This window comes from Falco rusticolus, chromosome 7, assembly GCF_015220075.1.
Source record: "Falco rusticolus isolate bFalRus1 chromosome 7, bFalRus1.pri, whole genome shotgun sequence".
Classification (NCBI taxonomy): Eukaryota; Metazoa; Chordata; class Aves; order Falconiformes; family Falconidae; genus Falco; species Falco rusticolus.
In genome coordinates, this window is record NC_051193.1 from 6389375 (window position 1) to 6527717 (window position 138343).

A 138343-nucleotide genomic window follows, 5' to 3' on the forward strand; every position below is an offset into this window, starting at 1 on the left:
CTGCGATTTTTTTTCCTTTTGAGGCTTCCAAGATTGCTGTAAACGTGAACCTAACAGAACAGTGCTACCCCCCCAACAACCCACCCCAAGTCTGAATAACCATCGGTTCTGCTTTTACATCAGTAATATTCAGAAAAAGCAGGAATAAGCTGAGCAAGTAACATTACAGCAGCTCCTAAGATGCAGCTGGTCTTTGTTTTATTGCTATCCTCACAGTGCTACATTACTTTCAAGACAAGAAAAAAAAAAAAGTCAACAGTTTGGGGATTCTTCACATTAAATGCTCCTTCTTACGTATGCCGTTAACCAAAGGCAGGTTGAAGAAAAGCTTGGATTCAGTTTACGGCTCCTCATCAGGCAAAAATCTCTCTCATCAGACAGAAAGTACAACAGCAGAACATAGAATGGCATACAAATATTAAGTGGAATATACTCTAGGATACGAAAACAAAAAAGGAGAAGGAAGAGATGGCAATTGACATGATTAAACAGAAAAGGTAAGACACTGATCAGAAAAGCTAAAGCTATCAAAGAAAAATATCTACTGAACAAGGTGAATGACAAGTTCGTAGATTAGAAACAGTAAGACTAAAACAAGTCACTTGCATTGAAAAGCAAACGTACACAGCAAATTTTTCTTTTCTGAATTTAAAAGGAAACAGTTACAATTTGAGTTAAGATGGACAAAAAATATTGCAATGCACCCATATCGATTAGTTGTCCATGGCTCACCCCTCATGGTGTGTTATGGGTCAAAGGTTCTCCCGCTTGTCTCAGCTACGTTGGACACCAATTGTAGTTGGGAGTCCAACTCAGTCAGCCTCACACGGGGCACCAAATGTTGCAGCACAAACAAACTAGTAGGCTGCAACAAAGTTTTTATTCGGTCAGGTTCTACTGTCCATGCTGTGCTGTTTCTCCTTCCTCCAGAGGTCAGACCACACCACCCCTCCTCCACCCAACCACCTCTCCCACACTCCTCAGGGCTATTTAACTACTTGGCAGGAATGGGCTACAGCTGCACATCGTCCATGGCAATCAACCCACTGCCTTCGAGGCAAGGCCACAGCTGCATGTTATCAATGCTAATGAACCCACTGCCTTCACTCCTCTACAGGAAACAAAATCATGTGCTCACATCACACACAGGTACCTAAAAACCATCAGCTACCATTCACGGATGACATTAAACAGTGCTTACTACAGAGAGTATTTTCAGAGTCAACAGGCCCAAACAAATACCATGATGGTCCTAAAACAACTGGATGAGAACTCAGATTAGAACAGATTATAAATATTCTGTCTGTTCCATTTCTAAATTGAAAATTTATTGAAACCGAATTTCAGCACACTGGAAGTATACACCTGCAGACTGAGACTACACAAAGGGAGTAAGCTGGAAGACAGGTAATTAAGCAGTTGGCAATGACTGCACAAGTCAATCAGATGGGAAATCAACCTGCTCAGAAAAACCCACCTAGCAAACAACCCGACAAAGGCATATACCAGCTGCACACAGCTCCACATATGTATTATAGAAAGATGTGGCATCAAATTCCAGTGAGAAATAAGGGATGTCCTGTGTTAAATGTAGTTGACTAAGAAAACTATCATGGACAGGAAAAGATACTCTAGATGTTCCCAGCAAAGGCTTAAGTTACTCATCTCAACATGGGGATACAAAGCTAGTTGAAGGGTCCACAAGAAAATCAAACTAGACAATCTAAGAGTCTCAGTGAACACTAAACTCTGAATTACGGAGAAGCATAGGATTTTAATATTTCCAGATTAAAGTAACCGTGTACAACTTATGCTTGAAGAAAATTATACCAGAAGTCCTCAAAAAGAAATTGAAAGCATTGTATAAAAAACATTTATATTTTTATATACTCAACAGTAGAAACAAGGATTTATTAACCGTCTTCAGTGTTCAGAGATTCTCTTCCTTGATGGGGAAAAAGAAATGAGTATCATCAGGAACCCATGATGAAAACACGCAGATGACAGTAACATCAAACACTTTGGGAGGAAACCCCTTAACTCAGTTGAATGTTGTAACACTGTAACATTCAGGTGGGCACTGAAATATTTTATATTACTATTAACTTACAGACATCTTCCACATTTTATAATACAACTATTGTTTTATATCCTGTGCAAATATTTTCCTTTTTTTCAGAGTCTTTTTTGCTGTGCTAAGTTTGAGTGTTTGAAATCTGCATTCCTGATGAATTGTTCTTGACTGCCGCTGGAACCACGAGTGCAAATATCCATTGTAGAAGTCAAGTGCTGTAAGCTGCTTCCTTAATATGACTCTTTTGAATCCAACCCAGCCTTCCTAAAAATAAAACCAAGAAAATGGCAGTAAGCTTCTTCCATGTTTTAAAATTATCTTTAGCTCTCAGTTTGGCTTAAAGAACACATTTTATTTAATGTCATTATGTTTACAAGTCAAATTCTCTCTTGCAAGCCTGTTAGTGGAAGCAGAGTTCTTCAAGTATCAAATGAGAAAGCTGATTCTAATCTAAACTAGTTCAGTGAATAAAAATGGACAACTAAGACAAAAGTTATGTAACACGCAAATACTAAAAACCTCATCTTTAGGGTACTGAATATAAAAGAAGTGGAAAAAACCTACCTTGCAACGAGCTATCAGCGTTTGGGACTCTTTATGGTATAGTAATGAACCAGGAACAACAGCTCCGTGATCATTTAACATTTGATCTAAAAGCAAAGCAAGATTGTCCTGCATTTTTATGCCAACAAGTACAAAAAAGTTTGAAACACTTAGGTCTCTCTGAACATGATAATCATCTTGAGTCACTATTTTGCTCAACACTATTTTATTGTATTCTGTGGTTTATTGTACCCAAATGAGCAGGGGAGAAGGAGAACAGTCACTCTCTGGCACTGCTCCCTATCTGATCCATAAACAGTCATTAAGCTTGATTGGGCTCTAGCAAACCACTCAGCCCACAAGGCTCTCAGACTCACAGACTACTATACAAAACGGTTTAAGCCACAGTACACAGGGACAGCTTCCCTCATGAGAGATCCCCAGACAATGGCATTAGAAGAGGATCTCCTAACTAATTAGAGGATTAAAATCCTCCAGTCTCAGGATTCACAACACAATACCTGCTGCTTGCTCAACATCATCACAAAGCAAGAATGTTCTTAAAACCCATTTTATGCTCATCTTTGGGCACAGAAACTTGCTGCACTCTGAGCACATACAAGGCTGACTGGCTTCAGAAAGCAGTACTTAAAGCTATTTTTTAGTACAATATGGTACAATCTCCAAGTCAATGTTTGAAAAGACAGGAAAACTTAACAGATTAAATTAAAATACCAGAAAACCCAGGAATATTATCCACTTCCTCAAAATCCAGAAGTTTAACAGTAGTACCCTTCCAGAGTGTCTGCAAAGGAAACTGGAAACAGAAGCAGATGACACATTAAGAATTATCACAATTTCCACAAAACTGCCTAGGCTGTGGGGCTTTTTATACAAGATATCTGTCATAATAACATTAGGGGGGAAATTTAGGTCAATGTCCAGATAAGAGACTTTATTTTATCTACTTTTCCTTGTTATTCCTCATCTCACTGACAAGCAAACCACTAGCATACACAAAGTGACTACCTACAATAGCTGTTTACTGTCGCCGTTCACACTGTTTACTGTCATGCAAAGATGTCATTATAGTGTTCTGAGGAAACAATACAAAACTATTGAGCAGATTTCACACTTGGGATCAAGTTCATGAAAATTCTCCTCCACACTAATTCTGCCTCTAATGCTGAACTGTGCTGGGATTTTAAAACACATGCTAGGTTTCAGAAGCTGAAATAATTAGTTTTAGTTACTAGTTAAAACCCACCAAACCCAGACATGCCAGAGGACAGAAAAGCGTTTAAAAAAAATCCACTGTCTTACCATACTTCCTATTGCACGATGCAGTTGAATTATCTGTGCAGCTGTTTGCTCTTCCCAATTTATACAACTCTTAGCTATAGATATTTTAGGAGCTAGGAGGGGAAAAGAAGAAATTAAAAAACTTTGTATTTTGTTTTGCACCTTTTTGTAAACAAATAGCTGTACTATTTCATACTATTTTAAACTGGTTTATTCTGACCAATGGCAGGATTACTGTCTAAACATACGTACCTTAAACTGGAGAAGATTTTGCAAAAAAACTCAATTACTTATACCTTATTCTCAGTTGTCCTCTTATTTACCCACTGCACTATGAACTGATAACACATATTTACAAGCACAGCTGTAACACTTTTGTCTGCATTACAACCATGAAGAATAACTCATTCAGATTTTGCAGTATCACTAGTGATTTTGATATTGTACAGGCAACTGGGAGAAAACTCATTAATGTAGTAAGCCTGAAGATTTCTGAAACATTTTTCCCCTCTGTACGAGTTTTTTAAGCCAGAGAAGGCAGTGAAGAGACCATACTGAGGAAGGTATCTAAAGAATATATAACCCAACACAGTAGGAAGAAACTTACTTTTCCAGCTGCTATAATAAAAAAAAATTTAAAAGTTGCATTAAGTATGATGTGTACCTACCAAATGTTACTCCTTCTTTCGGTTGCTCTTTTTTATTTTTTAAACTTTCAGGCAAGTTTTTCAAAACTGCTAACAGCTGCAAAATTAAATTTTGTACAGAATATTAGCAAAGCTAAGTAGAATATTTTTATTAACAGTAAATATAAGACATACAAATACAGTACTTAATTCTTCATCAGTGAAACTTTCTTGTGAGTTTTTAGAAAACTCGGTCAGTATATTAAGACGACTTGCATCATACACACAAACACACTAAAGGCATCCTACCTGCTGAATCACAATTAAAAAAGCCAACTGTTTTTTTTATGGATGATCTCCCCTCTGATATTATTCCCTTTAATGAAAGAAGAAACACGCACTGTTTCCATACAAAGCACTTGAGTTCTTCACTGAATAGAAACTGAACGGCAACACACAGGACCAACACTGACAGCTTATCACACACCACACAGTTTTCCTCTCAAGAAGGCAAAGTGCTCACAAACATTTAGTTTCAGATCACTACCTTCTCAACAGTTGCAGTAGTCAACTCAAAACAAGATAAAAAAGAATTCTGTTCACATATGTTAAAAGGTACTAATCAGAAGTGACACTAGCTTGCATGACTTTACCATATTTGCACCCATCTTTGATAACATCACTTCTAGCTCCTTTGCAGTACAGCGGGGAGGAACCGCAAACTCTTCTTGCTTAATAATTGGACCTATATCAAACCTATCAGGCAGAAAACATACAAGCTTACTAGAGAAGCTATAACAACCAGCAGTTCAAACATCTACATTCAATAAGTCAATTCAGTTACTATTTACCCTTTCCTCCTCTAAAACTTTATTTTTCACACATAATCAAAATAACGTTTGGTTCACAAGACAATACAGAGAAAAGAGTATCAGATATATCCTGGTAAGCAAGATTTACCTCAGCAAGCTGAGACTGATTAGAAAGCAGAATTTACATTTCAGAAGCATAAGACCTCAGTAGAAACAACCTAAAGAATTCAGAAGGAACTTGTTTTGCACTTTCCTGAGATCTATTATCAGACAAGCATCTAAGAAAAGATAACTATATGTGTTTTCCCAAGCCTTTTAAGCCAGAGTTTATGCTGAAACCAAAACATTTAATATCTCTCCCATCTCTAGATAGGCAACTGCTTGTCCTCTGCTTCACTTACAGGAGGTTACAGGTGACTCTGAAGTCTGAAAACCAGATCTTTTCTGTGACATCATACCAAGCCTATACATCCAGCTGTGTGACTGTTTGTTCTCTGTCTGCCCCCTGTGATAATACTAAGAATTAGAGAACAAGCCTAGAGTCTAGAGTACAAATTATGCACTCCCTAACATACTGTATTTGTGGCGAGTCTCATACGGTCAGATGAAAGTTTCTAAGATGTTTCAAATTTTAATATTAAACACACATTTTAAAAAAAAAGTTATTACATAGAATGATTTACATGATTTAAGCGGTGATGATTTTAAGTCCTGAGAGGCAAGAGAAGCAGTATATTGTTTTGGGAAGCACATCTAACCTACCTCTTTGGTCTTATTTCCATAATTGTCACCCCAGCCACTTTATCACCATGAAGCACTGTGTGGACTATTGGTGCAGGACCACGCCATCGTGGCAGACAGCTGGGATGGACATTCAGCACGCCACTGAATTGAATATTTTAAAGTTAGAATAGGAACAGTACCTGAAGAGGAACCCATATGTAAACAGGTGTGCAACATTTATTACACTGAAACTACTTTAAGAATTAAATTCTCAGATCTTCTGAAGTATTACTGGTTTAAATACACATTTAAAGGAAAATTCACATTATATAACCTTCAGTTTCTCAGTAAACACAGAAAGGGAGATGAGGGGAATAAAGGTATACATATTGTGCTGAACATTTGCACAGATCTACATCAGCGTGTTAAAGAACAACAGTGAACCACACAAAAGAAGCAGGCTCAGGCTAAGCAGATGAACCCAAGAAGAAGCTGATCTCGCCTGCTACAAGTCATAGGTGCCGACTCAAAACCATAGTCTAGCTTTGCTTACAAAGCAGCAACAGACATTCGGTCAACTCACTTACTACGGGAACTGCAGAATAAGGTCCTCACTTAGGAGACGTCCAAATGATGCTACCACACCTACATCAAACTGCCCCACAGGTCCTGTGTGTGGCCATTCATGAACAGGCAGCTGGAGCTCCCGGGCACAGTTCCTTACAGGCAGGTCCCCAGGCAAGTGGGAGGGTAGGGTCACCACCTCCAGCCTGGAGACGAGTGAGCCCTTGCTGGGCTCCCTAGGGTGGACAAGGCATTGAAGGCCTCACACAGGCAGACCAAGAGAGAGACAAAGACTGGGTCACCTCCACATCTTGCTGTGCCCTTCCACAGCACCTGCCCCTCCAACGGCTATCCCCTACGTGGTCCCCAGTCTCCCCCCACTGACCCTAGCCTCCCAACCCTGCCAGCCCCAGCCCCCTCACCACCAAAGGCTTCCTCCTTTCAATCCAAGCCCCCTTACGAACCCCCATGGTCCCTGCCCCTCCTCCAAGACCTGACCCCCTGTGATACCTCTCCATTGACCCACTCACGACGCCACGGTCCCTGACCCACCCTAAGGTCCCTTCCACCCCCTCTCCCCTACCAACCTCTGCCCAACCTACAGTCCCTGCCCCTCCAACCCCAGCTCATCCCCCAGCGGCCCCTGAACCCCACCACCTCTCCCACCCCCCGATGCCCAGCCCTCCCTCACCGTCCCCCGCCCCTCCCTCCACAGGACAGCCCCTGCCGCCCCCCCTCAGTCTCCATCCCTCCCGCCCCTCAACCACAGCCACGGCCTCCTCCCCGCAGGCCACGGCCCGCTCGGCCCGTCGCCCCGCCAGCAGGCGGTACCTGGCCGCCTCCAGGGCTCGCAGGGTGGTGACGGCGAAGCGGTCGGTACCGAAGAAAAGCACCCGCCATGGCGGTGCGGCCGCCTGCCCCGCCGCCCCGCGCACCGCCTTCAGCCCCTGACGCCAGGCGCGCAGCAGCCGGCCCCGCATAGCGGCACTTCCGGCGCCGGGCGATGACGCACCCGGGCGCGCGGAGCCCGCTGCGAGCCGGGCGGGGCGGCCTCTGGGGCTGAGGCGGCGCCGCCATCTTGGGGCGGGGCGGCGCGGAGCCCCGCGCAGGCGGGGAGCGGCGGGGCCCTCAGGGGCCGCGAGTTGTGCTTCCCGGGGCCGAGGCGGTGGCACCGCGCCCGGGGAAAGGGGAGCGGAGCCGAGCCAGGCCTCTGCCTCTGCCTCAGCCCCGGGCTGGGCTGCACGCCCCGAGCGCGGCCTCCGGCCTGTGGCTTCTGGCTCTCCGCAACGTCGGTGCTGCCCGAGCGAGCGTCTCCTGTGGCGGGGGACCCATAACCCTGGCCCTCATGACCGTAAACTGGCTGCTTTGCGCAAAGATAACGCGGAAAAACGTCAGGGTCAGAAAGGGGTGTTGACACCGCAGCCTCTGATGTTCTGCTGGCTCCAGTGCAGCGCTTGAAAAGCTAATTTCTGTGGCTGCCTCTGTGGACAGCTTTGTTCTAACAGTGATTATAATACAAAGAATGTTTTCTTGTAAACTATGGGGTCAGAATAACCACTTAAAAACCAGTCGTCTCGCATAACGTAAGAATGAAAATACTTTATCACTGTCCTACAAACATTCTCTTCCCCCGTGGTTTAGTTGTGTAGTGTTTCATTTAATGTAAATTGCATACACAAATTCCCTATACATCTAAATCACAGTATATCCTGCAGTCTTTGGCACTAGGAATTTCAAAAACATGGAATGTGAGGATCTGGAAACATTTCATAGATGCCAGTGAAAATATGTAAATTACTTGGATGATAGAATTTATGCCAGACAGCCACACGAGGAAAGGATCACTAAGGAAAGTGAAAATTTGTGCTGCGCTAAGCGGCACTGCATGTTCATTCCCTTTTTCACTTCTGTATTGACCATAAGGCTTTCTTCTCTCAGGTATGGAAGATGCCTCCACCTCTAGTGGTAGAAACAAAGAAAAACTAATGAGAAAGTGCTGTTACAGGTTAAATAAAAATGAGTAAGGCCATCCTAACTGAGGTGCTTATATTCCTGCATCCTGGAAAGAGGAGGATACCCTACCAAATACTGAGGTAATTTCCTAGCTGAGAATCAGTACATAAAAATCAATTGCTCCAGAAAACTTGGTTCTCTGTTACTCAGGGATCCTCATGAAAATCCTCAATTTAGTCGCATGCAGAATACTTCAATTCCAGCTGCTTCATTTCAGGGCGCATAGATGCAAGGATACGGTAAACATACAAAAAGATAAAGACAGTAACAAGGATGATGGAAAAACTTCTGTTTGAGAAGAGATTAAAGGAACCAGTGTAGTTTGTCTTGGAAAGTGGACACGGGGAAAAGAGGAGGCGAGCAGTCTCTCTTATTTTAAATAGTATGGAGCTGGTAAACAGGGAACAATTAGCTGTTGTACAATAACTAAGAAATTACAGGCACTTATGGGTATTAGGCCCCCCAAAAGAGGAAGCAGTATTCCACGCAGCATGTAACCACTTATCTCAGATGCTGAAAAATAGTCATGTTTTCCAGAAGCAGACATCGCAATTGATGGAAGGCAGGCTGGAAGGAGATGTCCTGTGTTGTGCCGGCAAATACCAGCTCTCTGAGGTCTTGGGTGAAACCCTGGATTTATCACCAGCAATTCAGAAAGGCCAGGGACATACTATGCGTGTCTGGATAGCCCAAATGCTGCCTGAAAGCTGGGAATTTGAAGTCTGCATCCAGCTGCTGCTCGGTGTTAATTTCCAGGTATCAGATCCCAGCACAGGAGGCACTGAACGTGTCAGTGGTATATCATATCGGCACTGCGTGCGGAGCTTCACCTGCTGCTCATCAGGGGACTTAAACCCTGGAAACGGATTCTTAGTTCTGGCAGTCGTTAAGGCTCCTGGAAATACTGGAAGTCCATACTGAGTTTTTGCCATCCTTACTCATGAAGTAATTAATGCTTCATTTGCAGTGAGTTTATGAAGTGGACTTAAATTCACTCCAGTATACTTGCTCACAAGTAATTAATCCTCGGCTCTGATACAACTGTGCAGTTCAAACAGATTACAGCTATTATTTAGTATCATGTCTTGGACACAGTGTACATTAATTTTAACTGAAGATTTATTACAATATAAATTTTTCCAGCAGAATGAAATCAACAATGATTGTTTCAGAACAAAAAAAAGCAAAAAGAAGCTCACAAATCTTGCTTTCCTGCTGCATTTGAACTCTGCTTTTGTACGTGGGGGAAAAAAAACCAACAACCCTGAATGTTTAGTTATTCTGTAACCAGGCATTTCAGGTCAAAGACACAGAAGGGATCAAAAAAGATAAGCACAATTAAAACACCAAGGTCGGACAAGTTCTTCTTAAGAGTAGTGAGGACAAATCTGAGGAGGAAGCAGAACACAAATCAATGTCATATCTCCACTTTGCTTCCTAGCCAAAGACACTGAAAGTGTCTCCAAGAAGTAAAAAGATATCTCCCATTAAAGGCTGCCAGTGTCGTCAAGGGAAATGTGAACTAAAACACAGCAATTGCTGGAGAGACAGCTCCTGAATGTGTTCGCAGCCCTCTAGAGAAGGAGAGGATTACTGGGCAGAAGGGCCAACTGTAACCAGCAGGAAACTGGTTTTATTTCCATGTACATCATGCTAAGTCCTGAAGGCATCTGAGCCACCTACCTGCATCTGGACACTATTTTTGGGGGGTTATTGGGGGTGAAATAGGAGCCACTGTGCTGGTGCCCTAAGGCTTGTCCCTGACTCACACTGCTCCACCCCAGGGAGGCAAGTGGAAGTAGCCCATCACTGCACCACTGGCTGTGGGACACTGGACTTGCAAGGGCTGCATGAGGGGTTTGGGGGTCTCCCATACAGGAGGAGCTGTTGGACACCTCTTCCTCAAACAGCCCAAAGGCAGGGCAGGAGCCAGATGGGCACTGCAGAGCTGCAGAGGTTCCCGTGACGTCCCAGGGGCTATAGTCACTCTGTCTCCTCTGATCAGGTTTCCCCACCTGGTTTCAGAGGCTTCAGTTTAGGGAATTGTGGGTTACGCTGTTATGCCCAGCTTCTGCACAGCAGCTGGGGAAATTTATATGTATTTTCTTAATTAAAATATAGATACGTAATTCAAGCTATATAGGAAATTGGGATTAAAAAGGACCTTCTGTGGCTTTGCACTCACCCTCCTCCTGTCACAGTCACCTCTTAACCATGGCTAATATGTCCTTCCCTCTACTCAGAGACTGCACTACAGGAGCCAGGCATTTCCTTTGCATCTTTCTCAAAGGCAGTGAGCCAGAGGATTTGGTTGTGTAAGCTGCGAGACTGCTTGCTGACCTGTCACTGAAACCCCTTCCCTGGCAATGGAAGGGTCACAAGGACACTGAAGAAAAGCGTTCCCTAGTGTGATGACACTTTTCAAATGATCCAACTCGAAATGAGGAGGAAAGACAGCCCAATTTACAGCATGGTGTGATGTCCTGGCTTGACCTGCCTCCCCCAGCAGAGAGGAGCTCTTGTTGCCTGGAGGATGTGTTTCTGAGCGTGAGCTCCCATCCCCTTGCTGCCAGGCTAACGCTCAACAGTGAAACATCTCTGTTTGGCGAGTGTGCGTGTCTGCTGGGTGAAATATCACAGGGGCAGCCAGAGGAAGCTCTGAATCAGCTGTGAGATGGGATTCAAAGGATCAATTGCACTGGAAGCACCTTGGCTTCAATGCCAAAGATGCTTTATTTCAAGCTGGAAAACACCAACAACAGAAAGAACATAAGATTACTGCGCTCATCTCCAATTAAGTCTAAGCTAAGCAGTGCTAGCTATGTGCTCCAAACCCATCACTGAGAAGTATCTCACTTGCTTTGCAGTACGCAGCTCCATCCATGGATCAGCTAGTTCAGGGAGGAGGAATTCTTTCCAAATGTGGCTGGCACAAAAAGGCAGCACATCAGTCTTGTGACACTGCAAAGCCTCTTAGCAGTCTATTCACTTGGCCAGCTGTTGTCAGTACCTGTAAAAAAGGGATGGCAGAATCTCTGATGAGTGCTTTGTGCTTTGCCTGCAAAGTCAATTGCTCTTGTGAGGTGCTCTCAGAGCCTTAGAATAACAATTAAAAAAAAAAAGGCGGGGGGCTAATATTTGCTTTATCAGTACATGCTTCCTTTTTGCAACAAGGAGCGAGCCAGGCAGAGTGAACATTATCGTTTATGTTAATCCCAGAGTAACTTATTACTGTCATTCTGTTTGGTGTGCTCTGTTAATACTGATTGTGCCAATAGCTTGAGCAAATAAGCGGGACGTTCCTACAGCTCATACTTTGCAGAAAGGTCATTCACCTCATACCGTAATCGACCCACTAAGGAGGTGTGTTTTTTTCAGGGGCTGGAGTGAACTTCACCTGTTGGACTAGCATTCACACATGACTCAGGAGCAGAATGAATCACAGCTCATAGCATACCAAAATAGGAGGAAAGGCAACTTTGTCACCATAGTAAGGGGCTGACGAGAGCTCGGAGGAGATGTCTTCAGACAGCAGGGCTTGAAGAAATGTAGCTTCCTCTGCTGGGAACTGCATGTTTCTGGTGAGTTAGCGGAGATTAACGGACATTCCTGCTGCGCTAGCTGGTGGGTTAATTTATAGCTATCTGTAAAGAAAGGCTTATTTATTTATTTCCGTTAGAAAGCTGGAATTCTGGGAAATTTTAAGTGAAGGCTATGTCATTTGTTTAAGGAGAGAGTGAATGGCAAGTAAGAAGCAGGCTGGGGTAACTCCTGCATGTAAACAGTCTGGAAAGCAATCAAAGGAAAAGATTTAATACAACTCAGATTTGTTCATTAACTTTTAACTTTACAAAGGTTAAAAAATAGTACAGACTGCTTTTGTACTTTAGTATTTTAAATATTAATTGTTTTTCTTGTGTTCCTCAATTGAACTGAGTCCTTAATGTACCTGTATAAACCAATCCATCCATTTGTATCTTCATGGTGTGCCATTGTGTATCTTCTGTCAATCTCAAAGACTGGGCATCCCACTTCTGTAATGTATTTGGAATAACTGACACATTTCAACTCAATCAGTTAAGGTAACCACCAGAGACAGAGTCTGGATGACAAGAGGACACTATTTTACAAAGACTGGATGTTGTAGGTGCATCGTCCCGTATTGTGTAGTGAATATGGAGTAGGCAGTCCAGAGGGACATTATCATTTTAACAGAAGCTGTACTTGATGGTCTTCCCAGAAAACTTTTTTCCCCATCTTTACTTGTATCAATACAGTATCTCAAGACTTCTCATTTGCAGAGTGAGGGCAACATCTGGCTTAGTAAGCAACTGTGAATATTAGACCTGATAAAAACCAACATACAGGGCACATGGTGGTTTCACAGCACCACGTGCTGTGCCCTGGCTGGAAAGAGTCCACATGCTGCTGGGGACGTGTGTGCTCCCACACAGGACAGGCCCCTTGCTGGGTTATGCCAACTTGGAGCACCGATCCCTCAGCTCTGCCTTGTGTGTGTGATGGGTCTCAGATCTCCAAGGGCTTCCATAGTGAGGAAGGATTTTACCATTTAAGTGCCATGATCAATATGTCGAGCAAAAAGCAATCACTTGCCATTTTTCTATATTTTCTTGAGATTTCATTGGATGCCACCAACGATCACAGATCCTGGTTTTGAACAGGAGGATTTGAGACAGCACTGGTGAGTGACTCTTTGTTTCTGAAGTACATGCAGCATACAAGTTGTGCAGCTTTTGATATGAATATCCCATTTGCAAAAAGAAAGAAATGAAAATTTTTTTCAGATGAAAATAACACTGGTAAAATGTTTCCTTTGAAGATGCTGGCCTCCTTTCCATACAAGCATAAAATGCATGAGCTTTCTCTCATTTGAGCTTCCCATGTTGTACCCAAGCTGGGAAGCAACCTCAGAAGGGTCTTAGGTGTCTTCAGAGGGTAGGAGACCAAAGTCTAAGAGTTGTCAAAGGCCTGGATCTAAGGGCTCACCCCCATCCAACAGCAGCCAGAGTGACTGCTGAGATGTGTGGCTGGGAGAGCAACAGAGAAGACATCACCCACACTCTCTCAGCTTGTTTGGTGGAGCAGCGCTCACCCATGCTGGGATGTGGGCAGTGGGGCAGAGCAGCTGTGTGGGGGAAGCTGGAGGAGATGTCTTTAAAAATCTTTTAGGCTGGAAGATCCAAACTCTCCAGAGCGTGTTCAGCCCAACTGTGGGACTCAGTGTTTCCTTACTGGGGAAACTGGTGGTACAGGCAGTGTTCTGGACCTGCTCAGGCTCTCTACTGGGGTAGATACACTGGCCTAAGAACACTGTTTTGTAGCTTTGATGAATGAAACTTCCAAACCAGTTTGATGTAGATGTAGAAGATCTTTAAAATAACGGGAGTTTCCCTTAAACTCTTTTACCTAAATTTCCTGTTAATGCATGGTAAATATCCACTCTGCTACTGTATTTTACCTGAGAAGATCCAGCTTCCTGCATCTGGGGGAGATTTGGTGGTCACTGCTTTATAAAGTAGTGAAGTACTTCTAGCAGCTTTCTAGCACCCCTGCTGTGCATGGCAGCTTTGGTGTGGACACCAGGAGGTGGCCCACAAGTTATGAAACACCTTAGGAGAAAATCAGCAACATGCATGTCAAATATTCCTGTTTGAGCAAATGATTAGACAGAAGCCTTGCACAGCAAGATTTAACACATTCACTTCTTATTAGGGTGTAGCAGACTTATAACTTGATTTCATCGGCACCAAGACTTTATTTCCTCCTTTCTGAGGAGTGATCCATGTGAATAAGCTAAAGGTTACCTGGTCGGTAAGGTAATTGGCATACCCAACTGCAGGGAGTAGCTTTAGCCATATTTTCTGAAGTACAGAGCCAAAGTGGATCATGTATTTGAGAGTCTCATCCTCAAAGAACTGCTAACAAGTGGTTTTCTGGCAGCAGGGAGCAAGCCTGAATGCCTAGTTGGCTATAAAATGTGAACTTTGAATTATGAAGACATTGAGAAGGGGCGGGGGGGGGGAAGCGGAAATAGTAGCAATCATTAGGTCTATAACCAGTAGGACAAGTGCTTCCCAGAGGAGTCAGCAGCAGCATTGTTGACACAACCGGCATGTTGGAACGTGCTTGTGAGTGATTTCCAGCAAACAGTTTCAGACAGTGTCAGGCGATGCTACCAAGGCAGGTAAAAGTTGAGAGTATCAGTCATAAAAGTCTTAAGTCCTCACATAATAAGTAATGACCTGTGGGGCCAGCATGTCTGAGGGACACAAATGTTGTGTCATTCACCTGCGAGTGGGTGACGATTCAGGTGAGGCCGGTGAGCAGAGGCAGAGCAGTGGGCTGGGGAGAGCCACCTAACCATCTCAAAGTAACTCACAGTGGACAGATGGGAACCTTCTGCTTAGGTCAGGTCCCTCCAAAGGAGGCTGAAGAACTGAATTGGACAAACAGCCATAAAAGCCAGATTGATGCCACTGACAAATAAGAGACTAAAGCTCAAGGAGGAGCTTTCTGCTTCCCTGAGGGATGGGAGATACCTTTGCCTCAACGACAAGCTGGCTTTTCCTCCTGTTTGGGCTGAGCCCTTCATCATCTCCACACCCTTATTCTGCCATACAAGGATTGGTAGCAGGTAGTCACAGAGTATGTATTCCTTAAGGACTGTGGTGGGGGAGCAAGGAGGGAAGCAGCAAGGTTAGTTGGGGAGAGGCTGGCTTGCAGCAGCTAGGCTCACATCTGCACGGGGTCACCTAGGCAAGGCTTCCAGCCCCAGGCAGCAGACCCTGTGCCAGACCCACTCTGCTGTCACCTCAGTGGCTCCCAGGATGTCTGCACCCTGTCCTGGCAGCTCAGACTCATGTTCACAGAAGAAAACAGATGCCACAGCTGCAGCGGTACATCAGGTCCCCTCTCTGAGTACAAAGCTGGAGCAGAGAAGGGAATTGAGTTGTTTAAAAGATCATCGCTTCCACTTGTGGTTTTGCCTCCATTCAGCTGCTGTAGACACCAGAGCAGAAACGTGCTGGCCTGCTGTCTCCAGTCCCTCTCAGTAATAACTCGTGTAACTTTCAGTGCTCCTAGTGATAAAACCAGTGGCACTGTGCTAGCAAAGGATGCTTTGAGGTTATCCCTTACCTCTCATCTCTCTTTTCCAGGCACTTGTGCACTGAAGAAATACTGGTGAAGACGTGATCCATCCCAGCTGCACATACAAATATGAAGTTCTTCTGGATAATCTCATTTTTGCTGCTGCAAGGTAGAGTCTTGGCTTAGAGGATAATGGTGTTGGTGAAGCAGGTCACACATGCTGAGTCTGTGCCTCTTCACAGGCTCTGACCCACACCAGGCTCAGCAGGGGATACAGCAAGACATTGTCTGCAAGGCAGGTTCATGGGAGCTAGATGTGCAAGAGTTTCCATCATTGTTGTATGACCTTATGAACACCTCACTGGCTGAGGGAAAACACATACAGATAGCATTATGGCAAAGACACGCATTCAAGACCTAAACTTTTTGGGAATATGGTTTCTTCCTCTCCTGGGACCCATTTTCCTCAGTATATAGCACTCTCAACCATGGGGAAAGTTTCACCCTAAGACTGTGCTTCCAGCACTGTTGCCATCTTTTTGACACCAAGGAAGACACCTGACTTATGGGGATTTGGGTTTTTTTAAACCCAATATCAATGTCTGTTGGGCCTCTCCACACCAATGCTGTGCACAGGGATGTTTCAGCTGACGCTTTAAGGTTAGACAACCAAACTAGAAATACCCGAGCCCCAAAACCTTCCCCTGTGGTTCCCCAGAAACAGAGACATTGGAGACAGTGTCTAGTTCATCCAGCTGGAGCAGGACATCAGCATGTCTGTTCCCAGAGGGAAAGCAGAAGCCAGCAGTGAGGCCCACCAAAGGGTCTGAGCCTTTGCCTCTTCGAACAAACCAGGAGAGCAGCCTCCCACCTCCCGTGAACAGCAGGAAGCGGCTAAGCGTGGGTCAGGCTGTGTGGCGCTGTGAGCTGACAGCTGCCAGCCCACCAAGGGACCTAGCAGAGCTCAAGTCTAGGAGAGGAGCTCACCATCTTTTTCTGGGGAACAGATACAGATACAGCTTCAGCCGGAGCTCAGCACCAGTTGCAAGGATGGTCTAACTGGGCTTCCCAGAACCCACCCAAAAGGATGTGCTTGAGCCATGTTTGCTGAGAGGTGTGGGTTAGGGAAAGCTACAAGCCCAGCAGCCTTGGCAAAGAGCAGCTGGACTGCAGGCAGTTTGCCTCTTGAATGCCTTTTGCCCTGCGTTGATTTCCCAGTGCCAGAGCTCAGTGTCATTCCCATCTGCCCTATACACTTGGTATGCATATATGTCCCATCCTTAGGGGGTGACCATCTCATATGCTCGTTTCTTTGCAGGCACTGAAGCTTTTCTGATGAAAAACGCTAACGTCAAGCTGTGTTTACAAGCCAGCCCGATGAATGGGCATGTATTGCTGGAGGACTGTAATCCAGAGTCAGATTTCCAGGACTGGTCTTGGCAAGGCGATTCTTTGATGAATCATGGCACGCAGAGCTGCCTCTCTGTGGTTGGGGCTGACAGAGTGCAGACAAGTTTCTGCGACAGCGCAGACTACATGAGCTGGGACTGCTCGAATTCGCTGCTCTCTCCTGTGGGCAGCAGCCAGGGCTACCTGGTGGCAAAGAGGAAAGGAGTCACTCTCAACAATGTGAGAGGCCTTAAGGCCCAATGGCAAGATGTTGCAGACAGGAGCGTGTGTGAGGAGAAACCAGGTAAATGCTACGCACCCTGGGACCAGTGGTACATGCACACACACCGCTGGGGAATGCAGAAAGGCACAGTCAGTGCCCTGGGGTCTTTCCAGCCCTGGGTGCCCCACCATAACGGCATCTGCAGTGTGAGGCAGAAATGCTTTCCACTTCTCAGTGCATGAGATAAGGCTGTGCCCTCACGGCTGCATTCTGCCTGCTTGGAGAGATGTGCTGGGCAGCCCTGGAGCCGAGGAGAAGGCCATTTCTAGCCTGAAGTATTGCAGCGAGTGACCATTTGATCTTTCTGCTCTTTTCCTCCACAGCCAAGGCAGAGCAAGACAGCTACTTCTTTGCAGCCCTTGCCAGCACACACATGTATGACCACACAGCAGGGAATGTGACTCTTGCACTGGGTATAGATCAAGAAGAGCTGGAGGAGCTGCTCTGGTTCTTCCGCAGAGAAGACCGTAAGTCCTGTTGATGTTCCTGGGTTGAGAGTTGAAATAGAGGTATGCGGTCCTTGGCTGTTAACCCTCCTGCCTAATGGACATGATGGAGGGAATTACCCAAGGAGGTGATTTACCCCAGATACATAAACCCTCAGTCTTGCCTCCAGAAGAAGCAGGCCACAGGTGAAGGCAGGCACGAGGCTTTGCTGAGATAGCATCTCCTCTCAGAGAGGGATTCAGCCTCTTTCCAGGCATAGCCTGCCAAGAGAGCAAAGGTCTGGGATGACCAGTGATTTTGGCAGGGTGGAGGGAGCAGATTGATATGAGCAGGTCAGTGCCACGATGATCAACTTCAAAGCCACAAAAATCAAGGACAGAGCATCGGCTGCCCTCTGTGCTGCGCACCCCAGCTGGTGTTCAAAGGCAAAGTCTACCTGCCTGGGTGTGGCAGCAGTGAGAAGGGCTGCAGAGACGGGGAGGGGGACCTTTTCTAGCAGTTCTCATGGTGGGATGCTGCAGCTCTCAGCCTTGTTCCCACCCTCGGGCACAGCCGCTCACAGCTCTCGGGCAAGGTTGAAAAGCCATGCGTGGCAGCTGGCGTCAGCGTGAGCCATACAGAGCCCAAGGCAGGGGGCTGTGAGCAGCAGAAAGCAGTTGTGCAAGTCGCCTGCCCAGGGAGGGAGGGTCGCCTGAGGTTATCCCAAAAAATGTGACATGGGTGCTCTGCTCTGAGTGTGGAGCTGGATACCAGTGCCTCTGCCCTTATCCTGTGGCCCAGCCACAGCACTCTGAGCTTGGGCATCCTCAGAAAACACCTGGCTGGGTTCTGCAGGTCACACTGCTCTGCGCATGCTAACGCTGCCTCTTTGCTTTCCCCCAGCATCAACGTGGAATTACTCCATCCTCGCGCTTTCCTTTGTGGCCATGATTTTGGGTCTTGTCCTTCTGGCCATTAACATTGTGCGAAACAGGTGAGATGGGAAAATTTGGGGGTCGTTTGGTGCGTGATGGTGTGCTGAACACCCCACCCCACCCCCACCCCCACCCCCAGCCCAAGCAGACAGACGTGGGTTTGGCAGGGCAGGGCAGCATGCTGAGATGTAGAGCAGGACAAGCCCTGAGTGATGGGGAAAAGAGCAAAGACAAACTCCCTTTGAACAATGCTTCGTTGTAAAACCTTGCCTGACTCCCTGCTGTCCCCATGTGTTGCCACTTCTCTGGGCCGTGGATCCTCACCAGTAGAGTATCTGCAACAGCTCTGCCCAGCCCGACAGGGCTGTTGGGAGGGAAGTGACATTAAATGTGCAGTGTGAGATGCTCTCCAATAAGTACAGGGGCTCTGGAGGACAACTCCCCAGCCTTTCCCTGTTTGCCTTCCCACGATATTCCCCTGGGCTGTGCTGCTGCACAACAACCCTGCGGCTGAGGAGCAACTCGCGGTTTTCTACAGCATGAAAACTTACATCTGGGTCAGAGCTTTCATCTTAAAATGAGAGAAAGAGCTAAGGTTATCAGTCTCTGCCATGCTGTCATTTTAGCAATGGCTTGCTGGGTGTTCCAGCCTCGCGTTGGGCGCTGTGTGTTCTCCGAGGGCAAACCCCACAGCTGCGTGTACCCAGACGCTTCAGATCACTTACACGACAGTGCAGCTGGCAGGGTTTGCACGTAAGCAGCTCACGTGTTCCCAGGGCCAAGGTGTGAGGAGGTGGATGTAACCATCGCCAGGGGTAGGAACTTGCCCCCAGGGGTGGGCCGGGCTTGCTGCTTCATGCTGCATTTCCTTTCCATGCCTTCCCTGCAGAAAAAGGAAGAGAATGTATAGAGAAGCAGTGCAAACTGCGCAGCAGGCGGAGCTGGAGGCCAAGCAAGCCCTGATGCCTGTGCAGGAATACAGCCCCGCCGAGCTGCAAAAGCAGGAGCCAGTGCCTCAGGAGCAGAGATCAGGAGAAGTGATGGTCCAGTGGAAGGACGGGACCGTCACGTCTCTGTACACAGAGAGGTCTGAGGATGCCGTATAACAGCAGCTGAAGTCAAACCATTTAGGCCCTAAGGAACATATCAGGATGTCTCTATTCATAGTGATGGAGGTTTAAAAACACAGTTTAGCCTGGCGAAACGAGAGAAAAAGAAGGAAGCAGCAGAGCTGCACCAGTAGGAGTAGCTCTGGACTCGAGGCAAACCTGTGCCTCCCCCGTTTCAGCTCCTGGGTGGCTGGTCTTTACCCACAGCTCCTGGCTACCTCCAGCCTTCTCTCCTGTGCTAGCTTCACTCCCTCCCTCGGATGCCACCTGCCTCTGCCGCAACCAGGTGGGAGACCAGCCGGGTGGGAGGTGGGAAGTGGGAGGCTCACGCTGCGGTCAGCCAGAGAATGCGCCCTCATGTCCCATCAAGAAAACAGCCACACTGAAGCGGAGGCACTTTTGTTCTTTGCAGAAATTGTCTTTATTAAAATACTTTCCAAAGTGGTTGATCGAAATCCCACATTGAATATCTCTCTATGAGTAAGGTCATATATATATATATTTATATATATGTACAAATATACACGTGGATATTTTACTCTGCAGAGTAACTGCAACTCCAGGGAGAAGTAGAACATTTAACCTGATAGAGCAAATGAAACCACACACACAGCCCTTGGCGCTGGCTTGGGCACAGGTAGAGCCTGCCCTGCTTTGGGATTCACTTCACACCCTTCCCTGGGCACACGTAGAAGGCATGAAATAATTAAAGATCTTTTTGGAAATACAACAGTCTTTTGAACAAAGGCTTTTCAGAGTGTGTCCTTGTCAGTGGAGCCTCCTTCCTAACAAAGCCTTTGAAAAGGAACGCTATAGTGTAAAAAGGTGATTAAAAACCCAGCTATTTTGGTACGACTTACTTTGATGCATGGAAATTGGTTTCAGGACACCTGAGGCCTTTAGTTGGCTGAAACAATGTCTGCACCTTTCTTGTTCAGATTAAAGAAAGATAAGAATTCCTCTCACTCACTGCTCAGTCAGGGGAACTGGGAGACAAACGAGATGGGTGCCTCCGTGCTTGATTAGTTCCCCCTTCCTGGGCTCCCATTGCTGTGCTCCAGGCACCCAACCCTCATCCTCCTGGTGGTGCCCACAGCTCTGGCTGCTCCAGGAACTGCCCAAATCCGCCCAGAAATCTGGGCTCGCCCCCGATGCCAGTGGCAGGACAGGCTGCAAACACCACGGCAGCGCTCGGCCAGGGCGGGTGAGAACCAGGGTGGGGGCAGGCAGAGTGGTGCCACAGCCAATTTCAGGCTCTCGGCACCAAGCCTGCTTGCCAAACTGCCACCGCAGGCTTTGCCCTGGCACAGAGACCGGGGCCGCTCTCCACCAGCAGCTGCTGCAGTGCCCGTGAGTCTGTCATGGATGGTCTCAGCCCTTACAGAACCAAGAGGATGGGGGTCTCTCACCACCCCCTCCACAGCCCGCAGGGACGTGTCCTAAAATATCTTGAAGCCTTTCAGCAAGGTGAGCGTGGGAGCTTTCCTCTTGCTCTGAGCCCGTGAGGACTTGACAGTGACCAGCTTGGCCTGGGCCACCGAGGGGATCTCCTTGTAGTTGACGGTGGAGAGAGTGTTGAAGGTGCAGCTGGCCAGGCTGTGGCGGGTGGGCAGGACCACTGGCGTGGCCACCGACGGACAGGGACGCTCCTCAGTGATGAATAGTGGCTGGACAGGCAAGCTCCACTCTGCCTGGCGCCGCACCTCCCGCACGGCTTCGTGGAAGACATGCTGCACACCTACGAAGTCCTGGCATGCCGACACCTCGTAGAAGAGGCACCCAAACCTGCTTGCCAGGGACATCCCTTCGGCTGCGGGCACCTGCCTGGCGAGAGCGGAGGGGATGGGTGCAGCATCCCTTGGGGCGCTTGCAACCACCCGAAAAGGGGAGCGAGGGGTGCAGGCGGCGGGCAACAGGCCCTGCATCCCATGCCTGCTTCCCAGGGAGCACCGCGGCAGCACCAGCTCATCCCTCCTCCTGCGACAAGCGGAAGATGTGGGTCCAAAATAGTTTTGCCTTTCCCAAAATCCTGGAGCAACAGACTATGCGGGTTGCTGGGGGATCATGCAACCTCCGTGCCAGAGACGTGTGCCAGGGATTCAGGGGGCTGCATGCGATGGCAGCACACTGGGAAGCGGGGAGAAGAGGCGGCAGGTCCTGGCCGTGGGGAGGGGGAAGCCTCTGTGCTGGGAGCACAGGGGGGTTCAGCAACACACGTGACTCAAGGACCTGTGGGAGCAACACTCAGCACGGCCCCAGAGTGGCACAAAAGGCCAGAAAAACATACCGAGGACATCCAGTCCTGGCAGCAGTGACGGAGCGAGAAAGGGCTCCAGGGAGCAGGCACGTCCAGAGGGGAGCAAGGAGCTGGAGCAGGCTCAAGCCCTGCCCGGGGACGGTGACGCTGCCTTACCACGCAGCCGAAAAACATCCCGCTGAAAATACCAGTGGGCTCAAAATAAGCACATCATCCCCCAGGCAGGAGAGCAGGAACCTTGGAGATGTGGGAGGACATGGCAAATACCAATGGGGGCAGAAATAACCACAAAAAAATTTAGATTTAGGTTTTGCATCCCAGCTAGAGGGATGCGGGGGGAGGTGTCTGTGAGCTCTCCCCCACCGGGAAAAGACAGCCTTGCCGCACGCCTGGTACCTGTACTGCTCCATGTCCAGCTTGTTGCCCAACAGGAGCACAGGGCAGCGGCGCTGGCAGCCCCTCGCGTGCAGGGCGAGGACCTCCAGGTAGTGCTGGCAGCCCTCAAAGCTCTTCCTATCGTCGATGCTGTAGACGACGAGGAAGGCGCTGGCCCAGCGCAGGTAGCGCTCACAGTTCCCCGGGCCGTCCTGGGGGTGAGAGGAGCAGCTGAGCTGTGATCCAGCCGCGGTCCAGCCGGGTCACACCGGGTGTTTGGCACCAGCTGTGCCCCGGTGCCTCACCTGGTCGGCAGTGTCCATCACCTTCAGCAGCACGGGCTGCTGGTCCACCAGCTCCTCTGAGGCGTAGGTGTCCTCTGCAAGGAGAAGAGTGGTTGTGAGGAAGGGCTGGGGCGTCCCACCTACGCCAAAGCCAAGCAAAGCCCTGGTTGCTTGGGACACCATGGAAAAATCTCAGCCCCTGGTGAGGAGCATCTTCCACCAATGCCTCCACCTCGCTCCTTCCTCCAACAATGCTATTTTGGGGGACTGGCAGTGCCGCTGCTGGGTAAGCCCAGCTAGGCGCAGTCATTTCCCCGCGCATGCCGCAAGTGTGGGCTCCCGCGGGACAAGGAGGGAGGGAAGGAGCCCGACGTGGCCGCCACTGCGCCCAGGGCTCAGCCCTTATCTACATGCCACGGCCCAGCGAGATAAAGCGATGAACCAGGGGTGCTTCCCAATAAATCAGGCAAAAGCAGCACCCCTTTCTTTTGGCAGGAGGCAGGCAGGGAGAGCCGCCGAGCCATTCCCCTGGGAGAAAGATGCCGTCTCCCACCCGGGTCCTAACAGATGCGTTTCGGAAAGGTTTTGACATGGGAAGATAAAACCACATTCCCAAAAAAGATCTGAGGAGGAAAGGATTTATCCTTCTTTCTTAAGAGTCAGTGAGTTATTAGAGGCTGGAGTCAGTTCCTGGACAAGGTCCATATCTCCCTAATGTCCCTGATAAATCATTCATGGCTCTTCCCTGCACACTGGAGTCAGGCCTAGGAAAATAGTTATTAATTACTTAAACGAGTGGAAAAAATAAATGCCCAGAACTGCTTGCTGCAAAGCACAGCCCCCAGTGCTGCCTGCCCTGCGGCCCCCGCTCGCTGCCCCAGCCCCTCCCCTGCCTGATGCCCCCAGGAGTGAGTAGGAGGCATGAGATGCTGCCCAAGGACCCCCAGTAATTCAACTTTTAGTTTCTTTGTGGTGATGTGAGGAGCCGATGCCGCCCCGTGGGACATGCCCACAGAGAGAGCACTGTTTTCACCTCTGTTTTTACAGGCGGGTTTGGGTTGAATCCAGCCCTTCCCTTGTTTTTCATGTAATTTTGGGTTGGTTTTTTTTCCCCCTTAAATGCCATATTCGTGGGAAATGTGGGAGCAGGGGTGCTCCATGGGAGCTTGTGGGGGACAACTGGGGGCAAACACCAGTTTTGGAGAAAGCGACTTACCTAAGTTCGGGTCATATTCGCTTATGAACCTCTTGGTTAGAAACTTCACGGTCAGAGCTGCAGGAGGTGAAAGAAGCGGGTGAGGCGGGTGTCCCCCCCAGCACCGGCACCCAGCACCCCCCAGTGCCCGGCCATCCCCGTGGCGGCAGGGCACCCGTCTCACCTGACTTGCCAGCCCCTCGGCACCCCAGGATGGCCACATTACACTCGGCGAGGGGGCTCTGGGGCAGCCGCTCACCACCGGCTCGGGGTTTGCCAAACATCGACGACATCCTCCGACCTGCGGGAGAGAGCCGGGGGGGACGTGGGGCACCCACTGCCATGCCGGATGGGGACCTCCTCACCGCCCCTCACCGCCTGGCTCGTGGGCTGCCCCAGCCCAGGGGAAGGGGAGACTCAGCACCACTGGGGGGGGGGGGGGATCCGTTCTCCTCCATGTGCGTCCTGGAGCCAGGGCAGCCAGCATCACCATCCCACGCCGGCAGCCAGCACCCCGCTCAAGCAAAGGCAGGGACACACACACGCACACGCACACGCACCCCAGCCCCCTGCCCACCCTTGGCAGCCCAGAGAGATGAGAAATGCAGCCTCCCACCTTGGCACCCGCTGACGGAGAAGCTGCCGCGCTCGCCGGGGTGCGCAGGGGCCGCGGCCGGGGCCGGGGGAGCAGCAGCCCCTGCGCTGCTGGGGCGGCCGCTGAATGAGGCAGGCGGAGGCGAGCGGCAAGGGCTGCTCGGGCCCCAGCCAAACTCCTTGTAAGGAAAGCTGCCGCGCAGGGCTGGCCACGCTGCCCCCGCCACCCCAAGGGTGGTCCCCCCGCCACGGCCCACGCCAGCCCCCCGAGCTCCTGGGGCTTGGGGCACGGACCCCCAGCCCCAAAACACACCACGCCTCCGCTTTTGTGGCCACCTCATCGTGTCCCTAGCCCCTTGCCACGTCCCCAGCAAGCAAAAGCCTGCTCCTGCTGCCCTGGCTGAGGCCGCCGCACTCATTCTACCTCCCGCAGGCAGGAGCGGTGCCCAGGAACGATGCTGCCTGCACAGCCACCCTGCCCGCTGCTTGCCCGGCTCCCTCGGGCGCATTTAAGCACAGACACCTTCTGCTGCTGGCAGAGGCTCTGCAGGGTGAAAAAAACCCACAACCTTTTTCCTCCCCAAAGGCACAATCCCGAGGGGGAAAGGGGAGCCCGGGGAGTACTCACCGCTGCCCGCACCAAGCCATCAGCTGGCACCCAGCGGGCTCCCAGCTCGAGTAGGTGGCGGAGGCTGAAGTCAGCGTTGTCATAGCAATCACAGCCATTTGGGATGGGGCTCAGCACCCAGGACAGCAGGATACGGCCCCTGGGCTGGCCCTGAGGAGTTTCTATGGGGGCCCATAGCCGGGGCTGGGGGGTGAAGGCTGCTCCGTGGCCAGGCAGGGCTGCTGCGCCATTGGGATTATTGCCCGTTAATGCAGGCAGGATATTTTTAAACCCTCCCAAAATAGTCTGGGAGTGTGTAAGTCCCTGCAAGCCCCAGGGGTGGGAAGGATGGGGATCACTCCCCCGTGGGAAGCAGAGCCCCTCTGACAGGATCCCTGGCCCCCAGACCCCCTTTGGACACAGGTCAAGGATGCTTAAAAGCAATCGGAGCTAAATGGGGTATTTTAAGTGAGGTACCCGTAAAGATCAATACAGTGACACAAGCGCAAAGCTCTCACCTTCTCCCCTAAATGGATTTTGTGGGGAACCCACTGGAGCCACAATCCCGGAGCAATGGCTCTGCTGTCATCCAGTGCCCTGGGAACTCCCAGCTGCTGGGATGAGAAGCTACGGAGGGAGGAAAAAATATAACTTCAACAGGGTGGGCTGCTCGGGTGAAATTCTGCATCAAAACTAAACACCAGCTGCAGGTGGCAACAGGGAGACTCAGGGAGCAGCCCCCCGGGTAAGTCCCTGTTGCTGGCCCTCCTTGGCATCCCTGCGGCAGAGGCAAAATGGGATTTCTTGCCAGAAAAAGCTGTGAATAGCACACCAACAAGTGGTGTGCCCCAAGTAACACTTCACCATCAACCTCTACATGAGTCACAGGGGACTCGTTTCTGCCTGAAGCCAGGCGTTACAGGGTGTGGGGCGAGCTCTGTGGCCAGAGGGGACTTCTTTGGTGAGAAGGGGTCGCTGCACTTTGCTTTCCTCACCACGAGATCCCCAGATGAAGGACAGGCTGGTTTATGGCTCCTTGTGCCCAGGACGGATGTTGCCTGGGTTGCTCGATGGTTCCCTGGGGAGGGTCGCAAAGGAACAGCCCCTAAAAGATCTCTCCTTGCCTGTGGTCAGGGGCCAGCAAAGCCCCTTTCCCACGGCTGTACCAGATGGCACCGAGATTTGCTGATGTCAGTTACCTCCCTGTGACCATAAAACTCACTTTTTAAGGGGGGGGGGGGGGGGGGGAAGTGTCAACATGCTCTTCCCAGCCTTGGAAACGTGTTGCCCTTCCTGGGGTGGGGACTGTCCCTTTAGGGCATGGCAAGAAGGATGTCTGAGAGCAGGGAGAGCAAAACCCGTCTCCCCCTAGGGTGGCTGGGCATCCTCCATGGGGTGAGTCGTGATAGATCCAGGCACCTCCACCATGACCTGTGCCGGGTGGTGACGCCAGAGCCCTGCCTGTGTTTCGCGTGGGCAGCCGAGCGCGGCGGATGCCTTTGAAAGGCCCCTGTCACGAGCTCGGCTATCTTTAGCCGAAGGTATTTATATTCCAAGGCAGTGGCGTGGCGGCCACCGGGCAGCGCAGCAACGGCATCGAAGCGTGGAGGAGGCAGGAGGGGGCTGCGCCAGGGCACGGCACAGAGGAGCATCGCTGAGCCCCTGGGCGAGGATGACCCCAGAGGAGGAAGGCTCCCCGGCAGGGCCCCCGGAGCGGGTGCGTATCCGGGTGGAGGAGCAGTCGTTCTGGGTGGAGAAGACCTTGCTGGTGGAGAGCAGCGAGTACTTCCGTGCCCTCTTCCGCTCAGGCATGAGGGAGAGCACGCAGGAGGAGATCGGGCTGGGGGAGCTGAGCGCGGCTGGGTTCCTCGCCATGCTGCGGGTGCTGGCGGGTGAGAGGCCCATCCTCAGCAGTGAGGAGACCTTCCAGGCAGTCGAGTGTGCTGCCTTCCTGCAGGTGAAGCTCTTGGCCAAGTACTTGATCCACTCCATCAACTCCGACAACTGCATCCTGCTGTACCAAGCCGCCGCCATATTTGGCCTCCTGGACCTCTTCCACTGCGCCGCGCTCTACATCAGGGACAGCTACGCTGAGCTGGAGGAGTACCTGGACTGCCTCTCCACTGACCTGCTGGCCTACGTGGAAGCCCTCCTACCCAGCACCTTTGTGGCAGTAGGAGCCCACACACCCACCTTTGAGTTCTTGGAGGACCTCTCCAGGACCATCTGCTACCTGGACGAGGAGACCAACACATGGAGGACGCTCTCCTGCCTTCCGCTGAGTGCCAGCACATTCCTAGCCGGCATGACGACCATGGATAATAAGATCTACATCGTGGGTGGCGTCTATGGGGCCAGCAAGCAGGTGGTGGAGAGCAGCTTCTGCTACGACGCCGACACCAACACCTGGAGCGAGTTCCCCAGCCCTCACCAGCTGCGCTACGATGTCAGGCTGGTGGGCCACGAGGGCTACCTCTATGCTATTGGCGGGGAGTACGAGAAGATCTCACTGAAGTCCGTGGAGCGGTATGACGTGGCCTCCGGCACCTGGACATTCGTCTCTGACCTGCCACAGCCGAGCGCGGCAGCACCCTGTGCCCAAGCCATGGGCCAGATCTTCGTTTGCTTGTGGAAGCCGCTGGATACCACTGTCATCTATGAGTATGAGACCCAGCAAGACACGTGGCTTCCCGTCACTGAGCTCAAGCGGCACCAGAGCTACGGGCACTGCATGGTGGCCCACCGCGACAACCTCTACATCATGCGCAATGGCCCCTCGGATGACTTCTTGCGTTGCGTCATCGATTGCTTCAACCTGACATCACGGCAGTGGACCGCGCTGCCCGGGCAGTTCCTGAACAGCAAAGGAGCCCTTTTCACTGCCGTCATCAGAGGAGACACCGTCTACACTGTCAACAAGATGCTGACGCTCCTCTACTCTGTGGAAGAGGAGACCTGGAGGTTCAAGAAGGAGCGGGCAGGTTTCCCACGCAGCGGCTCCCTGCAGACCTTCCTCCTGCGGCTGCCGAGACGCAATCACGACATCGCGATGTAGGTGGCCCTCCATCCCACATCAGGATGCTCTCCGTGCATGTGGCCTCATCTCTGCACCTGCTGCTCCCCCGGGCAACTCTCCTCCTCCACAGAGCCGTGCTCAGGTCCAGGGATACATGATGTTGGACCTTGGAGGCGGCACTAGATGCTGCCAGAGGGAAAGGGGCTGGAGGCAGCTGCTGCCTGCCTGTGCCTGCACTGCAGGCTGTGTGCAGAATCCTACGAGACGTGGGCTCACAAGCCAACTACATGCAGGGCTTCATGGCTTCTGCAGAGGACAGATACCAGAGAGATGCAAACACAGGTTTTATTTTATTTATTCTGACTGCACTCTGAAGATGTGCAGCATCCCACCTCCTCGCTGCTCCGACGGGAAATCATTCACTATATCCTGGAATTAAAAGGAAAGCTATAAACCCTCCCTGTGTTTTTCATTACTCTTGGGTTTGGGGTTTTTTCACACACACACACGCACCCCGCTTCTGAAGGAAAATACCTCCTAATGGGGATCCACGTCAAGGCTTGCTCCTACCCACTGAATGCTTTTTCAGCTGTGGCTCCGTTTCAGAGCCGTACGTGGGAGCGCGGTTCTCACGCAGCCCCGCTCTCCCCGGGGAGACCTCCACAGCTCCCGGCCACAGCGGGGTCCTGGGAGGAGGAGGGGAGGTGTGGGGGTGAAGGAAAGCATCTCCTGAGCATCAGGTGCTTAATGCACTGAGGGGTTTCTGGGGCCTGGGAACCACCTGTCACCCCCCAAGAGCATCAGCCAGCTGTCGCCTCCTCCAGGCTTGTCTGCCAAGCCCCAGCACAGCCCCAACGGGGTGGCAAGTGCTGGCCATCAGTGGTGGCTCATTTGAGCCAGGACAGAGTCTTCTGAGGACGTGGCAAACTTGGAAATACAGGGGGTGCAAAAAGGGAAGGAAAGAGCATCACCATGGCATGGCGGCGCCGGGCTTGCAGAGGTCTTCTGTCAGCAGAGCTCCACAGCCAGGCGAGAGTTCCCGCCAGATACCAGTGGCTGGGTTTGAAGGCTGCTAGCCCTCAACACCAGCTCTGGGGGTGGCTGGAGGACACAGAGCTCCCTTTTGCGACCACAGGTGCTGGGAGATCTGCAGGGACCAGGGCAGCAGCAAACCCAGCCCATGGCTAAGCTGGGTTCCCATCCGTGGGGCAGGCGTGGGGCTGCCCGTGCCGTCCTGGCTGAGATGGAGCGGAAGGGAATACCAGCTGGGATGCCTCAAATACCTCCACTGCTGACCCTTGCCAAGTTCTCAGCATTTTCAAAACAGTTCCCGCATTTGAGAAAAAGCCCACACAACACAACCAACAAACCAAAACAAACAAGAAAACCCCAGCTCGCCTCCATGTCCAGATTGAGAGCCGCTTGATGCACCTTGTCCCCACGTGCCCTCTGCCACTGGGCCAGACCACCACCCGCTGTCACCGCTGGCGTGGGCTCGGCAGCCGGTGGAGGTGGTGGCGGCATGGGGGAGGCAGGGGACATTGGTGGGTCTCACCCAGCTCTACACCACGCTGCAGCGTCAGCTGAGCAGTGTTACTACCCTCGGGCAGACCATTAGCAGAAAGACCATCAAGTCAAACCCTTGTTCCCTTCCTAGATGAAGCCAATTAACATTTCACGTTGTCTTCTCCTAACTGAAAGCAGCACATGGAAGCACACTGCTTTAAAGCCATTTTAAGCTGAAAAAACAGCTTAAACCACCATTAAAATAAAGTTAAAATAATTCTGTTACTAAAATATTTATGATGGGCTCCTGTGGCTAACCTGGGACAGCTGAACCTGGCAGGCTCTCCCCTTCCCTCCAGCCCCAACACCACCAAGCAATGCAACCTCTCCCCACACCTTCACCTGCTGTTTTCTGACAGTTCAGGGGTTTACAAAGATATTTGCCAACAAAATGCGAAAGGTTTTAAGATTTCAAGTGCAGCACCTGCGGGGGAGGGCAGGTCTTGGCAGGCACCGTTGGGTATGGCATGGATGCTCCCGAGAGAGGAGTGAGTTGTTGCATCCATCAATCCAGAAAGTAACACAAGACAATTTCAGGCGCACAGAGAGGAAAAAAGATAACAGTTCTTACCCCTGCAAACAGGGAGAAAAAACGATGAGCCAGGATCAAGCATCTCTCTTAACAAGAGTGAGAGGCTGCTCAGCCTTTGCACGGTGAGTGGGCACGCTGCTGCCAACGTGCCTCGCTCCACCAGAATTTAGCCCTCAGCATTACACATTACTGGCACCAGCACAGCACCGTTATCTTCCCCTTTCAATCTTCACGGTGTTTACCCCGCCAAAGATTACAGTTTGAGGCAAAGCGACCTATCTAATCACAGTTTAACCTTTTGCAAGTTTCTTTTTTAAGGTGACATCATCTTGGCAAGGATGTACGTAATGAAAAGCTGTCTGTAGAATGGACTTGCCTTATAAGGGCCGTAACAAAAATAAAAGCTTGTATAACCAAGGGAAAGCTGGAGGAAAAACAAGGCTGGAAGCTCCAGGAAGAGCCTGTGAGCTCCCCACAAATTATCTCCCTTGGCCATACAAGGTGCCACGTTTTCCTTTTCAATGCCATTAAAGACGAGCAGGTGTAAAACATCCTCGGGTATGGATGGGTCAAGTCCCCCAAAACCTGGATGCCACGTTTCCTTGCTGCACGCAGGCAAGGATGAAGGCAGCCGTGGTGGGCTGTACCCTCCCGCTGGTGTCTGGCACCTACCTAGAGATGCGGGGAGCGGGGACACGGTGTTTTAGCTCGATGGCAGTACGTTGGGCTGGAAGATCGTTTAGAAGGATACAATGGAAAAATGGTACTAATGCAACTAATTAACTATTTTCTCTGCTAGGTTGTGCAAGTTGGCATTTTCACACGAAAAGACACAAATACGTTTCCTAACCACCCCTCCAACCATTGTCACTCAAGGAAATTACATTTATATCTAATTCACAGGAAAAAAGATACACTTTCATGTGAAAACACTGCCCACTGCTCCACTACCAAGCCAGGAGACACGTCCCGTAAGGTGATCTGAATCTCCCATTCTCCATTCTTCAGTTACATACAAAAATTCCCCCAGGTACCCAGATTTTCCTGATCCTGACACTTGTGCTTAACGTCACGTGGAGCCACTGTCTCCGCAGTTTAGGGAAGCATCCCCTGAGTTCTCCCGTGGGCAGAGCACGAGGATGGCCGAGCCATCCCCCATCTCTCTGTTCTGATTTCATTGAACTCCCTGAGCACAAACCCTTGCATAAGCCATTTTTCATTGCACTGAATAAACTTCATGGATTTCTAGAGCGAGGGCAGCCTGTTTTCTCTCCTCACCCTCACTAAATTGTGTATTTTTCCCAAGTTTCTGGTTTAAAAGGAGAAGCTAATGTGATTGGACTGGATTTCAATTGCAATATTCAACCAAGTCAACTGAGACTCATCCTGAGCAAGGATCAACAAATGTTTCTGCAGAGGCCTTCAGTTTTCAAGAAAACAATCTCTTCTGTTGATTTACACAATCTTTTAAGAATCCACACTTGATTGTAATTGAAAACACGATACCCGTCACCCCAGGTGGAGGGAGAAAGCTGCAGTTTGGGTTTTGCAAAATCTAAGCCAAAGGTGGTTTGGATTTTATGACATCCAATCTAGACAACTACCATGATCAAGGGTGGAGATGGGGGCGGGGTGGAGGGGGAGGGGAGAGAAACACTCCCGCTATAAAGCCTTTGCCCCAGTACAGTGACAAACACGCTTACGATGGATGTCCATAAACCGAGATGAGACACCAAGCCCATGCCGTGAAGGTTTGTGCCCGGTGAGCCGTGCTGCCTGGCGTGGGGGTGGAGCAGAAGGGTGAGCGTGTGCAGACCCACCCGAGTCCTTCGGTGGTCCGGTCTGGCAAGGGGAAGCGGCGACGGGTGGCCAGCATGCTGGTCACTGCGCTTTCATCACAAGCTCTTCCAGCGCCTTCTCCCTCTGATTCCCACAAAGCAAAAGAACTTCTTTGATTTCATTTTGCTGGAAACCCATGTCGTTAAACTGAGCTAACAGACGCAAGAATTCAGCTGCCTGGAGGAAGAAGGAAGAGAAGAGAGCGATGTTATCATGGGGTGTTAAGGATGGATTTAGTGTAGAGTTGCAGCAGGAACAGCGCTGGGTGATGAGGTTGCAGCCAGACGACCTGGCCGGGTTGTATTACCGCTGAAGGGCATTCCAACAGCGGACCGAGAGCGCACATACCGCTGCTAGCATTTAAAAGTGTGCTTTTACATCAACTTTTTAAATAAGAAATATTGAATAAAGTCAGCCTCTAGCTGCACGTATTCCTTATAAAGTTTAATATAAATTCCATGCAAGCGTTTGTCTGCATTAGAAAGAGACCAGGGAAAGGCAGCGAGGACAAGCTGGAATTAATTTGTCCTGCTTCCCCCCTTGCTCAGGCTGGGCCCCAGCACCACGACATCTCCCAGAGCCGTGTCCTCAGTAAAAAACACCCTGCCTGCCACCGAGACCCAGGCGCTCTCCCGCTGCCCCAGCCCCAGTGTGTGGTGAGCTGGAAATCCTACGTGCCGGCAGCATCACGTCAAACACCACCCGCCTAAATTTCAAGCATTTCTACCCCCGCAGGCTCTTCATTACCCCCAGGAGGAGACTGGTGATGGAGACCAATGCCTGGCGCGCCACCATGGATGGCTCTTTTCTCCCTGGGGGGTGAATGTGAAGGGAGAGCCAGGAGGGAGGTAGTGAGCATCGGGGAGGGGGGGGCTTCCCGCGCAGGGGCTGAGCGAGCATCGCGTTTGCACGGCAGAGTGAGAGGATGGATAGAGAAGAGCGAGGGAGCAGGTGTCCCTCCCCGGGGGTCCTTTTGGTGACGCTGTCCCCAGGGTCTGCTGTGAGTGCGGGCTCACAGCAATGGGTCTGACGTGCCAGGAGGCTGGGCGAGGGGCAGCGGAGGCGGAGGGGAGCGTGCAGCCCGCTGGAAAAGCCAGCCCAGAGGATGCAGCACAACGGGCCGAGCTGTGCCACCCCGCTCTAACCTTCTTCTCAGAGTACTGGAACATTTCCATGGCCTCCTCCACCTGCCCTTCCTCGTAGCCCTGCTTCAGCAGCCGGTCACAGGCACTCAGGTAGCTCAGGAACTGCAGATGACAACCAGGGTTAATCCAGCCTCACAGACACAGGGAGCGAGCGCGTTCAGGAGCCCACCTTGCCACCGCCCAGGGACACACTCATGGGGAAGACCTGGGCCACCACTGTGGCGTTGGTTCCTGTTCGATGCTCAGCCAGGGCAGTCTGTCAGCAGGACTCCCACCAGGAGAAAACAACATCTTGGTCCCCCCCACTCTCCCAAAGTAGGAATGGAAACAAGGTGGAGGGAGGATGAGGAGGCAAATCAAGCATCTGAACCACGCGAGATACAGAGCAATGGCCTCCAGGCTGTGGGGTGCAGCAGAGCCTGTCCTGGTGAGATGCCTACCCTCAGCCAACCCGGCGTCCCTTAGATGTGCCGGGGTTCAGGCACCCGTGGGTTTGCCCCAGGGTCCAAGCACAAAACCCACCCCAGGGGAGACCCGTGTGCTGTCATTACTGAAAGTAAACAGTTATTTTTGGCTTTCCTCGTTGTTCTTGGAGCGCTGACAGCACTATTCCCAGTCGTATCTTTTAAATACCAGAAGAATCATTCACTGTCCAAAAACATATGGGACAGACAATAATAAATGAGCTATACAATAGCAGGGGGAATAAAAACATCCCACGGCTCCCCCTGAAGCGGTGCCGTCTTCATCCAAGGAGCAGCTGATTCATATCTCCCCAGATCCACCAGCGCTCAGACCTCCACCCTCCCCAGCACCGCCGTAGCCAAGGAGAAGGATTCAGTAAAAGACCGTAAAACTTGAAAAAGCTACAAAAGTCCCCCAGACAGTCAGTTGATCTAGTTCGGCTAAAGAGCAGAGCAAGGATTTTAAGACCTGTCAGCCTTAAGGACTGGCTTATTAACTCAAAAACGAGACAGTAACTTGTCATTGGCATTTGTAACCTGGTTTTTTTTCCCCTCACTCCCTCACTAACTGACCCCCCATCACTGCTGTGTTTTCTTGCCCTCTCGCAGCCGGGACAGCTGCTCGCCGTGCTCACAGACAGTCCTGGCAGCCTGCTCAAGCCCAGCATGAAATCGGTGCCATTGCCAAATCAATGATTTTTATCATTAAAAAAATAATACATACGTTTATATCTATATCCGCAAGACTAAACAGAATCAGGTTTTTCAGTCCTATGATCTCCTAACCTCCTGGGTCCAGCACTGGCCCCACTGGGGAGGAGGAGGAGGTGCCACTGCCCTCTTGAAGCTCCTTCTCCCCTTGTAGCTCTCAAGGAGGCTCCTTATAACACTTAAACATGAAGTTCCTCCAGCACAGGCACCCCTGGGAGAGCTCGGCTTTATCCATGACACAGCCAAACCAATAACCTTGTCACAAACTGCTCATGTGGGAAGAGACCTCCAGGCTCTGGTAGATCAGTAACCTGCCCATTTATCTCTTCTCTCATTTGCTGCTATTTGATACTATGTGCAGCAACGCAGCTTTTCACAGCAAAGACAAGCACGTGCAGTGACAGAAGGAAGTCCCTCCTCTGGCGGGTTTTACCCTGACGCCCACTGGAAAGGCCCATTCCCATGCAGTCCCTGCTTCAGGTGTTCCAACAACTGGCTGCTTAAGAAGAGCAAAGCCTTACCACCAACCACTTCACCGACCCAGCTGCACCATGAACTATAAGCTGATAGTGTGGAAAAAACCACAAGCAAACACCACCGAAGACCCGAACGCTGATTTCATTGTGGAGGAACCAAGTAAACATCTCCCCAGTCCTGCAGCGGGGTTCAAGCCAAGGATGGGCAAAGCTGCTGGGCACAACGGCTCAGGTGCTAGCCTCCACGGACAGAGGCTCTCCGGGGGGACAGGGAGACCCCAGCCAGCACTGCAGCAGACAGCCCTGCTCAACTCACTGCTGCAAATGCCACCACTGAGAACACAACTTCTACAAGCGTTGGAGAGGCTTGAGGAGCCACCATCGGTGGGGATGACTGATGCAGCCTGTTCCAGTGCTTGACCACCCTTTCAGTGAAGAAATTTTTCCTAACATCCAAACTAAACCTCCCCTGGGGCGACTTGAGGCCATTTCTTCTTGTCCTGTCACTTGTTATCTGGGACAAGAGTCCGACCCCCCCACTCTACGACCTCCTTTCAGGCAGCCAGCTTTTTACCCAGCGCAGAGCACACCCATCCAAGCCATGAGCAGCTGGTCTCTCCAGCAGAATGCTGTGGGAGACGGTGTCAAAGGCTTTACTAGGGTCCAAGTAGACACCATCTACAGCCCTTCCCTCATCCACTAAGAAGGTCATCTTTCACAGGAGATCAGGTTCATCAAGCAGGACCTGCCTTTCATAAACCCATGCTGGCTGGGCCTGATCCCCCAGCTGTCCTGCACGAGATGTGTGATGGTGCTCAGGGGGATCTGCTCTGTAACTTTCCCTGGCACTGAGGTCGGGCTGACAGGCCTGTAGGTCCCTGGATCCTCCTTCCAGCCCTTCTTGTAGATGGGCATCACGTTGGCTCGCCTTGTCTTCTGGGACCTCCCCAGTTAGCCGGGACTGCTGATAAACGATGGAGAGTGGCTTGGCAAGCTCCTCCACCAGCTCCCTCCGCACCCTCGGGTGGATCCCGTCTGGCCCCATAGACTTGTGCACGTCTAAGTGGCGCAGCAGGTCAACCGTCCCCTCCTAGGCTGTGGGGGCTCCATTCTGCTCCTCCTTGTCCCTGTCTTCCAGCTCAGGATGCCGAGTGCCCAGAGGGAAGCTGGTCTTGCTATTAAAGACTGAGGCAAAGAAAGCATTAAGCCTTTTCCTCATCCTTTGTGGCAATGCTCCCCGCCGCATCTTACTGGATTATCCTTGGCCCTCCTTTTGTTTCTACTGAATTTGTAAAAACATTTTTTATTATCTTTTACGGCAGTGGCCAGCCTGAGTTCCAGCTGGGCTTTCATGTCTCTGATCTTCGCCCTGCCTAACCTCCTAACATCCTTACAGCCCTCCAGAGCTGCCTGCCTCTTCTTCCGAAGGTGGCACACTCTTCCTTTCCCCCCCCACCCCCCACCCCCCAGTCCCAGCCAAAGCTCTCTGTTCAGCCAGGCCAGTCTTCTCCCCCACCAGCTCATCTTTTGGCACATGGGGACGGCCTCCTCCTGTGCCTTTAACTTGAGTTGAAATGTATTTTCCAGGAAGGTTTAGCCTAATCTGGTAGTTTTGTACTTGTAAGAGATGCACATACAAAAGAGGGCTAGGCTTTATGTTTTATCTTGGCTGAACTGGGCATAGGTGGGAAAGATGGAAACTGCTGGTGAAGCAAGCACAGGATATAAGGCAGACCTTGTCTTTTGCTGCACTAACCTCTTCTCCAGGGGGATGGGAGTCCCGGTGTTTATACAGAAGGGAGCAGGCTGTACCATTCCCATCCTCAAGAAGATGTGCTGCTTCTCGATACTGAAGCCAGTAGCTGCTACAAGGCACCCTTGCGCGGCTTTGTGCAACGAACGTGGGCTGGGCTCTGTTCATCTCCCTCCGCCCGGATGAAGCCCTTACGAAGAATGCAAAGCCTCCCTTCCCACCCCGGCCTGAAACACCAGCGAGGGGATGGGGGGGCTGCTCCAGCCGGGGGCGACTCGGGAGGGAGCCAGAAGCTGCAGGATGACTCAGCTGCAGAGCAGCTTCGTGCACCGACCAGCCGGGTAAGAGCTGGCCCACGCAGCACAGGCAGCTCCCCGGGGGGGATCGGGAAGGGGACTGGCCCCCGGCAGTGGCTGCTCCGTGCCGTGCTGCTCACACCTCTGCCCTGCTCCCTGGCATGACAGCCCAGGGGACATCCCTCTTGCTCAGCTGCGATAGAGCCCCTTCTCTCTCTGCAAGAGCTGCTGGGATAATTTAGCCCTATTGAACGCTCCACTGGGATGGGCAGGTCCAGCGCCGAGCCAGGGGGTCGGAGCCAGCAGCATCCCTCACCGCACAGGTGCTCTGAGCCCACCTGGACCACGGAAAGTTTGTCTGGACAAGCAGAGGCGCTGGGAATTGGGATGCAGCACAGCAGGCTGCGACGTACTCTGACGCCAGGGGTAGGAAGGGGTTGTACGTTCATTATTTTGAATAAATTCCAGGTTACTATAGAGGGTTCCTCAGGAAAAGAGCTCTGGGACCCAGCCGCAATGCTTGCAGGGAGTCCCTGGTTGCTCCAGTGCAGGGAAACTTATGTTTTGGAGAGAGCCCAGACAAATCTCCAAGGTATTTATACAGTCCCGCTCTGACAGGATGAGCCATGGCAATAATCACATGAATCTAACAGCTGGGAAAAAATTATGTGCAAAAAGTTTCCATATACAGGGGCAAAAATTGTACTTCAAAAGGACACCACACTCCAAACAACAGATTGATCAGATAACATTACCCGGCCGTTATTACTTGCTGAAAAGCTGAGGGCGACTCAGTGCTATTTTATTACAGCAGAAGTACAAACGCGTGATCTCATGGAAAACCCTGTCAGCTGAGGTCTGATTCCAAAGTGGGAAACCCAAGAGAAAAGAAAAAAGCCATGAGAAGTCCACCCCAAGCAAGGCAGCCATGCCTTTCTCCACAAAAATCACGTTTATCTTTACCAAAAGCTTTCCGCCCGATGCCGCACCAGCTCCACCAACCTGACTTAAGCTTTGCCTTCCAGTCTTCTGGAGGGTGAGGATGGCTTTGTGGGTGGGATAGCCCAAGGCTATAACAGGCTCGATGAGGTCCCGCTCCTCTTGGCTCAGAGCCAAGAGCAGGTCAGCCGCCGAATCCCTCTGGGATCTGTGGGAACTGAGAGGTTGCGCAGGCACGGAGGCCGGGGGGAGGCAGGCGTAGGGGCTGAGGGACTGCAAGAGAAAAACAGCAGATGGTCTTCTTGGTCCAGCTCATAAAATTATGTCAAACAATGCAGACTGAAGCAAAGCTTTCAAATGCCAGCAGTTACCTTGCTCTCTCCAGAAGCAGAAAATTCCCATACATAGAACAAACTCCCCTGGGCATCAGGGGAGACTGGACTTAATCAAATCCAGGCTCAGCTATGGACACAGATCAAACAGCAGTAGGGAGGGTTCATGAAGCAAAGTAAGCAAACCCAGCCTCCTTTCCCCGGGAATCCTGGTCATCTCTCCAGCAACAAATGCCATGCTTGTCCTTGAGCGGCCAAGCAAGAGGCAAGGCGATGCAGCAGCCCAGGCAGGAGGATGCTCCCCTGATGCCTCATTTATGCCAGATATATTTAGGCTTCTGTTACAAAGCCATCTCCAGAAATGACCTTGCACATGCACGCTCTTGCCTGGGGTTGAAGCTTTAGCATTCAGCACGATGCATGTGGAACAGCAGCCGAGAAGGGTAGGCAATGTACAAATACACAAGGGCATCTGACCGTTCCTTAATTACCCTATGTCTAATGCAACTACATATAAATAACCTGGCCTTCCATGTGTCCAATGGTTTCAGTTGCAGGTTTTGAGTAATTCATCTCCTAAATCTCTCAAGTAGGTGGATAAGACGTGATTTCTTAAAAAACATGGCGTAATTCAGATTTAAATTGACAAAGCAATATTTACTCCATCATTTCACATCACTGTCTCTGTCACTAAATGATCTGTATTTCTAGTAGGACTACGAAGTCCAAAGTTTCCTAAAGAAGACATGATGGCTGTAAGCGGGGCATTTCCCTATTAACCCTGTTTATATCTGTTAGAGGGGCAAAAATGGAGAACGGAGAAGGAAGAGGGGAAAAAAACTTATTTCTTTTTTTTTTAGTGTTTCAATTGAAAATCAAGACACCTTGCTTGTTGGGAAAAATAAACGTGCTCCCAGAAAGCTTGCCTTTAAACTCTAGCAAAAAACCCCCCACCTTCCTTCACTTAACTCATCAGCAATTCCTCATGGATTCAGTGTTCCCAAAGCCCCGTTTCGGTTCCATTTTGGACCACAGCAAATGGGACCAATTCAATGCCCTCCACTTCCCTCCTGTCTCAGCAACAAGCAAAGGGCCACCAGAAGGAAAAACGCCTCACCGGCACCGTGGGCTTATGCCGTTTGATTGGGGGGATTGGGGCAGCTGGAGGAGCTGGCACCAAGGTCCCCAGCCGGGACACATCTGGGGCTGGCCCATACTTGACGCTGCGGCTGGTGCGGGGGCGCCGGGGCAGCGGCCGGGACACCGGGACCCCCCTGCTCTCCGTGGTGGTTCTGTTCAAAGGATGCACCAAAGCAGCCAGCTTCCTCCTGGCAGCTTCCAGCTCGTTCTTCATGTTGTTAAATATCACCATGGATCTTCTCTGCTTGCTCGGGTCCGGGCTGGCTGGCTTGTGGCCACCATTCTCCAGCGAGGGCTCCAGCAAGCTGGGCGATGTCTTTGGTCGGGGCTGGTAAAAACCAGGACGCAGAGCCACACCTCTCTCAGTGCTTCGCCTCCTGGGAAGCTTTTCATCCTTGTCGTTGTCTTCCCAGGAGGTTGAGGAATACTCATCATCCTCAGAGTACTCGTCCTCCTCTGAGTGCCAGCTCTCGCTCTCGGGCAAGGCACCTCTGCCCGCGGTGTGCCCGTAGCTGCTGTGGGCAGAGCTCAGGCTGATGCTGCGCCGCACCGCCCCGTCCCGTGCTCGCCCCCCGCAGCTGTCGGCAGGATCCACCAGCAGCAGCCAGCACGGCGGAGCTGTGGGGATGACTTCGGAGGTGACCTGATGCCGGGAGGTTTGCTGCTGAGAAGCCACCTCTACCCAGTAAAGCACTTTTCTTTCCAGTGAGAAGTCATGCTGCAGAAGAGTGAAAAGCAGGTGGTGAGGGCATCTGAACCCAGACCGTGCAGCACAGAGCAAACCACGTGCTTCACGAGGGCACCTTAAGGGCTGCATCCCTCCCATGTTGGCCCCTACTTCCCTGAGCACAGGGCTGGCTGCGGGCACTGAGGCTGTAGGACTGAGCAGTGCCAGCCTCATCCCTATAAGGAATCCCCAGATTTATACTTGAAAGAAAAATCTATCTATGAATTTATTCCTATTCTGAGCTGCATCTACGATTCTTTTGACAGGTGTTTAATGCTCAGAGGTGGTTTTGTGTCACTTTGGCTGCTGTGGAAGGGAAGAGGGTGCAGACAGGAGATGTGGGCATCCTGATTTCAGGCAGCTGCATCGGCACTGCATCCCAGAGCGGAATCTGAAGTTTGTCCTCCTATCCCAGAAAGACCCAACCCTCCTGCTTGGATGGGATTTAAAGAAAAAAAAAAAACAACACCAAACCAACCCCTTCCTCCCACCCACCACAAATCATCCTCACCTCCTCCCACTCCTGCTGCAAACCAGCCAATTAAAAGGAGATCAGTTAGGAGAGGTTTCCCATCCCTTTTTCACAAGAAAAGGAAACCACCACTGACATCCCTTTGGGCACCGCCGAGAAGTGAATCCCTGCGTGGATGCAAGCGGAGGCGACTCACCATGGTGCTCATGAGGATGTCGGTGCAGTCGGGGAGCTCGATAGCCGGGGCAGTGATTAAAGTGTTTTCTGCCGCTGAGTCTCCACTGAGGCTTATGGCTGCCCGGAAGGGAACTTCATCCAGGTAGCTCATTGCTGCTGCCTGATTTCTTGCTGCTAGAGGAAGGGATGAAACAAAACTGTAAAAGGCAGGACTAGCACTATGTAAACTGGGTGGAAGAAGAGAAAGGTGAGCTGTTTCAAGTGATGCCGGTAAAAGGAAAGCAACCCTTAGAGATGCGGCCAGCCGAGTAAAAACCACTGTGTGTAATGTCCAGACTTGCAAAATCTTAATTACTGGTACCGGGAAGATTTGTCTGAACTAACTTTTGCTATTCTGAGCATGAGCCAGAAGAACCTGACCAAGCTTACAGCTTTATTGGGAGAGATCCCAAGTGCTTTTCTCCTCCATTTCCACCTCCATGCGTGCCCCGCTGTTTGCCATTCCTCCTCGCTGCCCATCGCATACTCCCTTTCCTAAGCTGGGGACAGACCGAGCACTTTTTCCTGTTACAGAGGCAGAAACCATGGCCAAGGGGGACACCTCCCAGGCCTCCTCTCCCTCTGTGACCCGAGAGCACTCGTGCTTGCGGAGCTCATCACACAGCCACGTGCTGCTAAGCTGTCACACGGAGCAGCCCGGGGAAGCTGGGGTGAGGGCATCCCCTCCAGCGCCGCAGCAGCTTACCGAGCACCAGACAAGGAGGCTGGTGCGTCAGGAAAGCTTCAGTGTCAGAGGGATGTCAAACGAGCCATTTTAAGGCCAGGCTGGCTTTTAAGAGTTATTCGTTTTAAGCACGGTGATGCTTTTAGATTAGGAATAGCAGAAGAGGGAAAAACTTCTGATGAACTGGGAATGGTGGCATGGAAAATATTACTGCAACTTACTATGCTTTTTTATTAGTATTATATTAATAGTAATATTAAATTGTAGTATTATTAAATGTAACATTATATAAACATTACAATTACTACGCTTACTGCATAGCCATCAGCTCTGTATAAATGTCTCAACTTGCTGCACGAACCTCGAGTCCCCAGCTTCCTAGCGTTGACAGCATGTGAAATAATTTCCTTTATGTACTGTCAGCTGGGAAGAGCTGATGGTCAGTCTTCTACTGAGTTCTGGTACCTGCAGCCTGTGCCTGTTCCTCCCAAAATCCTCAACAGTCACCCTCGAGACAAACAGTAAATAAAATACTCTGTGTGACATGCTTAAAAGTTTTTACCAATTTATTTTTTTCTCTAAAAAGAAATTATTTCTACGTCAATGAAGATAAATGCTCCACAAAAAGAAAACAAGCAGATGAATGTACACAAGGCAGAAAAAGCTGCCTGTTTAATGCAAAAATGAGGATCTATAATGGGAAACAGCATTCAAGGTAGTTTATGTTAGCTTCCAGACCACAAAGAAAGAGCAACACACACAATAGCTTGGCACAGCTCAGTTGGTCTTATCAGAACTACAAAAGAGTTGTCACTCGCCTGTTTACAACAGGAGCCTTTAATAGCCAGGGCTGTGGCGCAGGCAGAGCCCCTAACCAGCTTTGCAGCTCCCACACATGCATTGCTGCTAGCACGCAACTCAAACAACGTGTCCAGAGCCTGCACGGCACCAGGCCATCTGCTCCCCAGCCTAAGAGGGCTTAGCATATGTTACAATCCACGTCAGCACTGACAAAGACAACGCGTGAAAACATCTGTAAGCGAAGCTACCCTCCCCCACTTTCTCCAACTGCTCCACGTGGCCCTGCAACACCTGCCTGCAAGAGGGACAGACCCTCTTTGCAGCTTATGCTGTAAAGCAGCTCTTCCCAAAAGCCACGCGGTACAAAGGTGCAAAGGGAAAGAGTATCTCACCATCCGTCACCTAGAACAGCTTTACTGGGGTTTAAATGCTACTTCAAGGGATAGAGATGGGTAGTGAATGTGTCCAAAGCCACGATGAAGAAAATACGGAGAGATTACCGTAGTATATCTCACTGTATTTCACTGCATTAAATACCGTGCTCTAAGAAAGGCTCCCACAAGTGTTAATTCCTAAAACCACTATTTCGAAAAAAAGCAGCACATTGGGGTGAGAAGCGATGATAACGAAAACGCTACTAAAGAATAAAAGAGGGTCAGTTGTAAACACCAGCTTACTCCAGAAAGCAACTCCACCAGGAGTTCTAACCTCATGTGCTTCGTGCCAGCCCTGCTGCTTTCACATCAAAGATATAGGCTGGCAAAAGAACAAATTAATATCAGGAAGCAAATGTGCCTTAAAAGCATGAAAAACCTGAACTGCACTGGGACCAGGGAAGGAACAGGATGCAAGCAAGTCTCAGAAACTCACAGCCAACGCCTCTCTTCTTCTGGGCTAGAATAATTCTTTAAAACTTAAAAATAATAGGAAATACTAAACCAAATTTGAATCTTAAATCTGAATACACCTTTTTTTTTTTTTTTTTAAGAATACCCTATCTCCATGTATTTTACGAGTTAAGATTTTAAACATTCCTCTTCCACCTGTGGCTTCAACATCTTCCTCACTAAAAACATAAAAAATTTTAATGCAGATGTCAGGACAAGAGCAAATATGTAGAACAAACCACAGAAAGCTTGAGGGGTTGAAAATCCCCTGGCATTTTCAAGTCCTATTTTTATTAAAAATATGAAGTTATCCTTACCGTCAGACGAAATCATGGAGCTCTTCTTGCAGGGCTGGGAGAACAGGGTTGCTTCTACGCTGCCTGCTCATCTACTGCTCCATTCTTCAAATTCTTGCAGCGTCAGACAAGCATCTGGCTTTGACAGTTTTAAGATTATCATAGCCTAAGCGGCTAGCCTGTCCTGTCAGATGTGCTGATGGGATAAGGAGCCTAACTCTTTAAGCAGAGCATCCTTCGGTCACTAAGCTTCCTGAACCGAAAGCATTTTTCTGCAATTGTTTCTATCCTAACTGAACTTCCGCTTTTTCTTCAGGTGTAACTCCCCAGGATCTGACCTAGCCGTAGGTCTTGGAGTAACGAGATGTAGAGGTGACAGTAGGGGTGGGAAGACATACGGACATGAAAATCAGAACCCTTTCCTCCAGAGGACTTCACAGCAATCTGTAGGGTGCTACAGGTAAGCAATACACAAGTGAGCAAGAACTGCAAACTTCTGCACCCAGATTAATTCTAACTCTATCAAAAATTACTAGTTCATGCACTCTTGCTAACAGAAACAAATGCAAAGCTTCAGCCAAGAAACTATTAACGTTACACAAGGCCCAAGTGTTTAATTTAGGCAATTATACACATTGCCTCCTCCACGAATTACACAACGTTGTGATGTGAAGAGGTAAGGAATCGGCGAGATTAAATCCATTCCTGGACGTTAGGGCTAAGCAAGAATAACGACCGCAGCTCTGGAAACACACCATGACAATCTGCATAGACCACCCCAAGCCCCAAACCCATATGGCCCATCACTGTTTCAAGCAAACTGTCCAGAACATGGAAGGTTTTGAAATCAGATGCCTCTGTCAGCTTGTAGGAGGGAGAAGTTCCTTGACGTAAACCTTTTCCCAGCAATTCTCTCCACACTAGAGTTGTATTTGGTGCCAAGTACTGAAACAAATCTCTCCCTTGAAGTAAAAATGCTTCAAACAACAAAAAAACCCATCAATTTTTCTCAATTTATTCTGTATAAAAACAACTTACAAAATAGAGCTGGGTTTTTAAATCAAGTATTATGTACATGACCTGTCCCTGTACAAAAATAGCTATATAGGCAAAAACAATTACAGTAGGTTAGACTTCAGATTTTATTGTTTTTTTTTCCACCAGGCTTATTCATCAAACTCATACATATTCACACGGCTGTCTGACCTATTTCACCACAACTGGGAATTTTTTCCATGTTGTGGTACCAGTTTCAGTCCACAAAAGTAAAACATCAACAGCTGCTTTAATCAACCTTGAAAAATCCTGTGTTGTTTGTACTCCAGAATTTGTTTAAACTTGTAATAGGTTTGTATCTATACAGAAAAATGCAGGAACTATTTTGACAGTGATGCCTGACATGCTTCATTTAAAAACATGTTTACTAATGATCTCTTTTTTTCTTTTTATACCTCTTTATTTCTGGAGATTTCATCATCTGGATTTAGGCTTATAAAGATAAAAGCCACTAAAAATAGGATGTTCATATTGGCACAAATACCCTTGGTCAGTAATGTTCCTTTATTAAGATTGAGATCAGTTAACAAAAACTCGCAGCGGGATTGTAATTCCATACCACAATAGGCCTAGCAGCTTTGGGCTTGCTCAGGTACTTCCCTGCAGAGTCAGATGGCAAAAGCAATTCTTACGCTTTTCTTCAAGACATTCCAGTACCTGGCTACCGAAACAGAGGATGAGGCTCTTTGGACCCTCTAATATCTACACAAGCAATTATAATGAAATATTCCTCCAATGTTAAAATAATTTATTACTAAATCATCTGACCGCAGTGGCCCACGTGTCATTTGTGGGGAGACTCGGAAGAACCCATCCTGGAGGGATGCAGCTTCCTTCAGGGTGATCAGCTGGCACCAAGTACCGATCCCATCCATGCCTTTAACAGAGAGAGCGTTGTTTGAGAGGACAGCCGGTATGAGTTTGAAGATTTATTACATACCCACACAGGTATTTTTCTATACCCATCAATACACAAAACACTGTAAATTGTACTCTGAAACTTGTTTTTCAAAACACAAATGTGAAAATTCTAAGTACTATTCTATTAAATGGCATGGTTATGCATGGAAGTGCACTCTGCCTCACACGGGCACCTGTTTGGATACAACTCTACCAAGCGAGAAGCTTGATCCCTAACCAAAACAGAACAGGACAATTCACTGCGTAACCATATTTGGAAGTTTACGAACCAAAAGGGGCCACACATTTACGATCTCAATAAACAATACTCATCATCTTTGATAATAAAATAAAGACTCTGGGTTTACCTGATGTGGATTAGAGCTGCTACAGAATGCTCAGCTTGTAAGTAATACTCTCTGAAGGGTTGCAATAGATGGGCTAGAGGAAATTCATCTGTTAAATCAAACACAGAAATCGTTCAATAAATCAGAAAGACCTTTGATTCTACTAAGTCTTAGGAGCCCCAAATTTGCCAACTCATTTGCCACTCCCCAGCTATAACTGGAAATCACTTCCCTATGTAATACAGTAAGGACTGTTGCCATGTTTCGCTTGTCTCCTCATCCTTACCGGAGCTGTCAGAGGCAAGTCAAGACTAGCAAAACTTTTCCCACCTCCATCCTCTAAACAAGGGGAACATATGAACACTGAATCGTTACAGGCTACCTGAGTCACACCTACCAAAATCACCAGACTAAAGCATCTGTTGGGTGCTGGAAGTCTTCAATCTATTCTGTCTATTCTCACTTCAGCTTAATCTACAACCTCTTCTTGCAGAACACTATGAAATCAGCTTGAGATATACTGTAGTCTACGCTGAAGAGCTGAACAGTTCTTCTTACATCACATGTGCTACAGCACACTACTTTTATCCCATCTTTTCCTCAGACCATAAATTACTGTGCTGGATGGTTTCTTTCTCAACTATTTTATGCCCACATTTTAAACCCAGTGTCTATGAAATGGTGATGTGGTATGGAAAAATACTGTTAAATACGGCATGCAGAATTTACCTGGATCCCCAAACAGCTTGGAATCAATTTCAAGTTTCTGCTGCAGTAGTTTTTCCCTTTCCTTCTTCTGTTTCTTCTCCATTTCTCTCTTCCTTTCCTCCTCCTGTTCTCCCTCCAACATAACCCTTAATGCTCTCTCCTCAGCTTCATACAGCTCTGTGCGATTTTTGAGCAATGTTTTGAGACTCTCCACCTGATTTTCAAATGCTTCGTCTGCTGAGGGGGGTGGACAAACACCTAAACAGAAAGAAAATTAATTTTAAATTTTCAAATTCAGAAGGGGCCCTGTTATCAGACTTGACAGCAGAGCTGGCAAAATCTCAGAGGAACGTGAGCTTAACCTTGCCAAAGACTACCTTACTGGAATAATTCTTCTATCAAGAAAGCGCCTGGAAATATAGGAACAAAACCACTGTCTTTAGCATTGCATAGCTATTCTTGCATAACAGTGTAACTAAAATCACTACTAAAGAAACAGCTGTTTCAAGCTGCACCCTGCTAGTCTGCACACCGAACAAATATCATCTTATTTCCTGTGCACGCAATTAAAAGTTTGATAAAAATCTCATAATTAACCTTTCCTGCCAGCAGCCTCTTTTCTCAGTTTCCGAAGCTTTTCTAATGCACGCAGAATGTCCACCATCCTCTTTGTGTCTGCTTGTTTCTTCCGCACTTCAGATAAGACACTGTCTGCAGCAGCCTTAAGTTCTCGTTCCTATGAAAGAAAGAAAAAGACCAGACATGATGTGTGAAATATCCCATGCAGACAAGAATGAAACTGTACTTTAAAAAGATTAGCGAAGCACTGGGGATCAGAATAACTTCCTAGTAACACAGCCATAGCAAGTTAAGTCAACCATCCAACCACACCTTTTTATGAAGAAGCTAGAATAGGATGGCCTTCAGGAAACAAAATTTCCAACTCATAGATTTGGGCCAAATGGCTAAAGCCTGATAACCACAAAAAGTTAGGAAAAACATTAACAATAAACATAAACCGTCCTACAGCTCAGCAATTAAAGACCATTAACATGCCACAGGTTGAACACAAACACTTCCCCAACAGCTGCTCTGTACCACCCTGGCAGCAGACCAAGCACCACCAGCACAGCAGCTCTTCAGCCAACACAAAGGTGTTGCAGCACTTCCCAGAAAGCCTAACTTGGGGTGGGGGTTGTGGGTTTTCTTTTGCTTTGCAGCCATTTTACTTTCTGGTGAGGCTGAAAAGCTTGTGAACCACGAGCTTTACAAGGATGAAGCCAGCTGGCAGCTTGGGAGCCGAGAGGAAGCCCTCCTCACGCAACCAGGAGTTCAGAAACATTAAAACCAAAATTGTTGAGGCCTCAGACACCAGCGTGGCACAACTGTGATGCCCACCAAGGCTTTTAAGGAAGAAGCAGGGCTGCCTGCTTTCGCAGCTGCATGTCTCCAAGCCAGCTGAAGCCGTGCAGCACCCAGGTGGCACCTACTGAACCAAAACCCAAAACACCCGGGTGACACCTACTGAACCAGGGAGCAGCTATTGAACCAGGGGACCAAAGCACCCGGGTGGCACCTACGGAGCCAGGCAGCACCTACTGAACCTGGGGCCAAAGCACCCAGGTGGCACCCAGTGAACCAGGGGACCAAAGCACCCGGGTGGCACCTACTGAACCTGCCGGGTGGCACCTACCGCACCAGGTGGCAACTAGTGAACCAGGGGACCAAAGCACCCGGGTGGCACCTACCGCACCAAGGGGCCAAAGCCAGGCGCCGGCCGGGCTGAGCCCGCCGCGGGCCCGGTACCGCAGGCCTCCCCGGCCCCGCCGCGCTGCCCCGCCGGGCGGGCCTCCCCGGAGGAGGCAGGATCAGGCCGTACCCGGTTCTTCTCCTCCACCTCCTGGATGCACTTGGCCCGCCACTGGTCGATCTTGGCCTCCCGCTCGGCGGCCCGGGCCGCCTCCGCCTCCTTGGCCGCCTGGGCTTCCTGCTTCCTGCGCTGCAGGCGCTGCCGCCTCTTCCTCGCCCTCTCGGCCTTCCTCCGCAGCGCCTCGCGGTAGCCGGGCTCCCGCAGGGGCCGCACGACGTCCCGCAGCTCCCGCCGCACCGCCTCCGCCTCCTCCCGCGCCTGGGCCCAGCCCGCTTCGTCCCCCTCGGCCTCCCGCCGCCGCAGGGCCCGGCAGAGCGCGGCCAGCCGCGCCACCCGCCCCAGCGCCTCCACCGCCAGCTGCCGGGCGCTGCTGGGGCTGGCGGCGGGCGGCGGCGGCGGCGGGGGGAAGGCCCGGCGCCGGCCCAGGAACTGCGACAGCCACAGCTCGTCCTGCTGCCGCTGCGCCGCCGCCGCCTCCTCCTCAGCCGCCGGCCGCGGCGGGAACGGTGGCGCCGCGGGGAAGTAGGGGCCGCCGCCCGGCGGGAAGCGCGGCCCCGCGTCGCCCTCGGGCCCGGCCGGCGGCGGCGGCAGCAGGAGGAAGGGCGGCGGCGCCGCTGCCGGCCCCGCGAAGGGCCCCGGGCGGGCGGCGGGGCCGGGGAAGGGCGCGGCGGGCGGCGGGAAGGGCCCGGCCGGCGGCGGGAATGCCCGGAACGGCGGCGGCAAGCGCCCGGCGAAGTGCGGCGGCTGCGCCATGCTGCCGCCTCGGGGGCCGCCGCGCCGCAGCGCCCCCGCGCGGCCGGGAGGAGCCGCCACCCGCCCCGCCCCGCCGGGGGCGGCCCGCACAGGGGGGCGGGGGCAGCGCCTCGCAGGGGCCCGCAGCGCCGGGTCCTTTCGTACAGACCCACCCTTCAAAACAAACAAAAAAAACCCTCCTAAAGCGCCAAACTTTAAACTTTCTGGGGATGACGACAACTCTCCGCTGCTTGAATATTCGCTTTGTTTTATTCAAACGCCAGAGGTGAAGTACAAACTGTAGTTACACAGCATTTTGTTTCCTTAAAAACATTCTGGATTACATAATTCCAAACAACTTTCAAAACCAAGTTGTTGAACAGTTTTCACCTAAAATGGTTTGTTGTTTTCTTTTTTTTTTTTAATCCATTTAAAAAAGGATGTGAATTAAAGGACTCAATTAAAAGCAGTTATATTTTTTTTTCCCACTCTACAAAGAGGAAAAGTGAGGATGCAGTTACAGATAGTTCACCACAGATTCCCACTGTGAGGGGACCAAGCTTCTCCCAAGAATATCCTCAACTCCAAACCGCAGCTTTGTCTGAACCATTAGTGGGTCATTTAACCCGGAAAAACCCTGAAATCCTAAGGGAAGTATCTGTTGCACCTGGCTGCAGCTGCATGTCACACTGCTAGGTAAGATCACAAGTATTACATAAAATTTACATGACAGAAAATTAACAGCAAAACCAAGGTCAACACATCTGCAAGTATCCTTTCCTGTCCTAACACACCCACTAGACCAAAAAGAATGACCGAAGTTTTATTTAAATAGCATGAATTAATAGTTTAGAAAAAAGGCTTGGTAAAACTGAAGTCCACGTATCACCAAAGGACAAAACGTTGTAAGCAACATAATTCCTAAAACGAAAATCAAAGACATACAGGTCCTTTAGTGTTTTTACAAAGACTTTCCTAAAGGATTGAATTAATTTCGGTGTAGAACAAAAGAGGGAGGATTGCTTTGCTGTGCGACTAAAAAAAAAGAAAAAAAAATCAAGACACCCACAAGACGCAATACTAGCATTTGAGCGTATAACTTAAAAAGCACTGTCATGTGAACAATCACTACCGATTACATCAAAAATATTATACATGTACTTCTTTCATCTCTTAGCATTATAAGATAGGTTGGGCAAATACCTGGCACCAAAAAATTGATGCATGATAGTTCCAATATGTTAAACAAAATGTACTATATTAGAACATTAATATTTAAAAATTTCTGTCTCCTTCTCATCCAAATTCAGATGGCTTACCACTTCCTAGAAACCTTGTTCACCCCTCTGGAAAAATTAGCAAATTACTGACTTCACCGTCTTTCACAGTATTCAAGGTGACTAAAACTTAGTCCTAATGGAAGGGTGAAGGAAAGGATATTATTTGATATTGCATTCAAATTACTGTAACAAACTCGTGTCGCATTTCAGCAAAATCTCCCAGTAGTGCCATAAAGTGTGTCCCAGTTTTTCCAAAATCCTGTTGCAAGGGCTTCCTCCCCCACCAATGTAACAAAGTCACTCCAACACCCATCGGGTTTCAAACACCAGCAGGTACCTAACACTGACCTGAACGCACCCCCCCGTCAGCCGTATGAGGAGCTAATGGTTTATTCACCCTCTACTAATTATTAATCTTGATTTCCCATTTGTAGAGTAACATTATTGTAAAATCTAACTATTGGCAGCACCTGCACTGCTGTTTTAGGTTCTAGAAAGAGCAATCCAGGTGCTGCTGTATTTGCTATACATTTTAATTGAACAAGTGTAATATACATTTCATATTTGAACATTATGCTATCCAAGTCCACACAATGCCCATCAAATAAGTCTATGTGATGTTGCAATAAAATACATGATCTGATTTATCTAATAAAGTTCCTCATCATGTATCGTATCCACAATAGATCCAATGCCTTTAGTATCAGACTGAAGCCAGAGACAATCGTAAGGAAATAACCAAGTGCGCTTTATGCGGGCAAGCATTCTGACAGTATTTAATGGTTTGCAGCATCTGCTTGTCGAGGCCAGCCTTCTTCCTCAACGCCAGAGTCGTATTCTTCTTCAGACGAATCTTTAGTGGGAGCCCTATAATTAAAACGAACTGATCAGATACTTCAGAAATTGAGGAAGGAGACAGTTTCCATAGCTTCTGGTAAACATGCCACCTGCAAAGTGCCCCCAACCACAAGTGTCCTGACAAGCATCCATCTGCTAAATGAGTTTCTGATCTGAAAATGGCACTATGCCAATTTACCTTACAACCAGTATGGAGTCTCATTACTGAAAATCAAAAGGCTATTGAATTCAGTTAAGTCATAAATTTACTGATTAAATCAAACACTTCCAGCAAACATGAATGCTGGTGCTCTACAAAATCACTTAAGGCAGCCATGCGTGTAAGCTAATACTTTCCAGTGCAACCACCCCCTCTGAGACGCAAGGTGTGCTGAGCCAAGCTTCGGCACAGACACAGATGAATGCAAAGCATGTACCTCAGCGGAGGAAGTCACTCAAAAGTAAGTTGTCAGGCGTAGAAACCAAGCCAGAGTTACTAAGTTTCAGACCTGTGTTTTCAGACCTGACCCATTCCCTCTCAACTCCATCTTTTGTTCACTCTAATTAATTATTATTTTTTTTAAATCCAGATTTATCCAGTGCTTTCAGCATTTCACCACTTCATTACCATAATACAACCTTTACAACATTAATTAACATGAGTTCAGCAAATCAATAGATGTGCCTTTGTGGCTCTCCTCTGCTGCAAGAGCAACAGAGAGGAAAACTGCAGCAGCCCGGAGCTTGCATAAAAAAAAGCCACCTCACAGTGGTAGGAGGAGGAAAGAAAGAGTTCCATTTCAGAAATTTCAGTACAGTCACAATTAAACTTCAGGTTTTTACTGTTAACTTATGATGCTTATAATTTATTTCTATTTCTACAGGTATACACACACACAGAAAAGGCTTAAAAGTACCATCGTATCGTTTTATTTTACAATTTCTATTAAAAACTGAAGCAATACAAACCCAAAGTCTCTAGGACAGAACAGGCACTAATTCAGCTGTGTACAGTATACAGAGAATCAGATCCTTTCTAGGTTGTGTGCATGGTTTTGTGTTTACATGCTCCTTCCTACAGCAAACATCAGAATACCTGTCTAGCCACATTACTAGTCTGTTCTGATACTTCCGTTATGGTTTTACCTAATGTATCCTGGCTCTTTTTTGCCTTCTACAACATCTTTGTCAACTTCCACGCACACAATGTCAGAATTGGGCACTTCAAACATGGGCTCCAGCAACAGCTTTTCCTGAAAGAAAGCAAGATGGAAAAAGTATTTCTGTATGCCTTCTTCTACGTAACAACATGGTCAGCAAGCGATTTTCAGAGCTAGAGAGTTTTCTTGGAAGAACTCTGAATACACTAAGTTTTAAAAAGAGACTTAGTGTACCCATAAAAGACCCAGAATTAAGTGAGGTTTTGACTGAAAATTGTCTCTATTAGGTCCATACACACAAACATACATAGCTTCATTTACTCAGTGAGACTTAATTTACTCACCATTATAGATCGAAGACCTCTTGCACCAGTTTTTCTGTCCAGGGCCAGTCTGGCTATAGCCTTCAATGCATCTTCAGTTACATTTAATTCACACTACATAAAGAAAAATGGTAAGCTTAGTTCATCATTTCATTTGTAACTCAACATTGTCTTGAGTGCGACAGTGCGTGCGTTACTGAAAATAACTAACAGTAATATTTACCTGTTACAGACCAGAACATTTAACATTTAAGCTGCATATACAAACCTTCAGCTAGACTTTGTTTGTGACTAACATTACCAGTAGGGACTACGGCCCTTTACCTACAAGTACTATAAATACCTCTGCAGTACATGAAGTGGCTCTTGATGCCTATTAGGCAAGGTCACACACGTTCATTTGAACACTAACATGAAGAATGGTCCAACTATTTCCAGATTACTTGCCCCACAAGGACAAGCACCCAATCTAAACCAGTCAGGTTTTAACGAATTAGCTTACTACTTTTTCAGAGCGGGGAGGTGCACATGTAGGGACAAGAAGTGATTCCAATTGATATTTTAGATTGCTTTATAAACAAAAAATATTGAAGAGCTGTCGAATAAAAATTCAAACCTTATCCATGCTGAATAGTGCCTGGTATTGAGGAACCACAGCATTTCGTGGCTCAGTGAGAATCCGTACAAGGGTTTTCTCATCTAGGCTGTGCAGAGGAACCACAACAGGCAAGCGTCCCACAAACTCAGGAATCATGCCAAACTCAATGAGATCTCTGGCTTCCACATGACGCAGCAAGCGATCTTTTTCTTCAATATCTTCATGTGGATCAGACTCTCCACTTATATTAGCAAGATCAGCTGCTGCTGCAGCCCTTCTGCCTTTTCCCATGTTAGATGGTGTCCCAAATCCTAGGTACTGCAAAACAAACATGTTGTACTTACAGAACTTTACTAAAGTTTTCTTTATGCAACTAAATCACATTCCACGTGCATTAAAAAAACGGAAGCAACCGATTATGTCATTACATACTCACTCAAGCTCAAGAAGTTACCAATACTAAAATTAGACCCCTTGCACACAATCAGTTTCTTATAACATTTAATTCCCTCAGTAAAGTATCAACACCTCAGCCTAAGAGCAAGTTTTTCTTAAAAAAGGTTAGTAGTAACATGTCCCACCACGTTTACAAATACCAGTGATGCTGAAAAGGCCTGTTCAGAAGTGAAGCAAATGCATGCAAGTGTGCTTACATGAAAAGCTACATGAATTACCATGAACGGTTATTTGGATTTCAGTCACTCTCATTAAAGACAGCGTGCACATTTTGTCAGAAAGCTGCAGCCAGAATTCTGTCCCCAGACATTAACACAAAAAATAGTGAACTGCATGACTAGGTATTTTAAGATGATGATAGCTCAAACTATCTGAGCATCAACAGCAAGAGCCTCTTTCTACTAACATCCAAAGGTTTTCTCAGTTTCGTACTTGGTACACTCCAACTGAAAGAAATCCTATTACAACTGCTAGAACTGTTTCACACACTCCCTTTTTAAGAAACATTGGACATGACAATTTAAAGCGTTTACCACTCTAGTACAGACAGCAAGTTCTCTACCAACAGTTTTCAACCTTTTTCACCCCCTATTTTTTTCCTGTTTGCATATGCTAAGAATGTCTCTGTGGAAGACCACAGCAAGCTACTTAAGCCTACTAACAACAGGCTTGTTCTTTGCTACCTTTCTTAGGCTTGACCTCAAGCTCCCAGGTAACAGATGGAAACCCACTGCTCTACAAACAGTGGGAGTATAAATATAGCAAGACCTTGAGAAGTCAGTACTGCGAACAGTAATTAAGATAATTTTTCAGTTCAAACGCAGCCTGATGCACTCACTTTTTCATTTTTCCTCCTGCTGATAATTCTGTCAAGACCATTAAAAGCACCAGAAGCTACAAAGAGGATGTTTGTTGTGTCAACCTGCACCGTTTCTCCACGTAGTTTACGAGAATTCTTTTCTGGAACATTTACTATTGTGCCTTCTAGTAATTTTAACAAGCCCTAAGGAAGAAAGAAGAAAGAAGAAATATAAAATTCTAATGTGTAGCATCATATAAGGCAGCACACCATACTGTGGTTACTTTCACAGATGTACTTACATTTTTTGCTCCCTTATGCCTTTACAGTAACAGTAAGCGTTTAAAGGAATCTGTTCTCCATGTAAGACAATTCCACTCAGGGACAGACAAGTCTTCCTTTAAAGTGACTCCCATGAACATCATGAGCTGCGTTTACTAACAAGTTACTTCAAGTTTTGTCAAAACAGAAAAAGTTATCTATTTTTGCCTATGTTATGCAAGTTGCTATGTGAATGCTATGAAGATGTTTTTCAATTAAAACATTTCTGTGAAGCAGTCTTGAGTTACTTTTGAGATTTTTAGAGTTTTTTTGAATGAAAAAAGTAAAAAGGAAAGATGAGGGTTTCAAAGGTTAATAATTAAGGAACTGAAGAACTATGACTCTGTAAACTCCCATGATATTTGACACATAGTAGGATGATACATAGACTTGACCAGCTGTTCACTTATGAAGTAAAATTACTCCACAAAAAATACCTACTTGTTGAACACCTTCTCCTCCGACATCCCGTAACTGATGAATACCAGGCACACTGCCAATCTTATCTACTTCATCCAGAAAAACAATTCCTGCAGTTACAGCAAATGGATTTAAGGAAGACTCCACTTTTCAAAGAGAAGCAAGAACTTACACACAGGGAAGAACATAATTTAATACAGCAGCAGTCTTTTCTACCTCCATACTATGAATTGCAAAAATGTATGCAATCCTGTCCAACTATGGACAAGCGTAAAAAAACTACAAGATATGCTTCAAGCTTTTTTCAGGTTTATTATTTCTGATTTAGTGAGTTAAAGTTTCAAGTACATGCAACAGGAATATATATTACAGAAGTACTGGTGGTCACAAAGTTTAGAGCACTTAGGCGAGATGAACACAGTCTATGAATGAACTTCAGAAAACATACTGTAAAAGTTTACCTTGCTGAGCTTTTTCTACATTATAGTTGGCATCTTGCAGGAGTTTTGCAATGACAGATTCGATGTCTTCACCAACATAGCCAGCTTGAGTCAAGGTAGTACAATCACAGATAGCAAAAGGTACATCTAGGCATTTAGCTAGAGTCTGAGCCAGCAAGGTTTTACCTGATAAAATAAAAACCATATGTTACAACTACCATACATTTCTCTAGAGCACACAAACCAAAATATTTACCATAGGATCATTATTACTGTTAGTAGACTTTTTGAATGATGCCAGCATGTTCATATATTCATATCAGAACATTTTTCAAGGGAGCTAGTGTTCATCAACAGTGTTTTTTACATTGGCAAGCTCTATTTCTGAATTAGACTAACAGTACACATTTGAGGCAGCTTGAAATGCATACAGTATCACAAATAAGATGTCACACAATATAAAAAACAGAATACATGTACTTGCATAGATTAAACATTAAATAAATCAGTAGACCTTTGCAGACACTCAGGGTGCAGTGCAAAGTCCAGTGCTCCTGCTTTGAAGTTGGGGAGAAACAGAATTAAAAAATTCTTCAGTGAATGTTCTCCCAAATAGTCTACAAAATGCTGTCTTCAGCACAAACACTTCCACTTCTTATGAACATACAAATATAATTTCTCTTTTATCTCCCCTGCAACTGATCTGTCCCAGGCGCTAACCAACACTTTCTAACTGCATCTTCTCAGCTTGCCATCTAACATCTAACTAACATGTAACAGAAACTTTAAATGTATTTTATTTTAGCTTAGTGGAAGTTGCATCTTTTAATCAGCCAGTAAATATAAGTATAAAAAACCCCACCCAAACAAAACAAAAAAAACCCACACATGACTAGATCCGCTTTCTTTTCAAGGTCATTTAGCTCAGCTTATTACCATGGCATGAAAGCACAAAACCCCCAGCTTTTTATACACCAGACTGGAATATTCACAAAAGAGGAAAATGACTTGTTAATAATCAATTCTAAGAAAAATCTGACACCTATAAAAACACACAGCTATATACCTGATCCAGTTGGTCCAAGCAGCAAAATATTACTTTTTTCAAGTTTTATGTCATCATTGGGCGAATCTAGTACCTCTCCTCCCCGTTTTTCCTGAGGTATCTGCTGGTTCATTTGTTGCTGCATCGATGCTCCTAAAGCATTACCGTGTGGACTGATTCCAGCAATCTGCAGTAGTTCTGAAGAGAATAACAGTACTGTTTGAGCACTCACAAGGTCTGTCATTACCTTACATGCACAATAAAAGCTTGGTTCTTCTGTTTTGTTCTGCAAATCTATAATTCTATCTGTAGAGAAGTTTACAGATAGGACTGCAACAGCAATATGGCACAATTAGTACCAAAACATGAGTTCCAACTATTTTTGCACAAGCATATATTTATATATACAAAAATAGTTTCCAATGGTACAGTGGATTATCTAAAAATATTCCTCTATATTAAAAACTAGAGACATTTTTAGTTTTTACAAATTATAAAAAATTACAGTTAAAATGAGTTATTTTTTAACTGTTGCTCTCTATGATGAAAAAGTACAAGAATTGGCATACTGTAACAACTACAAAAGCAATGCACAGCTCTAGTCTCAAGAGTTAAAGACTTGCCTCAGGTTGTTACAGGTTTTGTCTCTACACATGGATACAGACATTCAGTTGGATTTTCTTTTTTCAGAGCACTTTTTTAATTTCAGAGCAATTTTTTAATTGGCTTGCAGGGTAGAATTTTGAAGATCAAGAAAATTGGTTTCAAGAACAATAACCGTGATTCCAAATGACCTACACTAGACTAAGGAATAAGTTCACAGACTAAAGAAGTTCAATAGCCAGTGAGAGCACCAGTGGACTGAAAATAAACATAACTGACATCACCCAGACAAAAAGCAGCAACATTCTGAATTTCAAGGTGACAGCGCATATTAAGAGTGCAAATACCCTGCAGAAAACAGTTGCATAACTTCCTTTATTATTTACCTCACATCATATTCTGTATGTCATTACTAATATCATCTCACCTCAGATCTAAGTAAAGAAAAAATAAAATCTACATTTCATTTGGTTTACTGAGAATAATTCTAAGGACAGATGATTATTTAACTTCATAAAAGATTGTATTTTACAATTTACCTGCTTTCCACCTAGAACTAGATAAAAAGAGTCAAATCATAGCCACCTCTGTTAAAAAGCATACTCAATGCCTTCAATTAAACTTACTTGCAGAAGAAAAGCAAAGAGAAGTTTACCCAGCATTTCAAAACTAGCAGTCACTAAAGACTATTCTATGTTAACATCAAAAGAGTAAATATTGCAGAGGAGGACATGAGGAGAGAGTTCACTTACTTGTAAATCTGTACTCATCCTCCCGTCTTCTGATTTCTAATTCTAAGAGAGAGGATGAAAACAGTAATAAAATATAGGTTTATAAAAAGTTTATAAATTCTCCACCTCTTGCCCTCTTCTGAATATCTCATCACTGTGTACGAATGTATTTCTAACAAGACACTCCCACATGAATTAGTTTTTATTGCTGCCAAAATTAATCCAAACCCCAACTTCCATGCTTTTAAAATGACAGCAAGCTTTCTACAACTGAAAACTGTCACAATTATTACCTCTGATTAGATTTTAATTTTAAAACCACTTCTAGAAGGGGGAAAAATGCAAAAATATAATTTTGGTTTGAAAAGGCTGCCTTAAACTCTCACGTTTATATCCAAGTGTTATAATGTAGGATTTCACATATTTCAAAGTACTATCTGTCATAAGCATTTACTGCCAGTCTCTCTGGATGTGCACCATTTTATCTTTCTGTGGAGGGTTGGGAACTTTCCAGTGCCAAGTACACAACTGCTCTCTACCATTGCCAGGCCAGTGCTACTAGTGTTTTCCCCTCAGTTAAAATACTTCTTTACATAAATTCACAAAAGGAAGATTTCTTTTCTGTTTGCCTAGCATACTATTTTTTGCAAGACCAAACAAAACACCTTAAAAAAAAAAATCAAGGTACACTTTGAATCAGAAACAGTAACTGAATCCTACTTCTAAAAATAAATTAGATCAACATAGCTACACACTTAGTAGCAAAAGTACTGCCAAGAGTAACTCCATCTACACCTGCTAGATATGGAACAATACTATGAATACTACGGTCACCAACAGATGCTGCCAACAGCAGCAAGTAAGGTTAGAAAGCTAATTATTCATCAAATTACCTATGCAAAATATTGTCTTAGTTGTTGCTTGCAGATTAAGCAGCAGATTTACCATTAAGCAGTAAATGAGACTAGAAAGAAAAATTTAGGAGACTCACTTTATAAAGTTAAATATCTAATAATGTGTCAGTAAAACCACTAAACTTTTAATACCCATGGCACTATAAACCTTCTGGATTACTATTTAAATAGATCACAGAAGTTCACGTACAGTGAAAATTAAATTTGATAGAAATTCTTTTACATATACAGAACATCTACCATCAAGGTAAAACCTTTGTCAGGTTTGTTAAGTTAGGGCCATGAAATGATGGGTTCTGTTTGACCAGAAAAAGTACAAAACATCATACAAACCTCTTGGTGTTAGAGAAGTCTGCTTTTCAACTTCTGCTTGCTGTCTCAGGTTAGCTGGGATGTTATTGTAGATCCTCTTGTAATGATTGTACACAGCAACTGAAAGCACCTTCTTGGCAAAACACTGACCAACAACGTATTTGTCGAGGTAGTTATAAATCTGAAAGGTAACTCCATCTTAGTAACACTTCTAAATCATCTTGCAGCAGAAAAGAAAAAATAGTGTATTGTGCCAAAGATGGACTTTGGTCTAAACCAACCATTACAGAACTAAGAAACAGAAGCCCTGCATCTAAAATACAAAATACATTGCTGTTGATGAGTTTACTTAAAACCACGGTGCTTACACAATCATGCTGTGTCTGTCAGTTCTCCCCTAAGAATATTTAAATCCATTGTCATTTTCACCCAAATTTGTAAGAGGAACAGAAATTTCAAGTATACTTAAATTTCTTAAAAGAGGCCTAACCAGGAGCCACGTGCAGCTTCAGAAACCATTACAGTGCACTAGAAACTGAGAAACACAACAAGCTCCTGCATTATTCGAGAGAGGGAAACCAAATGATTTAAGATGGGTCATTGCCACAAGCTGACCAGCCACAGTTCTCACCCACAAACAGGCCAAATAAAAGGTTCTGCAGCTACAGAAGGAAGCTGCTAACGTAAGGGTGCAGAATACGAGGCCATTGCAGGAAATGGAAGATACTATGGACGGTGAGGGTTGAGGTTAGCAGGGCCACAAGGAGAAAATGAAGGTACTGGACTTCAGTCACAAGACAAAGGCAGAGGAAAACAAGCCCAGCTGCTTTTACCGAATCTACTTGTTCCTTTTATCAGAGTCTTGCTGGGTCATATAGCTCTCAAAGGTTTAATCTTGAGCTAATCTTCTTTATTGCTTGTTGCTGTGTCAAAGTGAACTGTTACACACCTGATGCAGATTAAGAAGTAAAGCATTTCACCAGGCTGTAACAGAAGGAAACACTGGGATGAAATTAAGAACCATACCTTTTTCGGTGGAGGTGGTGGCTTCTGCTGGAATGCCAATTTCACTGCTTCTGCTGCTGACTCAGGCTCTTTAATGATGCTCTTTTTTGTGTCTGCCTCTGACAGTACAACAAAAAAATGGTGACACTTTTCGCACTTCACAAAACGGGTGGAAGCTACAGAAAAGTAAAACAAAACAGTAAGAGGAACTGCTTAGCATTCATTCAACTGCCCCATTTGTCATACAAAGGGCAAGCACCTGTAAGACAGCACAGTCACCTCTTTGTTTACACACTTCCCCTTCCTTTACCTTAGAAGATTTAAAACAAATTATTGGACTATGAAATTTGACACAGAGGGAATACAACTTGCCCAAAAAGTCACAATGCAGGGCAGCAACCAAACAAGGGATTAAAAAGTAAAAATCTATTTCATACTTCTTCAATAGCACTACACTCAGAAGAGGAAACTTTGCATCTCAGAGCGATGTAAAATTAACGAGGGCTTTAACTACACAGTAACAGTTCCTAACTCAAACTAGCAGGCAAAAACGTAATTGTGGTTAGGGACCGACTACTCTAAAGTACAGGAAGCAATCTACACCGTCAATCTCAAAGACAGCATGCAGCAGACTCAGGAAAGGACAGCTGTGGCAGCTCCCAGTCTCTGCATCCCACTGGCTGTGGAACACTATGGAGCATGGTTCAGTCACCTAAGCCCAGGACACAGAGCACAGTGGGGTCACACAAAGGGCTCATCCCAACAAGAGGCAGCTGTGGTATGCAACAGATGATCGGGACTTTGATGTTTTGCAAGATCTTTTGCTTATTTATTTTTACTGCCAGGAGCAGAACAAATTTCTTTCAAATTCCAAAAGCCAAACACTTCTACCACTGACTTTGTGAACTGTATCTCAAGAAATCATGTTCTCTGCAAAGATTGGCTTCAAAAGCCTGCGAACTAGAACTTGCACTACCTTTTTTCCTCCCTTTGGAAAAGCAAAGTTGAAATAAACAAAAATAGACAGTAAAGAATAAATTTGTAATTATTGTAATCAAAAATAGATCTTTTCTGACCATACTACTATGCTATTAAATGCAAATCATGTGCAACAGGACTGATTTAAAGTAAATAAATTAGTAAATGTATTCAATTAAAAGTAAACGTAGCAAAACCACCACATGAAAAGCTTCAACATCAAAACTTCTGAAATCATAAGAAGTTTTTAGAAAACAGCTTGAACCAGCTCATTTTAATAACAGCCTCTAGCAATAAACAAGCTGCTTATTTATAACTTGTTATTGCCTCCCATAGATCTAACATCAGCAAAAGAGGAGCAGGTGTGGTTTTTTGTTTGGTTTTTTTTGTTGGGTTTTGTTGTTTGGGGTTTTTTTTAATACTAAGCATACCTTATGACTGGATAAGTAAGACCAGCAAATTATTTTAAGAATGTAGCACATAACACTGTGACCATCACAGCTTTATTAACTCTACTCCAAAGAAAATTCATATAAATACTAGGAAGTTCTCCTGGGTTATCTGCCTGATGGGACAAGATGAAGAACCACTTGCAAGCACCCACTGCTCCTACATAACTATCATTTAGCAACAATTTTGTAGGGAAAATTGTCGGGAAACCCCCCAAACTTTCTCCCAGTGCTCACTCAAAACACCTCTGATACTCTTGATGACTGCAGTGCCATGAGGTGGTTGTCCTTCCTTATACAATGCTAACAGTCAGCTTAATTAGGATGAAAGCGCCACAAGAATACTTGCCCCCTTTTTAGGTCCACCGGAACGGTTAAAAAAAATAGAAAATAAAATAGCAGGCTGTAAGAATACTATTGTGCATCTTCAAAACATCATTCACCAAAAACAAAATATTGTTTAGAGTACACTTTTTAACAATTACTCCAGGCAGCACAGAGGAAGGTTATTAGAGATCTTCCCAATTTTCAGCAAGACCAGTAAGGTCAATGGTTACAGAGAAACTCTGATGTACAGGGTGCCTGGGGGAGCAGACTTAGTTATCAAAACACAGCTGTAAAACTGGCCAGTTTCTGTATCTACACAGCAATCTGGGAAAAAGTATCAATGTAAGTTTAACAGAACAAAGAGAACTGAGAAGGTTGCTCTGAAATGCAAGGAAACCAATTTCAAGTACTTCTATCTCCCTAAAACTCAAAATTGCAAGCAACTTTGCTATTCTCAAATACTGGCATGTTTTCGCAAGTTCTTTTAGCAAACACATGAAAGCACAGCAAAGAGCTTCCTGTCAAACCACTTCACTGTCATTAAGATGTCTGCAAATATTTACAGTATACTAAAATTCAAGTCAAGTGTTGGTTTTTGATTCAGGCAACGTTACCACGGAGGCTGCATTTCAAAGAGATTTCTAAATACCATACAAGCTGACCTTATCAAAGAGAAAGGCCGCATTTCCAAAATACATACAGGAAGCAAAAACAATCAGAGGATTAATCTCAAAAACACTTGTAGGGTTGAGATGCTATAAGGTAAAAACACATCAGGGAAGCTTCTTGCCTATTAAGTAGGTACAATAGCAGGGAAGTCTTGCTTTGGAGGATGGGAGCTAACCTGACGGCATCAGGTGGAGACAGTAAAAGCAGCGCCTAGGTAAGGCTTCTTATGCCAATCAGCTTTACAGCTATTGGATTTCACCCTATATCTGAGGCTCACATCTTATTTCACTGATCACAAAACTCTTCTTACAGAGTCTCACAACCAAAACCAATACAGGAACTGCTGAGAAAGTGTGTCAAAGCAAAATTCCTTTTGGTTTGCATCATCTTCTGCCTTAATTGTTAATTACTGGAAAAAGCATTGCCAAGCAAATCCTTGTGCAAGATTTGCAGATACAAAGTGAAGCCCCATTAAAAACAAACTCCACCAGACAACCAGCCTGTCACACTACAACTCGATAGCAATTAATTTATTAATAAATGTGGCTTTTAGTTAGGATTTTGTTTCCCTACTTCTTACAAAATGACTGAAAAACCTAATATTTAAAGACTGAAACAAATGCTAATTGCGTATTTTCCTTTTGCTTTAAGTATTGACTTAAGGCTCTGCAGTTTGGTAATTCAAACCAGAATTGAGCAAATTCATCATTTTTCCTGACTAAGCAACATGAAACGCTTATCTGACAAATCAAGTTACAGTATGTTTAACACAACCTGCAACCCACTCATTTCGGGCAGAACAGGACAGATTTCTTTTTTCCTATTAGTTTTTGGTTTGTTTGTTGTTACACTGCTGCTTCTACTCCGGGGCAACGCCTTAGTGGTATTTCCAGATAAAAGCACAAACTCCAGTAACAAGAGGAGCAAACGGGGAAGGGAGAGTTTCAAAATGTCTGTGTCTACTCATGAACCATCTGATAAGAACGAAAATGAGGTTAAAAATCCTTCCACTATTTTCAACCACATCTAGTCCAAGGAGAGACTGATACACTGAACACCACATAGGGTTGTACTTCTAGTTACATCAACTAGCGCCAGCTTTTGCAGAAAAGTTTGAAACTATAGGCAAAAAGCAAACAACAAAAAAAAGCTTATTATTTCTGGAAAAAAATAGCAGCTGAGGACTTATCCTTTTATCTAACATAAATAAATATGTTAGTATAGAATTGTCTTGTGATTCATGATGTTTGATCATTTTTATTAAATAGTATTTTATATAAGCAGCAGCAAATAATAGCACATCCGCTCATTATTTTCACCAACTGTGATACTAACAACTGTTGAACAAGTTTATGCTGACCTTGTCTTAAGCTTCTTAGTGTACAAGTCTGATTATAACTTGATACTTCCTCCTCAAGACCCACCAGCTAACAATGGGTATTTGCTTTCTGGCAACTATTTTCTAAGCTGGCCTCATTAGCACTCAAACAAGGAGCAATGTCCTCAAGTCTGATTGAACCTAAAGCAGAACCGGTATGAATTTGGACTGCACTTCAAAAAAAGCAGCTGTTGCTGCTGAACACCAGGTACCTGACACATTTTGGATTTTCTAGTTGGACTTTACAACCTCCTACCTGGATAAAACTGCATACTCACAGTTGCAGTCTGAATTCCACGGCCATACTTTGCTCCACCACACATCACAGGAAATTACACAAACATATCCACAGAGACAATACATGATCAAGCCAACGTGGCCCAACCACACATAGCAAATTTTTTGACATTGTATAATTAGGTAGGCTAAAACTTAGCTATCAGGACTACATTAGATCACAAATACAGTCACATCTGTGGCTATTTAAAAAAGAAAGTATCATTACAACTTACACACAAAAGTCTCCACATGTGTGCACAAGTCACCACACTTCGGGCAGCGCAGCTGGTTCCCTCCTTTCCCAGAGCTTCCAGAACTTGACTTTTTACCACCTCCCTCACCGACAGACTTCTAAAAAAGATTTCCAGACAATTAGCCCCAAACAATGGAGCTGTTAACATCAGGCATTTAGCAGTGTGTTTATGGAATCCACTAATGTGAATACCGCAACAGCTGAATGACAAAATAACTATTGTCAGGATTTTTTTAAAGACTTCAAAAACTTAGAAAAACAGGATATAAACACTTTGAAATGTACACACATCTGCATTTCCCAGGTCTGCCAATTTTGGACACCCATCTATGTTAGAACCGCTTGACTGACACTAGAATGATAACAAGCTAAACTACAGCAAGAACGTTTTAATAGTATATTTCCATGTAATTTATACTAACCCCAGAGAAAAAAACAAGTCATACTTATAGAGAGAGTAATTTCATTATCGCAACTGTGTTGATTCTAAGGATTTCTGAAGCCACAACTCTTCTCACGTCCTTGATAGATGTAGCTATGCTGGCAGATGGCTGTAGGGTACATATGGCCTATAAAACAAGCATCTCAGAAATTGCTTGGAATACTTATGTTTTTTTACTTCTACAGCAGAATTCCCTGACAGACACGTACTTATCTTTCCCTGTGTTACCCTGCTTAGTGGTGTTCAAGGTTAAAAAATTTTAAATCTATATCCATTCTATGCCTTCATACTTTGGTTATTAATGAAAGCTACTATATTTGAGTAAACAGCAAAGATCTCTCTTCCCTTTTCTAAGGTAGTCACCCATTTTTTTTAAACCTTGCTTACCACCTCAGTTCTCCTTGAAACCTTCTCAAGAAAAAAGACTATTAAAAAAAGGTTTATCTTTCTTATTTTTAAAAAAAGTTTAATCTGAACCTTCAGAACACACCTGTGTCACCCAGACAGTTCCTCAGATGTCACAATATGCCATTGTAAGGCGACATTACTGCCTGTGAACTCTCAGAATATTATTTGCTGACTAAAGAGCAGTTTTATTCTCAGGTAATCATTTATCTGAAGAAGCTGTTTATTAACTATAACTATAGAGAAAGACTAGGATGAAAATAGACTACAATATAACAATAATAAAGCTAGCCTCCTCACAAACTTGTCTTGTTTAGTATAAACAAATCAATGCTGAAAAAAGAATTTCAAGATGTACTTACTTTAAAAAGCCTACTTTGGAGTAGCAGACTTTTGAAGAATAGTTCTGATTACTACTTTTTCCTGAGATATTGAAACCTGTTGTGGATTTGTAACATTCTACGAAATTTTCAAGTGTCCCTTTACACTAGGCAAAAAGATTCATAAAACTGGGAAAAGTGTTATGGGGCGCTTACGAAGTTTGTCTGCTAACAAATTACATTTTTCTTCACCATCACTTGTAGCAATTTGAAGGATCAGAAACGTCAAGTTAGAAAAAATTTCAGGAATATTCTAAGGAAATAATCTACTAAAAAAATTAAAGAAACATTTTACATAAACTACTGAAAAACCTAATGCATGAGATTACCTTGCTTCCATCGCCAGAAGCATCCTTGCTTGCACCATCCTTTGAAGCAAAATACGCTGGTGTTTCTGAGAAGTTTCTAAGAGGAATTCGTCTTAGGGAACGCGTTTCAAAAGTCCCAAGTTTTCCTAAAACAGGGATGCGTGTACGACCACAAGTAATACCTAAAAAAAAACCCAAACACACATGAAAATTAAACATCAAAAATACTCTAGTTCTAATACAAGTGCCACCAAACCCCAGAATTTATTTACCTTAAATGGAGATCAAAGGCTTCCACAACAGAAATCAACATCCAAATTTCAGTTATCCAAAATAAATTCTCTTTACCACCTTAATGTTCATCACATTAAAAGCTGCCTGGATTGTCCAAAAATGACCCAAAAGTAATTTCAGGTCCTCTAACATCAGATAACTGAGAGTCCCATTGTGTCATGAAATAGGGAACATCCCAGTTATGAAATCAATCCTCAGAATTATAAATACGATCAACAGCCAGCATTTATTGTGAAATAATTCAACCCCTGAAGTCAGAAAGAGACCTTTGAAATGTCCCCTTATTATGCAAAAATTACCAAAAAAGTGCCTCAGACTCACAGACTGCACGTCTGGATCTGGCTTTCACTCATGAACTCTACTAAAAACTAGTTTCCAGGAATTGAGGTACCACTTCACAGAAAAGGTTGTCCTGAGGAAAACTGAAAGGTAGTGTTATATTTGGCACATGCTGACAGACACACACAAGCAAAAATTCACTGTAATTTTAACTTTGTTGAAATAGCTTATTGCCAACATGAAAAAAAACACCTCATTGAGAAACTAAACAGCCTTTTCCTCCTCTTGCAACAGCGGGCAGGATTACATTTCATGACTAGGTATGATGTGAATCAACAAATACTGTGCTTGAGATTTCAACATCTCAGCACAGACAAGAGCTTGGAATCTATCTCTCATCTCAAGTGGCAAAATTCTCACTTGCTCTCTGGTTTGGCAAGAACTCTGTGCCTTACTTAACAAAAGAGCTATATAGCAACAATGACAACTACAAAATTGCTGACAATACATGGTTTCACTATTAGAGAGAATCCTAGAGAAATGCAAAAAAATCTTCTAAAAAAATAATAAGAACAGTATGAATGGCAAGAGGAGTACAGAGTACAGTTAATCTGCTCTGAAAGAGGTAATAATGACAACCAAGAGCTGGAATCTTAGTTGAAAGAGGACACTTAAGAAAATTCACCTTGCTACTATAACGGAAAAATAGAAAAATAAAGAAAAGCATTATGAACAAGCTTAAATTTATCAGCAAAACCCTCACAGGCTTCTGCAAAGCCACAACCAAGATGACAGTGTCAAATAAGATTTGAAGTTGTTTTATTAACTTATACGCTGCTTAAGATTCCTGAACTTGAGGATCGTTTGCAGTTATTTTTAACAACTAAAAATGTAATCTTTTTAAAAATCTGTAATACAGAAACTAAGTGTTTTACCACTAAGCACTGCACATGGACTAAAGATGACTGATTTTGATCCACCGTACTCCTGTGACACAGAAAATACTGAAAACTGTATTGGATAAACTATGAAACTATATACAGCATCAAGTACTGAGCTAGTAAGTGCCACATTACTGACTGTGCCCATCTACTGATCAGAAACACCGCAGCTGTGGGGCTTCACCTCCAGCATTTGACAGGATGCTGGCAGCAGATCCATAGCCAGCAGCATTACACCCACACTGTAATGCCTTTGTTGCTGTTAAATTCACTTTCACAAAAGTCTTAGCTGGCCAGCCTTTGGGGAGCATTGCTACACATGCTGAACTCTAAAGGGTATAGATGGGCTAAACCAGAAAAAAAACCCCAAACATATTACTGCTACAACACCTTGTGTCTAAACACAAAATGCTTTGTCCCTGTGCTTATCATGAGGTCCGAGTGATTATTTTTAATAAAATACAGTTGTACAGTTAGAGAATAAAGTAGTAAGAAAGTTATCACAACTACTTTCTTGCATAAATAAGCCCAGAGGCAGATTTTCAGGAGAAATCAACAGTCCAGCCCAATGTCCGGCAACTTCCAGATACTGATAAATGTTCAAATATGCAACAGCTGGCTAGCACAGCAGTATTCACTCACACACGTAGCTGGCAGTCAGAGCTGGGGGGTTTTTTTGAAACAGCAAATTGGCATCTATCCAAGGCATTCAGATTAGTGTGTTAAGAAATACTGGGAGGCTCCTTCACACCTTATTAACCTTTAGTTGATACTTGAGGAAAGAAATCATGACTTTTGGGCCGAGCCTCAAATATCCTGGAAGAATCTATTGCCTTATAGAATCTAATCTATAAGGAAGTGACAGGGAGACTGACAGAAGTCTCCTCCTTGTCCCACACAACGCTTGACGGACTAGATTGATCCACGTACTCTGAATACTCTCACATTTGTACCAACCAGCAACAACAAACAAAGTACCTGGCAGAAGACGTAATCTGTTACAACAACAAAAATGCACCAAGGTTATTCTTTTTTAGAAGAACTTCTGTGGAAAGCTGATGCATAAATGATCTTATTACTCTGTATCTGTGTTTTAGTCTTATTTGTTCTTTTATATACCTTTTAGATTTTAGTTCTGACCAAAAAAAAGAAAAATAAAAAAGATAATTCTTAAGTCAACCCAGAATGTTACTTGCTTTAAAGTTTATTGTTTCTCCAGTTTACATGAGGCCAGACAGGCTGGAGTTGAAAGTACTGGTTTAAACCTTTCATCGCAGACGACATCATGAAATGCAGATGTAAATGTAAAGTCAACTGCAATGAGTTAACTCACCTCTTGAAGGCAATAAATCACCTTGGACTCATCAGGCTATTACTGAGGGCACAATCATTCAAAATCTTGTTGCAAACGTGGCAACAGCAGAGATTTTCAGCACAATTTGGGGGTGATCATCTGCCTTTCACCAAAAGCAGCACATGGTATTGTCAACTCTCACCACCCACACCACCATGAAAAGGACAAAAGTAGTAAAAAAGTAGCAGCTTTCCTCCATTTCAACTTCCAGTAAGTTGTCTGTGCAGTCTCATACTTCAACCAAGCTGGAAATAATTACTTTTTGCTAACTGAGGGCAAGTCCTTTATAAGACATAATTCGAGTTCAGGCTGCAGAACAGGCAGGCTTTTAATCAGTCAGTTAATGAAGCTCATTTGCTAGCACTGCAGGGTAACACACACTAGGCAAATGCTGCCGAAAATCACGTCCGTTGAAATTAACTCTCTATGTACGTCTCCCAGGAGATATTTCAATGCCGGGTAGTTTCCCAGAACTTCGCACCACCTAACGCTGCCCTTAACTCTGACACAACACCGGCCGCCCCCTCACACCACCCAGGGTGACACTAGCAAAAGGTAAGTAGCCCACAAAAAGGCGGCAAGGCCGAGACACGCACCCACTGCCTAGTCGCAGCCCTTATCGCAGCGCCGCAGACCGGGCTGGCCCAGGCCGGCTGCCGCTGGGCGCCGGAGGGCTCCTCTCCCTCCCCCTGCCCCGGGGGGGGGCTGCTCCCGCTGACCCCGCTCCGGCGCGCCACGGCGGAGCGCTGCCAGCCCGCGGCGGCCACAGGGAACGGCGCTCCCCCTCAGAGAAGCGGAAGGGGCCGCGGCGCTCGGGCCCCCACGGAGGGCCCAGCCCCGCCGGCGGGCAGCGCCCGGTCGGGCGTCGGTGGGCGGACGGGACGGCGTTACCTCTCCGCGCAGAGGGCAGCGTGGAGCCCAGGAGGCGGGCGGCGGCGGCACAGCTGTGGCAGGCGGACATGGTGCGGCCGCGGGCCCAGCCCGCTTCCCCCGCCGCCGACTAGGCCTCGCTGGCGGCGGTATTGCGCGCCCCACCCGCGCCGTAAACAGCCCCCCCCCCCTCCCCGCGCCGCCTCAGTGACGGCAGCACGCTGCCACCTGCCGTCACCGCGCACAGCCCCGCCCGGCGGGCATCATGGGAGGCGTAGTCCTGGGGCGGGGCCGGCGCGCTGCATCACGGGAAATGGGGGGGTGGGGCCGCGCGGGGCGGCGGGCCCCGCGGGACCTGCAGCATTTGCCCCCCACACAGCTCATCTCGGGCGATTCCTGCCGCCTCCTTCTGCTTCCTTCACACGACACCAGATAAATATGTCCCTTGGATCCTAGAAATAATTTTGACAAAAAGGCTTTCGTGAAAAAAAAAAAAAACAACAAAAACCAGCTGAAAAAACTTTAGGCAAAAGGAAGCAACTTTGGGAGTGAGATGCAAATGATAGTGCCTGTCACGGGGTCAGCTCCAGGCAGGGAGCAACACTGTGTACGTAAATCTATACAAAGGTATTCTTTACACATACCTCTGACAATTAGCTATAGGTCCCTTTCTTTCAACTCACCTTCAGCTCCTACTAGTCACACACCAATTAAATGAAGCTAATTGATCCCAACTGGTTTTTAGAGGAACTCAGTGAGAGGAATATATCACCTGTCGCTTTCCTTAATTAATCTGAGCTGCCCTACAGCAAATACCATTAGACCATGCCAGCAGCAGTTAACACACACCATGCTGCTCAGCTGCAAGCAGCGAGAACATCCAACATCAGTTTTAGTTTTTGCAAAACTATGGATGGAGTTTAACCCTTGTAAAATACAGGTTTAACACCACCACCTACAGCCAGACAGATGCCAGTCTGATTTTTAACCGGCATTAAATCCACCTCCGTGTTTCCTTTCAGGAGCTTTTTGAGGGAGTTAGGCAGGAAGAGCAGGTTGGGCTCAGGGACACACCGACACACGTCAACAGAAGCTGTTTGCCCTGCGATCGCACCTTATGAAAGCACAGAAGGAACAGCAGCAGTGTCTCCAGCGAGTACCGGTTGCATGCTGCTGCGCATCCACAGAATGTCTGGACCACTCATGGCAACAGGCAGTGCTCTCAGCTTCCTTGTAAACCTGGTGTACTGAAAATACACCAGTAAAATACTACTTATGAAATAACTATTTGAACAAACAATTTTCTCAGCTCAGAGCTTTACCTGCAAATGTTTCTTCGTGTATGAAAGGCAGGTAGTGCCATTACACCTTCTAACTCACCTCACCTAACTCAGCTTTTAGCACAGCCTTGAAATGGGCTTTTTAAAAATAAACTTTGCTTGAACAGATGCAGCCAATGAAAAGACCCTGATATTGTATTAGACAAGCAAGTGCTGCACAACAGCCAAGTCAAGGGAGCTGGATAAAGCCTAGAATATTAAAAGTAAGACCCCGATCTGAACACAGCTGTTTCACTCACCGGTGCTTTCACTGAAATCACTCAGGATTTCTCAACATACATCAAAAAAATTATGCTCTCTCCTACTGGATGGCAGTGGCAGGTAACAGTGACACCTGCACCAAGTAGGGCGGCAGCAGAGAGCGAAACTAAGCACCACCGGGGAGCTGCTGTGCCTTTTTTTCTAGGTTAAAACCCAATTCTGTGAGGAACCAGCCGAGCAGCAGATCAACAACAACCATCACCTCAGACGCTGCCGCCCCAGACTTGTTAATGGCGGCCGCGGGCCCGCGCCGACCAATCAGCGCCCCGCTGCGGGGGCACGTGATCTCCGCCTCGGTAGCGATGGCGCCGGACACGCACACTTCCGCCTCGGTAGCAATGGCGGCCGCGCGCCTTGCGCCCCGCCCGCGCTCCTCCCCTCCGTCACGTGGCCGGCGCGGGCACAGCACCCGGAAGCAGCGGGCGGCGGCGGGCGCCCCCGCTTGGGTGCAGCGGGGCAGGAGGAGGCGAGCGGCGGCCCTGCGTCCCCGGGCCCTGCCGAGCCGGTGAGGGCTGAGCAGCGAGCGGGGAAGGCGGGGGGGTGGAGGGGTGTCACCGCTGTGGAGACAGGCCTGCCCCCTCTTCTCAGAGCCCCCGACCGGGGAGGGGGCTTGGGGGACCTGAGGGACCGGATGGGCCCAGAGGAGACCGGGGGGGTCTCACAGGCTCCGGGACAGCATTGCCCCAGGGCGAGGCTGTGCCTGAGTTGTCGGGGAGGGTGTGAGGAGCCGTCGGGCCGGGGGAGGGGGTTTTCACGGCCCCTAAGGGGCCCTGGCCTGGAGGAGGTCTTGGGGCTCGGCCCCGCAGGGAGCCCAAAGCCCAGCCCTGGGCGTTCGTCTTCCCGGGGGAGGCTTCGGGGAAGAGGCTGCCTCAGCCTGTGCTGTGGGGCAGAAAACCAGGGCCGGGGGTGCAGGGTGGGCTTTGGCCTCCTCCTCCCTGCGAGGTTGGGGGTGGCACTGTGGCTGAGGAGGAGGGATGGAGCAGGGGCTAGGGTCGGCGGGCGGCTGCGTCAGGGACGGTGGGAACAGCACTGGGGGAGAGGAGAGGGTGCTGCTGCCAGCATCCCAGTTATCCATAACTTCCCCATTGCCTGTGTTTGGTGGTCACGAAGCACATGTAGCCTTACGTCTCCGCTGCATCTCCTGGGGTTTGCCCGCAGCCCCCGTCAGCTGCATCTCCTGGGGTTTGCCCGCAGCCCCCGTCAGCTCTCGGTGTGGGTGTTGCTGATTCAGGTCCCTTGGCCCGTGGGAGTGGGCGCTGTGTGGGCAGCGCAGGGGGGGTGGCTGCGCAGGGCCCCGGCTCAGGCAGACACAGCAGCGGGGAGAGGAGTCACCGCTTGTCTGATCCACTCCGGGGATTCCTCTCTAGCAGCAGGATCAAAGTCTTTCTAAATCCATAGCGAGTGGAATATGTCATTAGTGTAGTGGGGATAACTCATAGGGAGAATATTATCAAGTGCTCTGAACACATCCATAGGTGATTTGTCCTAGGGGAATTGTTTTTAAGGGGTTAGGGTTCTTTGTGTTCTTTGGCTTTATGAAAAATTAAACTCGGGTCTTCAGAGGCTGGATCAGGAACAGTGTCATTTCTTTGTTTGTGATTTGAGTTACCTTTGATGGCTGGTTTCCTATTTTGAGTTAATAGTTCAGCTTTTCTGTGTCCAGAAGAGCACACAGTTGTTGATGACATTAATATTTGTGTGTGCAAATTCAATGCCGCATTTCTGTACCAGGGGAAACAAATTTTAGTAGTAGGACGCTGACTTCAGCAAAAACTTCTATAATCAAAGAAAGGCTGTTTACTCTTGCTTTAAAAGAGAGGCAGTTCTTAGGAGTGGTGGTCACAGATGGACCTTTGCAGGAAAGGAGCTGGAGGAAATCAGCCTAGGGTCTTGGTGGCCAACGGTTTGCTTCCACAAGTGGTAGCAGGTGAACTGAGAACCTCAAAATCTAGGTTTCAGATGGACTCTTAACGCACTCTGGTGCGAGCTGAGGTATGCTGACAGGACAAAGTTCATCTGCATGATACCCTTTCCTTACTTATTCTAACAATAGACGGCTTTGTGCTCCCAAGTGATGTGCCAGCCCACAAAAATTGAGTGCACCCTCAGCAAGTTTGCCAGCAATGCCAAGCTTGAAAGGTGGGCCTCTGCAAACCTCATACCTGGGTCAGGGCAATCCCAAGCACAAGTGCAGGTTGGGCAGAAAATGGATTGAGAGCAGCCCTGAGGAGAAAAACTGGGGGGTGTTGGTTGATGAGAAGCTAAACATGACCTGGCAATATGTGCTTGCAGCCCAGAAAGCCAACCATATCCTAGGCTGCATCAAAAGCAGTGTGGCCAGCCAGTCAAAGGGGGTGCTTCTCCCCTTGTTCTCTGCTCTCCTGAGACCCCACCTGCAGCCCTGTGTCCAGCTCTTGGAGCCCCCAACATAAGGACATGGACCTGTTGGAGCGAGTCCAGAGGAGGCCACGGAGATGATCAGAGGGCTGGAGCCCCTCTCCTGTGCAGACAGGCGGAGAGAGTTGGGAGTGTCCAGCCTGGAGAAGAGAAGGCTCTGGGGAGATCTTCCAGCACCTTCCAGCACTTAACGGGGCCAACAGGAAAGCTGGAGAGGGACGTTTTACGAGGGCTTGTAGTGATAGGACAAGGGAGAATCACTTTAAACTGGAAGAGAGTAGACTTAGGTTAGGTATTAGGAAGAAATTCTTCATTGTGAGGCACAGGCTGCCCAGAGCAGCTGTGGCTGCCCCATCCCTGGCAGTGTCCAAGGCCAGGTTGGATGAGGCTGGGAGCAACCTGGGCTGGTGGAAGGTGTCCCAGCCCATGGCAGGGGGTGGAACTGGGTGGTCTTTAAGGTCCCTTCCAACCCAAACCATTCTGTGATTCTATGAAAAGTAGCTGAATGAATTAGACTGAGGTGGCAGAAAAAAGAAAGGTAATAACGGTAGGAAGAAATTGCTGACCCTTTATGGCAGCCAGAATTATTAGCAAAAAATCTTCTCCTGTGTCTCTGTGTTTGTGCAGTGCCTGGCATAGCGAGGCCCTGACCATGACTTGAGTTTCTTGGCCCTACTATAATATCGTACTCCAAAAGAACATATCATTTTAAGGCATTTGCTGTAATTTATTTATGCCATTAATTTGTCACACCCTCGTTTACTGAATAGCACTTTGAAAACTATTGATGTGTGGTTATGGAAAGGAATTAATAGTCTGCACTGCTGTTTCTTTTCTCTAATGCCCAGCTGTCCCTCTTTAGTCTGGTAACGAATCTTTGTACCTGCTCTGCTTTGCAGATTCTTGGGAGTAGGTATTTTTTACCTGCTGCCAGGCTATGACAAAGAGCAGAATAGTTGATGCAAGCACTGAAACAAAGCAACACAAAATTGAAATAATGGCCACGCAGCTGAATTTCCTACCTCAGACCCTTGTTGGACATGAGAGGTGTATCATGGGCTTTGTGGAAGATGTGTGTTGTCTTGCAGTTTAGAAAGTACTTTCCCTTTTGAAGTTCATTTCTGTACTTGTAAAATGGCAAATGAAGACTGAAAGATAAGGAAATTGTAACTGTTCGTCCAGCTGGAACCCAATAAGCTAGTTAAGCCTGCACACCAGCAGCTTTCTTGCAAGGAGAAATTAATTGGGCTGACTCACAGAACATACCAAGGTCTTATTTTATGAAGAATTAAGAGACAAAACCTATTGATCTGTACTTGGCAACTGTTAAGTAACAAGAGCAAAAGTTGCTTTGTTTTATTATGCTCAGTGCTGTGTGTGAATGCATGCAGATAATCTCTTGAGGCACTTGGCTTTCAGGGTAAAGCTATTGAGTTTGCAAGCTTCAAAACTGTTTGATACCATCTGTTGTATAAATGGAAGCTTTAAAAAAGTTAATTCTAGAAGTTACCTAAGTGTTTATTACTAATTAATGGAGTATTATAAGACACGCAGGACATTCTGACTTCAGAGTGAATTAGTGGTATTCCTGTGTGGACCCAACTCAAAATCAATTTGTTCTGTATTAATCGGTGTGCTTCAAAGATACCTTTGTTGGTGACTCCTGACAAGTCAGCTTCTGTGTGGATAGAATTAGAACTTCAGGACTCTTCTGTAAATTAAGCTTCAGATCAGCTGATGTTCCCCGTGCACAGGGAAGATGTGATCTTGTTTTTTTCTTTCCATCTTCTAGAGATGGAAGAACATGGTCTGAATACTTAGGCAGTTGGTTCATGAAATAATGTGAGTCTATTGTGTGAACTGCTGAGTGAATGGGATAAATATTTATTAGATATAAATTTGGAGTGCTTTATAAATTAAGAACAAATCAAAAACATGCTTTGAGTATTAAAGCCACTTACAGCCTGCAACACAATTGTCTTTTCTTACAACTGTTACACGGGAATACTGTTACAAAAGTGTCATCATTTCATAATGAGGCTGGTACAGTAAGGCAGTCAGGTGACTGCCTCTCAGGAGAATAATTAAATGGTTTGTGATGAAAACTGAGGATAAGTAAACTTGGTGTGAGTCAGAGGTAGTACGATAACTGATAAGAGCAAACTTGCCCTGGAAATGCTTTATGTAAACACCATAGCTTTTGAATGCTGCCCACAGTAAAGCTACTGTATTGCTTTCTAACTTTGTCTCTCTTTTTCAGGCTGACCTAGACTGAGTTTTTTCTAAACATCATGGGAGAGATTAAAGTCTCTCCTGACTATAACTGGTTCAGAAGCACAGTTCCTCTTAAAAAGGTACGTACAGCTGTGATGGTCTTGTGGGTAGAATGTCTCCCCTTGCTTTGTAGTGGGGAAGGCTGAGCTGTTTGGTTAATGCAGAACAGTTGTGGCTTGTGCGAGTGACCTGGCTTATCTCCTGAACTGTTATCCCACATATCATATGAATGCATGAAAGCACACTCTTAATTTTCACATGCTGAGGTCACTTCTGCGTGTGGTGGGGAGCTGAGGCTCACAGTTGTGAGCCATGGCAGCGGTACCTGGCATCCTGATGCCAGCCACGCCTGAGGAGGAGACTTGGAGGAGGTGGCATGTGCTGGGGACCTTGTGCATGGCCTCTCATGGAGCTGCCTGTGCGCGCTGCACCACACCAAGGTGGGCAGCTGACCCAGCTGCCAGGCAGCCGTGCTGCCGGAGCCACCTCTGCCGTTCCTACCATCGTCCTCAGGTTGAAGCGGAGTATCTGAAGGCAGCTGCTCGGCAGTCAGGCTGCACACAGGCTTCCTGCAAGTGGACAGATGTCTTAACGATGGTGGGGAAAAATAAATGCTTTCTTCCACTGAGTGTCCTTTGGAAGTCCTCTGCTTAATCACATTGTCCAACCACTTTCTCCTCAGACTTGGATTTCTCCACTTCCTTTTGCTGAACCACAGGAGAGTGTTTGAGGTATGCAGTGCCCCGATGTCTGCTCCCTATATGTTGAGCGACAGAGGGCATGAAATTACTTCAACCTGTTGTAACACTTCACTTGACATTTAACATGAGGGTTTTTTTAAAAAAGTGCTTTGAATTACTGTGTTCCCAAAAAACTAAGTCTGGTGAATTCTAAAATCAGTAATTTTACTTAAGAAAACTGTGCAATGAAATTCTAGACCAGTTAAGAGCCCTCCCTTAGTACATCACTCCTGACCTGCACCAGCTCTCATGTATAGCTCTTGCAGATAAAGCCTGCTGGGGCTATGGTTGCGGACTAACCTGCAGCAGCAGCCCAGGCTCCCGCCAGCCTGAAGGACGGTCTTGCCTTTACACCCCAGCCCGCTGCTCCTGCAAGTGTGGTGGCTGCTCATGTGACCGCGCAAGCTGAGCAGGGTCAGTGACCTGCCTAGCTTGAAGGTGTTTTATAGTTTGGTTTGGGGTTAAACTGACTTCCAGTTGGTTCAGCTCCCTAACCTGGATGGCTGTGTGGGCTGCAGGAACACGGGGATGGTGCTGGCAGCAAAGGCAAGAGCAGCATTACCTCCTTCAATAGCAAGTTGCTTGCAGTTGGGCCACTTGAAAGGGACTGTGTCCCCAAACCTAAGGAACGATGTTTATATGTGCCCAGCACTATTTCCACTGAGTGGTGTGTAACTTTCTCGAAGAAACTACCTTTATGGAAGAACTGTAGGATTTTCCATTCAGGGTTTCTCGTTCATTTTTGCCAGTTTGCATCTTCTGTAAGTAAGAAAGATCCATTGCTGTTGGCTATGTCTAGGCTCTGGCTGTCCAGCTGCTCTTTGTTTCTGGCCAGTACCAGATCTGCTGGATCTGTTTGTGCCATGCTTTTGCCTTCAGGCAGTGCCTCACTGGGTCAGCAAAGCCGGGGGACAGTATTTCAGCGGAATGACGCATAGGTGCTTTTAGGCGCTGCTTTGTGGGATGCGGTACAGTAGATGAAAGGGGCTGGAGGCTGTAACCACAGGACACGTTGCTGCTGCCTGGGGACTGTGTGACGCTGCAGCTCGCTGCCAAGGGGCAGTGCCTTCAGCTGCTGCTGACTACTCAGTATTTCATAAATGGGGACGTGTAAACTGAAGCTGCTGTTGACCTGGTGACCTTCAGACTAGGGAATACCTTACCCTTTTGAGTGGTTCAGTCTACTCAAAAGTAAAATGATGCCACAGTGATGAATGTGGGGTATGAAGAAGGTAGAAAGAAACAAAGTAGCCCTGGTTTCTGGAGAGAGAAGAAAAAAAAAAAAAAAAAGTCCAATTTGAAGATGTAATCTCTGAAGCTGTAGTTAGGAAAACAATTGCTTGCATTATTGCCCAGAAGTATAGGCAAAGCATGTGCAATGCTGAGGAAGGAATGACCAACCATCATTACTGCTGGTAAGCACACATCACTGCTGTCAGATCTACTTAAGGAAGTCTTTTGTTTGAAAATGGGCTGAGATGTTCCTCCTGACAGGAGCAGGAAACTCACAGCTCCATTACCCTTCCGGCTCTTCTCAGATACAGGAAGTACAGCACAGAAAATAACATTTTTAATGTGAGTCTTTAGCCTTGCCTGTGAGCCTGCATTGCATACACTGCTTGCTGTCTTAGATAACCCCTTCCTAAAAGTCTTCAGCAAGGGACACTCTGGCTCTGCTAGGACAGGGGAAAGTTCTGCCCGTTTTTTAGTGCAGTGCAGATTTTACCCTTTATGTAAACTGTAGGTGATAATGATCGATTGACCAGAACAAGAAAAAGGCTGGTGACCTACCAAACCAGCAGTTAGCCACACTGCTATCTGCCTACGTGGTGCTTAGCCTTGTTCGGGAGCTGGAGTTAAACTATCCAGTATGTGGCTGGGAGTCAAATAGAACAATTGTTTAAACCCATTGATTCATTGTCTGGGCTTGAGGAACATTATCTCTGAGCCTCAGCTCTCTTGACGTGAACTAACTTTGGTTTTGTGACTTCAAGGAGCATGGTTCACCTTTGGAAATACTCCTAAAGAGAAACTTTGTAGTAGCCACTAACCACCACCCTGAACGGATCCTGGATCCGACATTACTGGTGGAATAACAGCTGAGAGCGGCGAGGCCTGGAGCTCTGGAGTTGTGTGACAAGGGTTTTGGGGGGAGATGGGAGGCTTTTGTACAAGGTTTATTTTTAAATGGTTTCAGTGGTCTGGAAGCTCTGGTATGCAGTTTTATTTTTTTTTTATAGATACTTTACAAAACAGCAGTATCATGTGATCGCTCACATGCCCCCAGAGCCTGAAATACTGGCTTTATTACAAGCAGATTTGTTAGTCAAGCAAATCTGATTTGTGGTACGCTATTCTTCTCCGATTCCCTGAGAAGCTTAACTGCTGTGATGAAGCAAATTGTGCTTGTATATTGCTGTTCAAAAAGCTACACAATTTTGATACAGAGGAGATGAATTCCTGCTGTGTGACGCAGGCTTTCCCCAGAGGTTTGTGCTTGTTGATCTGGTACAAGCTGCACGCTTTTGCTGGGTTGTGGAGCACTGAAAGAGCACCTTAAATATATAAAACAGTTTGCTGGTAGAAAAGGCTCTGTAAAAGCAAGTCAGGCTCCAGCACTGCAGAAAGGATGACCGTTGCCTAATTCCTATACTTTTACATATACTCACTGTGGTAGGACTTCTAACTTCTGCCCAAGATGGGCAGTGTATGAGGAACTGCTCACTAAGGATGGCAGCTTGCATGTGGATAATGTGCTTCAGCCAGCCACATGTCCTAGGCACTACAAATGCTCCCGAGATGCTGCCAGCTGATGGAAGCGTTTTGGTTTTTTTTCCAGGTCAGCTTTGCAGTGCTGCTTGGGGAGTTGTGTGCATCTCTGTTTCTGGCAGCTGGCTTTAACTGTTTCAGATCAATAATTTGTGGTGTTAGCTGCTTAATTCACTAGGCTTGCACGTATCCAGGCCTGTAACATCTTTTGTCCAGTGAATGTAAATATCCATGGTTGTTTAAAAAACTGCTCCCAGGGGCAGCCCTGTGTCTTCCAGCCTACAGCTGCTGCTGTCCATACCTTGAACTGACCTCCTGGGTCTCTCCTGGGCCATGGCACCGTGTTTGTTATCCAGCTTATGTCAGGACACACAAAGCATTTGGTCTGACAGTGCGTGGCTGCGGTTCTGCTCCAGCTGTATCCACACAAACACTGTAACTCCAGTTAGTAGACAGCCTGAGAGAGGAAAGCTATTGTGAAGAAGAGTAAAAGATGGTCTTGTTCAAAGGGGTCTTGAGTATTATGGTGTTTGCTAGATGATAAAGTGTTGTGTAGAAGCAATCCTGGAAGGTGGCTGAAGAATCTAATTTGTCTTGTGTGTTTCTTCTCCCCCGATGCCTGTCATTTCAGATAATAGTAGATGATGATGATAGTAAAGTCTGGTCACTGTATGATGCAGGACCTAGGAGTATTCGGTGCCCGCTCATATTTCTCCCTCCTGTAAGTGGAACTGCAGATGTGTTTTTCCAGCAAATTTTGGCGCTGACTGGATGGGGCTACAGAGTTATTGCTGTGAGTATTCTCTGTCTTGTGTCAAAGTTAGTATTACTTGTGCTTGTTGCTGTCATCAGAGGTTGGATAATGAAGACGAACAACTTAGTTTTGACTAAGGGAATCCATCAAAAACTTGGTGCTAGTTGTACTGTGGAATATGTAGCATTGCAGGTCCAGGCTGAAATCTGCGGTATGTTTATGGCAGCATTTACCCAAAGCCTTTGTGTGTGGACATTATTAATTACTCAGTCTGCTTTTTTCCCTTGTGTGCCCTGAGTGCCAGTCATTCTTGCCTCCAGCTGTATCTTTATTAGCCATGAGGCAAATGTGAGTTAGTTCAGGGTTTCCATGTTTTCCTTAGGGTTGGTGGATAACCTGGTTCTTAGCCTGCATCGCTGCAAGTGCTAAGTCACTCTGCAAAATCCTAACAGCGTGCTCTTGTCTGGCTTCTCAGCTCCTGAGCTGAACTGAGATTATTGAGCTGTACAGTATTTCTGCTAAACAGTACGGCTTTAGGAATGCTGCTGTATCTCTTGCGGCAGTTAACGATCTCTGTACCTGCCAACTCTACGTGCTACAAAATTGCTGAAAAATCCTCCCAGCCTCTCCTGCCACTGATTAGAGTGAAGCAATGCTGTACTTTCCCCTACAAGTTTGCTTTCCAGTACTTTGAGTTGTGTATTTTTGTGCAAGCGAGGGGGAGGTGTTTGCACCCTGGTGAGTTAGGGACCTTGCTGAAGAGCTTGAGCCTCATGACACAGGAGAGGCAGGTTGCTACCTTGAAACCTTTCATGTGAGAATTGGTATGGCTTTCAAGCAGACAGCTGATGGGTACTGCTCCGAGGCTGGCTTTTTCTAACTTTGTATTATTTTAGTTGCAGTATCCAGTGTACTGGGATCACCTTGAGTTCTGTGATGGATTCAGAAAACTGTTAGACCACCTTCAGCTGGATAAAGTGAGTGCTCAGAGATGGGGAAATGGATGTATAGTTGCAATAAAAACCTGGTGTTTGAAGAGTCATTTAATAGAAAGGGTATAAAATATGACACAAACATAGCCTATAAATAAAGGAGGCTGTGTTGCAATTTTACATTTGAAACTAGTTTATTTTTGAAGGTGAATACCCTTGAAAATTGTCATACTTGGCCTAAATTCAACTGCTATTCTAGGCCTATTAAATTGCATTGGTTAACTTCAGTTTTTCATGAGATCTCATGGAAGTTATCCTTCCTAATTCGTGTAGTACAGAATACCACAATAAAGTATCTTGGATTGGAAAGCTGTTGAAGACAAAGTGAAATGTTTGATTTTTTTTATTTTCTTAAGCTTGATGAGCACACAGAAACATGAACTGTGATCTGGAAACACTTCCCTTTTTCAGTATTTATCACATTTATATCATGCAAAAAATCAGAAGCTGAACAGAAGAGTGATTCTTTGAAAAAAATGGCTTATGACAACAGTGGAATTTGGATGACTGATTTTTGTAATGAAACATCGTGCTTAGAGTTCACATCTCATAAGTGTAACATGATTCTTTTTCCTTTAATTAGGTTCACCTTTTTGGAGCTTCTCTGGGAGGCTTTCTAGCTCAAAAATTTGCTGAATACACACACAAATCTCCCAGAGTTCAATCTCTGATCCTGTGTAATTCCTTTAGTGACACTTCTATCTTCAATCAGACATGGACAGCAAACAGGTGAGGGAGACTGAGACAAGCCTGCAGATTCATGGCATTAGTTTTTTTGCAGTGAAATGTCACGCTGACCTGGTTTGATGTGCATCTAACCTGTTTCCAGCCTGGGGGAGGGAGGTGCGGGGTGGAATGCTTGTGACTTTTAAAGCCATGCCGCAAGGAGAATGGAAGTTTTTTAGAGTGATGAAAGTGTTATTCACCTTGTTTAAAATACATTTTTGCAATGTAAGATTAACTGCTTCCCAGAACATTTTGAGTACCTAGCTGCCAGGTTTTCCATCTCAGTGCTCTCAAAGCTTCTTCAGGTTTTCATTTGAAGTTAAAGCACAAAGTCTGTGCAAGGAAAGGGAGTGCTTACAACAGAACATGTTAATGTTGGAGTCCTGGATGCTTGAAGATTGTTACATCTTGTTTCTGTTTCAGCTTTTGGCTGATGCCTGCTTTTATGCTGAAAAAAATTGTCCTTGGGAATTTTGCATCTGGTCCTCTAGATCCTGAAATGGCTGATGGGATTGATTTCATGGTGGACAGGGTAGGTAGCTGTGTACGCTAACGGCTGTGGTGTCAGTCTCTGTGAAAGATTTACTTAGCAGGAGGTTGTAGGTGTTTCTGCTGCTTTCTTCATTTACTTTCCCGGAAGGGAGGAGTGAGGAATAAATTTTTAGCAGGTATTGACTGTCACAGCTCCAGCAGTTTCACTGGTGCTGTGACTGTCTACCTTACAGTTCTGTTTATGTAAATCCGGAGTTAAACTGAGGTGGAAGAGAAGAAAGTGCTGGGATGCATCTGTAGGTTCTGGGGGCAGGAGGAACTAATGGAACATGTTTTAAGCATTTGTCTCATGCAGAGTAATGCTAAATTGGAACTGTAATCTTCATCTGAAGTGCAGTCATGTTTTCCTTTAACTTCTCTTTGGCTGTATTGTTAATATTGCATTAACTTCCTGCAGTGAAATATGTTGCTAATCAGTGTTTCTCTCTACTGAAAGCTGGAGAGTCTAGGCCAGAGCGAGCTTGCTTCAAGGCTTACTCTCAACTGCCAGAACTCCTATGTAGAACCTCATAAAATTCGAGACATCCCTGTAACCATTATGGATGTAAGTTAATCTCCATGTAATCCTTTTTTTTTTTTTTTTTTAACAGTTTCTCCCCTTGACCTGGATATCCACCTGGATATCCAGATGGGGCCTAGATATTCTGTTAGCAACTTGCTAACTATTTGTGGCATGTAACTTCATATTTAGATAAGCCACCTACTGACTGAGCAACACCGTGACTCTTCTGTGTTAAATTATGAATTAGATATTCTGTGCAATAACAGAGTCATATGTTTATGTATCACAGCGTTAGCATTCTAGCTGTCAGTGCCTAACACAGAATCATGGAACGGTTTGGGTTGGAAGAGACCTTAAAGATCCTTTCATTCCAACCCCCCTGCCCTGGGCAGGGACACCATCCACTACACCAGGTTGCTTGTTTTCTGTTTCTTCAACACTGCTCCAGAGAAGCTGAGAATTGCTTCTAGGAGCAGCACGTATCCAGTCTGATTTAATAAGCAAAATCTGAGATTCAGAGCTAACTCCTGTGACTTGTTATGCAGGTATTTGACCAAAGCGCACTTTCTACTGAAGCAAAAGAAGAAATGTATAAGCTCTATCCTAATGCCAGAAGAGCTCATCTCAAAACCGGAGGCAACTTCCCCTATCTCTGCAGGAGTGCTGAGGTCAACCTATATATTCAAGTGAGTCTCTGCACTCAAACCCAATCGACCAATGCATTCAGCCAGAACAGCTGTAGGAAGCACCTTTTCTGTGCTTACTTTTATTTTTTAGCTTGCCTGAGCTCTGTTTGCTCCGGCTTGCAGATAGCTGACACAGGGAGGGCAAGGCTGGGAGCAGCCACGTTCACGGAGGGCTGGCTTTGGGGGTTTGGCTGTTGCCTGTTTCCTCTGTCCTCTCTCTGAACATCTTGTACTCCAGAGCCATGATTTCATCCTCTCAAAAATTATTCTGAAAGAATGCTTCTCTTTTACCAAAACCTTGTGCTTCTGCACCTGTTTCAGTGTTATTTTCCATGTGCAACAGATCCATTTACTGCAGTTCCACGGTACCCGGTATGCAGCCATCGATCCCTCCATGGTCAGCGCAGAAGAGCTGGAAGTCCAAAAGATCCGTCTTCACACCAGCAATGAGCAAGAAGAGCAGTAGGTTTTGGGTGCCGGTGAAAATGAGGAGTTGGTTTGGTGGTCTTCCTGTGTACAATCAACTGTTCCTACTCTGCCTTTTTCCTTGTGTTAACCGATTATCACTGTGTGATTCCAACAGGATCAATAGTCAGTGAACTACCCACGGACAGTAACCTCTGGAAGTGTGACAGGATAGGTCTGTTTAATTTTTAGTCTTTGAATTCAAGGAGGCTTCGTTTGAAGATTACAGTTTTAAAAACAAAGACATTTTTGCTACCAAAGTCGTCACTGTCATGTTCTTAAGCAGAACAATATTTCTTTTTATATTTTTCACTCAGCTGTATATATTGCCACATGCAGATTGTGTACTTATAAGCTGACATATATTTTTGTTGAATATTTGGTTTAAAAGGTGTTTAAGTGACAACATTGCCGCCACTCACTTGCTTCGTATGTTGTGTTGTTAGTTAATTTCTATTTGAAATAAAGCATTTGAATTTTTAACTTTCTTGCTGTTTAAAAATGGTTTTCAATAAAACTTCAATTTCAGCAGGTGTCTCCTGTTTTGACTACGAGAGAAGAGCAGTGTAGCTTACTGCAGTCCTGGTTTGCCTCTACAAGCACCTCAAGAAATTAAGAAAACCACCACCTTCTGCTTGAATTCCCCCCAAGCTTTAATCACTAGGTTGCACTGGTTTAGCTCTAAGTAAGAATTATGTAGTATTTTTTTAATAAAGAATAAGGCACAACTTGCAAATTTAAGGGTAAAATCTGATTTTATTGAAATACAGACATTATTTTCCCCTTGAAACACTGTAAGAAATAAATATGAAGTATTACACAATGAATTGGTATTTAAGAAAGCTGTATGTCTTTGTCAGAGGCTGTGTAGATAACCAATGACAACTCTTACACTTTTCAAGCTGTAACCTAAGGGATTAAAGAAGTTACTTTTATGCAGTACTTCTATGCTAATCTACACTTCTCTATATATAAATGGTATGTGTTAATGTTCTTCTCTGAAACTTCTTTGTGAAGAGTTGAAACATTAAAGATCACAAACCCTTAAGGTTCCAAAAGGACCAAGTAGTAGCCTTGACTTTTCTTAAATTCCTACCCTAACAAGGACGTTATGAACACATCTAAGATAGAATTGATAGATGCCCCCCCAAAAAGGTAAGTAAATAACATTCCTGAAAACAAAGGCTTTCCCCTTGACAACTTAAAAAAATAACAATTAAAAATTTATATACAAAAATGTGATGTAAACAAGTTACAGTAAAATAGTGTAGTATTTCCTGATACAGTATGCCAAGTGAGGCTCGCTCACTGAAGTCTTATTACAGTACCTGCACTGTATGCAACAGCTGATTAAAAATCTCCCTTCTGTGTAAAGAGGCATTTTAGACTGTCAGCCTTTGCTGACACCCTTGCCATTTCAGACCAAGAAGGCGGCAGCAGCCATGCCAGCTCTTTATGCCGATCAGGAGCAGAGTGGGTGTTTCTCCTGTAGCTCCAAGACAAGCCAGGGCTGCAGCAGCTGAAGGAACCTCTGGTGTCCTGCTGTTACATGGCTGTGCACTTCCGTGGAGATGCAGAATCTGCATTTGCTTTTTTCCGAATGCTTTCTGTAAACAAGAGAATGTTCTGCTGCACATAAAGTATAAAGCTGTGGCAGGATGTGTTAATTGATCAAAATAAAAGGGAAAAAAAAATGATGTATAATAGTGGCAAGGGGGCGGGGTGGCTTCTAGCCTGTGTGAACTGAATTCAGTTTTCCTCTGTGTATGTTGTATAACCACAGAATTCAGGTAGTGCTCAGTGTGTATTATTTGGAGGAAGACAAAAGGTATTACCTGCTAAATCTCTTCTTCCAATCCCTACAAGGCCTTCGTACAATCCCTTGATTGGGTTTTCTCCTGCTGCGATCACACCGTGGAGCCAAATAAGCAACATTCTGTGGCCATGTTCCCTGTAGCTTTTAGTGCCTGGCAAGATGAAACCACAAATGTAATCCTGCACACAGCACGCAGCCCTGACCAGAGCAGATTTCTGAATCAGTGGGTTTGGACAGCCCTCCCTCCCCTTTGGATTTTACTAGGAGGTTCTGAAATACAGTTCAGCTTAATTCCTGGTTGTGGTGTGATTGCTAGATTCATGTGAAGCTTAATGGAGTGGCTATGAATGAGCTTGGGCCTGTCAGACAACCTTTCATGGCAATACAGAATTTCTGCCTTCAGAGCACAGCTTAGCCCCTTGCTCGCATCGTGCAAACTACAGGAGTCCTTACAGTAACCGAAACAGCGGTCATCTGTTCCTGAAACTCAGAACCTGATTCTGCTAACATATCTCTTAAATTCTGAATGGGACTTCCCTGACTTCTTGGTTCAGATCCTTAAAAGAAAAAATAAAGCCAGCAAATTTCTCCTGTCCTACAGAACAAGAACTGTGGCAAGAACTCGAAGGTCTGGCAAGTGCCTCAGAAGTGAGCAATGAACCACTAATCCCCATGCTTTTGTGCTTTACTCCTAGACTCCAGTGTGTAAATAACTCCACTAAAACCAGGATTTTTAACCTAATCTTTTGGTTGTTTCAAAAAAGTCAGCTGCTTTTCTTCATGCCTTAGTATTACTACAGACTTGCCTCCTAGAAACACAGTTGAACTGAAGGAAGGGAAATAACCTGGGCAGTGGTTTATACCTGTCCATTGTTGCTCAATAGCCCTAATGTGGGCATCCGTGAATTTCCAGTAATGTGCCAGTTTCTTCCATTCACCAGGTCTGAGGTACTTAGTAGCTAATCTCCACATTACTGAGCGAATGTGCTGTGTTTCCAGCCTGTGATCTTGCTTAAAGGTCAAGTGCTTTGCCACCCAGGAGTCAGAGTCGCTGTTCAGATTGTCCTGCAAAGCCAGAACGGGGTGGGGGGTTCAGCTGGGATGCTGCAGATGTACCTGTCATACTGCAGCCTCCCAGGTCCTCAGCTCTGCAGGTGGCTGTGAGTTCCTTCTGCCACAGCACAAATTTTTTATTCTCTTGTTTCACTCTCTTCTAATCATGCATGTTAACGCATCCTGTTAATAGCAGCTTTGCTGTGGAAGCCCATGCAGATCTCCATTTGCATTTCTACAGTGCCTTTTATCTGAGGCTTGTATGCAGAATCATTTAATTAAATCTCCTTGGTCCCCTGCAACACAGTCGCAGCTGCTCAGCCCCCTTTAAGTGCCAGACTGCAAAGAGACTAAATGACTTTCCCCAGGGCTGTGTGGGAAGCCCATTGCAAGGGCCTGATATACATAGCATTAATCCTGAAGCTGCACCTGAGCCACAGGCGTATGCCTGCCTTTCCTTCTTTTTCCTTCTTTGCTGACTTCCTACAGCACTGCCTTTCCTTCTTTTTCCTTCTTTGCTGACTTCCTACAGCACTGCCTTTCCTGGTATGGGAGGATGCCCAAAGTCTTACCAAGAGGCAAGGGATGTGGTGTTTGGCTGTACTTTCAGCACACCCTCTGCTCAGATTGGTTTGGGCACAGGCTTGGTGTAGGCAGGGTTTCAGGTGGGGGACCGGGGCTGAGCAGCTGCACACGGGACGTGGGACCAGAGAGACTGCTGGGCCACGCTGGGAAACACAGGAGGAACTGCCCCAGCTGCGGGGCTCTTTGAGAGGGAAGTCAGTTGTATGCCTCCACCAACAACTGATCTCTCGGCTTGCAAGAGGTGTCTCCCTTCCACTGTTGAAAAACTCCTCATGTCCCATTCGGTGACCTCAGGCCAAGCATTTTCCTGCTCAGTGCTTCAGTTTCTCCTTCTGGGAAAAGGAACAAATGCTACCCCACTCCCTTCTACAGGGCTTTGGGAACAGCTGCCAAAGCATCTTTGAAAACCCCAGTTGCCTTCAGCACAGCCTGGGGTTTTTAACAACAAGGCTGTTTTGAATGACGAAAGCCTTAAGTAGATGTTGTTGGCAGATGAGGACTTTGTTTTGTAAGGTGATGAAAGTAGAGGTCAGGCCACCACAGGGTGTCCTGTATTTCTTTTCCTTTTGACAGCTGGTAATGTGGAGCCTCAATGAAGAGGGTAAAGCTACACCTGCCCTGCAAAGCACAGGGGATGGTGGTGTAAGCTGCTCACCTTTTCCCATTTGTAAAACCTATCGGCTTTGATAATCATGTCCACCAAGTTGATGTGATTGCCTCGGGCAGCGACATCCAGAGATGTTTTCCCTTGCTGAAATTAGAAGGGGAAAAATGAGCTTGCATGCTTAGGGGGCACAATCTCCATGCCCACCCAGCAGTCTGTAGTAGCAGGCAGGATGGCCTATTGAGCAACGCACCCAGCCAGGATGAAGGACCCCTGTTCTCTACCTGTAAAGACATAGATGTGAGCTAGCTTTGAGCTACTGCATGCAGGGCATGGGAAGTAATTTTCTAGGCTGTGCAGCATCTCCCCTGTCGCCACAGGGGACCTGCCTGTTTGGCAGGAGCAGTTGGGAAAGCATCCTGCAACCCACAGTGGATGGCAGGGTGCTTTCAGGCTGCACAGCGGGTTTGCTGACACCAAACTGAAGTGATTTATACAACCTCATTAATTTTATAGGCTCCCCATATGTATGATTAGAAACGGTCTCCTAGAAGCACAGGCTGACGGGACTATGAAAATGTAATTACACTCCTTACATGAACATGATTTTGGACTGGTTGGGGTCGGAGGGGATTTGTATTTATATCTACAAGCATATAGCAGAAAGCAACGAGATTTGAAAGTTGCGTGAAGGAAAGCGAGCCAGCCCAGCCACGAGGCATGACAGTGAGAACGGTTCTAGCCTCAGATGTGAGCAGAAACCTAATTTCCCACAGCAAAGTGTGAATGTGTTCCCTGCACTGTCTCACTGCGGTTCCACAGACTGCTGGAAGGTGGCAAACGTTCACTGCAGCTGAAGGCCGTCCCAGCCAGGTGGCTTCAAGTCTCTATGTGCTTTAACCCGCTGTGAATAGCTGGCATTATCTTAATCTCTGCCCAAGCCCCCCTCAGCATTTTCTGGGCACATGCCATCCTTGCAGGCTGCACAAAGCTTGCCTGATTCCTCTAGAATTCTTTTTGTTGGTTTAATTAAAGGGTAGAAGGCCTGGACACTGGTGTCAGATCAATACTATTCAGGTACTTTTAACCTATTAAAACATCTGTGCTGTAATTCTTGAGGTATATTTTTTATCATTATTAGGGATGTTTGATATTAACGTGCACGATAGCACGAGTAGAAGGAACTAGAACAACTCTGAGAAAAAAAAGTTTGCTCACTCTGTGAACTGTTTTCTACCTTCCTAAGAACCAATCACTTCTTTCTGGGAAAATACATCAAAATAACCTACTAAGCAGTGTTTCAAGGCTTTATCCCTGGAAATATCCAGATTTTAATATTACTAGCATCCCTTGAAAATGATGAAAAACAGTGACAAAGACCATCTATATTTTCCCTCTGTACCTCCACAGAACCTATTCAACCCATGGAGACATTCACCTTGTCTGTTAGCTTCAGATTAACTCCTGCGACAAGAATCATCTCGGCAATGTCCTGCCTGCCATGCTCCGCAGCGATGTGGAGTGAGGTCTGCTGCCTCTACAGAAGGAGGGTGAAAGGACTAAATTTCAGAGAAGAAAAAGTGTGAGGCTGGAAGGACAGGACAGAACAATACCAGGAGGAAGCACTGTAAGAACGCTGTCATCTCTGCCCTCCTTTCCCTCTATCACTTTTCAAACTGAGGGCCAAACACCCTCCTACCTCAAACTGGAGTTGGGTTCCTGAGACTGAGCAGAACTGATCTGTCCCTGTCCCAACACCAGCACTAGGAAGCCTCCTTGACAACATTTCAGTCCAAAGAAGGAACTTCTTCAGTTCCATAAAGCTCCCTAGGGTCATTTATAAGACTATACTATTTCCTGTTATTTAAACAATATCTGCAGGCAGACAGTTTGGCAAAGGGAGGAAAGGACCTGTGCCAATTCTTTGTTCCCGGGACACAGGGCTGGGTTAATGTGTATGCACTGTAAACTGTATGTACCTTGGGACTGTTTAACGGAAACAACTAAAATCAAACAAAAAATGTGGCAATTTTATGGTGTCATCAGGAAAGAACATCACTACAAGAATGAACATTAAATAAAGCATCACAAACAAGCTACAACAAAGTCCCTCATTCACAAAACTACGATTTGGTGAGACAACCAGCTACCTCCAGGCTTGCCTCCTATTCTCATCCCCCCAAACACTTAGCAGAATATCTTCTGGCCTGAAAATTCTGCCACCTGCTTCCAGCAGGGAGGAAAGAATCTGACTATGCAACGTCACTTTGCACAGGTCCCAGGGGAATGACACAGCCCATGTGTTGAAAGCCATCAAGCTATTACCTCACTGCAGCGATCCAGAATCATTTCACAGGTTTCATGTTTCCTAAGTTGCGCTTCCAGGTTTTCTCCATTTTAAAGCACTCCTCTTTAATCCTGTCCCCAAGGTGATCAAATCCCCCATGAAACTGGTTCACATTTCAAAGACAAAGAATAGGAACCGCAGTCTTACATTATCTGGAATGTCAAGGTCACACTCTGCATCAATGAAGAGCTTCACCATTGCTGGGAAGTTGTGCAGTACTGCAATGTGTGTCGCTGATGCGTTTTGCTGTGGAAAGTAGACCCTGTGCTTAGGAAGAGCTTATCTCAGGGCACTGAAAGGACCATGCTGTGCCCAGCATGCCTTACTCTAAGGCAGCTGCCAGCCTGGACTGGGGGCAGACTGGGGATGCTGCCCCATAAGCACAAGCCCCGTAGCAGCACTGGTCCTTTCGGAGTTGCTTTATGCTCTTGAGCAGCTTTATAAACTGGCTTTGCCTTTCGTAAGTGATGAGAGCATTGAGCAGGACTTACATGATTAACAGCATCTGTGTGGATTCCTGCATCCATGAGGATCCTTGCTATCTCCTCATAGCCATGCAGGGCTGCGTAGTGGAGGCAGTTCATCTTCTTCTGAGAAGCATGTCAGAAGAGACGGGTATTAGTCAGGGCTTCTTCTCAGAGGCTGCGGTGTTACAAACTATCAACAGAGATCTCCCCGCCTCCCCCATACCCCCATACTGACAAATTCATACAGAATGTCCCCACAGCCAAACCAGTTCCAGGGAGCTTCACCCATCTCTTTGTATAAAGTCATGTGTGCTTTCCTGTGGACTCCCTGCACTATTTTTGAAGTGCTGGGCTCCACATGGCCTCACCCGATCACGGGTGCCCTCCCTGGGAGACCACGGGCCTGGGCAAAAGTCCACAAAGTAGTGTTTGGAAATGGAGCCACTTCCATGGAGCTAACCTGGGTTTGGGCATTGACATCAGCACCTGTTTCCAAGAGCAGCTTCACACAGTCACTGTGACCTCCCTCAGCAGCCAGGTGCAGAGCTGTAAGTCCTTCCTGGACAAAACAAAAAAGGAGACAAGCAGCATTTCTGTAGACGAGGCCAAGAAGAGGAGCAGAATGAGCAAGCCTCTACCCCATCTTCTGAATCCACGACATGTTAAAATACCAATTCTGAGGGCCAGGGATCTCCAATCGATTGTTAGGAAAATAAAGGACACTATTACCTGCCACCAACATTAGAGTACTGCTCTGTCCTTATGCCACTGGAAACAGCTGGCCTGTGGGCCACAAGACAGACACCGCGTCTACCATCTTTCCTCCCCTTCAGCCCATCAGCAAACAGAAAAGAATTTCACGTGGACAATGAAGACAAACTGTTTTCCTGGAGTAGCCCAGAGACAGCCATAGGCAGAACTGGAAACCCATGGCCCTCAACCACTGGTTCTCCTTTCTAAGAGCTACAGCTCATTTCTTTACAAGAAAACAGAAACAAGCAGAATCCCGAAGTGATTTAATCTGGTTTTATTATTGCTCTTTGCACAAAAGGGAAGACAAATGCTACCAGTTACCAGAGAAGGTGGTTTCCCCTTTCTTTCAGATCCTAATCACAATCAAATACACTTTTCAAAGACAGTAACTAAATAAGACTAAAAAAAATTGCTGATAAACTTAATTGGGAGTGTGCCCTGAAATAAATAACAGTGCTCCTAAACCAATATTTGCTATCTAAATCATTAACTGTGTACCAGCCACATAATTTTCCAAAGCAGGTCTGGCAAAGAGAGATCTCAAACAGAAGGTCCATATGTTCAGTGACTAAGTCAATACTATAAAGCATAGTGAAGTTTAGTTTAAAACACACTCAATAACCATTTAGGCACTTGAATTTACAAGGGTCAGGGAGAAAAAGGGAGATTAAATGGAGTGATACGGTAGGTCAGCAGATAGAGCAGGAAGAAAAGGCAATATTTTAGAATGCAATATCAGTCCAAGAAGCGTGCTGCCTTTCACTGATACTCTGCAAGTGTGACCTGCAGTTACACACGTACACTTCAGATAAAATCAGCTATATTCTAGACCTCTCCTGTCGATACTGACTATTCAGCCTGATGACTGTGGCAGGAGATTATTTCTAGGGAGGGAAAGGGCGAAACTGACACAGTTTTTATTTCATTTAAGTGTACTTACTAAGTTCTTTCCATCAAGGTCCACTCCAATGTCTACAATCTTCTGCAGTACAGAGAGGTGTCCATTTTTAGCAGCTAAATGCAATGCTGTGTTTTCTTCCTGAAGGTAAACAACACTTCATACATGTATGTACCACAAGACTGAGTGTTCATACACCACAACCTTGCACAGAGTATATCCAGGGTGGCTGAAAAGGGGGGTTGTAACCAGTAACAAGAGTCTGAAACAGTTTTCTAATAGCTGCAGCAGGGAGGGAGGAAACCCAGCTACCTTAAACTGGAGCATGGTCCACTAGGCTTGCTGTGTATGCTGTCTGACAAGTCCTGGAGAGAAATCCAACATGGAGTGAGGTGCAAATGGCTTGCAATTGGATAGGGAAGAAAAGCCCTGACATACCACAACCATAGTCACAACTGCTGAGAACTTGCATGCATGAGCCTCTTCTGGTATCCTGTTCCCTGACTTTCACAGCCCCTAATTCTTGGACTTCACCTCCCTTGCATGTGGTTTTATGCCTGTACCTTGTCTTTGGCACTGTGACAACAACCCAGTCGAATCAGGAACTCTACCACCTCCAGCCGCCCATACTCTGCAGCCAGGTGAAACGCTGTCCTGTCCATCTTCGCAAGAAAAAAAAAAGAATTATAGTCCAAGAAAAGCTCAGAAAACACAAGATTAGATCACCTTCTGCAAGCAGTACAATAATGCCTTGGGCAATAACCCAGTCCACAGGGGGGGGAAAGTGCTGCACTTCAAAAATAGTTACCTTTCATTCTGTTGTTAACTTTTATACTGCTTTACATTTGGGATGACCCTAACAAAACAAGGTCAAGAGAACTACCCACTGGGGCTAACAGCTCCAGGCACTTTGGTCTCACCAAACACTGGAAAAGAGATCTTTTCAGTATTTATTTCATATATATAGGGGATAATAAGTAGTTTACTAAAAGCAACTACGGATAAAAAAATGGAATTACTATCTGAGATCCCAGTTATTGAGTGAGTCAGAACTCCCTTGGGGGAAAGGCAGATCTCTTGTTACTTTATTTAACTCCCAAGCATCAGAGTGGGGACCACTCTTGGAACCATAAAGGCCATGGAGTCAAAAAAAATGTGCGCTAGCTCCTGTGTGTTCTTATGCTGTCTTCAGGAACAGATCAGCCAATGCTGGAACATGCTGGGAGAGGGTTAGCTTTGGTTATTACTTACCCACAATACCCTCTGAAGCATCAGCTGCAAGAGAGGAGGACACTGAAATTCCTGAATTTATTCTATAAAAGGCTACATTGCGAAGCCCTGGCTGCCAAAGCTTTACCAGAGCCAGAACCCCCATCGACCCTAAGCCCCCCTCTTCAGGAGGGCTTCCAGGAGTAGCATCTGATTCTGAGTCTCTTCCCAAGACAAAGGGCAACATTCCTGCTAAGCTTGGCAGAGGAAGGTCAGACCTGACGAAACAAAGCAGTGAAGAGCCTTCCTACCTTGTCTGTCTTATCCACACACATGTCCTCCAGGTCCTCCATGATGAACTCCATCACCTGGATGTGTCCCCTCTGAGCCGCACAGTGGAGCATGTTCCTGCCATTCTGGAGAGGAGATAAAGGACTGCTCATTTAACAAGTCCAAGATCACGGGACAGTCTGTTTTAACAATGTGATCCTGTTAGCAAAGAACCATTCCATGCCTCCCTGTGCCTCTAGGGCTAAACTAGCCTGTGCTGCACACAGCACGTTACGACTGAAGTATTAATGTTCCTTTTCCCAACCAAGGTCTATTTTAAAATACACGAACTGCTGATTCACTAAACCCATTTCCCATTTCTGTAACACCTGCCACAACAACACTGCACAAATATGAGCTAAGCAAGCTGTGTACATCTCTATAGCTACAATTATTACATGTGTAGGAATAAGGCAGAAGTGCAAATCTTAGTTCACAGGTAAGCCTCTCTCTCTCCCCACACCATCACTGGCTAGAGGCACGTGACAGACCCAAACAGGGAGACTGCCTCACCCTATTGACACAGTTAATCTTGGCCCCAGCACTGACGAGGATCTGCAGGACGTGGAGGTGACCGAACCAGGCAGACAAGAGAAGTGCATTCATTCCAAACTGGGTGGAAAAGAAGAGAGATACTTACAGCTAAACTGCAGCCACCACCATCCCCACCCACCCTGGAGGCAAGCTGTTCCTTTAGCTTCATGAAGTTTCCCAAACATTTTTGTTTCTTTCTGGGGTTTTTTTAGCCCCTTTCTCCAATTACTATTATTCCTGCCACAGATGGTTGCAGCAGCTGAGCAGAGACCTGCCTCTTGACTGCCACTTCCTAGTCAATGGTGTGTATTAGCCTGGTTGTTATGGGGGAAAGAGAACTTGCTGGCTGTCCCTGTCTTCTCACAAGCCCCAATAACAGGACCAGAAGCAGCCAAACATCCCCGTGCTATACAGGAAACCTCACAGATTCTACCAGCCTACTTCCTGGTCACTGTGCATGCAAGGAAAAGGCCAAAAGACAGAGCACTGACACCTCTGAAAACAAGGCTTGCTCCAGAAAGGCACTGCACCTGCCTCAGCAGGGAGGCCACAGCTTCTCAAGCACTGCAATGCCTTGTGCCACCCACCCAGGGCTAAGGTGAAGTCTGTAACTGCTGGCCCAGCACCCAGCCCCCAGCGCTCCCCCAACACATTTGCAGGACATGCAAGGGAGAGTCGCCTTTGTACACTGTCTTCGTCATCCACTGGGAAATCGTGATCCAGGAGCAGTCGCACAGCATCCACGTGGCCTGCTCCTGCGGCCCAGTGCAGGGCAGTCCGGTCTATCTGGAAGGGGAGGAAGGAGAGAGGGAAGGCTGATGTATGCAGAGCGCATGTGTATCTCCCAGTCTTCATGAAGGCCAAAATCTCCTTTGCCATCCATGGAGCCAGAATTTCTCACACTGTACAGGGTTTTCTTCGGACACAGCCATCTGTCTCTTTGCTGTCTTCTCAGGTAGACGGGTGCTAGTCACCTTCTACTCAGAAACTGCAGTTCTGGACTATAGCAACAGCACAGGAATTAAAAACATCGCTGACCGTCAATGGACAGATTGAAACAGCAGGGATGGGTGCAATCCCCTATTTCCAGGAACCTACTGGTCAACAAGGGGGAACCTGCACCAGGAACTAAGTTACACCCACAGCCTTGGCGTAAAGAGATAGCAAAACCAAAGCCTTTCATTGGAGCTGTATCTGACACACAGGTTGCAAGGGGAGGCATAAATTACCACCCTCTCTCAGCACTTGCAACTTTCCAGTCTGACCAGGATGACAGCGCCGTGGGTTTCAGTGTATTGTGAAACTCATCAGTTGCCACAGGCCCTATTTAGCACTGGGCAGTGTATTTTAAAGCTTTGACCAATTGAGTAGCTAATGAGAAGAGTAGCATTAAGGAGCTGCAGTTCTGAAACATGCCCTCAGCACTTCCTGCAGCTTGGAGGTAGAAAACCCCAGGACTTACATTGTTTTTTGCTTTGATGTCGACCCCTCTCCTGATGAGCTCCTCCATCCTGGCTGTGTCATTACGCTTTGCCGCATCATGGAACTCCTTCTCTGAATGAAGCACTGCAACAGAGACACAAGAGCAGGCATTAACAGTGCTGGCAAGGAGCATGGAGCAGCATGCCTGAACAAATCTCCCCTGCATCTCACCGGCCCCAGTGGCTTCAAGGAAGGATGACTGCAGAAAGATTCTTTCAGCAAGAATTCCAGCCGAACAAACATTGGCATGTTTGCTGGGTTTGTCCTCTCCCATTATCTCCCCTTCCTTGAGTACCCGGTGTGACACCAGTGCTCTTCCAGTCCTACCAGCTTTTCTTCTAACTCAGTGTCCTCTGCATGGCCTTGTTCCAGCTGCAAAACCTTTTGATCCATTAGGTCCATGTTCACTGGGCATCCTCTGAGGTACAGAGCTGGTGTGAGGTCTCAGGCAGAAGACACTGACTCTTTTCTCCACCCCTCCACTTACATCCCACTGCTCTACAAGGAGGCCTTTACACATGGTCCTGCTGTCCCCCTCCAGGTAACATGAATCAGTCAAGCAGCACAAAACTGCTAGCCTGGCCTGTGATTAGTGTTGCATCTCTTAATAGACCGTTGCAGTTCTGCACATAATTTACCACGACCAGCAGTATTTGTCCTGCACAGTTAGGCATAATTTAAGAGCGTTTACTCTCCATGTTGGGCCTTGCCCCAGCAATCTTCTCCTTGATCAAACAAACCTTCCTGCCAAGAAACGAGAGCAAGGCTGTGACTCTGGGCCTGCTGCATCCTGACAGGGAGGCTCTGGAGGCTTTTGGCAAGCCTGGTGTCAGTCTTTGCTGGGCTTAGTCTCTGTCCTAATGCTTTTTGGGGAAATCTTTTGAGAAGTGCTTGTGTCAGACCCTCACCCTCTTACATCCCACTGGAGAGCTGGCTCAGAGGTTCTGCTCTCTTTCGCATTTCTGCAGATCTCAGGCTGCAGTTTGAGGGTAGCAGGGGCTCAACGCACCTGCAGTTTGTCTCAACATATTGGCTAGACACTAACCACAGGCCACACAAGAGGCATCAAAACATATTATTGTTCCCATTCCACCACACTGAGGAGATAAACAGGAGACTTGCTGTCTAAATAGCACTACCACATTTGTCTCTGGAGGGCACAGAAGAAAGGCACCACTACTGTGGGCTCTTCAGGCAGCAGAGGTATAACCTCATCCTCCAGTTTCTGTTCCTCTTACCTTCAAACAAAAAATTTTAGCTCAAGAAAAACACGAATAACACAAACCTTAATACCAGACAAGGGAATTTAAGAGTGTCGGACCTACTGCTACAATTAAGGCAGTAGGATTTGGACACTGATTTCTGCAGGAACAGGATTTTCTACACTGTATATTGAGATCCTGTTCTCATCTGGTCAGGTGTGTTAACAGGGCTGCATTTTTACACCACAAGGACCCTTCATTTGAGGGGAAATATCTGGAGAACTTGGGAAAATCTGTAGAGTTTATGTTAATTAATTAATAGTTAATTAACAACACTGATGGCTTATCTCCGTTCAGTGGAGTAAATCCTCCGTTTCAGTTAAGCAAATGTTGCTGCACCTGCTCTCCAGGTGACAGCAATGTGTTCTTACATTTTACGATGGCACAAAGCATCATTGCCAACAGATGTCAAACTGCCCCTTGACTTATTTACTCTTTCCTCTACCTGTGAAGATGCAACAATCAACCTGGCATCGCTAAGGCTGCAGAAGTCTCAATTTATTTCTTTTCAGCAACACATAGGAAACAATTTGACAGCCTGAGTTTCCTATTTATTGTCCACACAGGCGAAGTAATGTAATGTAAATGTACGTGCACCCCCCATCATAGCACGCACCCTTCCAACAGCTGCATTCCCATAGATATTTAGCAGTTTTCTTTCTCCTTCAGGCTCAGGTTCTGGGGTATTTCATACCTGATGGTACTGAATATGCATTCAGTTATCCCAAACAGCGTGGAGCACAATTTAAATGATTTACCCTCAGTTCAATGCACCAGCTCACAGACAGTTTATTATGCAAGAGGTTTAAAAAAAAAAAAGCAGCGAAGGAGATGAAAGGACCGCAAAGGAAGGCGCTGGCATGTCCGCTGGGCGCTACCTGAGGCTGCAGGACACCAAGCCAGCCCAGGGCGGCCGGGGACCGCTCCGTGAGGGGGGCAGAACGGCGCGGGGGTGGGGGGTACCGGGGTTACATGCAGCACCTTAGGCATGCAGGATGCTTTGGGCAAAAGCAGTGGCGATTGCCGCGTAGGTTACGCAGCTGCGTTCTTTCTGAACGGATTTTTACAGGTTGTGTTATTCCTAAAAGCACCGCGGCCCTGCCGCACAGCCCCCCGCCGGCACGGGCCCGGGGAGGCCGGCGCCCCCTGCCGCCACACAGCCCCCCCCGAGCGCGCAGCGCCTCCCGCCCCGCCGGGCAGCCCCCCTCGCCCCCACTCACGGCTGTCGTCCTCCGGCGCCACGCCGGCCTCCATGCTGCCGCCCGCCGCCGCCTCGGGGCGGGCTGACGGGCGCGGCCCCGCCGCTTCACGGGCGGGCTGGCTGCTGCGCCGTAGGGCGCCTCTCGAACTGTCATTTAAAGGAAAATAAAATAAAATAAATGCTCTTTCCGACGAGCACGGTGCTTTCCGGCCGTTTTGGGGTGACTTGAGGGGCGAACATCCAGCTGGCGCCATTTCAGTCAGGGGATCGCACGGCTGTTACCTGGGCCGGTGCCCCCCTTTACCACAGCGTGGCTGGGACAAGTGCTCGTACTCCGGGGCTGTGAGTGGTTTAATTCTGTTCCCAGACCGATTTGGGAGGAGAGGGGTTGCTGCTCCGTGGGAAATTGGGGGTGGGATGGTGGTTTTTTTCCCTGAAAGCAGGGTTTTGGTGTTCCCAGGGGATGAGGTGCTCACATCCGCCACACTGCCGGGGTGCAGCAGCAGGTGCGGGAGGGGGTTAAGAGCGCTCATCACTCAGAGTTTTAGTTAATTCTTCTGTCCCAGAATCTGGCTCTGGTTTTGTCTTTTCGTTTCCATTTTGATAGTATGAGGAGAAAGGAATCAGGCAGTGGGCTGAGCTGAGGTTGGGAGAATCAGATCTGTTTTGGTGAGGTCTGAGGTAGGCAGAAAAAAAGGGTCCAAAACGGCCTAAACAATTACAAAACTGGGTGCTTGGTCCTGTCAAGTGTTGTCCATCTCCAGGCCAGAGAGATGATGCTGCCTTTTGATGAAGGACCAGGTCATGGATCTCCTGGCAGCAAACCTTTCCTGCAGCTACACGGGGGCCACCCTTCCAGCCATTTCAGTTCAGCCCATGCAAGGTTGCTGCCATGGGTCTGGCTGCCGCAACGTTCCCCCCGTATCTTAATTTGTCAGGGTTAGTGTGACACATGAGTGTTCCTTGCTCCTTGCATTTTCTTGCCTTTGCCATGTTTGCTTGCACTCAGTCTTGCCATGGATACGGGGTGATAATTGAGTGACACCTCGGGTTGATTGACTCGGTGCTGTTTGTTGGCCTTCAAATGCATAGGAAGGCGCCGCGAGGAGAAGGGAATAACCTGTTCTGCAAACCCAGGATGGGCAGCGTTGGGAGGCATGAGCTTAACTCATGGCAGGCAGGACGTTGGTTCCTCCTGAGTACAGCTTCCCAGCAGCCAAGACAGCAAAGGGGACCAGACTGCAGAGAGGGAGGTTTCTTTGCTGCTGGTCTCAGGACAGGAGAGGTGACATCAGGTCTGTATTCCCTCCCTGTTCCATGCTGGCCTACAGACTTGGTCCTTGTCACGGGCTGTCTCCCCTCCTGAGCAGGACTCCGCGGAGGAGCCTCCCGCAGCCCCCAGCCGCGCCGTGCCGGGGCTTGGCAGCGAGCGCACACCGATCCCGGCGACCACTTGAGGGTGCCCGTGCTGTTCCCCTGCCACGCTGTGCTGCGGCGAGCAATGAACTCCAGGGTGCAGACGGGCCTGTTCTCTGGGCTCAGGCCAGTTTTGGGGGTCACCCCTGTCCTGGGACCCTTGTGCGGGTCTGTGCTGCTCCGGCGAGACAGCGCGGGGTGTGTGCCTGTGGTGGGAGATGCGGGGAGGCTGGCAGCGTGCCGGGGGGATGCAGGGATGCAGAGACCTGAAGGAGCTGAGGGTCTCCTTTAGAAACAGCCTTCTGTGGGCACAGAGCTGTCTTCAGGGCAGGGAACAGCAGGGCTGAGCTGGTGGTTTCCATCTTATTGAAGCCCACCACCGAGGGCCTCGGGTAGCCAAGTGTGGCGCTGATGCAGCTGACCTGCTCTGGGCCCGCAAGCGGGGCTTGGCGTGCCTGGCTGGGAAATAGGCCTTAGGCCCTTGAGCGAACACAGATTGGGGGGGGTGGGGGGGGTGGGGGTGGGGATCTGTGGCTAGCTGCTGGTCTCAGAGCTTTGGATTTGTGTTTTGTTTTCCTTTTATTCAAATCTAATTAAAAATAGACAGTGTCCTTGGTAGGAAAAGCAAACATAAGGTCTGTCTGGATAAAGAGGGAGACCTTTTGTATAATAGCCCAGCGGGTACAGCATCCTCCCCAAGGAAGGGGGAAAGGTAGGTTTGATCCTCCGTTCTGCCGGAGGGGAGATGCAAGCCCTGGTCTCCTCAAGACCCCAGAGAGTACCATAAACAGCAGGCTGTGAGCATGTCTGATGCGGAGAGTTTTTCTTGCTCTTTGCTGTTATTTTAAATAATTAATGATCTGATGGAGCAGGGAGTGGAGAAGGCAGGTGTCCCATCTCCCTGGAGAGCAGTCTGTGCACCCGATGAGACAGAGTCTTGCTCTCTCTTGATGAATATTTAAGTGTCTTTAGACAAATTGGAATGTTGCCAGCAGGAATGACTGAGAAGGGTTCAGCCCTTCCCACTGGGTATCCTAGTGCCTGGGGGTTGGGGAAACAGCCTTTAATAGGGCAGAGAATAATCCCTGCTTGTACCGGTGTACCATGCATCCCAGCCTTGGGTGGGACCTCTGGCTCTTGCTAGTCTTTTGTTATGCTGGATGGAAAGCTGGCTGGATTTAACCTGCCACTGTTAATGTCATTGTCTGCACTTCCAGAGCTTGAATCAGCCAGGACTGATCACCTACGGCTCTTACGCTGCTTAATGCTGACCTCAGAAGAGAAGTAGCACAGATGCACTGAAAGTTTGCATCTGTTTGTAGGCTTGGGTGTTTCCAGCAGGCAGCAAAAAAGCAATGTAGGCAATTCCTGCTGTCCTTACTAAATAAGTATGTGTTCAGGGTTGGAAGGGATGAGGACTTTCTGCTGATACTAAGTACAGAATGCTGCAAGGATTTATTAATGACACCGAACACTTGCCTAGCGATCTATTTGTTAGCTAACAGACCTAAAAGTGCTTTTGGATTTTTCCACTAATGTTGTAGCATAACGAATGACAGAGGGAGGTGGTAATTTGAGCTTTTTTTGCAATATATTCCAGATATTGACTCCATCTTTAGAAAGGTATTAAAAGTCTTTGACTTTATTTCACTTGAATGATAATTTTATCTAAGCCAGCTACATGCTCTTTCTTGCTTAGGAGTGAAGGCTCTCTGAGACGCAGTATTTTGTGCTCTTACCTTGCATGCACAATTTTTATGTGTTAGTTTAGGATAATCGTTATTTTCGATCTCCATTCAAAAATCATGAGTCAAGCTGCTCAAATCCATGCCATTTTAAAAGGTGTCTCTGCTTTCTGGTTTAGTTGTGTACACTGTGATTTTAAAGTCAGTCAGATTTGCAGCTAGCCATGTAATACAGCCCACAAACCAGTATGTGTTTATGCAGAAACAGTTGCTTACCTAAAGGTTTAGAAAATTGGACTTCAATTCATAATCTTCCCTTGAAGCAAAACTGGAAGGAGACTCCTCCTGCCTGCAGCTGCCTGTAGTCCAGGAAGCCAAGCCTCTGCTTCCCTGGAGCTGCCCACAGTGGGGGAGCCTGGCTCCGGAAACAGCCTCCAGCCCTGGAGGATTGTCTTTTCTGGCATATGCTGCCACAGTCAGGAAATTGAATATTGCATGGGAGAGGGGATGACCACGTCCCTCTTTCAGTGCTGATGGACTGTTTTTACATGACTGGGTGTCAAACAGCACAATGTGCTGAGTAGCAACCATGAGATCTGTGTGGCAGCATGTAAACCAGATCCTTTGGGCACTGTGGTACACGGCTTCCATTGATGCCACGAGGAACTGTATGTTTGTGCTGCTTTATGTCCCTGCTGTGGGTACGAAAGGGACTAACCACACCAGTTCTGTGTCCTGATTTGCAAACTGCACTTTCAGATATGTCCCATTAGAATGGAATACACATTACAACTCTGGCTATATGGCTTCATGTGTGGCTCCATCTTATTTATTTTTTGTCTGGGCTACGCTTTTAGTTGTCCTGTAGACTAGGTTATTTTTGGTGCTTTCTTTGATAACTCTGTTGCTGTGACATGCTGCGGAGCCAAAACTCCTGTGGGAACATCCCAGAAGTGCACACAAACATCAGTCCTGTAGCTTCTAACAGTCAACATATGAAGCTTTCAAAAACCCTGGACACCTAACAGGACTCCACAAACCCACTCTGGAATCCTGAGAAGGGATCCAGCACTTTCCTCAAAGGCTATATTCATCTCCTTGCAAGGCTTCCACAGAGGAACAGCTTGTTAGAGGGACCTGTGGAGCTTGGAAGCTTTGCCAATAATAATTCAGGCCCAATTCTGAAGTCAAATATTTAGTTAAACAGAGACTGTCTGATGACTGCATTAAACACAGACGCATCTGAGTGAGCTTGATACTTCAGGTTTTTGTCAGTGTCCATTTCACGAGCTTGTAATTCCATTTTTCCTGTCTTCCCAGACTCTGCTCATCCTGTGCAGTGTTGTAAGACAACACAGAATGAGGTATTTTGGCAGAGCTGTTGTTCCTAGCTCAGGAAGCAGCCTGTATCACAAAGTCATGTTCTCTGTTTTAGGCTTAGGGATGATCCTGTATTATGGGATTGGGAGAAAATGACACTTTAGAGAAATTGAAGGTTTTCTTTCTTTGTTTGTAAGGAAATGTCTCAAGGAAGCCACGAAATGTCAGAGAGGGTTGGTGAGTGAGTCTTGCCTGGCAAGATGCTGCTGCATGAGGTTGACAAATATGATTCAGTCCATGTTAACAGCAACTGGAAGTTTCAACTGGTGATTTTGGACTTCCCTTTCCTGTCACTCTTACTTCCCAAAGCTGATAGGCCTTTAAATCCCTTGAAAAGATGAATGAGCTTAAGCTTCTATGTAGCTTGGAAAGTGAAGCTTACCTGCAATTAGCACTGTGGCCAAGTTTGTTCCTGATGATGAGGTCACTCCTATTGATGCCTGACCAGAAGCATTGAGCTTACTGACACGAGTTTGCTACATCTTCGAATGGAGTATGTTCTCCTTCCAGCTGTGGAGAACTGGGCTGACATCTATCCTGCCGGACTACATGAGAAGCAAAAAAATAACTGCCCAGTATCATTTGTACCTGAATGATATCTTAAAAAATACTGGGGGGGGATATTTGTTATTTCTCTGATGCTTTGCTGAAGGAGGTTTAGAGGAGCCCATTGTGTTCAAAGTCTCTTAATGCCCGAGTCCCAGCTTTTACCAGTAGCAGGGAGGTTACTGGCACGACAACCTCTGTCTCACAGTGATGATCAGGTTACAGTGGTCATTCTGGCCTTGCTTTGAACTGTATGCCTTACTGGAAGACTGGAGGCCAGTCTTTCAAAATCAGGAACATAAGACTAGTATGCTCTTAAAACACCTTTTATGTGAACAAAAGCAAGTGTAGCAGGGAAGGGTCTAAAGGGTCTTGAATATGAGAAGAGAAATACTGTGATGGAGCTGGGTTCCTGAGCCTTCCTGGTCTGAATGTGATGAGGAGCTGAGCAAGTGTTTGTTTGCGGGAAGTGGGAACTGCTGCATCCTATAAACCAAGTAATAATCGTACACTAAGCCTAATCCCCTTGCTGACATGCCTGCAGGCAATGTTTTTATTCTCACTTTCCTGCGTGTGTAAAAAGAGGGAGGATCCTCTGGTTCCTGGGCCTCTGAGGACTCTCTGACTCCTAAAGGCAATCTCTTCCCTGCTTTTTTCAGGACTAAAGTGTAGCTGAAATGTAGGATCTTACAACCATAAACCTGCAGTGCTGAAACCCATTGCCAGAAGCACAGCCCTGAGCTGCACTTATGCCATGCTGTAGGACTTCATGCAAAATTTGAAGCATAAAAAAAAAAATCTTGGTTCTGAGCATTTAATAAAAGCAAAGTGGAAGCAAAGGGTCACTAAACTGTGATGCCATTGCTCCCTTCTTCTCTGATCCCGTGGTAAACCACGGAGCGCAACAGGAGCAGGAAAGCTTACTGTTAGGAGACAGCAGTGCAGCTTTGGAAGCATTTCATCTCTCTCTCTCAGTAATTTTCTTCCAGAGCCTGAAACATCTGTCTCTGCCTCCAGCCACATGCAAGTGCACCGAAAGAGTTTTGTTCCAAGCCTAATGAGTAATTTCGTGGTCTCGGAATTGGGAGATGGGGGAGGGGGCTGGGACAGCAGCCGGAGTCATGTGCTGTACAAGGAGCTCTGCTGATGTCAAATCGCAGCCTGATGACTTTTATTGCAGCCCACCAGGCTTCCCTTTAAAATCTGCTGCTAAAGTTGCTGGTGATCAGTGCAGGAACAGCTCCTACACAGGCTGCTGCGTTCCAGGGGCTTCCTCATTTCTGGACACAACAAGCAACATGGAAAATAATGACATCAGTGGAGAGGAGGTGGGGGAGCACAGCTGGGCTTCAGCTCTCCTCTGTTTCTGGAGAGAGCATGTGTGAATGCAGCAAGTGTTTTGCTTGTCCTGCTTCTGGCTTCAGTGCAATGTACTTGAAGGAGGGACAAGGGAACAAACAACCCTGGACAGATGTGTAATCACATTGCTTGAGCATCTAGCAGATGATGCTGTGATGGGGTGATGCACACGGTCTGAGAGCAAATATAGAACAAGTTGATTCAAATGGTAGCTGGTCTCAGCAGCGTTTAAAAAGCACAAACTCTAGCTTTCTCTTTCAGAAAGATGGGGTTATCTGTAAAGAGAGAGAACCTATACAGAGCACAGGGAACAGAAGGTAGATCTCGTCATACATTTATCATGTTTCCACCACAGGATCATTGGGACAGGCTTGCAGATCCCAGGCTCTGGAGCATAATTCCATGGACTCACCATATTGTGTTTATCTAGGGCAGAAGAATCCACAGAGCTCTTCCTCCACCTGCCAAGGTTCTCCTGGTCTGAAGAGGAAGTTTATATTCTCTTGCTGTGACTCAGCTGTGGAGCCTGACTCACTTTCATGCTGTTACTCATGGAAAGGGAAAACCAAATGGCAACCAGTCTGTGCCTGTAGACACCTGTAATTCTCCAGCTTTCTGCTGTTAACCTGTGAATGAGTTTCTGTTTATAGACAGTAACACACTTATTCTGCTGAAGCTTTTAATACTTCTCTCTACAGAGAAAGACTGATGGGAAAATAAAGTTTTCTACTCCTAAAGCTAAGAGGAAATGTTCTGAATTTCCATACTGCTTGTGGAATTCCCAAAATGGGACTATTTCAAGCAGACGCTTCACAGGGGTAGCAATGGGCTGGAACCAGGTGGAGTGACCATCAGGCAGGGCTGGGGACAGCTGCAGAGTTACTGCAGCTCCTGAGCTGACCTCTGTGGTCTGGAGGGAGTTGCTGGTGGTCTGTCTCTTAAAGGTGCACAGCGCTAGGAAATCCTGCTTCTAGTGACGATGGTTTGTTGGTGACCAGAAATCTGACTTACCAGCAATCTGGACTTCTGTCCCATGCCTTGACTCCCCACTGTGATACAAGGACTGTAGCTGCTTGGGGTTCTGTAGGCTGTCAGTCCTTAGAGGAAGGGATGGTGTTTTACTTTGTGTAAGCCTTTGTTGCACTGCCAGCTCAGGAGTCTCTGCTCACTTGGGAGCTGGCTGTGCCTCACTCATGCGTATTTTGACTGCTCATCCAGTAAACACTGGGTCCTGGTTCCTTCTCTTGCAGCATGATGGGTGGGTTACTCTGTGTTTGAGACTGCACAAGCATGAGTCAGATTTGAAAACCTCACCCAAGATCTGCATAGAGAGGCTTTAGCTGTGAGATGGGAACTGGTGCCTGCCACTACAGCTGGGCCAAACCCAGCCTTTCCCATTTCAGCCTCATTCCATGTAAAAACCACAGTGCAGCCCTTCCTGCACGGCACAGGAGAGCACCGTGAAAAGCTCCAAGTGGGTGGGCTGTCCAGAGGACAAGGAGGTATCTTGGACCTGGAGCAGGGGTTGAGTTAAGGCGGTTTCCTCTGGGTTATGAGAAGCTGAGGTCCAAGTCACTGGGCTAAGTCTTCCAGAGGAGGCTTGGCCTGAAGCCTGGCTCTCCCTTCTCAGCAGCCTGCTGCTGGGTGAGAGGCCACCCTACAGTTCTGCTCTCTCATTTTTCTCCTTGATCCCACCTAAAGAGCTTTGATCAGAGTTGTTCCATGGCCTTGCAAATGAAAAGCTGGGGCTTTGGTTATTTTCTGGTGGAAAAATATTTAATTGGAAAAATTCCTGCATGGCCTTGGTATGCTTTGAGCTGGCATCCTGCCTGCCCCTCTCTGAAAATGTTGCTGATTTTTGAGTGCAAGCGCTTCTTGTGCAGCTGGTTTCTTTGGTTGCAATCCCTCACTTAGGTTTCATTTTACCTTGAGCAGATGGTAGGAGCTGGCCTCTCGTTACATGGCACTGAAGTGACCTTCTGGGGCTGCCTGCATGTCCTGCTGCCCTTCATGGGAGAGCATCGCTGAGAAAGGCCGGAGTTCCCGTAGCATTTAAGGAGCAGACACTGCCCTGCTGCTTCTAGCTGTCTGCTGCTAATACTCACCACAACCCCCAGCTCTGGCAGCCGTGTTTGCAAAAAGCTCTGCGGGCAGTGGAAGCAAGCTGGTTTCATCATGACAATGTAGTTATCCTTTTAAGGGAAAATTCCCTCCGGGAGCCAACCCTCAATTACCTCCTGCTCCAGTGCCTTCTTGCTGGAGATGGCTTGTAACACAGCTCAGTTACAGCCACAGTAACTCAGTCAAGAGCCTAGCCACTCTGAAAACAAATAATAATTAAACTCTGTTGGCCTCCGTTGTTTGCTGAATCTAGAAATTGGGGTCAAAACCCAAAGAGCTGGCTCCTGTCATCAGTGCCTTTGTGCCGAACCCATCTGTGGACATTACATCTTCAAACCCAGACGCTATTTCCATGGTATTAGTGGCATTGTATGCAGATACTGTGTTCTTCTCTAAAGAAGTTCATTGCAATATTTGGGAGCAGTGGGTAGTACAAGGCTAGTGATAATTAGCCGATGCAAGTGTCTACCTAAATGCCAGGAAACTGGGGTAGGCAGTGACTGCTTTTCAACTTGCGGTTACTCGCTGTGGTGAATAGGAGGGGTCCTCCGAGGGCCCTGATGTGGAGGCCAAAAAATTCCTTCTGTTCTGCTGACATGTCTCATAGTCCACAGGGGCGATGTCTAATCAGGACGGGGCTGCTGCAGAGGTTGCCCTCTGATTCTATTGCAATGAGCAGAGCAGGAGCATGCAGAGCTGTAGAGAACAGCCTGTGCTCTTTCTATTCTATAGGAATGGTGGCTTTGGCTGCAAGCCCCCAAATTTACATCTCTTGTGTTTAGTGCGGATAATATCATAATTCCAAACGAGCTGCTTACCAGAAGAACATGACACTCTTGAATGCAAGCCTGTCACAGGAATGAGACCAGAGTCCTTCCAGAAGTTCTAGGGACTGCTTCCTTTGACATCTGTAAGTTTACTGTGATTGTCTGAGAAAATGGCATTTTCTCTCTGAGCAATGACAGACTTATTTAAAAAACACAACCCTGTACCTGTGCAGCTACTGTTGTCTTAAGCCAAAACAAATAGACCACCACAGCCCATGGCCTGACTGGATCACCTGAGAATGAAACTGCTCCTTGGAGGAGCAGAGGAGCCAGACTGGATTCATCTGTGACCCATTTTGAAAGAAATGAACAAGAATCCTATTCTGTCTGCCTAGGTCAGACTGAAAGAGCTTTCCCATTTATCAACATTCCCAACGGTTTGAATTCTCTTCCCCTATCTAGAGCAAGGGGAAAAAAATAATTAAAACTTCTGTAAGCAGACAGGAAGCAATCACATGAGTTCCATCAAAATATGTAATTTCATACTTTTAAAAACTTAGGGTAAATTTAAAAATGTAAATTAAATGAAGTGTTGAAATTGTGTTTTCATGCTACAGAGAAAAACTGTCCCTTTTTGAAATGTCAACTTTTCAAAGCTTTCTTCTTACTTTTTTTAAACAGGGGCACTTTTCCACATCTGTAGTCTTCTGTTAACTGTTTTGGGTTGCTTTTTTGCCCTGAAAATGTTTTGCCAGAAAATTTCTCACCAGCGATTCCCATGAGGCCCTGATTCCACCCTTGGAAGTGGGTGGTTTTGAACTCGCCAGCCGAAGTGTGACTAAGCTGAGAGCAATCCTGTCATTTGAATACATAACTATTGCTGGAACTGATGACCTTTCAGAAGTTCATTAGTTCTTGGCAGTCAAAAACACACGGAATTTATTTGCCTTGTTCAGTAAATTCAACCCGTGCTCTTGAAAATTCAGCGTTGCTCCAGAGAAAGAGCTGATCAGAGGCTCTGTTGCTTGGACAGGAATGTTATCCACACGCTGGGGACTGGCACTGGAGAACATAGGTCCAAGCCTGTATCTCGTGTGATATCCCGTATGACATCTGGCCATGTTTTTTGCTTTGAGCTTCATTTCCCCTTCACCACTGTTTCTTGCAAAGATGTACAATACGTGAAGAACAGGGCGGTGCTTTGCTGTCATGGTGATGTGGTATAAACAAATGCGGGGTATTTTGCCAGTATTTCAAAATTGCCTTCTTGTTGCGAATGAAATAGCAGAGGAACTTGCAGCTTTGTTTGCACAGATCCTCACCCAGTTAGTCATGCTGGCTTGCATACCCATTGGACTTTTGGAGATTTTCTAGTGTTTTATCAATTTCAGTGATAAATATCCCAGCATGCAGTAATGCGCTACATAACTTTAATCTAAAACTGATTAGCATTTCTCCTTTAAGAAGGATTTCTTTCTGTGCAAGGTAGGTTTCTCCAGAAGAAACAATAATTTTCCTCCAAAACTACTTGAGTTTTTTTGGGTGGGAGGGAAAAATATTAATATAGTTAAAAACTTCACCGAGCATCTGAAACTATTTAGAGACCAAGAGGGAATTAAATGTTTCAGTAAGGGGTAAGGGAAAGCCAGTAACCAGCTTTCAAATATCCTTATTTCTGGATATGACCCTACTGTGTAGTTCTGAGGGAAAGGAGAGTTTGGATCTGTTTGTGTTGCCTGTATGTCACATCCTTATCCATGAACAGGAGATAGTACTTAGCATTGCCTCCCCATGTCTTGCCCTCTTCCTACCACTGACCTCTTCTCCAGTACACACTCTTACCATCTCTGCTCCAGATGGCTTTGTCTTTTCCCCCAGAACATCTCCAGAATACTTCAAGTTCTCATTTCTTATTTTAAATGAACAATATGGTAGATTTAACACCTATCTGTAGTAGTTGCACAGTATGTCTTATCCACTTACGGGCTGGAAATAATTCTTTAACTGTCATATTGCCCAAAGAAGGCAGGATTTGGAGGTCTGTTCCTATCACTGCTAAGGGTTAAAAAAGTTGTCAAAGGACAAATTCTCAAAATTGTCTTTTTGGTTTGTTTGCTGTTTTTAGGAGCACTTCATCTGGTTACCTAAATGTTCAGGTCATCTAATGTTTGCTGCAAAATGTCACTACTGCAGCAATTAAAAATAAAAGTATCTGCTTCATTCTTCATGGTGAGAAGCTCCACTGTCCCTCCTGGCTGCACTACAAGGCGGAATTCATTCCTGGTCACAAACCACCTTAAGGTACCGGAAGATGCTATAAAAGAACTGTCAGTAGCGTTGTTGGTCAAAAAAATTGAGGTAGTTCTAGCTTGGGTTCCCAGCATTTTGATCCATTCATTCATTTAGCTTGAGCAAATAATTTTAAAATTAATTTCCTGACTTTGAAAACTGATCACATTCCAAAGCATAAACTTATCTCCCATGGGGATGTAGAAACTTATCATGAATCCAATGGGGGCAAAAGGTAAGGAGGTTTTTCTTGGCAGCGGCACAACTAAAACTTATGGACAGCTTCTACCAACATAGTGCTGAGTTTTCCAGGAATCACTTGTTCTGGCAGAGAAGGGACATGAGATGGGAAGGTGAGGAGAGACAAGAACTGAAATCTGAAGCTGGAGAAGAGAAGAGAATAAAGCTGGGGAGGGCAGGCCAAGCTGAGGAGGTGTGAGCAGGGTCACAGGGGACATCTAGAGCACCACGTTTATCATCTCACAGTGCCTCAGTGAGAGGGAAAACAGGGTTAGACCTGAATAGCCTGTGGTGTTTATTAGCCCCTGAGTCTGGTTGTTGAGGCTTCTGTCAGTGTCCTGCAGAAACCATATGGCTGAGAAGGACCTCAGGCAACGGTTTCATCCACCTTTCCATGCAAAGAGGGTGAGATGTACCCACCTTCCCTGCATACTGCTCTTAAGAAATCCCAGTGGTGGAGATCCCATTCTAGAATACATCCACCCTGGGCCTGGAAGTTTCCTAAATAGAGGTCTTTAATCCTTTTTTGCTGCAAGTTAAGCCAACTTTGGTTTTTTCCCTTTATCCAGTCAATGTGATAAGCTGTTGACAGCCATCCCTCCTGTAATAACTTCGTCCAAACGGCATTTTGCAATATTCCACCATTTTCTTTTTTTTCTATAGATGTGAATACACGTGCTTTACGTCACCTTCAGTAATGATGCACTAAGGTAGGATTCCTTCACCATGTCCTCATATATTGTGTTTTACAACCTCTGAACTGCTAGGCTGGTCTAGCTCAGGCAGAAGGGACTAACACTGAAAGCAGGAGATGCGAGGACTAAGCCTCCAGCTGCTCTCTGAAGTGAAGCTGGTGGGACTGGGTCTCTGATACCCAGGAGCGGATGGGAAATACGTGGCTTAAAGTACCTTGCATTGATCGCAGGCAGCAGGACTGCTGCTGAGAATGAAATTGTTAATGGTTTGTAACATCACATTGGTGGCTGTCACAGGAATACTGTGGGTTGCTTAGCCATGAGGTAAGGTGCTAGAAGAACATGGTGACTAAGTTTCCTGGAATAAATTAAGCACTGGCTTTCTGAACTATGTGAACTTGCATATCATAAAAAAACGGGGATCTCCATTCTCTAAACATGGTGGATATCTTCTGTGCCTGCAAATTGTCTCTTTAAACTGGAAAGGGCAAGTCTTGGAGAGCTTCACTGTTGATGACTCATATTTTAGATAAAAACCCACATTTTTTAATAGCAAGAATAATTAGTCATCTGAGTAGAGCAGCCAATGCTGTAGTAAATTTTTTGGCACCCTGGGACTGGAAGAGCTCTTTCTGCTCTTTTTCATTTGCAAATTATTGAGTCCTGTGCAATCACTGGACGGAACCTAAGACCTGCATTTTTTATTTCAGTTTACATGATAACATAGTCTCTTTGAACCAGTAACCCATGACTATCCATTGGATTAAAAGGAATTAGACAAATGTTTCATATGCCAATATTATGTATGTTTTCTTTTGCATTTTTTTAGATCATGTTTTATGTGGTGCTAGACACTTGCCTTCCTTACCAACAACAATTTAAGGCCAGAATGCGATGTGTTGTCTGTTTTCTTAGTGTGAGAGGAAGAGGGTGCCTTTCTTTACAGTGTATCTATAGAAATAAACCCTGTGTCTTGGAGGTTCCTTTGAGGTACAGCCCCCTTCCCAGCAAGGGGTTAGAGGAGTTGCTAAGCACGTTTTTTTTAGACAAATGAAGCCAAACTTGTGCAATAGGATGGCGTGTATATTGCACTCTTTTCCCTGCTTCCTTGTAACTTTTGAACCTACTGACCAGTTCCTGCCCAGTTGTCACAAAAGGGAAGCAGTCACTATGGTACGAATCTTCCTGTAGCTTACTGGCATCTGGGCAGAGGAATGAGGCTCTGGTGTTGCTTACCACCACAAGGATGACTGCTGAGTTAGCTCAACATTTTGTAGACAACAGAGAGTCCACATGAAGATGTTAAGGGCTGCCCAGACAGCACTGCTGGAGACTGCACTTGGTGAGGTCTCCAGCAATGAGGATGCTGCCCACTGCTTTCCAGAAGCAGCAGGAGCATATCCTGGCCTCGGCCGTGCTTTCTGGCCAAGGCAGCCAAGCTGGCAGGCAGGGATGACTCAGGAACTGCACTGTGTGCAGCAGCAGCTCCAGCTCTGTGCCAGCCGCAGCCCCCAGCACTTCTCCTTCCTCCAGACTTGCGGTTAGCACAGCATCTAGCTCACCCCAGCCTGACCACAGCCTGTACAGCATGCCCTTCTCCAGGGTAAAGCCTCCATGTACTGCTGCTGGTGGATCTTCTTTGCTCCTGTTTAGGACAAATGGCTCTTAAACAGCTGATATTTAAAAGGGGGGTTTTATTGCCAAATCTCAAAGCTCTTTACAAGCAGGAGACAAAGTGCTGCCTTTCCACGGGCTGCAGCAGTTGCTTTTCAGATAGCCATCCACATTTGCTTGCTTGCAAACTCACTTCCTTCCTGTCACAGACATGTAACCTGGCGGCACAGCCCAAAACACAGACTCAAGCCCCAGCGCTTCATGCCCAGAGGGTTTTCAGGCACAAGAAAACCAGCCTTAGTGCAGCCAGAAATTAGATGTAAGTTTAAATGTTAAGTTTAAAAGAAGATTAAAAAAAAAGTGCACGGTAGCAGGGCATACCCCGAAGATGGGACTTAATGTATAAGGTCAGAGCAGACCAGGATCCTGTCTCTGACTCTGCCCAGCACTGCCATTTTCAGAGGATGATGTAAAAACACCCCAGGAGGCAGCTGCAGGAGAACCCACTCCCCAGCCCTAGGCACAGCCTGGCTTATGACCAGAATGAGAAGAAAAGTGGGAAAACTGCAGAAGGAACATGATGGTTTTTTTTCCTGCAAGGTCCAGGTGCATCAGGTTTACAGCTGGGCTAGACATTTTACGATGAAACTACTAACCCTATTAGAAAAAATAGTTAAAACCAAAGAGTGTCTAACATAGCATTTTCAGCAGTAGAGTTACTGGGTGCTATGGAGATTCCACTTAAGTTATACTTATTTACAAGACATAATACAAATCTAGTAAGTTCTGTTAGTACAGCAAATACAGTAATTAGCTGTAGCTTGTAAAATGATTTAACTTGTCCATTTCTTAACAGATACAGGGTGTTTTACCTGTTAAGATTCCTACTGATGGGTATTCAGTAACATGTCAGACATTTATTCATTAGAATATTCAGTATAATATAAAAATATACAGTAAATATAAGCACATCCTGTAGGTTTGGCTGTAACAGATAGGGATGTCTGGGTATTTTCATCAGCGCTTTGTCAGACAAGTATCCACAGAACATACTGCCACAACAAAACACCTGTGAGAGCAAAAGCCTTTGTATATAAATTAGGGGACTGAGCTATCCCATAAGCTGTTTTCATTTTCCTGGGTTTTCAGTTCCAGGCTTTGATTTGCCCATCCTGGAGTTTAGGAATGGCTTCAGCTTTGGGATGTGAACCTGGACCCAGAGTTTGCCCTGGTTATATTCCTGTGAGTGTGAACTGTTTTTTCCCCCATCTAATTCATCTCTCGTTAAAGAACTGCATCTTGCAAAAGCCTCCCTGCTCTCTGTAGCTGATGTCCCTTGACTTCCAGTGCACACCAGGTTCTGACAGCTCACATTCATACCACACAGTGTTCGGTAAACAAAAGTGCATATGCAGAAAAATACATTTAGATAGCAGATAGGCACTGATTATTGTCTGTGTTATTAGCCCTTGTCCTAAGTATGTCTGGAAAGGTGAATAAGACCCATGGTTCACATTGAATCTACAGCAGCAAATGACACAGATCCAGAGTTTGCTCCAGGCTGCGTGCCTGGGAGTGGGCTTAGGACGTAGGAAACTTTTTGTCTCAAAGCAGAGCTTTTTGGCACCTGAGCCCTGAGTGTTTTGACTGTGTAGAACTTTCCATGTGAGAGAATAACAAGTGAATTCCCATGCAATGTCTATGGCTGTCTTGAGAGGGGGACAGACCACTAAAACCAAGGCTGGTTTAATCAAAAGAGGCAGAAACACCAGTTCTAGTCGCTACCTGTCTTGCTGGCTCTGGGCGGTGAAAGCCAGGATATCTGGAAGCCCAAAACCAACATTTCTGTGCTTAGACCTGAAGTGCCCACTGCCCAGCCTCAGAAGAGGCTTAGATGGAACTTTACTGAGCTGCTGCTATGGAGGGTATTTGCAGCCTGCTGCAGCCTTGTGGAACCTGGGAAATTATAAAAGAAAGAACAGAAGAAAAAGAAATGGGTGAGCTAAGAGGGCAGGGCCAGCAAATAAGAGACGAGATCTTAGGTAGCATGTCACTCCTTAAAACCAGACTGGGAAGATCACCCTTTTCCATGCTTCCAGAGTCTGGCTCAAGCAAAGGAGAAGCCCTTCAGGCTGTCACACGATTGTCATCAAGAGCAACTGTAGAGATTAGGGGAGGGGACCCAGCCCAGGTGAGGGCCTAATACAGCAGTGATGCAAAGACATGATTTTATCACAGCTGTAATCACGAAAGACCACGGGAGCTGTGGTTGCTTTCAGTGGGTGGGCAGGGAAGTTGTGGGAATTGTGCCGGAGCCTTCTGCAATGCCTTCCTCAGACCCTTCTGTAGCAATGCATTTTTATTTTAATGTACTTAAGCCACTGGGACCAGCCCCAAAGTTGTGCGTGCAAAAAGCCTTTCCCTCCATGTACTCCAATTACTGATGTCTGTGCCAAACCGTGGCTTTCAGGCTAGCCAGGACACAGCAGGTAGAGACATGTTAAATAGGAAGAGGGATGTCACCCAGACCTGCTGCCTGATGCATGCTCTTGTCAGTTAACATCCCAAGACAACACAGAGAGTGAGCCTACAGCTAAAGGAACACACATCCCAGCTTCCTAATGACAGCTCTCCTAAGAAGCTCCTGGGGCTCTCCTGGACACAAGTTCTCCAAATGCCTGGCTAATTGTTCCCTACAATGATGAGGGGATTCAGAGTTACCAGATAGGTATGATCCTCAATAATAAATGTGTTCCGTCGCCAGAAGACACTCCTTCGAAGGCCAAGTGTAACCTCTTTGCCTCAGTTCCCTATTAATGAAACAGGAACAATTAATACTCGCCTAGCAATGATGCATTGAGACTTGTGTTCACTTACACAGTGCTTAGCACACCTGAAGCTCTGCAGAGCCAGACTCAGTGCTTCATACAGCTGCTCCAGGTCTGGGGACACGACTTGTAGCCACGAACTGGCCAGTTTTTGTTTGCCTCTGTGCGAGGTCACTTTTTAATCGTGGATGTGGTTTTATGAGTATCTTTGGAGAAGATTAAACCATTTATCTTTACATTCCCAGATGTACACTGGGCCAGGTGGTCAGGGAAACCTTGCCAGCAAGTGAACAAACACTGACTACATTTATCCTTAAGTGATGTAACTGGGAAAACCAGATAAGTGCCAGTGTAATTTGGTATCTCCTTCTCTGTAAATACAAATAGACAGAGGCTTTTGCTAGAATAGCCATTCTGCTCCTTTCAAAAATCTGGCTTGGTTTGACTACTAGTAATTTTTAAGGCCTGATTCATGGAAAGGACTTTGGATATAGTCCTTAAAGAGCATTCACATTTCTGAAACTGTTCAATGTCCTGTAACTTTCTGCTGTGCTAAGAGGATTAGAACTGAACTGGTATGTACAACATGAAGAGAAAAAGATGCTATAACTGAAAGCTCATTTCTGTCCCATAAACGTGGTGTGTGCACAGCAAAACACCACCTTTTACACACTGGCCTAGCAATGGTACAAATCATAAATGGCAAATGTTTAGCTTTGATTTTGAGAAAGAAGTCTCTTCGAAACGTATGTCAGGGAGCACTTCTTCTATAAAGAGTCACTAGATCCTTTTGCTTTTCTTTCTGTTTCTGTGTTGCTTCTTTTTTCAGTTCTCCGAGACCTTTAATTTCTTGCAAAACTTGTGTAGCTTGCCGAAGTTGTTCTACTGCCTCATTGAGCAATGTCTCTGCCATCACTGGGGGTCCATTCCCCTCCTGGGCCTGTTCCAACCCTTCACGCAAAACCTTCTGCAGAAGTTTTTCTGCCTTTTCCCTTTCATTAGCAACTTTCTCCTCCATTTTAGCTAAGCATTGATGGGAACCCTTGGGGAAACCTTGGCTTGGAAGTGCTCTCTGTGTATTTTTGGAATCAGACAGCAAGTCTCCCAGAGAAGAACTGCGAGGTTTGAGACCTGAAGTGCTTTCTGCACACTCTTTCTCCTCCACAGTTGCTTTTACACTGTCGTGGTCTGTTTCTGTAGCTAAGGAAGTCTGTATCTCTTCTGCTGAAGTCTGCTGTTCCTTCTTGGCAGAGGTTCTCCCATTTCCTTCTTCAGCTTCAGCTGTTGGGGATGTGAACTCTGCTACCTCGCTGGTTGCAATCCCATTCACTGGGGGCTTGGACCTGTCAGACTCCAGGTCTTCCCAGCCCCCAGCTTCCAAATCACCATGGCTGGAGTTCACTGTGGCTAGCATTTTTTCTGATAGAACCTTAGGAGGAACCAGAGGCTTTGTAACATCTGCAGCAGCAATCTCGGCAACGTTGTCTTTGCTGCTATCTCCTGATGATTTCAAGTCTTCTGTGTTTTTAGGCTCAAGGACTGGTTGGTCCCAAGCTACTTTTAGCTTGTCTGGAAGAGGAATTGGTGCTTTTGCTATGCCCCTGTTGCTGACCTCGATGAGGTTCTCTCTGTTCTCCTCACTTGGTGCTTGGGATCCTTCCATATTCTCCTCTGGGTTTACAGAGTCCTCTTCCCTGGCATTTACACTGTCCTTTGATGCTATGCCTTCCTTAAGCTTCTTATCTGGAGGCAACGGAGGAGACAGAGGTTTTTTATGTTCCTGGTCAGGAACATTGTTCCCTGCATCTTGGTCTTCTTTTGTGCCAGTGGGTTTTATGGGTGGCATAGGTGGCTTTGGAGTTTCTTTCTGGGGTGGTGCATTGTCACTTTCACTGATGGTGGAATCCAAGTTTGGCGGTCCGTTGTCCACTATATCCAGATCTAGTCGCAGGATACCATCTGATGTAGACTTGGCAGCCTGAAATAGAAGAGAGAACTTTTTCAGTATCTACCCCATCATCAATCCTGTGCTCCATCATTTAAGTGCAAGACCCTCACAACCAGCACAGCAAGCAAGGGCTTGCCGCTTCACACATCCACCCCATATATACTTAAGAACTGTCAACACTGCAAGAAGAACCTGACTGATAACAAAAGCGGTGCTCTTAAGAGCAGTTTTTTCTATAGCTCAAGAGCAATCTATGGAGCTTGTGCTTCTTCCATGCAGCATCGCCCTGTGCTACCCTCTAACATTCGTAGCCAGCTCTACCTCCGTTATTCTGGTAAATGAAACCCAATGTGATCTGCTGTGCTAAAATTTAATGAGCTATGATAATCATCAGTCCCAAACATCTCACCCAACAAAGAAGAAAGTTGGGTGAAGTCATGTACATTGCAGCAAATCTTATAGTGCATAGTGAAGCACTTTGATCCCCCTGCACAGTCCTGCTTTTCCCCCAGACCCGTACATTCTGTGAATGTCACGGGCATTTTGCTGTTATTTTCTGACTGACAGTGCAGCAACTTGCATGAGAATATTGTGCAAAAGCCAGTAACCATAAGCAGTCAAGAATTAGGACAAAAGGACAGAACTTATTTTACTACTTCCTTCAGAAGAACGTCTCAAAGCCTGTTCCACAATAACCTTAATTCTTGGTTTTCCTGTCGGTGCTAAGTGGTCAGCTCTGCTATATTTTAATTCTTTATCCTGTGGTAGCTGAATCCCTCTACCCCCTTCATTTACAACACGCCTACCCAAAGCACACCTCCTTTCTGCTTTTGGGACTGTCATAGTTTTACTTGAACATATAAACCAAGTTGATCTTTGGACTGCTTGGCCATGGATACTATTGCAATATTTCTGCTTGCTTCCTCTAACTTGATGTCATCCCTGTCTTACTGGGACCAAGCCTCAGCTGGTTAAACCTCCTTCAAGCCACAGGCTGTGTGGAAACCACTCTAGTAGGGTTTTTTTTCCTAAAAAGGATGGACTTCGTAAAGACATTGCAGTGTGCAAGCTCAGTGCCCCAGAGGGAGAAACAGGGTGACAGTTCCTGTGTGAACCCAAAACCACATGAAGGCGTAGCTGCAGCCAGGGCCAGACTTATGCAGTGCAGAGTTTAGTTAAGAATCTCTCTTTGCCTTTCCAGGCCATCAGAGAGACAGAGGCAAGCTGCATCCTGGCAGCTTGGCCCTGACCCATCCTCACCTGGCCGGCTTTGATACTGGAAATCATTGTTCATCCCATTTCCTTCATGATACTGCAGCCAGCAGCCACGACACACATATTTCTGCAGGCTCTATCCACTCCCTTTCCCCTCATTCCTGCTTCTGAACTTGTAAGCCAGTTTCCCCTGAATTTGGCTGAAGGTGAGAGGTCTTACAGGTATTAACCTCAGAGGTATCTCGTGAACACAGTGAGCTGAGCAGGGGAGAGAGATCTTTTTAGTGCCTAGGGAAGGGCTTCCTGCCTTACCGAACCCATATTAGGCAACAGAAAATCCACACTTCAGTGCTGCTGTGACTTTTGTCATGTTTTCTCCTGCGGTTTTCTGGAGGAGTGGATGGGAATCTATGATTCATTCCCATGCATTTCTCTAGAAGAGACACTCTCCCTCCATTTCCATGCAAAGTAAAAAGTCTCGGGGCATCTCATTTTCTGCACGAGGGTCATCTGAGTGCCATGCAGACACATAAGTCAGAGTCTTAGAAGTCTGAAGAAAGGAGGTTTGATTTAAAAACCCTGGCTGAGATTAATGCTCTGCTGAAATATCAATCTGTCTGTGGAAACTTTTTCATAAATCACAGGAATCACACATTAGTAAGAACATATCCCATGGAAATGAACTGCAGGTTTATTTTGTGCTGGTTTTTCTTTCTTTTTTTTTTTAAGTCACAGATCCAGAAAGTCAGTTAAGAGTAGACAGGCTAGTCCATAAAACTGCCTGGGAGAATAATGTATTCTGTTTCAGACCTAAGGAAGGGCTTGTAAGCTTGAAAGCTTGTCTGCTTTTTTCAGTTAGCTTAATAAAAAATACAGCTTCTCCCCACAAACCATGCAGTTCTTATACCTTTAGACCACTGTGGCTACAAAATCATCAATTCTTAGAAGATAAATATAGGAGCTTCGTCTCTTCTGATTAAAGTGAAACTATAATGGCTCTCACCAGATGGTGAAGCAGCTCATGAGTTATGGAAAGCTAAATATATTGTAATGTGTTGCAGCAGCTACAGTTCTATGGGAACCTGGAGCTTCATTAGGTGCTGGTGCAGTCTTTCCCAGAGGAAGCTGTTTCCCTTGTCAGCTTTCTCTGGGCTGTCTGTACCTGGGATTTTCCCTGGGGCTTTGTACCGAAGTGGATGGAGCAGCTCTTGTGATCCCAGCTGGGGAGATGGCTCACCCCAGGGGCATGCCCTTACCTCCTTCAGGTGACTTCTCGTGGGTGGCCTGCGTCCGTGGGTCATTTTCACCCTGTCCCGAGTTACATGGTCCAAGGAAAGGCTCTCATCTACTTTCACCTTTAAAAGGGAGAAGAGGAGGGAAAGAAAAAAGGAAAAGGGCCATTAACTTCTTAAGATATGTCTATAAAATTCTCAGTCACACATGAAGGGATGCAGCATTTGGATGAATATTTCACAACTACAGTCTTTGCCTCAGACTTCAGTTGCAGTCCGCCTGCAAAGCTCTGCATGTACGTGAGGGATATTAAGGTATCTGTCCTGTACAGAGCTCTGTTCATCTAACAGACATCCCAAAGCAACGCACCCAGCCTTCAGAAGTTTGTGATGGCTAACCTCCCCTCTACCTAAGGGGCAGGGAAGGAAGGACACAAGGCAGCTTTGTTGTCCTTGCTGCAGCCTGGGCTTGGACCAGCTCCTGCATGTGGCAGAGCACAGCGCTGAAACTGCTGTTGCTATCTTACGAGGTGAAAGCTCATTAATAACCGTGACCTGACTGTGAACTGTATCAGCAGTGCGTTGTTACAGACCTTTCCTTCTACAGCTCTAATGACTGCAGGATGCTGAAGAGAAGGTGTGAGCAGTGACCTGGATTAATTGCAACTCTAGCTGAATTAACAAATTTATTTCCTGGAATCAGATGAGAAATCCACTGCCTCCTGCATGTGGGGAGAGAAGTCCCAGCCCCCTGGCAAGGTATTTCTCTGTGCCGGCTCTGTGACTGCCCACCCACCCATGCCATGATGGCTGAGGGCTGGAGCCTGCTCCACACAGAGGGGCAGCACTGGGGATGGTGGAAACATCAGTGCGTCCTTGGTTTGCTGACCTTTGTACCACAAGTTTGTACAGTAGGAAAGCTGGCAAAGGTGAAATAGGGATTTAAAGGAGAAAATGGGTCCCAGTCTCTGGCTGATATGGCAGAGTGGGTTTACAGCTCTTTCAGCAGAGAACAGCTAATCCAAGCCAGCTGAGGGCTTGACCCATTAGCTTGTGCCTGGCCTGTGCAGAAATGCTTTAAATCTGAGGTTTGATCCTTACTGGAATGAATGAGAATTAGAGGCTGGCTCCCTTTGAGAGCCCAGGTCCTCATAAGGAGGATAACCCCAGGCCACAGGCCAGGGAGGTGACCTGAGATCCCACCTTGCTGTGCTGCCAAGGGGGTGTGCAGAGTTCACTGCCCACCAGACGGCCACGTGCTGTGCCACTCCAGGCAGCTCCAACCCCGAGCGGGATTGCTCCAGCAAGGGCTGAGCTGCACTGCATTACAGGACGTCACATCTCCCACCCGCTGAAACATGAGAGCAGACCTGGCTGCTAAGCTCTCTGCTGCTGTGTTTTATCATCTCAGGCTGCTGCTGGTCCCAGCTGGTCCCTTTAATCCCACGTGCTGCTTCCCACTTGGTCCAAGGGCCTGAGGAACCGCTACGTCCCACTACCAGCAAAACCTTGACACTGAGTGCCATTTGCTTAAGCAAAAAAAGGAGCATGTTCCAGCCTCTCCTCCTGCTTTTGCCCCCTTCTGAATAAAAGCAAAGCCCAAGCTCTCAGAGTTCCCGTCTCCAGCACCGTATCTGCAGCGCTTAGGCCTTTTCTCAAAAATTTTACTCATTGCTTTCATTTCCTTTGTTAAAGATCTTGCTGTTTGCTTCGTCCCCTTGTTACCCTGACCATTTCTTCCTGTGTCATTCCTGTGATGGTGGTTTTGTGCACTTCCTTTCAGTTACTGAAACAACAACAGAACAGACGTTGCTCCTTTGGTTTAGTCCAGGGCTGATTTACAAGCTAACAGGGAGCAGGTCAAGGTTAGTCAGGCTCTAGAATGTGCAATTTTCATCCTTCTGTCTGTGCAGCAGAGTGGGAGGAGAATCTGGGAGTGCAGGTGTGCTGGGGCCAGCTGAGCGGCAGGCATGTTTGGCTGGGGCCATGATGTAACTTTCCACCAGACTTCTCTCCAGACTGCAAGCGGAATAGCTGGTGGACTGAGTCACTTCAGATTTTTCCAGTCTTGAAGGCTGGGCCATGTCCTAACCAAATACCTTCATCTCCTTCAGGCTGCTTGGTGCTGAGGATCACGGCAGTGTGGGCAAGACTAGTCTCCGGGCTGCAGCTCCAGTTTTACACGACTCAGCGCTGCAGCTGCTTCTCTGCACCAGCCGCTTCCACCAGGAGAGGAGAACTCCCATGCATGTGCTGATCCCAAACCCACTGAAGTCACCAGACCATCTCCCACTGACTCTGGTGAGGTCTTGCGACCCATGGGACTCTGGATGAGATGTTAGCTCTTAGCAGCACAGACCACCCCTCTGGCACACCATCTACTCAACCAGCTGCCTGGGCCTCCCTGCATCTAATCCCGGCCAGGAGAAAGGGAAAGGCAGTGAGATGTAGGAGGGTGCAAATGGCTCTCTACGTGTTCTGCTTTCTTGAGCTCGGAACTGAAGTGGTTTAAAGCTCCCAGCCTTCAGGGGAGCAACCTGGCCTGCTTTGCACACCATCCTTCTCTTTCTTTTGACCACGGCTGGCATGCGGGAAGGACAGGGAGCATGGGCGCTCGGGCAAGTGCTGCTTTTAGCTAAAAAAGCAGCGGATGAGAACTGACAGAGAAATACAGGAGTTTGAACACTTTTTCTCTTACCTCATCAAATATTTTGTTTTTGCCTCTATTGATCCCTTCATTAAGAGCTTTTATCCATGATTCCTTTTCTTCCAAAGTTGGAGCTTGAAATTTGATATCATGAACCTGCAAGAACAGAGAGTCAATTTTTGCCTAAGCATTCCTGTCAGGACCAGAGAGGTAGCTCTGCTCTCTGGATATCACTTCAGTTTTTATATAACATCCAGTTCCAGCCTGTGTTTAAACTACAGATTCCTTTGTGCTTTGCCAAGTACTTCATAGCTCTCATGAACAGGATTTTGTTATGCTGAACAGTTTGTTGCTGTAGTTTTATTTTTGCAACTAGCAACTAAAGTAGTTAGAAAGTAAGAGTTTCGTCCTTCTGCAAAACATTTGGAATAGCTCTTAGAGCAGCGGTGAGTTGCACAGCAAACAGTGACACTGACTATAAGGAGTCAGACTGAAAGTCCAAGTAATTTTGTGCTGGTTCGGATGCAATGAAGGACTTCATCGCCAACTTCCCCCCAGGCTGCAAGCAATGGGAGGGCTGCGGGCAGCAGGTTCTGCCTGCTTCCCTCTTTCTGTGGCTCTGCAGAACAGAACTGATACGGGAATCTGGGACTCTGACCTTGGTGGCACTAAACCCAATTCAGCTGAGCACGGATATGATGAGGCATAAGGGCAAAGTCAGTGAAAAAATTAACCATATCTTCTGTTTGCAAATGAAGAAATACAGCAGTGGACACTAGACATACACTCTCTGGGGTTTGAACAGCTGTACTAAGAAGAAGGGAAGAGTTGGCCATAAAAGAGGGAGTTGGCAAGAAGCATGGGACACAAATAAGGAGGGAGTGGTGGGACTGCATGGCCTGTCCTCCAGCCAGCCAGCTCTCTCCTTCTGCCAGGGAAGTCCCGTGGCTTTGCTCAGTGTTTTGAACCTCTTCTTGTACGCAGCAGGAGCAATAGGTAGGGTGTTATTTATTTCACTGCTGTGTTCTCTGAGCGCCTCGCTATTATTATGTAGCTTTTCCCCAACGTACACTTCAGGTGAGAGCAGTATCATCTTCACATTACAGGTGGCTCTATGGCAGACTGGCTTGGATCCAAATAGCTCCTTGAAGTGCCCTAATCCGCACTGCACAGGCACACAGAAATACTCTTCTGCTAAAGAACATTATTAAAGTTGAAAAATCAAGCCCTTAAAAATTAGACAATCCCAACGTTGCCGGGGCAGTCCTAACTCAGCCTGCTATGCATGTTCCTGCTAGTACCTTCCTTAACGACACAAGCAGCACTCCTTACAGAGCCATCCCATTGTGTGTTTTATCCTCGTGGGTCAGTATGTCCTACTGATTGCACTCTGCTCAAGCCCTGCCCTGAAAACAGAATTACCGATTCCCCCAATAATCTTTTCTTTGCTGCTTATCACTACAATATCTGGGGGCTTCACAAATTACTTTTCAGAGCAACTGCAATTATCCACTTCTTCTCACAGGTGGGGAAGTGAACTACATTCACAACACATACTAGTGGAGTCTCGTTTGGAATAGTTTTTGGGGGTTGTTAAATGTTAAGTATCTTATAGGTATTCTGCACCTTCCCGTTGCCTTCAAGAGCTTACAACTGTGTTGTGGTCCCAGCCTTTTTGTAAATGAGGCCGCACATTCTGAAATCACAGCAGTGTCTATATGAAACTAGGGCTATATAAAACGAGGGTGACAAAGCTAATGGTGACTGACAGTCGAATGCTCTTAGCAGCTCCCTGTTTTGTTGATGGCACAACAAAGCAGCAACTGTTCTGAGTCTCAGCAGCTTCTGAAGGTACCACCAGAAATTCTGCAGAACTAAAGCCTGATCTCCTTACACTCACTCCTGTTGTTTAGCTAGAAACCAACGGCCCTTCCCTTCTACATTTATTCTTTGCTTCAGTGCCATGGTTTTACATGTGCACATCACAGCAACCAAGTGCCAGACCCTCACAGCCAGCATGGCAAGCAGGGAGTTAAGCAGCAATTTGGGGAAAGATTATTTATTCAATTAGTTTGCACATAAGGTGATGGGACCACATGTCTTCCTGAGAGCTCAGAGAAGAGGTTAGGGCCTGAACCACAGCCCTCTGGAAAAAGAGCCCTTTGTCTGGGGTGCAGAAGGGCCACGCTAACCAGGGAACCTAAGGGAAGGCAAGGCTCCAAAACAGAGTGACAGCCAGATTTTGTTTTAGTCCAAGCAGGCCTGGTTTTGTGTGTGCTTAAAACTTTCTTTTTGTTTGGAAACGATTTTGCCCCAAAGCTTTGTGATTATAAAAGCTTATGAGAAAGCTCTACTTGTGAGCAGCTGAGCTGCTGCACTGCCTGGCAAAGACCTGGCAGCCTGCACCAGGGTTTAGAAATCTCCGTACATGTTGTTCAAGGGAAGGATTCCTGCCTCACTTCAAGCTTCCTCTTCCAATACCACTTTCTGTGCCTCATTCTCAGGCCCCAAATAAAGCCTCCAAGACTGTGACTAAGCGCTGGTGTCAGCAACCCTGCGGCAGTGCAGAGCGAAGCCTTGGGGGGATGGTTTGTCATTAATGAGAAGCCAAGATGTCCCTCTGGCATGCAACCCTCTGCCGCACAGTGTATCACTGACCTACCGCTGCAACCACCAAAGGCAGACTCAACGGATGGTGAGGGAAAGGGACTTGTGGAAAGATGCTCCCAAGGCAGCAGCAGAAACAGCCCTCCAGCTCCCCAAAGGGCTGGCTGAGCTCTATACACTAATCTGAAACCCCCAGGTTGGCTATAAACAAGAAACAAATTCATTTATCTTGTCCGTATTTTTACTCAATTGAGTATTCACAGATATCAGAGGACGCACCTGAAGATGGATACTCCCCACAAAACATTAAGCAGGGTCTGTTCTCCGGCAACAGTTTAAGGTAGAGAGTCAGTGACACCAATATAAGAAGGCAGCAGACTGGGTACGCATTTGCTCTCCTCCTGCTAAGCCAGCTGAGACTGAGTCACACCATAAACAATAGGCTGGTGTGCCAGGAAAAGCTGTCATGGCTAAACTTAATGTGATAGTGACCATTGTAAGCCGTGAATACAGACTACGCAATTTACTGTCAGTTAACTCAGAGCACAGCACGGCCAGTCAGCTCCTGCTGAATCACTGGCTGGATGTCGTGCTACAAGAGGCACACACACGGGTCACTGTCCATGACGGCAGCGAGCATGGTCTCCCTGATTGCTCCGTGTCTTCTCGGAGACATCAGTCTCTTCAAGCAGTGACAGTCTTATAGCTATGCTGACCCTGCTTTCCAGGAAAGAGAAGTGTTTCTGGGGTCAGTCTGTTGTACCTGCACTAAATGCTTGAAGAGACAACCTCTGGAGAACTGTATAGGTGCAGTTTAAGACCTTTACCAACACCAGCTCTTTGCTGAGCAGTTCTGCTAGATGCTGCTGATCTGCAGCAGGGGTGGGCAACGGAAACCTGTGTTTGCTGCTTAGCTGTTTTAGTGCAAAGCCTTGCGTCAGCTCCAGTTCAGTGGGGCTGGGCTAAACTGGACTGTGAACTGCTGGTTTAGGTGTGGGAATGTGTTCTCTTCTGCTGACTTTTGGTTACAGGGTGGTCACCTCCAGAAGAAGCCAGAACAGAGCTGGGTCAGTAACATCTTAAACTACCAAAGTCCATCTACCAGACGTGAGGCCATCTCCTGCCACCTTCTACATGACTTTGTCAGGTCAGATCATAGAGGGAAAAGTGGAAGCCAAGGGACTGGCACTTAGGCAATTCTTGTGGTTTTCTGCAGCTGAACCAAGAGCTACCTCATCCCTGGGGATAAGGCAGCTTCTCTGCCAAATTGGCAGACCCCAGGAGCAAACTCTTCCATGCACAGGGCAAACATGCCTCACAGCTATCTACTGCAGCTTCCAGGCTGGGCCCCCGATGAAGGCAGCTGCAGGTACCTCCAAAGTCAACGAAGGGAAAAACAAGCATTCGAAGTCTCCACCCCTGACTGCAGGTGCAGCGTTCGTGCCTGGCCATGCTAGGAAAGGATGTGCGGGGAGCTGCAGTGCTGGCTCATGGACTCCTTCCCTTGCTACCACCCTCTTTCTTCCCATTCTTAAGACTTCCCTGCAGCTGAAGGCTTTCAGACCTCCTGAATACCAGACCTGTGCCAATCTCTGTAGTCTCCAGGCAGTTTACCCCAAGCACCATTTACACTGCTTTTTGCATCGTGAGTACATTTGAAAGTCCCCCGGCCAAGGCTGCTGCCCTTTCTTACTAGCTCAGCTCACTGCATCCAACAGTTTTCATTTAATTGCTGTGGGTGGAACAGAGCATTTGAGATTTCTAAGCAGAGCAGGTCTTTTGCACACTGCCAGCTTCCTTTGCTGAAGAATCAAAGCTCAGGGGGCAGTGGTTTCTTTCAGTTCCATACCAGTGCAGGCGTGTGACACGCTCATATTGTCATAGCTTAATAAAAATGTCATCCTTGTGAACAGGGCAAGCAGAATCTGGCGTACATCCATCAAAGACCACTGTCTAGTAAGGCAACTTACTTATTCGGGTGTAACTTTAGCTGCAGAGTAGTTTTAACTGACTGATTCATCTCCTCTCCTTTTGAAGAATATCCCATCCAAGATTTAAACTGGGATTCCCCTACAGCTAAGCTGGACTCCCTGTATTCAAGTGGGAAACTCTTATTTGTGCACTGAAACAGAAATGGCCTTTCCCAGCTTGTTTGTAAGCCCCACAGACTCACTGGATTTCTGCATTCCTCAGTGTTGTGCTCAGGAGAGGGGGCAAAAAAACCCTAGCAAGATCTGGCAGGGTTTGGCGAGCCAGCTTACAGGGTGATTTTAAATTGTGGATGGCAGCAAGCCTCCCAAATGGAAAATGTTTAGCTGATATATATCGCCACAGCTGCAATTTCAAAACAGAAGAAGGACAGTTGTGTACATTGGCCTCCTAATTGAAGCCTGTTCTAACATCTGCCAAAGTATGTTGTGTGTCAACACCCTCACCAGATTCCCAGCCAAAAGGAGGGTGGGCGGGGAGCTACAAACAGGGAACTTTTCATTTATTGAAGCCCTTCCTTTCACCAAAAGAGCCTTATAGAAAGTAGCCTCTATCTAGGTCTCCATTTAATCAGTGGCATGAAAAATGGGAACTGTAAACTTGCCAGCATGCCAAAAGGATGAAGTTACCCTTTCAGGGCACAGTTTGGGCATATCTTTCTCCTAGCAAGAAATGAAAGGTTTAGGAACAGGTCTCACACCCTGTGTTGATTCATGCAGAAGTGCAGAGACATATACAGCTATTACACACTTCTCTCTAAGTAACATACTGGCAGATAATAATAATTCCTACTGTGCCACCCATCTCTGAGCACACAGACTTTTATTTGCCTCCCTGGGAATAGGTGCGCACTTGTAGTTATTAAGCCACCCTCTAGAAAACACACTAAGTCTGCCAGAGTTAGCCACTTTTGATCTAAAATTGACATTATTTCTGATTAATCAAGCTACAAAACAACCACTAAACCTCCACTTGGACTGGAGAGACTCCCTGCTCTGGGATCTGGCGCTGAGCAGGAGCTCACTAGCCCAGGGTGCAAATTTCCAGGCCACCATCACTTTGGTGCATGGTGCTTAACAGTGTTTTTCTCCCCATTACAGACTGCGCCTACTTGCAAAATGAACATCATCCACCTTCTCTCTCCACCCCCACGCTAGTCCATGTGAGTGTTTTGGGGCAGGACAGTCCTTGTTCTGTTGTTTTGAATGAAGTTTAGCACAATGATGCTCTGAACTCAGCTGGGGTCTTATTATATGAATAAACACTAAGTGACTGGAGTGAAAGAATAAGCAACAATGACAACAAGGACCAAACAATCTCCATTTATTTAAACAAAATGGAGACGGGGGAATGCAGGCAAGTTGGTATTTTTGCCAGTTCACATTCTTATGGAAATGAGTATGTTTTGTCCTGCACAACCTCTCAGATTTGCATGGGGAGATGTAGGAAGATCTCTCAGGTCAATAAAATCACATTGAAATTAGAAGTAAGTCAAAGCGTCATGCCTCAAAGCAACAAGAGAAGCATCCCAGCCCATAAAGATGCTGGAATGGATAGCATATAAGTAGGAACTAAGGAGAACTTTCAAATATGCATAGTGACGATGAACATAAGGTGAGCATGTCCTTGCACACAGTGTTCAGATGGATGTATAGCTCCTTCGCAGTGCCAGCCTGGTGGTGAGGTTCTGGATCTAACCAGATGCTGCGCAGGAAGCTAAAGATGCAGTTACACGAATCCTGCAAAATAAATCTTTTCTCCTAGGAACTATTTTACTGCAAGTAACTTTGCGCTGGACTTTCTCAGATCAGTGGTTCCACCTCCAGGAACTATCTCAGTACATGGATCAGGATCATTGATTTCACTGGAATCTGGGCAAAGCTGCAGCATGTGCAGCTGGGAGAGGGATACTTCCTTGCCCAGAGCACATGGGGGAACCACCGGGAATGGTTATTCTCCACTGCTCAGGGAGTACTGGAAGAAAGAAAATGACAAGGCAGGAAAAATATCAAGAAGACAAAGTTGAGTCGCAGGAAGACGCCTTCCCCACAACAAGAAGAAAATCTACAAGACAGTAGTGTTCCTCCTTACACACTGCAGGCCATCTGCAGCTATAGGCCATTTCTCCCAGCTGCCAAATAGCTGCATCTCAGAGCCTTTCATCTGCTCCGGGCACAGTTGCCTGGGAACTCATTTTGGAGTTAGCAGACTTGAGGGTGATGAGAAAGGCAATCCTACCTTCTTACCCGGGGAGCGGATTAAAATGAAACGGTTTTTCTTTTTTAGTAGCGCACGCAGTTCTTGGCACTTGTCATAACTCTCCAGTTCCACTGTTTCTATGCACTTCTGTTCATCCTGCAGAGAGGGAATGAAACATTATTATGAATAGGAGGCGCTGAAATCAATCATATACTATCAATCTCTGCATGCATTCCCCTTGCATCTGTCTAAAAGCTCTTCTGCCTATAACCTGCATGCAGACAGCAAGCCCCCATAAATCAGGCTGGCATCTCACTAAGAAAACACCCTAGTCTTTAAACTACAGGCCGATTTGTGGCTAGTGGTCCACAGTGGCTGAGAAAATAACACCCTGTGGACAGTAACACCAGCTTCTGCCACCTCTCTTGGCCTCATCCAGGGATCTGCAGCCAGAAGCAACACTATCTCCTTCTAAAAAAGGATGCAGGAGACATTATTCTGCTTTTTCACAGGGAAGACAACACAAGCATCATGATGGTCCAAGCAGCCCCCCAGGAAGCCTGAGGCACAGCGGAGACAAGAGGGGAGCCCTGCTGCCATGCTGAGCTGGGGCAGGCTGGTCCTCACAACAAAAGGGCCAGCAGGAGCCACAAGCGACTAGGACACACTCCTCTTGCAGCCAAGCTCTGAGCTGTCAAAATGCTTAGGATTGGAAATACAGTGCTGTATAGCCAGCAAAGCTGTCGGGGCCAGCATCTCAGTAGGGAATACTTGTCTCTGCTGTATCTCCACTGACGACTGCCGGCCGCGATCTTGGCTCATTTCTCCCAGTAACATAACTAAAATTCCACACGTGGTGCGTGGCTGAGTTCAGCTGTGGAGCACCATCCCTAACAGGAACCGCAGCGTAACGCTGGGCAGATGATACTCTTCAAGTCTCGATAGCCCAGAAGAGACCAAAGCTCCCTTTTGCTAAGCATTACACAAGTAAGCAGTGAGAATCGCAAAACAGTTCTTGCCGGTGAAGTGCTACAGCCAGCACGCCTCGTGAACCTCCCTGCTACCATCCTGAATTAAAACCGCTGGCTATGGCCATCCCCAGCTCAGGCTCCGCTCCCAAGGCACTCCTTGTACCGGTATGAGTTTGTATTTAGCAATTCCTATGGAGGAGACGGGGTGTGGGATGAGGAAACAAGTTGCAGCCAGGAAGCTGCTGCGTGGCTGGAGGCAGGGAAAGGAGAGTTCAGAGGGAAGTGGGCTGCGGGAATTTCCTCCCTTCACCACTTGACGTTTTAGTCGCTGTGCAGAGCTCAGGCCCTGTTTAGCTTTTTTAACTCTCCTATCTGGGAATGGGGGCCCAGCAGAGCCGATGCCAGTATGCAGAGCAAGTTCTGAGCCACTGAGGGATGTCTGGATCTAATTTAGGTTTATTATTTTAATGACATTACTGTTTATTTCATTTAACACCGAGTAGACGAACGTGACCAGAGAACTGGGAAAATGTATACTAGGAGGAAATTAATCCTGCTCAAACCTAAAACCTAGCAGATAAAATCCTGCTGACGTTACTGAGCCCTTTGAAGGCGCAAGGCTCCTGCTGCAATCCTGGTATTGCAATGTCACTGCAAAAGGACAGGGATGGAAATAATAACCCCTCAGCGGCCAACAAATGACAGAGAAGGGTGAGGTCAGGAATATATGCCTTGGGGATGAGTGATCTCATCCTGGCCTTTGGTGGACGACCGCCCACGTTACAGCACTGCCGCACAGCCGGCCGGTGCGCTTACCCGCTCCAACGTGAAAGTTTGCTGAGCTAAGGACGTAGGAGGCTTGGCAGCACTCTGATCAGAGACCAGCACGAAGACCCCTGCCCACCCTCCCTGCTCTCGAGGGCAGCTCTGTCCCCAGCAGAGCCCAGTGGCTCCATGTCACCCTCCTTGTCCATGCCATCCTTCCTGCCTCTTGGAGGGGAACCTTCCCTCTGATCCCCAGCCGTCCTCCACTTCCTAAGAACAGTGGAGCACCGCGCTGGGGGACGAGAAGGACCTGGCAGGCTGGAGAGCTGTGGGTTTGCCATGACATCGCCTCTTGCCTTCTGGCTGCCCCTCTCCCACCTGGAGAAGCCTTGGGGACTATGGCCTGGCCTGGGAACAAGGACAGCAAGGATGGGGACATGGAGGACACTGCCTGCCCAGGGGCACTGGCTTGACTGAGCAAGCTATGGCTCCTTCATCTCAGAGACACAAACTCCTCAAGTAAGTTATCCTCTTCAGGGAGGGTGGGGAAGAAAACAGTCAGAGAAATAAGAAACTCCATGTCTGAGGCAAAGCAAAAAGCATCTGAGTTCAGGGAGCACGAGAACAGGGGTTTTGTCTCTGTTTTACCCTTGGCAAGCGGCCATCCCCTGTGAGCCTACCTGAGTCACAAAGAGATCCTTTATGTTTGTCCTGCACCACTAAGACAAAGACTGAAAGACCTGATCCTTCTGCAACATCTCCAGGTCCCTTAAACCTCCTGGGATGTGGCGGATACTCAGCACCACACAGAGACAATGTGGCTTCCAGAGTCCTGCCCTGACACAGGGTGTCAGACACATGTTCTGGACTAGCTCCTGCTCCATGTGGTCTCTGGTGTCCCAAAGAAGTTTGGAGACACAAAGGTTGAGTTCTCACTCAGTGGTTACACCTCCCTGCAACACACAGCTTGCAGGGTCATCCCACGGTGCTGCACTTGATCAAGACAAGGAATTCCCTTCAGGCCATTTTTCTCTTTTCCTCTACAGATTTTAGGGCATGTTTTTTAAATTGCTTTTGGGCTTGCTGTAAGGGGCAATCAATAAGATGCTACAAATCCTGTTACAGAAACCACTACATTTATGGTTTAGTGCAGAAAACCAATTCCATTAGCTATTCATGGAGCAGATGCTGCAACTTAAACATGTATGTGTCTGTAAGCTTGGCCCTTAAGAAGAAAATTACTGAACACCTAAACGTATTAATGCTTGTGCTTAACCAAAGAATCACACTTGGCAAATGATTTCCTTAACAAAAAGCTGTTAAAAAGGGGGGGAAACGACTCACTGAAATTTTTATTTATATGAAGGTATAATTTCTAGCAAAGACCTATTCACTGACACATTCATGGGCTGTGACCCTCTATTCAGTGTACAATGTCTAGACTGCCTGAAATAATAATTTACTTGGCTAGCTGAGGATCTCAAAGCATTTTAATAAATCACTTCAGGGTTTATGCTGCTACCACTTTACCAGGGGCAAAATACAGATGTTAACTGCATGACTGTTAAATGCGGAGTGGATCCTTTGGTCTCTGGAAGACTTTGTCTAGAAGGTTTTTTTCCCCTATCAAATAATACACTTAAACACCCCCCAAACAACAAAAAACCAACTCTAACCACTAGCTGCACTGCTTAGAGGGAAAAAAACACCAGACTCAAGACTGATGCTCTCTAATCCACGGAGTGATGAAATTGCTCTGTGTAGTCTCTCCGCATAGGATTGCCTGGTTTTCAGCTGCTCTCTAGTTTTGCAAGGCTTAATTTTTATTCTGACAAGAATATGCAGAGACAAGACAAGAAACCCCGTTAGAAGATAACCTGCTTGGTTCTGTGTGGGCCTGCACACAACCTGCCTTCCCTGAGATTTCTGAGTAGTTTCTCAGGATCTGAGCACCTCAGAGCTGTACATATTTGCGTCAGTGCCTGCTTTTCTGACATTTGGGTATGTGATATCATACAAACATCTTACTTAACCGAGTCTTCATTTATGTGAGGGTACGGATGTAGGGTGCTGTAGATGGAGGCACAGCAGATAACAAGAAATCCACCTCCCTTCGTTTCATAGTTGCTGAAAGAAACCTGAAGCCCGGTGGGGTGACTTTCACCCCCCATCTGCTCCAGGTAACACAACAGCCATCTGCAATTTGCCTTAGGAGGTAGCTCTGCTTTAAACCAAACCCAAAGCCTGACTAACAGATGCAATATGGGAAGCACACTCCCAGAGCAAGTCTGGAGCACATTCCAGGAGGTTGTTATTGATGATGATAAATACAGAATTTGTGTTCTGCTCTGTCTGTACTTTCCAGTGACACAGTACAACCTCATTGCCTGCGTCTTGTGTTGGCCACCCTCTCTGCTCTTGTTTTGCACACACAAAGCCCAGCTACGAGTACAGCCAGCCTCCTGCAATTGTATAAACAACTGTGCCTGCATATGAAACAACTGCTAAAGGCAATATTACCATCTCTTCGGAAGGGCTCAAACATGAGGGACTGATAAAAGCACAATTCGCCCAAGTCACTAGCTCAGTTCCTGGAAATCTGATGGGCTCAGAGCTGAAATATTCAGCCTCTAAACCTGCCCTCCCACATGGAAGCTGACCTCCCTCCCATTTAACCCATTTAGGTCTAACTTAGGATACATATGGAAAGATGCTTCTACTTCTGTTCCCCGAGGCTTTATCTCCTTTCTTTTTCCAGGGCTCCAATTCAGCAAGTACTGAACAATCCTATTTTGAATTGTTTCAGCCTGAGGATGGTCAGGGACGCTGCGTCTGTCTCCAGGGTCACACAAATTGGGTACGTGGAAAAGGTCCAGTGGGGAAAGTGGCAGCTTGAGCTCCAGAAATAAGAGCTGTAGCACAACGGACCACAGACTCTCTCTTGACATCGGCCCCTCCCATCTCAAAAACTTCGTTCTGCAATTGTAAAATGGAGACAGCAACACTGCCCTAACTCACGTTAGAGGAAGATAAATACAGTAATAAACATGAACTGCCTCAATTCTGTGGCAACAGGACCCCTCCTGAGTGCAGAAAATTGCCATTTCCTTTAGTTCCCCTGTAGTAAGTCTGCACAATCACACACTATCCTATTGTGCTACCAGATAATTTTGGAGCAATTTCCTCTCCTAAGACATTTGACTTCACTGTAAGCCAGTTTAATAGCCTATAGATATTAACATGATCCCTTATTTACAATAATGAGACCTTGTAGCTACTGTAGCTTACAGATGCAATTTATTACAGGATGTTACCACAATCCGCAGGCTACCAGAAAACATTATGCCTGGTTGTTACAAATGCCATTTTCCTTGTTGAGATAATAAAATAACCCTTTATATGATTGGGATTTTTCCTTCTTCTGAATGTCTGTGAAAATTAATCTCACTTTAAAAGCTTTCTTTTCCCTTGCGGTAATGAGAGCCTCCATATATCTTGTTTTTAAAGGCATGCCCTTTAAAAAAACCTACGTCATGGTTATAGATTTTGAATCTGCGAGTTCCTGAAGCTTCAGCTGGAGTCAACAGGTGTCTGGGGCACTGAGAAGCAATCTGCGGAGTCTGTGGTTTGCAGGACCAGGCTGCATCGCTCTGTGTAAGAGAAACCCCCGCCACTTTGCCTGCCTTCCAAGCTGCTCATCACCTGATGGTGACTTCTCATTTCATTATTCTTGCACCCTTTGTGAATTTCAGAACTAAGAACAAATGCCTCCAGAAAGCTTTGGGATTTGGGAAGAGCAGGAGAGTTCAGTGTATGGAAGGAGGTAATACCCTTTAACCTAAACTGTTCATAACATATCTATTAGGCAACAGTATGTTTTTAAAAAAAGAGAACCAAACTCATTGTCAGTCCTGCTGTTCCTGAAACCATGGCAGCAGTGCAACTGCTGAAACATTTCCCCATTCTTCTTCCCTTGACACGCTAGACATGAAGCTTTACGTGATTTTGGTTTTATATCATTCTGACACCCACGAATGACCAAGATCCCTTCGGGTCAGCCACCGCACAGGCACATGGTCCTTGCGCAGACCATGCGGTAGGAAATGCTCCTCCATCCTGATGCGCACACAACACCATATACCAGCAAGACTCAAGACTTACCCACCCCTAATCTCAAACCTCTCTTGGTTGTAGTTTGTGTTCTGCGCTGTAATTCCTAACTTTTGGGGCACACTCTGCTCTTGCAGAAGCTCCTTCCAGCCCAGGAACTGAGAGCCTGACTTGGGAAAGAGCCACCTTTGCAGCCCAGCAGGAACCAGCCCTGCGCTTCTAACTCTTCTTGCACGAAGATGCAAGATTTAGCTTGGTTCTTTTTCCTCATTTGATTGGAAACAGCTCTTAATGAGGCCATGAACTTAAGGCATGCAGTTTATCTAGGGAAGTCCGGGACAAGGCTCCCAGGGGTCCTTCGCTCAGTACTGGCTCAAGTAAAAGATGAGCCAAATCCAGACTGTGTCCCTGCTTAAGGAGGACAGCAAGCACTCACAACCTTACCCTGAGTCCATCAGTGGCTAAACAAAACCCTGAAGAGTCTGGCTAGCAACAATCCGAGCTGCTTGAGGGGTGCCAAACAGCTGCAGGGTTGCCTGCCGTTCCCTTGAGTGGCAGGTGGGAAGTCAGCCTGCTACAATCCACTTTTATCCTTTAAACGCCAAAACCGCATAGCACATATCCTGCTTCCGCCCAAAGGTTTACTCCGTTCGCCTTCTCACAGGATGTCCTGCCCCCATTTTTTTTCCTTTGGCAATGGCACTGTCAAAATATTTACTGGCTAAAATATTTATGATATATAATATACTCTAAAATGCAGCTGTTGTCTTTTTTTTTTATAGCATTTACCCTTCCTGAAAATAACTGGAGAAACCTTTTTCAAAGGAATGGGCTGGAGGAAAGAGTGAAAAACGCAGGAACGTGTGTCACCAAGGGCCTGATCCTGCCCCTCATTCAAGGCCGTTAGTTGTGACCATACCTCATCCTCATAGACCACGAGCTGTGTTTTCCGTAGCTGGATGTAACGATCCTTCCACAATCCCAGGAGTCCCCCACTGCTTTTCTTAATCCAGCCGTACTTCTCTGCAGTTGGAGCAGACTTTGGTTTCTCTGAGACCTCCTCCTTTGTATCCTGCAAAGACAGAAGGGAGAAGAAATTGCATCAAAAGCACTTCCTATCCATTTAATGAAATTTGGCAGAGAGCCTGCCCAGAGAAGACCTCAGCACCCACCAAACGTGGTCCCTCCCCACCACATCACAAGCAAAAAGACTGGCATCTTCCAGAGGAACACTCAACCAGCTCCCACAGGACCAGGGAGTAGGCATGGACCCTGGCCACCCCTGGGGACATTATTGGGATGACAGCAAGTCCACCTTGCTCCTCTATTTCCCCAGTGGCTCTGCTGCCCTCTCTGTGGAGGTACTCCCTGCTCACTTGTGCACCAAATAGGCTTTGAAAATGAGCACCCTTCTCTCCGCTTTGCTCCTCCAGCTCTCTGATGAAACCCAGGGGGATGGATCCTGCTGGCATCACTAGCAACACTCATACTTTAGCCTACGGCCACTTGTACAAGTTTCTTCTCTAGGTCTCTACATTTGATCATTGCCCCCAAACCAACTTCCATGGGCAAATCCACAGCATGAGGACCAGGACTTCATCACATCCATACTAAAATGTTCCTGGCAGGCTCCTGCATGGTTTATAGACAGGGGGAAGGAGTGGCAGAGAAGGCAGCACCAAGAATGGGTTAGGGGTTTTTTGTCCTGCCTTTAGCTCCTTGCTGTTTGTCACAGCCTGCTCTTGCCTGCCTGCAGCAGCACAGGGAGACCCAGCATCCTGCACTGGGAGGCTGCTGGCTTTCCAGGCCTGGTAAACACCAGGAGATGCATAACTTCTCTGCTTTGAAGAAACCATCAGGAATATCCAGCATCAATATTCTCAACAGAGACAGGAGTGGGGGCACTTAGGCTTATTAGCTGACTGCCTTCACCTACAGACTCAGTTAAAGATGAGTCTTCCTCCTCTCCAGCGCACTGGAAGAGCCTTTGCAATAGCAGGATCCCTGTTTCCCCTCCCTTGCAGTTCCTGGCTGCTCCCAACACCCTGTGGACCAAATAAGCCTCTTTCCCTGGAGCAAGGCAAAGAGAATCCCTCGCTGAGCCAAATCCCCTTACACAAACATCTCACCAACCTTGTGACTTTTAAGGGGAGGCCAACCCCAAATCCTGCAGCCCCCTCCCAGGACCTGCCCTGTACCCCCCGACTCAGTTTCCTCCATGTCATCATCTGTTAACAGCATCAATCCTCCTGCAGAAAGCCAGCACATTTGCACAAAAAGAGGACACGTGTCAAAAGCAGAGCCCCAGCCATCCCCAAATGGCCCTCACTAGCTGCTGAATGAAACCTTTTCTTGTAGGAAAACTAAACAAAACAAACCGGAGTGGCTGGAGCTCAGACATCATGTTTCATAACATAAGGAAATCCAATGTGCATGGAAAGGAGGCAGAGCTGGACGCTCCTATGGCCAGGACAGAGCGAGTGTGTATGGACGAGCTCAAAAAATTCAGAGGAGAGTCTTGCTAACAAATATGTTTTGCTGCACTAGACTCCCAGCCAACACGCCCTTGGATAGCAGCTGCCATCAGGGTAAGCTGTTACTCTAAAGAAGGAGCTCACACCCATAAAAAAGACAAAAACCAGATTAAATACCCCTTGCGTCCACATTTATTCTGATCCGTGCTAAGGTGGGGAATAGTCTTGGCTTTGGTAGGTAGCCTCAGGTGCAGACTGGGAACAAGAAAC

The 138343-nt window shown here is 46.8% G+C and overlaps 10 protein-coding genes across 16 annotated transcripts in view; 3 read left to right on the forward strand and 7 right to left on the reverse strand.

Moving 5' to 3' along the window:
• Positions 1-181: 181 nt before the first annotated feature.
• Positions 182-7652, reverse strand: MTFMT (mitochondrial methionyl-tRNA formyltransferase). The gene is made up of 9 exons (XM_037393585.1): positions 7476-7652; positions 6668-6880; positions 6120-6242; positions 5199-5301; positions 4588-4663; positions 3941-4032; positions 3353-3434; positions 2639-2724; positions 182-2338 (listed from the first exon to the last, which is right to left on the reverse strand). The coding sequence occupies exons 1-9, from the start codon at positions 7622-7624 to the stop codon at positions 2138-2140; spliced, it is 1125 nt and encodes a 374-aa protein (XP_037249482.1). The 5' UTR covers positions 7625-7652; the 3' UTR covers positions 182-2137.
• Positions 7653-12038: 4386 nt separating this feature from the next.
• On the forward strand, positions 12039-20364 carry SLC51B (solute carrier family 51 subunit beta). Its single transcript, XM_037393586.1, has 7 exons — positions 12039-12238; positions 13294-13359; positions 15836-15936; positions 17086-17460; positions 17763-17906; positions 18769-18859; positions 19690-20364. Exons 3-7 carry the CDS (start codon positions 15897-15899, stop codon positions 19904-19906), a joined length of 867 nt encoding a protein of 288 aa, XP_037249483.1. The 5' UTR covers positions 12039-12238; positions 13294-13359; positions 15836-15896; the 3' UTR covers positions 19907-20364.
• Positions 20111-25500, reverse strand: RASL12 (RAS like family 12). Of its 3 annotated transcripts, none has more exons than XM_037393584.1 (6): positions 25243-25500; positions 24205-24321; positions 24042-24098; positions 22847-22920; positions 22563-22753; positions 20111-21733 (listed from the first exon to the last, which is right to left on the reverse strand). In XM_037393584.1, the coding sequence occupies exons 2-6, from the start codon at positions 24311-24313 to the stop codon at positions 21349-21351; spliced, it is 816 nt and encodes a 271-aa protein (XP_037249481.1). In that variant the 5' UTR covers positions 24314-24321; positions 25243-25500; the 3' UTR covers positions 20111-21348. The 3 variants fall into 3 exon arrangements, with proteins under 3 accessions (XP_037249481.1, XP_037249478.1, XP_037249480.1); XM_037393581.1 differs by having other exon boundaries at positions 24637-25500; XM_037393583.1 differs by lacking the exon at positions 25243-25500 and having other exon boundaries at positions 24205-24737.
• A 1213-nt stretch (positions 25501-26713) lies between these two features.
• Positions 26714-28454, forward strand: KBTBD13 (kelch repeat and BTB domain containing 13). The gene has a single exon (XM_037393316.1). It carries the CDS (start codon positions 26894-26896, stop codon positions 28274-28276), a length of 1383 nt encoding a protein of 460 aa, XP_037249213.1. The 5' UTR covers positions 26714-26893; the 3' UTR covers positions 28277-28454.
• A 122-nt stretch (positions 28455-28576) lies between these two features.
• UBAP1L (ubiquitin associated protein 1 like) lies at positions 28577-44414 on the reverse strand. 2 transcript variants are annotated; one of them, XM_037393318.1, is made up of 6 exons: positions 43536-44414; positions 40826-40977; positions 39408-40148; positions 38022-38231; positions 33320-33421; positions 28577-32351 (listed from the first exon to the last, which is right to left on the reverse strand). In XM_037393318.1, exons 1-6 carry the CDS (start codon positions 43549-43551, stop codon positions 32217-32219), a joined length of 1356 nt encoding a protein of 451 aa, XP_037249215.1. In that variant the 5' UTR covers positions 43552-44414; the 3' UTR covers positions 28577-32216. The 2 variants fall into 2 exon arrangements, with proteins under 2 accessions (XP_037249215.1, XP_037249214.1); XM_037393317.1 differs by having other exon boundaries at positions 40826-40980.
• Positions 44415-44513: 99 nt separating this feature from the next.
• On the reverse strand, positions 44514-49163 carry PDCD7 (programmed cell death 7). The gene is made up of 5 exons (XM_037393320.1): positions 48405-49163; positions 47123-47261; positions 46547-46783; positions 45839-45926; positions 44514-45447 (listed from the first exon to the last, which is right to left on the reverse strand). The coding sequence occupies exons 1-5, from the start codon at positions 49146-49148 to the stop codon at positions 45330-45332; spliced, it is 1326 nt and encodes a 441-aa protein (XP_037249217.1). The 5' UTR covers positions 49149-49163; the 3' UTR covers positions 44514-45329.
• Positions 49164-49375: 212 nt separating this feature from the next.
• On the reverse strand, positions 49376-70158 carry CLPX (caseinolytic mitochondrial matrix peptidase chaperone subunit X). Of its 2 annotated transcripts, XM_037393314.1 has the most exons (14): positions 69999-70158; positions 66261-66421; positions 64685-64802; positions 60393-60547; positions 59388-59547; positions 58162-58203; positions 56828-57004; positions 55783-55947; positions 55343-55431; positions 54620-54784; positions 53344-53643; positions 52749-52841; positions 52391-52497; positions 49376-51274 (listed from the first exon to the last, which is right to left on the reverse strand). In XM_037393314.1, the coding sequence occupies exons 1-14, from the start codon at positions 70066-70068 to the stop codon at positions 51184-51186; spliced, it is 1893 nt and encodes a 630-aa protein (XP_037249211.1). In that variant the 5' UTR covers positions 70069-70158; the 3' UTR covers positions 49376-51183. The 2 variants fall into 2 exon arrangements, with proteins under 2 accessions (XP_037249211.1, XP_037249212.1); XM_037393315.1 differs by lacking the exon at positions 58162-58203.
• Positions 70159-71955: 1797 nt separating this feature from the next.
• On the forward strand, positions 71956-84963 carry SPG21 (SPG21 abhydrolase domain containing, maspardin). The gene is made up of 9 exons (XM_037394461.1): positions 71956-72083; positions 76236-76329; positions 80390-80551; positions 81409-81489; positions 82088-82233; positions 82654-82762; positions 83219-83326; positions 83830-83970; positions 84314-84963. The coding sequence occupies exons 2-9, from the start codon at positions 76267-76269 to the stop codon at positions 84434-84436; spliced, it is 933 nt and encodes a 310-aa protein (XP_037250358.1). The 5' UTR covers positions 71956-72083; positions 76236-76266; the 3' UTR covers positions 84437-84963.
• A 208-nt stretch (positions 84964-85171) lies between these two features.
• Positions 85172-99215, reverse strand: ANKDD1A (ankyrin repeat and death domain containing 1A). Of its 3 annotated transcripts, none has more exons than XM_037394459.1 (15): positions 98996-99215; positions 96494-96597; positions 95719-95817; positions 95011-95109; positions 94479-94583; positions 93522-93620; positions 93001-93099; positions 91768-91866; positions 91332-91427; positions 90988-91086; positions 89932-90030; positions 88545-88640; positions 87115-87316; positions 86271-86402; positions 85172-86042 (listed from the first exon to the last, which is right to left on the reverse strand). In XM_037394459.1, the coding sequence occupies exons 1-15, from the start codon at positions 99027-99029 to the stop codon at positions 85981-85983; spliced, it is 1524 nt and encodes a 507-aa protein (XP_037250356.1). In that variant the 5' UTR covers positions 99030-99215; the 3' UTR covers positions 85172-85980. The 3 variants fall into 3 exon arrangements, with proteins under 3 accessions (XP_037250356.1, XP_037250355.1, XP_037250357.1); XM_037394458.1 differs by having other exon boundaries at positions 91332-91430; positions 98996-99213; XM_037394460.1 differs by lacking the exon at positions 98996-99215 and having other exon boundaries at positions 91332-91430; positions 95619-95817; positions 96494-96517.
• Positions 99216-113148: 13933 nt separating this feature from the next.
• PLEKHO2 (pleckstrin homology domain containing O2) overlaps positions 113149-138343 on the reverse strand; it is a 28797-nt gene continuing 3602 nt past the window's right edge. The window contains exons 2-6 of the mRNA XM_037394799.1: positions 136519-136671; positions 129793-129909; positions 123010-123114; positions 120336-120434; positions 113149-117894 (exon numbers count right to left, since the gene is read on the reverse strand). Coding sequence (XP_037250696.1) covers positions 116668-117894; positions 120336-120434; positions 123010-123114; positions 129793-129909; positions 136519-136671 — 1701 coding nt within the window. The 3' untranslated portion in view covers positions 113149-116667. The remainder of the gene's footprint in view (positions 117895-120335; positions 120435-123009; positions 123115-129792; positions 129910-136518; positions 136672-138343) is intronic.

Excerpts from the sequence above, each read along its gene's own strand:
- ANKDD1A (XM_037394458.1), bottom strand. The coding sequence starts at position 99,029 with ATGGAGGCCGGCGTGGCGCCGGAGGACGACAGCC. Across the intron at positions 95,818-96,493 it reads ACATCAAAGCAAAAAACAAT|ATAGACCGGACTGCCCTGCA; the intron begins GTAAGTCCTGGG and ends CTCCCCTTCCAG. Across the intron at positions 91,087-91,331 it reads ACACAGATGCTGTTAATCAT|CAAAACGCATCAGCGACACA; the intron begins GTAAGTCCTGCT and ends TACTTTCCACAG.
- UBAP1L (XM_037393317.1), bottom strand. Across the intron at positions 33,422-38,021 it reads GAAGGCAAAGCTTAAGTCAG|TTCCTGAGCTACCTGAGTGC; the intron begins GTTGGTGGAGCT and ends TGTCATCTGCAG. Across the intron at positions 32,352-33,319 it reads TCCAGTACTCTGAGAAGAAG|GCAGCTGAATTCTTGCGTCT; the intron begins GTTAGAGCGGGG and ends TTCTTCCTCCAG.
- PDCD7 (XM_037393320.1), bottom strand. The coding sequence starts at position 49,148 with ATGGCGCAGCCGCCGCACTTCGCCGGGCGCTTGCCGCCGCCGTTCCGG. Across the intron at positions 47,262-48,404 it reads AGGTGGAGGAGAAGAACCGG|GAACGAGAACTTAAGGCTGC; the intron begins GTACGGCCTGAT and ends TTTCTTTCATAG. Across the intron at positions 45,448-45,838 it reads GCAGCTCTAATCCACATCAG|GCATGGATGGGATCGGTACT; the intron begins GTAAACCCAGAG and ends TCTCTGTTAAAG.
- CLPX (XM_037393314.1), bottom strand. The coding sequence starts at position 70,068 with ATGTCCGCCTGCCACAGCTGTGCCGCCGCCGCCCGCCTCCTGGGCTCC. Across the intron at positions 55,948-56,827 it reads GCTTGGACCAACTGGATCAG|GTAAAACCTTGCTGGCTCAG; the intron begins GTATATAGCTGT and ends TTATTTTATCAG. Across the intron at positions 53,644-54,619 it reads GCAGGAGGAAAAATGAAAAA|TACCTAGGATTTGGGACACC; the intron begins GTGAGTGCATCA and ends TTTGTTTTGCAG.
- KBTBD13 (XM_037393316.1), top strand. The coding sequence starts at position 26,894 with ATGACCCCAGAGGAGGAAGGCTCCCCGGCAGGGCCCCCGGAGCGGGTG.
- MTFMT (XM_037393585.1), bottom strand. The coding sequence starts at position 7,624 with ATGCGGGGCCGGCTGCTGCGCGCCTGGCGTCAGGGGCTGAAGGCGGTG. Across the intron at positions 6,243-6,667 it reads CTTATTCTGCAGTTCCCGTA|TGGCGTGCTGAATGTCCATC; the intron begins GTAAGTGAGTTG and ends TATTCAATTCAG. Across the intron at positions 2,339-2,638 it reads CGCTGATAGCTCGTTGCAAG|GAAGGCTGGGTTGGATTCAA; the intron begins GTAGGTTTTTTC and ends TTTTATTTTTAG.
- RASL12 (XM_037393581.1), bottom strand. The coding sequence starts at position 25,123 with ATGCGCCCGAGGGAGCCGGGCAAGCAGCGGGCAGGGTGGCTGTGCAGG. Across the intron at positions 24,099-24,204 it reads CCGAGGGGCTGGCAAGTCAG|CTCTGACCGTGAAGTTTCTA; the intron begins GTGAGACGGGTG and ends CACCTCCTGCAG. Across the intron at positions 22,754-22,846 it reads TGATGGACACTGCCGACCAG|GACGGCCCGGGGAACTGTGA; the intron begins GTGAGGCACCGG and ends TCTCACCCCCAG.
- SLC51B (XM_037393586.1), top strand. The coding sequence starts at position 15,897 with ATGAAGTTCTTCTGGATAATCTCATTTTTGCTGCTGCAAG. Across the intron at positions 17,461-17,762 it reads CGTGTGTGAGGAGAAACCAG|CCAAGGCAGAGCAAGACAGC; the intron begins GTAAATGCTACG and ends TTTCCTCCACAG. Across the intron at positions 18,860-19,689 it reads ATTAACATTGTGCGAAACAG|AAAAAGGAAGAGAATGTATA; the intron begins GTGAGATGGGAA and ends CCTTCCCTGCAG.
- SPG21 (XM_037394461.1), top strand. The coding sequence starts at position 76,267 with ATGGGAGAGATTAAAGTCTCTCCTGACTATAACTGGTTCAGAAGCACA. Across the intron at positions 81,490-82,087 it reads ACCACCTTCAGCTGGATAAA|GTTCACCTTTTTGGAGCTTC; the intron begins GTGAGTGCTCAG and ends TCCTTTAATTAG. Across the intron at positions 82,763-83,218 it reads TTGATTTCATGGTGGACAGG|CTGGAGAGTCTAGGCCAGAG; the intron begins GTAGGTAGCTGT and ends CTCTACTGAAAG.